This window comes from Cetorhinus maximus, chromosome 25, assembly GCF_964194155.1.
Source record: "Cetorhinus maximus chromosome 25, sCetMax3.hap1.1, whole genome shotgun sequence".
NCBI classification, from domain to species: Eukaryota; Metazoa; Chordata; class Chondrichthyes; order Lamniformes; family Cetorhinidae; genus Cetorhinus; species Cetorhinus maximus.
In genome coordinates, this window is record NC_135903.1 from 1,574,298 (window position 1) to 1,718,476 (window position 144,179).

At 43.0% G+C, this 144,179-nt stretch overlaps 7 protein-coding genes and 1 long non-coding RNA gene across 11 annotated transcripts in view; 2 read left to right on the plus strand and 6 right to left on the minus strand.

The window, feature by feature from the left end:
- Window positions 1-780: 780 nt before the first annotated feature.
- On the minus strand, window positions 781-1,531 carry LOC144667712 (heat shock protein beta-11-like). Its single transcript, XM_078529166.1, has one exon. It carries the CDS (start codon window positions 1,454-1,456, stop codon window positions 797-799), a length of 660 nt encoding a protein of 219 aa, XP_078385292.1. The 5' UTR covers window positions 1,457-1,531; the 3' UTR covers window positions 781-796.
- Window positions 1,532-4,436: 2,905 nt separating this feature from the next.
- Window positions 4,437-5,317, minus strand: LOC144667799 (heat shock protein beta-11-like). Its single transcript, XM_078529254.1, has one exon. The coding sequence runs from the start codon at window positions 5,126-5,128 to the stop codon at window positions 4,466-4,468; it is 663 nt and encodes a 220-aa protein (XP_078385380.1). The 5' UTR covers window positions 5,129-5,317; the 3' UTR covers window positions 4,437-4,465.
- Window positions 5,318-7,436: 2,119 nt separating this feature from the next.
- LOC144667800 (heat shock protein beta-11-like) lies at window positions 7,437-8,502 on the minus strand. The gene has a single exon (XM_078529255.1). The coding sequence runs from the start codon at window positions 8,279-8,281 to the stop codon at window positions 7,619-7,621; it is 663 nt and encodes a 220-aa protein (XP_078385381.1). The 5' UTR covers window positions 8,282-8,502; the 3' UTR covers window positions 7,437-7,618.
- A 2,582-nt stretch (window positions 8,503-11,084) lies between these two features.
- LOC144667713 (heat shock protein beta-11-like) lies at window positions 11,085-12,003 on the minus strand. The gene has a single exon (XM_078529167.1). The coding sequence runs from the start codon at window positions 11,937-11,939 to the stop codon at window positions 11,244-11,246; it is 696 nt and encodes a 231-aa protein (XP_078385293.1). The 5' UTR covers window positions 11,940-12,003; the 3' UTR covers window positions 11,085-11,243.
- Window positions 12,004-16,553: 4,550 nt separating this feature from the next.
- Window positions 16,554-17,845, minus strand: LOC144667714 (heat shock protein 30C-like). The gene has a single exon (XM_078529168.1). The coding sequence runs from the start codon at window positions 17,438-17,440 to the stop codon at window positions 16,793-16,795; it is 648 nt and encodes a 215-aa protein (XP_078385294.1). The 5' UTR covers window positions 17,441-17,845; the 3' UTR covers window positions 16,554-16,792.
- Window positions 17,846-22,196: 4,351 nt separating this feature from the next.
- On the minus strand, window positions 22,197-29,317 carry LOC144667802 (uncharacterized). 2 transcript variants are annotated; one of them, XR_013573377.1, is made up of 3 exons: window positions 29,215-29,317; window positions 27,331-27,353; window positions 22,197-22,443 (listed from the first exon to the last, which is right to left on the minus strand). It is a non-coding gene; the product is annotated as an uncharacterized LOC144667802 (long non-coding RNA). The 2 variants fall into 2 exon arrangements; XR_013573378.1 differs by lacking the exon at window positions 29,215-29,317 and adding an exon at window positions 28,452-28,495.
- kat2a (K(lysine) acetyltransferase 2A) lies at window positions 28,775-87,971 on the plus strand. 2 transcript variants are annotated; one of them, XM_078529258.1, is made up of 18 exons: window positions 28,775-29,034; window positions 32,889-33,012; window positions 34,011-34,156; window positions 38,396-38,485; window positions 43,582-43,763; window positions 45,061-45,252; window positions 46,133-46,239; window positions 48,417-48,527; window positions 50,196-50,332; window positions 51,865-52,073; window positions 58,629-58,755; window positions 62,347-62,457; window positions 62,599-62,742; window positions 65,441-65,555; window positions 77,033-77,069; window positions 84,433-84,496; window positions 86,136-86,220; window positions 87,017-87,971. In XM_078529258.1, the coding sequence occupies exons 1-18, from the start codon at window positions 28,801-28,803 to the stop codon at window positions 87,208-87,210; spliced, it is 2,409 nt and encodes an 802-aa protein (XP_078385384.1). In that variant the 5' UTR covers window positions 28,775-28,800; the 3' UTR covers window positions 87,211-87,971. The 2 variants fall into 2 exon arrangements, 1 of the variants encoding a protein (XP_078385384.1); XR_013573376.1 differs by lacking the exons at window positions 86,136-86,220; window positions 87,017-87,971 and having other exon boundaries at window positions 28,781-29,034; window positions 65,441-65,607.
- Window positions 87,972-94,852: 6,881 nt separating this feature from the next.
- dhx58 (DEXH (Asp-Glu-X-His) box polypeptide 58) overlaps window positions 94,853-144,179 on the plus strand; it is a 50,157-nt gene continuing 830 nt past the window's right edge. The window contains exons 1-11 of one of the 2 annotated variants that reach the window (XM_078529259.1): window positions 94,853-94,909; window positions 100,252-100,435; window positions 106,603-106,807; window positions 110,841-111,031; window positions 118,252-118,368; window positions 119,981-120,107; window positions 121,702-121,890; window positions 124,557-124,807; window positions 138,237-138,386; window positions 141,058-141,219; window positions 143,898-144,088. In XM_078529259.1, the coding sequence (XP_078385385.1) occupies window positions 100,259-100,435; window positions 106,603-106,807; window positions 110,841-111,031; window positions 118,252-118,368; window positions 119,981-120,107; window positions 121,702-121,890; window positions 124,557-124,807; window positions 138,237-138,386; window positions 141,058-141,219; window positions 143,898-144,088 (1,760 nt within the window). In that variant the 5' untranslated portion in view covers window positions 94,853-94,909; window positions 100,252-100,258. Of the gene's footprint in view, window positions 94,910-100,240; window positions 100,436-106,602; window positions 106,808-110,840; window positions 111,032-118,251; window positions 118,369-119,980; window positions 120,108-121,701; window positions 121,891-124,556; window positions 124,808-138,236; window positions 138,387-141,057; window positions 141,220-143,897; window positions 144,089-144,179 lie in introns of both variants that reach the window. The other variant, XM_078529260.1, reaches the window with a different exon arrangement.

Sequence of the window (144,179 nt, forward strand, 5' to 3'; positions counted from 1 at the left end):
GTTAGATGGATTTTGGATTGACAATGGAGTCAAGGGTTGTGGGGAGCAGAGAGGAAGGTGGAATTACGGCCAGAATTAGGTAAACCGTGATGTAATTGAATGGTGCAGGAGGCTCGGGGGGCTGAATGGCCTACGCATGCTCCCATTCTTCATGTTCTTATGTTCAGTAGTACAGGATCAGTAATATTATTTCACACAAACTTTATAAAAGTTGGTTACAATGCAAGTAACTTTGCTTTTACTCCCAATTATTTAAATTGAACAGGTAACCCCAATGAAAGAGGATTCCACCATCCAATAAATGACTGGTGTCCAGTCTGGTGTCTGTGTTGGAAGATAAGCTGTTGTTGCTGCTCATTGTCAGGCTGCAGGGTAATACAGAGATTTGGTGCACTGGGTCCTGGCAATAGTTTGATATATTTTTTAATGAGCTGAGTTCAATTTCAGGCAGATCTTGACATAGGGAATTCTTCCTCTGGGTTTTAGGGGAATCCAAACTAAAATGTGTTTTTCTTCACTGAGAATACAGGAACTAAGTGTCTAGTTTTTCAGTTATGTCGTATTAGTTTCTTTATACGAAGGAAAAAATCTGAATCATCACTATTATATTCAAAAGTATTTATTTTTCCAAGTACATATCTATAAAAATAATCCACATGAATGCTGGTAATAGTGCAGTACAGAAACACAATTTAATAATTCATTTTCAGATTTTGCCTTCATAACATTGTCTCAGAAATTCATTTCTGCACATAAAGAATTCTTAGATCTTACAGAAGATAGTAGTAAATGAGTTTTAATTGTCCATTTTTACTTCCTCCTCAATTTTCTTCGCATCCTTCCCACTCTCCAGTTTCGGTGCCTCTTGGCCAGGATTTAGCCGGGGACTGGTTGTTGTATCCGAGGTGATGTTGACGGGCACGGTTTGTTCATTCACAGCGGGCAGTGCCAGGCGTGGGGCTTGAACCTTTAACCGACTGTCCTGTGACAAACAGCAGTTAAGATCTTCAGCATCGACATCTTCTGGCAGCTGAAATTCTCTCCTCAACTCTTCATATTTGTAGCTGGAAGAGCCGCTGCCATCATCACTTTTCTTCTCGTGCTTTCCTGTCACCAGCACTTTTCTTCCAAGTATTTTTACCTTCAGTTCTTCTGGAGAGAATCGCTGGACATCCAGGGACAGAGAAAAGCCATTTCCCTCCTTGTCCTCTGATTGTCTTTTACCTTCTTCATTATCATCAGGTCTCTTGTCCTGATTTCTTGGTTTTTCCTCCCAAAATTCTTTTGCCAGCTCCTCAAGAACTCGCTCCATGAAGTTCATGCTCTTTCTCGCTTCTTCCACCTGTTTCCACGTGTTGCATCCAAGCGGCTCCCAGACCCTGTGTGGAACAGGCCACAATGTGTACACAGGCTGCTGGCACAGACGTGAAGGGTGGAAAGCCCGACAGCTCAGCATTGTCTCTGCCTCTTCTCTCACTTCTCTCAAACCGACTGATGTGAACTCCCAGTCTTCAGTCTCTGATCTGCTGCAGCACTCGAACACACGCCTTATATATTCTACTCCCAGAAACCCAGACATTTCCAGAATGAACTAAAGTTTGCTGGGCTCATGACACGTGAGCTGCAAATAAATGACATCTCATCCCAGCCTTGCTTTAAACAAGAATGACTCGACTCAGTGACACCCACTGGAGCCGTTCCAGAGACTTCTGGAATGTATTCAGCCAGTGAGGGAATAGATGGGAGGAGCAATGTTAGTGAGTGACAGCCTAGCAGTAGGTATAGCAAGTGCAAGAAAGTGAGTTTTATGAGGAGCCGGATCTGTTTGTCCTAATGAAATGTAAACTGATTTTGTGAGGGAATGATGAATCATTCTGGCTTTCTAGTATTGCTCTTTTCAATGGTTTTTGCGATACTAAAGTGATATTTAACGATGAAAAAGAGTGAAATTCAAATCAGGTTCGTTTAAGTGAAGTTCGGATCAAGGCTTTGGTTCCGTTCTATTCGTAATGACATATGTTTAAAAATGGAATAGTTACAAATAAAGCTGCTGTGCATTTCAAAGTTACTAAAACCTGTTGTCTGTTGTGTTTTGACATGAGATTTTCAAATATTAAAAATTAATATAAATTACCGATTGATCTAGAATCTCTCAGCTCAAAATGAGGCCATTCGGTCCACCATGTCTGTATCAGCGCTTTGGAAGTGCTATCCAATTACTCCTAACTTCCCTGCTCTTTCGCCAAAACTCTGCAAATTATTTCTTTGCAGGTATATATCCTTTTCCATTTTGGATGTTGCTATTTAAGTTTTCACATCTTCCACTCCAGTACCAGAAAACCACACAAATCAAAACTGCTTGTCTACCCTCTGGTCTCTTCACGGATAAAATCAACATTGATAACATATTATCAATGAAATATAGCAATGTGTTAACTTTCTACTGTATTATATTAAATTCTTAAAAATGAATGGTCTACCATTAATGTTGTTGCAAAGCTCCTAACTTCCTAAATTGTTAACTGACAGTTTCCATCATACACAAGAATGTCCTCCAATCTGCAAAATAAATCTTTATTCCCAAGGTATCTTGGCAGCATTATGATGAAATGGATTCCAGATTCAATATAAGTTTATAGCCTGATTTTACATTTTTACACCATTTAACATTTTAACTAATAAATAAGCTGTGGCGTTGCCCATGTATTCCACAACCTGTGATGCGACTGTTGATGTTTCCCACTGTCCAGCATCAACTAAACACACGAGCGGTTTGTCCGTCAGTATCATACAGTAAATTCACTGAGGGAACATTACTGCTGAGAGACACTGCAAGAAATATTACACACCATACAGATCCAGTCAGATACAGATCTCTTCTTGAAATGTGTAAGATTTTGTGGGGCTGGACATGGTAGATGCTGAAAGGATGCTCCCCCTCATGGGGTCACCAGGAACTATGTGGAGGATTAAACATAGGAGCTGTGCAATTTAAGATGAAGATGAAGCAAAATTTCTTCTCTCAGAGAGTCGTTAATGTTCGAAATTTTCTTCCCCAGAGACCAGTGGAGACTGGGTCATTGAATATATTCACAGCTGTTTGACAGATGTTTGACAGACAATGGAGTCAAGTGTTATGGGGGGACAGACAGGAAAGTTTAGATAAGGCCCCAATCAGATCAGTCATGATCTAATTGAATGGTGAAGGAGGGGATCGTGGGGCAGAATGACCTACGCCTGTTCCTATTCTTTGTGTTCTTCTGTTCAGGGGGGCAGAATTAGTAATATTATTTCACTGAAACTTTATAAAAGTTGCTTACAATGCAACTAACTTTGCTTTTCCTCCCAGTTATTCATATTGAATAGATAACCCCAATGAAAGAGGATTCCACCATCCAGGAATTGAGTGGTGTCCAGTCTGGTGTCTGTGTTGGAAGATAAGCTGTTGTTGCTGCTCATTGTCAGGCTGCAGGGTAATACAGAGATTTGGTGCACTGGGTCTGTGCAATAATTTGATATATGTTTTAACGAACTGAGTTCAATTTCAGACAGATCTTGACATAGAGAATTCTATCTCTGGGTTTTAAATTAATTCTAGTTAAAATGCCCTGAATTTTTGGGATGACAGGGAAAGGCGCACTAGTTGCACGAAGATTCCTGGGACTAAGACCCTGGAAGTGCAGCAAGAGGTGTCAGGGGTCCGGGTGGAGCTGGTAGGGGAGGCTTGGAGAGTCACGATGGGGGGGATCGGGATCTCGGATGATAGGCCGGCAGGGGAGGGAGGTCCAGAGGTCACCAGGCCCACAGGAGAGGGCACCTGCAGTCAGAAGAGGGCTTCTGATGTGAGTCACCCACCAGCCCCCTTCCCACCCGAGATCAAAATCTCTTCATTTACGAGTTTTCCCACCTGAGCTGTCATCAGCGCGCCAGCCTAAAGATTGAGGTTGGCAAGAAACAGCCCTGAACTGGCATTAAGGGCCTTAGCTGGGGTAAGGCCAGGCTTGCACTCTGAACCCATGCCCGACCCAGCATAAAATCAGTGAAAGGTCGGGGCAGGCAGGACCCGAAGGGAATCCGTCCATCCAATGACACGCTCGCCCCCCACCCCCACACCCCCCCCACCCACCCCCCACACCGTCTCAGCTCCCGCTGGGCATGGAGGAGCGTAAAATTCTGGCCAATGTGGTTTTTTTTTACTGAGTGTAAAGGAAGTAAGTGTCTAGTTTTTCAGTTTAATTTTTTATGAAGTGAAAAAGCGAAATCATCATTTTTTTCAAAAGTATTTAATGTTCCAAAATAAATATATATAAAAATAATCCACACGAATGCGGCTAACAACACAGTTCAAACATACAAGATCAAAACAATTAATTTTCAACATTATGCCTTCAAATCATAGTCTCAGAAACTCATTTCTGCATATCACCCATTCTTACATCGTGCAAAAGATAAATGTAATTGAGGTTTAATTGTCCATTTTTACTTCCTGCTCTTCCTGGTTCCCCTCATTCTTTCCACTCTCCAGTTTCGGTGCCTCTTGGCCAGGATTTAGCCGGGGACTGGTTGTTGTATCCGAGGTGATGTTGACGGGCACGGTTCGTTCATTCACAGCTGGCAGTGCCAGGCGTGGGGCTTGAACCTTTAACCGACCGTCCTGTGACAAACAGCAGTTAAGAGCTTCAGCATTGACATCTTCTGGCAGCTGAAATTCTCTCCTCAACTCTTCATATTTGTAGCTGGAATAGCGGCTGCCAACATCACTTTTCTTCTCATGTTTTCCTGTCACCAGCACTTTTCTTCCAAGTACTTTCACATTCAGTTCTTCTGGGGAGAATCGCTGGACATCCAGGGACAGGGAAAAGCCATCTCCCTCCTTGTCCTCTGATTGTCTTTTACCTTCTTCATTATCATCAGGTCTCTTGTCCTGATTTCTTGGTTTTTCTTCCCAAAATTCTTTTGCCAGCTCCTCAAGAACACGTTCCATGAAGTTCATGCTCTTTCTCGCTTCTTCCACCTGTTTCCAACTGTTGCATTCAAGCGGCTCCCAGACCCTGTGTGGAACAGGCCACAATGTGTACACAGGCTGCTGGCACAGACGTGAAGGGTGGAAAGCCCGACAGCTCAGCATTGTCTCTGCCTCTTCTCTCACTTCTCTCAAACCGACTGATGTGAACTCCCAGTCTTCAGTCTCTGATCTGCTGCAGCACTCAGAACACACACCTTATATATTCTACTCCCAGAAACCCAGACATTTCCAGAATGAACTCAACTTTGCTGGGTTCATGACACGTGAGCTGCAAATAAATGACATCTCATTCCAGCCTCGCTTTAATCAAGAATGACTTGACTCAGTGACACCCACTGGAGCCGTTCCAGAGACTTCTGGAATGTACTCAGCCAGTGAGGGAACAGATGGGAGGAACAATGTTAGTGAGTGACAGCCTAGCAGCAGGTATAGCAAGTGCAAGAAAGTGAGTTTCGTGAGGAGCCGATCTGTTTATGCGAATGAAATGTAAACTGATATTATGGGAGAAGGCTGAGTCCATCTTTAGCTTTCTATTTTTATTGATTTTGGCGATATTAAAGCGATTTTTAACTGTGTAATAGAGTGAAATTCAAATCTGTTTGTTTTCAGTGAAGTTCGGATTGAGATGTTAGTTCTGTTCTATTCATAATAACATGTTTAAAAATGAATTATTTACAGATAAAGCTGCTGTGCACTTTAAAGTTACTAAAATCTGTTGTCTGTTATGTGTTTTGATATGAGATTTTCAAATATTAAAAATTAATATAAATTACCGATTGATCTAGAACCATTTAACATTTTAACTAATAAATAAGCTGTGGCATTGCCCATGTATTCCACAACCTGTGATACGAATGTTGATGTTTCCCACTGTCCAGCATCAACCTGAACACACGAGCTGTTTGTCCGTCAGTATCATCCAGTAAATTTACTGAGGAAACATTACTGCTGCCTGTCTGCAAGAAATATTACACACCATACTGATACAGGAAGATACAGATCCCTTATTGAAATGTGCAAGATTCTTTGGGGATTGACAGGGTAGCTGGTGAGAGGATGATCCCCCTCAGGGGGAATCAGGAACTAGGTGGCAGTTTAAAAATAAGAGCTGTGCCATTCAAATGAAGATCAGGAGAAATTTCTTCTCTCAGAGGATCGCCAGTGTTCTCACTTTTCTTCCCCAGTGAGCAGTGTCAGGCTGGGTCATTGAATATATTCACAGCTGTTTGACAGATGTTTGACAGACAATGGAGTCAAGTGTTATGGGGGGACAGACAGGAAAATGGAGGTAAGGCCACAATCAGATCAGTCATGATCTAACTGAATGGTGAAGGAGGGGATCGTGGGGCAGAATGGCCTGCGCCTGTTCCTATTGCTAATGTTCTTATGTTCAGGGGGACAGGATCAGTAATATTATTTCACTGAAACTTTATACAAGTTGCTTACAATGCAACTAACTTTGCTTTTCCTCCCAGTTATTCATATTGAATAGATAACCCCAATGAAAGAGGATTCCACCATCTAGTAATTGAGTGGTGTCCAGTCTGGTGTCTGTGTTGGAAGATAAGCTGTTGTTGCTGCTCATTGTCAGGCTGCAGGGTAATACAGAGATTTGGTGCACTGGGTCTGTGCAATCATTTGATAAATGTTTTAACGAACTGAGTTCAATTTCAGACAGATCTTGACATAGAGAATTCTTTCTCTGGGTTTTAAATTAATTCTAGTTAATTCTAGTTAAAATGCCCTGAATTTTTGGGATGACAGGGAAATGCGCACTAGCTGCGCGAAACTTCCTGGGACTAAGACCCTGGAAGTGGAGCAAACGGTGTCAGGGGTCTGGGTGGGGAAGGTAGGGAAGGCCTGGGGAGTCGTGATGGGGGGGATCGGTCTCTCGGACGATAGGCCGGCAGGGGAGGGAGCACCAGAGATCACCAGGCACACAGGAGAGGGCACCTCCAGTCAGAAGGGGGCTTCTGATGTGAGACACCCACCAGCCCCCTTCCCACCCGAGATCAAAATCTCTTCATTCATGGATTTTCCCACCTGAGCTGTCATCAGCGCGCCAGCCTAAAGATTGAGGTTGGCAAGAAACGGCCCTTAACTGGCATTACGTGGCTACTGAAGGACCTTAACTGGGGCAAGGTCAGGTTTCTCCTCTGAGCCCCTGTCCGCCCCAGAGTAAAATTGCTGCAAGGTCGGTCCTCTCAGGAACCCAGAGGGAATCCGTCCATCCAATTACACGTTTCACCCCACCCCTACCTCAGAAACCGCTGGGCGTGGGGGAGTGTAACATGTTCGCCAATGTGTTTTTTTACAGAGCGTACAGGAAGTAAGTGTCTATTCTTTCAGTCGTTTAATATCGGTTTCTTTTTATGAAGTGAAAAAACAAAATCATCATTTTTTTCAAAAGCATTTATTGTTGAGAAAAAATATATAAAAATAATCCACATGAACGCGGCTAACAGCACAGTTCAAACATACAATATCAAAACAATTAATTTATACCATTATGCCTTCATAATATAGTCTCAGAAACTCATTTCTGCATATCACCCATTCTTACATCGTACAAAAGATAAATGTAATTGAGGATTAATTGTCCAAATTTACTTCCTGCTCTTCCTGGTTCCCCTCATCCTTCCCACTCTCCAGTTTGTGTGCCTCTTGGCCAGGATTTAGCTGGGGACTGGTTGTTGTATCCGAGGTGATGTTGACGGGCACGGTTCGTTCATTCACAGCTGGCAGTGCCAGGCGTGGGGCTTGAACCTTTAACCGACCGTCCTGTGACAAACAGCAGTTAAGAGCTTCAGCATCGACATCTTCTGGCAGCTGAAATTCTCTTCTCAACTCTTCATATTTGTAGCTGGAAGAGCCGCTGCCATCATCAGTTTTCTTCTCATGTTTTCCTGTCACCAGCACTTTTCTTCCAAGTACTTTCACATTCAGTTCTTCTGGGGAGAATCGCTGGACATCCAGGGACAGAGAAAAGCCATTTCCCTCCTTGTCCTCTGATTGTCTTTTACCTTCTTCATTATCATCAGGTCTGTTGTCCTGATTTCTTGGTTTTTCCTCCCAAAATTCTTTTGCCAGCTCCTCAAGAACTCGCTCCATGAAGTTCATGCTCTTTCTCGCTTCTTCCACCTGTTTCCACATGTTGCATTCAAGCGGCTCCCAGACCCTGTGTGGAACAGGCCACAATGTGTACACAGGCTGCTGGCACAGACGTGAAGGGTGGAAAGCCCGACAGCTCAGCATTCTCTCTGCCTCTTCTCTCACTTCTCTCAAACTGACTGATGTGAACTCCCAGTCTTCAGTCTTTGATCTGCTGCAGCACTCAGAACACACGCCTTATATATTCTACTCCCAGAAACCCAGACATTTCCAGAATGAACTCAACTTTGCTGGGTTTATGACACGTGAGCTGAAAATAAATGACATCTCATCCCAGCCTTGCTTTAAACAAGAATGACTCGACTCAGTGACACCCACTGGAGCCGTTCCAGAGACTTCTGGAATGTACTCAGCCAGTGAGGGAATAGATGGGAGGAACAATGTTAGTGAGTGACAGCCTAGCAGCAGGTATAGCAAGTGCAGGAAAGTGAGTTTCGTGAGGAGCCGGATCTGTTTGTCCTAATGAAATGTAAACTGATTTTGTGAGGGAATGATGAATCATTCTGGCTTTCTAGTATTGCTCTTTTCAATGGTTTTTGCGATACTAAAGTGATATTTAACGATGTAAAAGAGTGAAATTCAAATCAGGTTCGTTTAAGTGAAGTTCGGATCAAGGCTTTGGTTCCGTTCTATTCGTAATGACATATGTTTAAAAATGGAATAGTTACAGATAAAGCTGCTGTGCACTTCAAAGTTACTAAAACCTGTTGTCTGTTGTGTTTTGACATGAGATTTTCAAATATTAAAAATTAATATAAATTACCGATTGATCTAGAATCTCAGCTCAAAATGAGGCCATTCGGTCCACCATGTCTGTATCAGCGCTTTGGAAGTGCTATCCAATTACTCCCAACTCCCCTGCTCTTTCGCCAAAACTCTGCAAATTATTTCTTTGCCGGTATATATCCTTTTCCATTTTGGATGTTGCTATTTAAGTTTTCACATCTTCCATTCCAGTACCAGAAAAGCACACAAATCAAAACTGCTTGTCTTCCCTCTGGTCTCTTCACGGATAAAATCAACATTGATAACATATTGTCGATGAAATATAGCAATGTGTTAACTTTCTACTGTATTATATTAAATTCCTAAAAATGAATGGTCTATCATTAATGTTGTTGCAAAGCTCCTAACTTCCTAAATTGTTAACTGACAGTTTCCATCATACACAAGAATGTCCTCCAATCTGCAAAATAAATCTTTATTCCCAAGGTATCTTGGCAGCATTGTGATGAAATGGATTCCAGATTCAATATAAGTTTATAGCCTGATTTTACATTTTTACACCATTTAACATTTTAACTAATAAATAAGCTGTGGCGTTGCCCATGTATTCCACAACCTGTGATACGATTGTTGATGTTTCCCACTGTCCAGCATCAACCTAAACACACGAGCTGTTTGTCTGTCAGTATCATACAGTAAATTCACTGAGGGAACATTACTGCTGAGAGACACTGCAAGAAATATTACACACCATACAGATCCAGTCAGATACAGATCTCTTCTTGAAATGTGTAAGATTTTGTGGGGCTGGACAGGGTAGATGCTGAAAGGATGCTCCCCCTCATGGGGTCACCAGGAACCATGTGGAGGATTAAAAATAGGAGCTGTGCAATTTAAGATGAAGATGAAGCAAAATTTCTTCTCTCAGAGAGTCGTTACTGTTCGAAATTTTCTTCCCCAGAGACCAGTGGAGACTGGGTCATTGAATATATTCAAAGCTGTTTGACAGATGTTTGATTGACAATGAATTCAAGTGTTATGGGGGGACAGACAGGAAAATGGAGGTAAGGCCACAATCAGATCAGTCATGATCTAATTGAATGGTGAAGGAGGGGATCGTGGGGCAGAATGGCCTACGCCTGTTCCTATTCTTTATGTTCTTATGTTCAGGGGGACAGAATCAGTAATATTATTTCACTGAAACTTTATACAAGTTGCTTACAATGCAACTAACTTTGCTTTTCCTCCCAGTTATTCATATTGAATAGATAACCCCAATGAAAGAGGATTCCACCATCCAGTAATTGAGTGGTGTCCAGTCTGGTGTCTGTGTTGGAAGATAAGCTGTTGTTGCTGCTCATTGTCAGGCTGCAGGGTAATACAGAGATTTGGTGCACTGGGTCTGTGCAATCATTTGATATATGTTTTAATGAACTGAGTTCAATTTCAGACAGATCTTGACATAGAGAATTCTTTCTCTGGGTTTTAAATTAATTCTAGTTAAAATGCCCTGAATTTTTGGGATGACAGGGAAAGGCGCACTAGCTGCATGAAGATTCCTGGGACTAAGATCCTGCAAGTGAAGCAAATGGTGTCAGGGGTCCGGGTGGGGAAGGTAGGGAAGGCCTGGGGAGTCGCGATGGGGGTAATCGGGCTCTCAGACAATAGGCTGGCAGGGGAGGGAGGTCCAGAGGGCACCAGGCCCACAGGAGAGGGCACCTCCAGTCAGAAGGGGACTTCTGATGTGAGTCACCCACCAGCCCCCTTCCCACCCGAGATCAAAATCTCTTCATTCACGGGTTTTCCCACCTGAGCTGTCATCAGCGCGCCAGCCAAAAGATTGAGGTTGGCAAGAAACAGCCCTGAACTGGCATTAAGGGCCTTAGCTGGGGTGAGACCAGGCTTCCACTCTGAACCCATGCCCGACCCAGCATAAAATCAGTGAAAGGTCAGGGCAGGCAGGACCCGAAGGGAATCCGTCCATCCAATTACACGCTCCCCCCCCACCCCACCCCACACACACCGTCTCAGCTCCCGCTGGGCATGGAGGAGCTTAAAATTCTGGCCAATGTGGTTTGTTTTTACTGAGTGTAAAGGAAGTAAGTGTCTAGTTTTTCAGTTTAATTTGTTATGAAGTGAAAAAGCGAAATCATCATTGTTTTCAAAAGTATTTATTGTTCCAATATAAATATATATAAAAATAATCCATATGAACGCTGCTAACAACACAGTTCAAACATACAATATCAAAACAATTAATTTTCAACATAATGCCTTCATATCATAGTCTCAGAAACTCATTTCTGCAAATAAACCATTCTTACATTGTACAAAAGTTAACTGTAAATGAGTTTTGATTGTCCATTTTTCCTTCCTCCTCTTCCTTGTTCCCCTCATCCTTCCCACTCTCCAGTTTCGGTGCCAATTGGCCAGGATTTAGCCGGGGACTGGTTGTTGTATCCGAGGTGATGTTGACGGGCACGGTTCGTTCATTCACAGCTGGCAGTGCCAGGCGTGGGGCTTGAACCTTTAACCGACCGTCCTGTGACAAACAGCAGTTAAGAGCTTCAGCATCGACATCTTCTGGCAGCTGAAATTCTCTCCTCAACTCTTCATATTTGTAGCTGGAAGAGCCGCTGCCATCATCACTTTTCTTCTCGTGTTTTCCTGTCACCAGCACTTTTCTTCCAAGTACTTTCACATTCAGTTCTTCTGGAGAGAATCGCTGGACATCCAGGGACAGGGAAAAGCCATCTCCCTCCTTGTCCTCTGATTGTCTTTTACCTTCTTCATTATCATCAGGTCTCTTGTCCTGATTTCTTGGTTTTTCCTCCCAAAATTCTTTTGCCAGCTCCTCAAGAACTCGCTCCATGAAGTTCATGCTCTTTCTCGCTTCTTCCACCTCTTTCCACGTGTTGCATTCAAGCGGCTCCCAGACCCTGTGTGGAACAGGCCACAATGTGTACACAGGCTGCTGGCACCGACGTGAAGGGTGGAAAGCCCGACAGCTCAGCATTGTCTCTGCCTCTTCTCTCACTTCTCTCAAACCGACTGATGTGAACTCCCAGTCTGCAGACTCTGATCTGCTGCAGCACTCAGAACACACACCTTATATATTCTACTCCCAGAAACCCAGACATTTCCAGAATGAACTCAACTTTGCTGGGTTTATGACACGTGAACTGAAAATAAATGACATCTCATTCCAGCCTCGCTTTAATCAAGAATGACTTGACTCAGTGACACCCACTGGAGCCGTTCCAGAGACTTCTGGAATGTACTCAGCCAGTGAGGGAACAGATGGGAGGAACAATGTTAGTGAGTGACAGCCTAGCAGCAGGTATAGCAAGTGCAAGAAAGTGAGTTTCGTGAGGAGCCGGATCTGTTTATGCGAATGAAATATAAACTGATATTCTGGGAGAATGCTGAGCCCATCTTTGGCTTTCTAGTATTGCGACTTTTAGTGATTTTGGTGATATTAAAGTGATTTTTAACTGTGTAATAGAGTGAAATTCAAATCTGTTTGTTTTAAGTGAAGTTCGGATCGAGGTATTCGTTCTGTTCTATTCATAATAACATGTTGAAAAATGGATTATTTACAGATAAAGCTGCTGTGCACTTCTAAGTTACTAAAACCTGTTGTCTGTATTGTGTTTTGATATGAGATTTTCAAATATTAAAAATTAATATAAATTACCGGTTGATCTAGAGGAGTACATTTAATTGCAGTTGAAACTGGGATTTTAGCCAGCCTCCAGTTTCCCAAAGGTGGCAGGGCCAGTTTAAGTGCCTGGAGGCAGGCACCCTTCAGCTAGGCCAGGGGGCCATCTCTCCAGGCAGGCCTAGAGGCCCTTTCTGCCTGTGTGGGTGCAGGAGCATCCACAGGCCACCCTGTAGCAGGCCCCCTATAGTGGAGGCCTGGTGGCTGAATCTATTTTTCAATTAAAGGTATAAAGAAGTTGGAAAACCTCCGTGTTGAAGCACCGACTCCCTTATGTACCTTCTAATGCAGCTGCTGTTTCTCTGATTGGCCCTCCAGCTTTGAGAGGCCCACCTGCCATCCTTAATTGGATGACGAACCTGCCCTTTGGCCATCAATTGTCTGTGCTGGTGAAAATCAGAGGTCAATGACTGTTTCCCCTAGGCCCCCTGAGTTTGGACAGTCCCGGCCTCTGTTTCCTGCCTCCAGATGGAAAATCCAGACCACAGAATTATAGCACAGAGGAGGCCATTTGCCCCATCATGCCTGTGCCAGCTCTTTGAAAGAACTGTCCAATTTAGTCCCATGCCCCGGCTTTAATCCCATAATCCTGCAAATTAGTTCCCTTCAAATAAAGCGCAATTGGCTTTTGAAAGTTCCTATGGAATCTGATTCCACCACCCTTTCAGGTAGTGCATTCCACATATAACAACTCTTGCGGAAAAGAAATTCTCCTCCGTTCACCTTGAGTTCTTTTGTTAATTATTTAAATCTGACAGCTATGTTACTGATCCACTTGCTTGCGGAACCAACTTCTCCTGACTTGCTTTCTCTAAAAGGCGTTCATAATTCTGAACACTATTAGGTCTTCACTTGATTTTCACTACCCTAATTGGACTCGAAATGTTAACTGTTTCTCTCTTCACAGATGCCGCCAGGCTTGTTGGGTTTGTCCAGCACTTTCTGTTTTTATTTCAGATCATCAGCATCTGCAGTATTTTGCTTTTATAAGCATCCTCATCCTGGTAAATCTCTATATCCTCTCCCAAGGCCTTCACAGCTAAGGAGAACAATTCCAGCTTCTCCAATCTTTCCACATAACCAAATTTTCTCAGAAAGTGCTGGACAAACCCAGAAAGTCTGGCAGTACCTGTGGAGGGAGAAACAGTTAACATTTCGCGTCCAATTGGACTTGAAATGTTAACTCTGTTTCTCTCTTCACAGATGCTGCCAGGCTTGTTGGGTTTGTCCAACACTTTCTGTTTTCATTTAAGATCGTCAGCATCTGCAGTATTTTTCTTTTACAAGCATCCTCATCCTGGTAAATCTCTATATCCTCTCCCAAGGCCTTCACATCTTTCCTCTAGTTTGCTACCCAGAATGGTACACAATATTCTAGCTGAGGCCTAACCAGTGAATTGTAAATGTTTAATATGACTTTGTATTCAGTGCCCCTATTTACAAAGTTAAGTATCCGATATACTTTCTTAACTGCCTTATCAAAGTGCCCTGCCACTTTCAAGGATATGTGAAGACGCACCCGCAAGTTCCTCTGCTCCTGTATCCTCACAAATTGATGCCATTTAGATTATACTTTCTTTCTGTGTTGTTCCTCTCAAAGTTCATCGCTTCACACTTCACCATATTAAATTTCATTTGTCTATGTCCCCCGAAGATCTGATACTACCCTGCTCACTATTTACTACATTGACAAGTTTTACATTACCTACAGACTTCAAAATTGTACTCCCTATACCCAGCTCCAGGTAGGTCATTTATATATCACAAGAAATTAAGCAATGGACCTTCTTCTCTCCTGGGTCTTCAATGTATAGATCTCTCCAGCCAGAAAAATATCCATTTACTCCAATTCTCTGTTTCCTATTCCTTAGCTAATTACGCACCCAAGTTTCCACTGTCCTTTAATGCCATGTGCTTCTATTTTCCATATAAGTCTGTCATGTGGTATTTGATCAAATGTCTTTTAGAAGTCCATACATACAACATCTACTGCAACTTTCATCCACTTTTTCTTTTACTTCATTAAAGAGCGCAATTGGTTTAGTCACACAATTTGCCTTTGATAAACCTATGCTGGCTGTCCCTTATTAATTCATACTTCTCCAAGAGAGAATTAATTTTGTCCTTGACATTCACTGAACTTTCATTCAATTGTCACCAGGGCCACTTATTTCCAACTACAGACATCGCCTACGCCAGTCTTCCTGCTACTAAACCTCTCCTTTAATTTCTTGCTACCTTCTAGTCTTGATTTATCTAATCTCTTGTTTGTGGCCTCGTAGCCCTTAAACTCCAAATCATCCAAAATTCAAACATGCATATTAGTTTACACACCACATGCCCATCACAAACATCCTTGCTGGCCTACACTAGCTGCCCATCCCACAACACATTGCCCTTAAGATCCTTAAATTTGTTTCTCAAATTCCTGAGTGTCCTTGCACCCCCTCCTCCATCCCCGCAATTACCTCTGGTCTTAGATCCCATGAATTTTTCATCATTTGGCCATTGTTTAGTGCATTGCTCTCCCTGCCACTGAAAGCAGAACCTACAGCTAACTCTGTCGCTCCCTCAGCTGTACTGACTCCCCACTTCTCTTGCCTGCTATAAAAACCATGTCAAAATTTATCTTTCTTAAAAGCCTTTCAGACACTGCTACTCATGTCTACCCGTTACTGACCGTTCCCTTTATCTTTATCTATTATTTTCTCCTGGCATGTGCCTAGGGATGTTTCTACAATAAAGCCACTCTCAAAATGCAAGTTATACATAAATATATACGTTTTGCCCCCTCCCCCTGCACCCCCACCTCCCCATCTCTATGAAGTAATAATTCAGCGTTAGCAGTACACCAAAGGATTACACCAGGCTCATTCTACATCCATTAAGGTTGTATTGGGGCCTGGACTTAATATTCTGTGAAACAAACTATTGAAGAAGTAACTGACATCTCTCTCACATGGCTGTATCTTATCACTCTGTCCATCAATAAAATATTGTTACCGATTTTGTTAGCAAAATGTGTGTTAATTTGTGCCAGTGCTTTTAATATGTTAATCTTATAGGATCTATTACTCCGCCCCGCCCAATGTCATGCACATGAAGGAGTCACCGTACACTCCAAATGAGCAAGAAGTCACTTCCAGGATTCTGAGCTAATTTCTTTCCAGTCATATGACCAGAACAGGAGTTGTGCAGTGAGTGTTTGGCTGCTTGTGGTGTCACTTTAGAGTCTGGAGTGTAAAGCAGCCATTCAGAAAATGAGCACATAGCAACTGCCCAATAATCTCTGCTTCAGTTAGTACCCAACTTTTCTGAAAACATTTCTGAAGATATGAGAATTCAACAAATCAGAGATGTATTATAAATGTTTGTACTTCTAGTCTTTCACTTTTGAGTGTTCTGTAAAATGAGATTAACCCACTGAAGCTCATCCCTTTAGTTCTCAAGTTCTTTCATTACTGCATCCAACTAGATTTTAAGCATCTCTAATGTTGTTGTTTCTGTGTTTAATTAACTTTTGCTAATTTAATTTCATGACCCATTGGTCCTATTTTCCAGGTTTACCTTCAAATAATATTTTAGGTGTGCTATCAACATAATGTAATATTTTATGTACAATTGATTAAAGTTGGTAGCTATATTCTCCTTCTGAGAATTTAATCTACTCATCTTGCACAGACTCCTGACCAGAAATCGGTATAACAGCAAACCTGTGTCTACTTTAGATTAAACAGATAAACCAAGTGAGAAAGATCACATTCATTCACTACCAGGAAGGAATATTTTGGAAACAAGTTCCAGTTGCCAGTCGTTATGAAATGGTAGGTTTACCCAGGCAGCAAGTTGGGCAGAATTATCTCCCTTTGAGTTGTAAAATTCAATGAAATACCTGTAGCCATAGACATGTACATCCAATAATTTCATTTTATTGAGTTGACAAATTGAATCATAGATCATTTCTCAAAGGTTCAATGTTTTAACAAAAAGGGAAAAAATAGGTAGTTATCTACAGTAATGGGACATTGAATATCAGCTTTTCAACATTATGACACCCATTTCACATGTGCTCACATCTGGCAATATTTTGTTGTTCTTTATAACTACAAAAATTCAGTGTAACTAAGTCTTAAGATGTCTATTTTGTTTCAGCCTTTCTTGTTCCCTTCAAGATTCCCGCTCTCCTGTTTCTGTGCCTCTTGTGCCTCTTGGCCAGGATTTAGCCGGGGACTGGTTGTTGTATCCGAGGTGATGTTGATGGGCACAACTCGTTCATTCACAGCTGGCAGTGCCAAGCGTGGGCCTTGAACATTTAACCGACCGTCCTGTGACAAACAGCAGTTAAGAGCTTCAGCATCGACATCTTCTGGCAGCTGAAATTCTCTCCTCAACTCTTCATATTTGTAGCTGTAAGAGCCACTGCCATCATTGCTCTTCTTCTCGTGTTTTCCTGTCACCAGCACTTTTCTTCCAAGTAATTTCACATTCAGTTCTTCTGGGGAGAATTGCTGGACATCCAGGGACAGAGAAAAGCCATCTCCATCCTTGTCTCCTGAGTGTTTTTTACCTTCTTTGTTATCAGGTTTGTTGTCCTGATTTCTTGGTTTTTCCTCCCAAAATTCTTTTGCCAGCTCCTCAAGAACTCGATCCATGAAGTTCATGCTCTTTCTTGCTTCTTCCATAAGTTTCCACATGTTGCATTCAAGCGGCTCCCAGACCCTGTGTGGAACAGGCCACAATGTGTACACAGGCTGCTGGCACCGACGTGAAGGGTGGAAAGCCCGACAGCTCAGCATTGTCTCTGCCTCTTCTCTCACTTCTCTCAAACCGACTGATGTGAACTCCCAGTCTTCAGTCTCTGATCTGCTGCAGCACTCAGAACACACGCCTTATATATTCTACTCCCAGAAACCCAGACATTTCCAGAATGAACTCAACTTTGCTGGGTTCATGACATGGGAGCTGAAAATAAATGACGTCTCATCTCATCCTTGATTTAAACAAGAATGATTCAGCTCAGTGACACCGTTGTGTATTTTAGAGACTTCTGGAATTACCTTATCCAAGTGGCATTTGTTGGATGGGTGCCAGCAATCCTGTGCTAACATTGTATTACATGTTATGAAACAGTAATTAGTCCTAATTTTTGGTTATTTATTGGAGGGCAAATCATACAAATAAATACTGAAAAGTGCCTGGTGAAATTGAAATGTTTAACAGGCTGTGGGCAGGTAAGTGAAGTTCTTGACCATGGTACTGTGGCTGATAGGACCAACCCCTTATTTAGATACTTGGCAATTTTTGTAACTGCATAATCATGTGGTACATAGACACTTGTTGACCTAATCACTCAATAATAAATTCCAGCCATCTACAAATTTACCCTGATAGCATTTCGTTTCACTTAGTGCTTGACTATTAATTGCACTGTAGAGGAACAGCAGGTCAGAAATAGGCCAGCAAACGGCACATCAGAATAAATGTAGATCATGACACTCTATTTCACCTTGTCGAGGACAGTAAAACCAATACATGACCTGCGTTTGAAGGGGGTGGGAGTAGGGAATGGAAAATTATTGTGTGTAAGTATTTCAGTGAGCGAGTGGTCATTGATGGAATCGATACCCTAAGAAGATGGTGGAAGCAAAAGAAAGAATTGCATTTATATAGGACTTTTCACAAACACTGGAGCCATAAAAGAGCAGGCGGGCTTACTTAGCTGGAGAACTAGAGACATGATGTCTGCACTCCTGGCAAAGAGAAAGTTTTGTTTTTGGGAGTTAGACCTAAATTAGTTTAAAAGCATTCAACGAACCCTGTAAGACTACATTGTCATGGAGATGGGCGAAGCTTAAGGTTCTCTGGTTTCAATTTATCTATGATTCCTGGGAGAGGTAGTTGGTTGCAGTTTAAACCTCATGTGGTTTACAGCTAACAGAGAAGCCCTGGGAGCTGAGGTGACCGAAGGTTGCTGGTTTGGTGCTGGGGACAGTTAGGGCTCAGGAGAATCCAGAGGGCCATATAGCTTGGAACAGCCAGGAGACTATAGTTCAGAAAATCCCAAAGGGCAATGCCAGCTTAGTGAAGCTAGCAGTCTGCAAGAGTTGGAATTGTGCCGTTAATTAGAGGCAGGAGTCCGGCTTTATGAATTCGATGGAACGCAGTCTCAGGAGAAAAGATTGAACCATCGGGAGGCAGAGTTTTAACAAGATTTTGTTACTCGCAGTGGTCACTGAAGTCTGGGTGGATTGCTGAGAAATCCGTGGGATCTGTCCATTCGCACCTGCTATTCAATGTTCAGTGTGGTGTGCTCGACCACAGTTTGCTTGTTAATTCATATTTAACTCATGCTAACTCTGAAGGTTAGAGTATACAATAGATATTGTAAATTGTTTTACAGATTTTGTATATTAAGTTTATTTTGTTTGATTAAAACTGTGAAATCTTGTGGCTTTATTCCCCTAGTGAGTAACTGGGATTTCAAAGTTAGAGCAAGATTAACATGGAGGTCCATAGTTGCCAATGGCCTCTGAAAAGAGGAGCTACCTCAGAAGACGCGCTGAAGGACCCCCCCAGATGTCTCCATGCAAGGGCTGCCTGGGATGTTCAAACTTCCGACGGCAATTATCCTGCAGTGAGAACCATCTGAGGCTCCGATTTAATTCGCAGTCTTTGGATGATTCCGACTGTCTTAGCAGGATAGTTACCCAGGGCAAGTTAGAAGAATTAAAACCATTTCTAACTCCTGGGTAACTATAGTACCAAGCCCCCACCCCCACTGGACCCACTGACTGACCCTCCCACCCCCGCGACTACACTCCCACGACCACCCCTGACCTACTGACTAGACTCCCGACCCATCCTACCGCCCGACTGACCTTTGAACCCCACCAACCAATCCAACCCCCAACCGACCACTTGACCCTCCCAACCCATCCTACTCACCACCCCCATCCTACCCACTTACCTTCACCCTGGCTTCTCAAAGTAGCTGGACCTTTTAACTTACCTGGTTTAAGGGGCATGGCTTCCTTTCCTTCAATTCTGTTGTCCTAGATTGAAGGCCTCGGGAACCCACTGCACTGCATTTTTCTGAGGAGGCCCGAGTCTGAAGGTCGGGCGCAAAATGTGCAGGAACATTCCAATGTAAATAGAAGTGGAGCAGAGTGGCAATCCAACCCTGATTGCCACTCCACGTAAGCTCTAGCCCTTTGTCTACTTCCAACAAAAAGTTACTGGGCCCTCACCAGATCGTAACAGACGAGAGTGACAACGAGCCACAGCTGACACCCAACATAGTGGTTAATATTGCTTCATTCAAATACAGAGGAGAATATAAAAAAATTGAGATACACTATGAGTAATCGGAGATATGACATGCAGTTAAGTAATATGCTTAGGATAATGGTGACTTTGGATATAAGATTCCCAATGCTCTCCACCACTAGGATTTTCCTTGTATCATATTGTAGACTAATCGATACTGATTTCTATCATTAGTCGACAACTGCTCCATTATCTTTGTATCCTGTGATTACCAGGATGATCAAAGGCAAACTAAATGGGCCTTCGTCTTTTTCCATCCAACAATTCCTGTTCTGACACGAGCCTTTGGGATGCTGCGCAGTTTAGAGGAGCTACATTAAATAATAAGACCTCAATAATAATAATCTTTGAATTATTGCCTGAGCTATTTGCAAATTGGTATACAGATCAGAATTAACATATGGCTAAAGGATTGATGTGGGAAAAGAGGGGTGGGTTCCTTTTAATGAGATGCTGGCAAGTATTGAACAGTCATATTTTCTTTCATTCAATACTGTCTGTAACTGGTAAGCACCTGTATAGATAGAGGTGTCAGTCCCATGAGTAAATAGAACAGAGTATGCTTAGGTCAGTAGAGGAAAGAGTTTTGCAAATCAGATGCTCTACAAATGATACTGCAATCACTGAAGATGTTTTAGTGCAAAATCCAACTGTTCTGAAAACATCCTCTTGCAAAGCTAATAGTAGCAATGTAAAGGCAACAAAAATGTATCATCACTGAACATGAAGCAATGTCATGATACTGAAAGTAAGGAAGGAGGGAGATTAAAAAAAATAAAGATTTGGTGATAGGAATGCACAAAAAGAAATGTTCCACGGTTCAAGTCTTCAGCCTTTTTTGAATTGCCAGGTTGCTTGGACAGCCGATAGTTCCCCATTGCTTTCTCCATGGAAAAACCTCAGTCAATGGTGTCAACTTGCCAACCAATCAGCACCCCTTTCTCCTGTATAAATTGTTGCTATAGTTTGAAATTTAGCACTCTTTGCATTTGGCCTAATGAGCGCAAAGCAAAAAGCTTTGGCAACATATCTCTTTTCAGCAATATTCAAAAAAGTATGTATGATAATGGTTTATAGCTACAAATATGAAAAGTAGGAATGAATCTGTCATAACAAGACTAATTAGTCAGAACAAGTCTTTTATATGTGCAAGTAGTGTGCTGGTACTGATTGCAATGTAATTCAATCTCTATTTTGTTGCCATGCATTGTCATTTTAATACTTTCAAATCCCGACACCCATATTTAGATTGTATAATTGCCCAAGTAAACTTGTCACATTAATTACACCCTCCTGCCTCAGAGCTTCAGCAAGACAAGTTTACAGAGGCAGTATCCATTATAAATATGGAAAAGGAATTTATAATGCAAATTAGCTCAAATTTTTCAGTTATAAATTATAGGACAGGAATGATTCAGGAAATTAGTAAACACTGCAGCATGGAACCTCCCTCATCCATAATGACAAAATATTCAATAGGGAACTGAACATGTAAAAAAGAAAAAAATTGTAAGGCTTCAATGAAAAGAGAAAGAAGTAGACAGCTCTTTCAAAGAACCAGCAAAAAACACAATGGGCTGAATGGCCTCTTTGTGCTGTATCATTCTCACCCTTTTGGTGTATTATGCAAGTTTCCCATCTTTTAGCCTTGCACATAAGGTGTAACAATAATACAAAAGCAAAATACTGCAGATGCTGGAAATCTGAAATAAAGAGAAAGTGCTGCAAATACTCAGCAGAACTGGCAGCGTCTATGAGTGTAACAGCATTGTTCCAGTTCTGATAAAAGGACCACAGACCTGAAATATTAACTGTGTTTCTCTCCACAGATGCTGCCTGACATGCTCAGTATTTCCATCATTTTCTGCTTTAATTTGGTGTAACAATACCCTTGGTAAAGGGCAAGAAACTATATAAATATATTGAATTTAATTGTCCACAGCTGAGGGAGATTTATGCTCGATGGGCTGGAATCGATGGACTGTGCAATGTGGCATTGTGCTGTCACATGTAAGTTGTTGTCAATAATCAGGGTGTCAAATGATACAAGTTCAGCGAACATTCCATCTGGTTTAGAAACAATAACTTCACTATTTTGTTTAGAGACTAAAATGGTAACAGAAAGTTAAGTTTAGAATAACTAGAAATGGGGAAAATAAATTTGTCATATTAAAACACTCACTTTACTCTCGCTTGGCTTTCAAATGCACGACTAGATTTTAAAAAAAGTTTTCAAAACAATGTTAGTTTTATTTTATAACATCAAAAACCGCATAAAACACATTCCAAAACAAAGTTTCATAACTGATAAAACAAACAGGTATCCCCTGAAACATGAAAGCTTGAAAATCATTCACTGACTACTGACAAAGCCAAAATTTCAACACAGCTGCCAGTCACCATGGTATTGCTGTTCTCCAATTGGGGGCTTCACTTGGACCTTGCCCTCATCTTCCTCCGCTTGCGCTTCAATCTATATAGGAATAGAAATAAATACGTTTGAAGTGAGCTATGGGCAGCATTTGCAAAATTAATGCAGCTGGCATACAAATAGTAAAAATGGATAAACTCTTTTTATAATAATGCTGGGAACAGTGGAACAATTTTTCCTCGCACTTCTATATTCTAGTATTACACTTTCCACACACTGTTTAAAATGTAAAATCATATGTTTTATGTCTAGAGGTTTGAGCTGATCTACTATGAAGTGCTGGTCTTTGTTTTCAAATCCCTTCATGACCTCATCCCTCCCTACCTCTCTAATCTCCTCCAATCCCACAACCTTCAGAGGTATTGGCACTCCTCGGATTCTCACCTCATGCACTCAAATATAGTTGGTCCACTATTGTGACGGCCGTACCTTCACGGGCCTAGACCCTAAGCTCTGGAATTCCCTCCTGCATCATTTCCCCTCTCAACCTCCCTTTCCTAAACTTACCTCTTTGACCAAGCTTTTGGTCATCTGATCTTGTATTTCCTTAAGTGGCTCGGTGTCCTATTTGTTTCATAATGCTCATGGGAACTGCCCTGTCACATTTCATTACTTTAAAGGCACTACATAAATATAAATTGTTGTTGATGAAAAGCCTACTCTAAAACACAAATTGCTTTGACTGATCAACGTTCCTTTTAAAAATTTTACCATTGTGTTTGCCACACCTATGGTGTCTGTAGGTGTAACTATAATATGGTTTGCCCTTGATTTTTAGTCCCGAGTCTGGATTTCTATGCAGCTTGGTTTAAGTCACAGTTCCATTCGGTCACTGGGCAGCAGAATGGAGCAGATATCAACCCCCTGAAAATGTGCAATTTTTCTCAATAACAATCTTCTCTATCCAAAAGAAATAGATGTATATATCCTTTCAACCTGCAAGGATGAGATTCTGAAAAGCAAAGAATGAATTCTCAAAGATTTATCTTTCCATAAATTGTGCTTATATTCATTTGTGCTGTCCTGTGAACACCACAGAACACAGCGGCAGCACTTGGGAAAACAAAGTGCAACAAAATATTGAAAAGACCAAAGCCAGTGAGCCTATCCCTCTCCCTGGCAATTGTCCAAGGCCAAATTAGACTTTTTGCAAGCTTGGTGTCATATTTGATCCTAAGAGGAGCTTCCGACCAAATATCCATGTCATCAATAACACCAAAAGACCATAAGACATAGCAGCAGAAATTAGGCCATTCAGCCCATCGAGTCTGCTCCGCCATTCAATCATGGCTGATAAGTTTCTCAACCCATTCTCCCGCCTTCTCCCCGTAACCTTTGATCCCCTTACCAATCAAGAACCTATCTATCTCGGTCTTAAATACACAATGACCTGGCCTCCACAGCCTTCCGTGGCAATGAATTCCATAGATTCACCACTCTCTGGCTAAAGAAGCTTCTCCTCATCTCAGTTCTAAAAGGTCTTCCCTTTACTCTTGAGGCTGTGCCCTCGGGTCCTAGTCTCTCCTACTAATGGAAACAGCTTCCCCACGTCCACTCTATCCAGGCCTTTCAGTATTCTGTAAGTTTCAATCAGATCCCCCCTTAACCCTTCTAAACTCCATCGAGTTTAGACCCAGAGTCCTCAAACGTTCCTCATATGTTAAGCCTTTCATTCCTGGGATCGTTCTCGTGAACCTCCTCTGGACCCTCTCCAGGGCCAGAACACCCTTCCTGAGATACGGGTCCCAAAATTGCTCACAATATTCTAAATGTGGTCTGACCAGAGCCTTATAAAGCCTCAGCAGCACATCCCTGCTTTTATATTCTAGTCCTCTCGAAATAAATGCCAACATTGCATTTGCCTTCCTAACTACCGACTCAACCTGCAAGTTAACCTTAAGAGAATCCTGGACTAGGACTCCCAAGTCCCTTTGCACTCCAGATTTCTGAATTCCCTCCCCATTTAGAAAATAGTCTATGCCTCTATTCTTCCTACCAAAGTGCATGACCTCACACTTCCCCACTTTGTATTCCATCTGCCACTTCTTTGCCCATTCTCCTAACCTGTTCAAATCCTTCTGCAGCCTCCCCGCCTCCTCAATACTACCTGTCCCTCCACCTATCTTTGTATCATCTGCAAACTTAGCCAGGATGCCCTCAGTTCCTTCATCTAGATCATTAATGTATAAAGTGAAAAGTTGTGGTCCCAACACTGACCCCTGCGGAACTCCACTAGTCATCGGCCACCATCCTGAGAAGGACCCCCTTATCCCTACTCTCTGCCTCCTGCCAGACAGCCAATCTTCTATCCATGCTAGTACCTTGCCTCTAACACCACGGGCTCTTATCTTACTGAGCAGCCTCCTGTGCAGCACCTTGTCAAAGGCCTTCTGGAAGTCCAAGTAGATAACATCCATTGGCTCTTTGTCTAACCTACTCGTTACCTCCTCAAAGAATTCTAACAGGTTTGTCAGGCATGACCTCCCCTTGATGAAACCATGCTGACTTTGCCCTATTTTACCATGCACTTCCAAGTATTCTGAAATCTCATCCCTAATAATGGACTCTAAAATCTTACCAACGACCAAGGTCAGGCTAATCGGCCTGTAATTTCCCGTCTTTTGCCTCATTCTCTTCTTAAACAGGGGGGGGGGGTTACATTAGCGATTTTCCAGTCCTCTGGGACCCTCCCTGACTCCAGTGATTCCTGAAAGATCACCACTAACGCCTCCACTATCTCGTCAGTTATCTCCTTCAGAACTCTGGGGTGTAATCCATCTGATCCAGGCGATTTATCCACCTTCAGACCTTTCAGTTTTCCTAGCACTTTCACCTTGGTAATGGCCACCATATTCACCTCTGCCCCCCGACTCTCTTGAACTTTGGGGATGTTACTCGTGTCTTCCACAAAACACTGCTTGTTTCCACCTCCTCATGCCTCAGCTTATGTGCTGCTGAAACATTCACCCAAGCCTTGGTTACCCCTAAACTTGATTATTCCAATGCACTCCTGGCTGGTCTCCTACATTCTATCCTGCATAAGCTTGAGGTCATTCAAATCTCTGCTGCCTGTGGACTAACTCACACATGTTCTGTTCACCCATCACCACTGTGCTTGGTGACCTGCATTAGAATCGAGGCATTGCTTAACTGAGAGCCAACGTTCTGCTCTTTTTTCAAATCCCTATCTCTGAAGGTTCTTGCCCACAGTTGCCAAGGGCCTAAGCTCTGGCATTCCCTCCTAAAACTTCTCTACCCCTCTCTTTCCTCCTTTATGGCGCTCCTTAAATCCTACCTCTTTGACCAAGCCCTTGGTCATCTGTCCTAATATTTCCTGTGGTTCAGGGTCAAATCTTGATTCATAATGCTCCAGTGAAGCACCTTGAGACATTTTGTTATGTTAAAAGGTGCTACATAAATACAAGTTGTTTTCATTCCAAGTTTGTTTTATTCTGGGACAATGCTAGTAGACAGTTAATACTTTACTGTGGAAAGAATAATTAACCTGTTCAGTCTTAACTTTGTACTGGCTGTTCTACGTCACACTTCATAAGAGTTTTAAAAGCTGCAATTGTTTATGTTCCAAGTGTTAGTTAATGCAAATGATGTAAAGTTTTGTCACTACTTCCAAAGTTGGAGGGAGGAAGCAACCAACATTCAAACATACGATGTAATTTGTTCAGCTGTGTATGGCAAGCAGTTATTAAAAAAACAAAATTGGAAATTTAAGCATGTTAAACAGTTTGAACTGAAACTTAGAGAAACAGGTTAGGCAGTCATATATAAATGATGTTTTACAAAATAGTTCCATTGCAGCAGTTACAATTTTCAAAAACTACTTGTTCATGGGATGTGGGTATCACTGGCTAGGTCAGCATTTATTGGCCATTCCTAATTGCCCTTGAGAGGCCCTTGGGCCACCTTCTTGAACTGCAGCAGGCCATGTGTTGTAGTAAAACCCACAGTGCTGTTAGAAAGGGAGTTCCAGGATTTTGACCCAGTGACAGTGAAGGGACAAATTTTCCCATCCATCTCTTCTTTGATAAATCTGCTTTTAAATCTAAAATAAAGTTTGAAGTTGTAACACTCTGCTGCTTTTGACTCCTATGAAGGAATGAATTTCAGTAATTTATGCAGAAGTTTTGTTCATCCCAGGCTTGCAGTCAGAAACTTACCTACATATTGGGGCCAGACTGGGGGTGGTGCGCCAGTTAAATATGACAGGTGGCAAGCCCACCCCCTTCCCAACCCAGTCCCCATAAAATGGTAAGAGGAGGGGCCCCAAAATCAGCGGCCTGTCTGCAAATTTTAAAACAATAATTAACAGGCAATTGAGCCTGTTAACACGCCAATTGACCCAAATTACACTGTCCACACCATCAAACGGTTGGCATGGGAGGCTCCCCAATCCCTCCCTGTTCAATATCCCCGAACTACCTCTCTCTGGGATACACATGGTCTTCATTCCAGGGCCTGCCTGCAGTGTTTGAGACTGACATTATTATGAGGGGGAAAGCAATACATGCTCTTTCACCCTCCCCCTCAAACCACCACCCCACTGTAAAATAAGCTCGAGAAGCCTGAAGTATCTAAAGGAGAGCAGAAAGGTCTCAAAACAAAAACCCACTCACCACTGCACGAACTTGATTCCCCCCCCCCCTGTCTGGAAGGTAAAGAAACTGAAGAGGCAACCATAAATTGTGCAGAAAGCAAGATGGGACAGGAGGCCAGGAGATAAAAAGTCAGAAAAAAGCCAACAGAGCAAGGCATCACTTTAAATTTGATTTCTCAAATTAGGACAACAATAAATAGGCAGGAATATGATTGGGATTGAAGTACAAAAAATTGACACCATCCCTCAATTCACTAGTTGAAATGTAACGCATTCATTTTAATAATATGCTGGGAAAATTGAAGGTTTATACAGACCTGCGCATCCGTTTCTTCCTCCACTGCAGATTAAAAGAAAAATAGACTATTAGAATTTTGTTGTCTTTTTTCTGGAACATTGACAGATTTGCTCTTGCATGTTTTATTTCTATTTATCAGAAATTAAAGTGCACAATTTACTACAACTCAGTAATATACAGCAGCTCTAGATAAAAATTATGCTTTTAATAAAATCCAAGCCAATCTGGTTTTCAATCACTTCTTCCTTATATGAACAATCTACTTTGGCTATTCTGCAAACAACATGGGCCCTAAACCCATATACCTGTCCTGTTCCCGTCTTCCCCTTAACCATTCACCTAATCTCAAATATTAACGTGCTTTATGCTTCAATCACTAACTTCACTTCCACCTCACAATATTGTGTAAAGCTTGGGCTCTTTTGTTTCCCCGTCTTCAATCTTTTGCATTTAAGCTCGTATCTATGGCCACTCAATCTTAACCCCCCCCCTCCCACCCCCAGATCATCAGAAAATGTTGCTTGCTTATCCAGTCACCCCACAATCCACAATCTCCTCCAATCTGACCAAAAATAGCTCTGATATTAAAAAAAAAGCCCATACCTGAAACACCATTCTCTGTACTGACCTTTCATCAGTTATACATTCTAATTCAGAGTTCTAATGACAGCAGTTTGTTTTTAGGCTCACATCCAGTGTTTGGATGTTAACGAGGATGGTATCTAACCATTAAAAACCCCTACAAACAGCAGTTACCCCCACCAAACCCCAAACCAGTGAACAAGGGAAAATATCTAAAGGCCAACCACGTGTTGGGGAGACCCAGTCTGACTTATTCTTTTAGCTGAAGTTAGTTCTGTCGTAACTTGGAACCCGAGTTTGTGCCCTCTCCAAATGGAAGGGGCATTAATAATTTAAACCTCCTTCCCGCCTGATGATTTAATTATCCGCATCCACTGAATAAATATTGAAAGAGGCGCGAGGCACCAGCCCCCCACCCCCCAGCAATGGCAGGGACCTTCACCACAAACATGAGGGGAGGAATAAATACCTTCCACACAAAACAGTTACCATTTCTTTTCACAAATTATGATATTGGGATTTATTTATTTATTCATTCGTTCTCCACACATCACTCACCTTCGCCCTCATGGTCCGAAAGCCAAGCTGCTCTCACTCAGTGTAAGGTTGCAGTGCGCATGCGCCACACCACTAATTTTCTTTTAAAAAACTACAATTCCCATGATGCCACACACCTAGATAAAAAATATTTTGAAGTGATTTTTCATCTAGCGCGGTTGTTTGTGTCTTAATTGATTATTTTAATCTTAAATAACCTGTTGATTTTCATTTTTGTTGCGAGCGCGTGTGAGGCGGTTGGACTACATTTTCCAGGGTGCTCCAGGCTGCGCGCCTGCGCACTGGCGGCCCTGGCTGGTTGCCATGGCAGCGGGTGGGGGGGTTGGAGGGGGTGGGATCCTCGCGGGTGATGGCGGAGGCACCGCAAGCCTCGCAGGCCCGGACTCAGCTGCCCTATCCGTCCCCATGCCAGGCCCAGACCGTGGCCTCGCCCTCTCCGGTCGCCGCCGCCCCGAGCCCGGCGGACCCGGCTCGCCCCGGCGCCAGCAGCAGCCAGCAGCGCTCGGTCCAGCGCAAGGCCCAGGTCCGCGCTTTCCCCCGGGCCAAGAAGCTGGAGAAACTCGGCGTCTTCTCAGCCTGCAAGGTAAGAGCAGAGCCCCCGGGCCGAAGGGGCTGCAGAGCGGTCCAGAATCCCAGCCTGTCTCTCTTAGGCTGAGATTAAGTCGCTTTTTTCCCCAACATTATTCTCCTAAACTAAGCAACACAACATTTATTTTAGAATTAAATGTGGAGACTGAAAAGCACCTCATCTTTCCTCCATTACCCTCTGCATCTCCTCTAATAGCCTTGTACACATAGGACCATACATAAAGAATGATCACTTGGCTTCAGAAAGCTGAGGAGGTGTCATATCTGTAGAACTGCATTCAGAAAATTGGCAGAAAGAAATTGTCTTCAAAATAGTGATATGTCCCAGACTCTTTCACTGACTTGAGCGTTCCTTGAGTAGGCAAAGCACCTGGGTAATAGCATGCATCTCAATTTGTAACCTTAACATTTAAATAACACACACTCTTTAATCTAGTAAAACGTACCAAGGTGCCACCTTCAGAGGAAAAGACCGAATCTGTACTGAGCAGAAGTTTGGGAGGTGACCAAAGCATTGGTCAGAGGTCGATTTTTTTTTAAAGAGAAGTCTATAGAAGTGGGGATAGCAGTATGTCAGAAGGCTGATGTACCATGCCACGAAAGGAGCACAGATAGATGCGAGTGGATGCAGTGAAAGTCAGAAGAGCATCTACTGGCATATTGTTAGATAAAACTGAGGAGATAGGTGTTGTTGGTGATAATAGGATGTGACATTTGGAGCTGCTTTTGAGGGTCAAACAGATGACATTCAGCCTGAGTGAGTAGCCAGCGGAAATGATAAAACAGAAAATATTGTGAATACACCAGTTGAGGTGCATCTGTGGAGAGAAAAGCAGAATTAACCGTCCAGGCCTGTGGCCTTTTCTGCTGCTGTGGATCTGGAGTCAGAAGAAGCCTAGACTGGGTAAGGATGACAGATTTCCTCTCCTGAAGTTCATGAATGAACCAGAGGGTAGTTTCATGACCATTATTAATGACACCAGCATTTTATTCCATATTTAAATGTCCCTAGCTGCTATGGTGGGATTTGAACTCGTCTCTCCAGACCATTAGTCTGGGCTTCTGGATTACAAGTCCAATAACATTACCAATACCCTACCATCCCCTTGAGTGACATGAGGACCACTGAAGACACAATAGGAGAGGATTGGAAATGGAAGAGACTAACAGAATTCCATGGGAGCAGCAACAGAATCTCCTGAAAGTGAAGCAAAAGACAAGCAGCCACAGTTGCCTTGGAAAAGGAGAGCCAGCGGTTGAAGAGATTCCTCAGGCACAGTGAGGTGTGGAGTGAGGCTAACCGGACGGATTCCCTGGGAGAGGAAAGAGCAGTATGTGAAATTGGCAGGATTTGGTGGAATGACTTGATGTTATGCAGAGAGACCTGGAAGATCATTTTTTTTGAGGGGTAACCTGAAAGGGCAAAAAGCAGAAATTAAAAACAGAAACATCTCTATGCAGTTGTGTAAGACATGATCAAAACTGAGAGTTATTGACATTGCACAAAATAAATACACAGCAGTGAATTGCAAGATAAGTTATTGAATTTATAACTGCTGGAAAAACCCTTTGTGGAAGTAACTATTGTACATTATAGTCCTGATATATTACACATTTGTTTCAACTAAACCTCCTGATGTGGAAAACATAAAAACTGTCTTTTTTTTCTTGCAGTTAAAAATAAAATACAACATGTTTTAGAATGGATGTGCCCTGATTAGCACTATGGTGTGATAAATATGTCCACTAGACTCTGAAGATAATTCCTTGGTGTCGTTGTGAATTATTCAATCAGGATGCCTCTGAGAGAGATTTATCATGTTATATACAGTTGGTCGCAACACTTCTATTTAATGGTTACTGTTGGAATCTGTATGGAATAAACCTATACAAAAGTAGTGATTTTATATTGAATTATTACCTTAAGTTCCCTCCCCGACATTTATTGCGTGCAATATATATAGCTTGATTTGGCAGTTCCAAGAGTTACTGCAAGGTGATTTTCTACTCATCTGTGCTTGTAAATAATGAGCAGTGTGTTTTTATAACTTCAGTCATCAAATCTGGAATAAATAGGTACATGTTTAAGAAGGCTTGGAGAGATTCAAGTAACATTGGAAATTGCAAGAGTTTTACTCGGGTTTATCTTCAGTCTTGAGAAGTGTTGCATCTTTTTGAATTATCTTACTGGTTAATAATGTATAAAAGCATTAGCAGTCTATTACTAATATTTTCAGCTGTTGTTTAGCAGTTGGCTTTGAAAGAAATTTCCTCTAGTCTAATTGAATTACATGATTTGAACTGAAGTACTATTATACTCTTTGATCTACAGTGTTTTGTTTTGTCTGCTACTGAGAAACACACAAAGGCCTTATTTATTTTTGTAACAATTGACATATCAGAGTCCCTGCTAGATTCAGCTGATCGCAGGTTTTATATAATTATAGTATTCATTCATGAATAGAAATGTTCAACACTATATGAGCAAACATGTACATGATCAGTTGGTTATTTCCATTCCTTGTTACAGTCACACAGTTACTAGGGACCAATGACAGATGGAATGTTTTAGTCACATTTTTCCCCACAAACCTAGAATCATGGAATGGTTACAGCACAGAAAGAGGCCATTCAATCCATCCTGCCTGTGCCAGCTTTCTACACCAGCATCTCAGCTAGGCCCTTTCCTCATAGCTCCATAATGTTTTTCTTTTCAGGTGCTCAACTCTCTTCTCAAGCCCCCGATTGAGCCTGTCCCCACCACACACTCAGGTACTGCATTCCAGGTCCTAACCATGCACTGTGAAAAAGTTTTACCTAGATGTTGCTGATGCTGCTTTTGACAGTCGCTTTAAATCGGTGTCCTCTGGTTCTTGACTCTTCCACCAATGGGAACAGATTTTCCTTATTGACTCTCTGCACCCCTTGATTTTCCTCTAAAACTCCTCTAAGAAAACAATCCCAGCTTCTCTAACCTACCGTCATAACTGAAGTCTCTCATCGCCGAAGCCATTCCTATAAGCCCTTTCAGTACCCTTTCTAAAGCCTTTCCATTTTTCCTAAAGCCCAGAATTGGACACACTGCTCCAGTTGAGGCTGAACCAGTGTTTTATACAAGTTTATCATAGCTCAAATAAAAGCAAAATATTGCGGATCCTGGAAATCTGAAATAAAAACAGAAAATGCTGGAAAAACTCAGCAGGCCTGACACAATCTGTGGAGAGAGAAACAGAGTTAACCTTTCAAATCAGTATGATTCTTCAGAGCTCTGAAGACTTCTCCAGAGCTCTGAAGAAGAGTCATATGGACTGCAAACGTTGGCTCTGTTTCCCTCTTCACAGATGCTGTCCGGCCTGCTGAGTTTTTCCAGCATTTTCTGTTTTTATTTATCATAGCTTCCTTGCTTTTGCATTCCATGCCTCAAAAAGCCAAGGACCCCCTTTGCCTTTTTAGCTACTTTCTCAACCTGCCCTGCCACTGTCAACAAATTGTGCACTTATCACCCCCCTCAACCGCACCCACTTTAGAATTGTACCCTTTAGGTTATATTGTCTCTCCTCATTCTTCCTACTAAAACGTATCACTCAGCACTTTATTATTACATTATTCAAAAGCGGGGACAGTGTTTTCCCAAGGAATTAATGAGTATTGAATTAATAAATTGAATAAAACCGCTTACTCTCAGCACCCCTGTGCCACCCAGCCTCCTCCATGTCAAAATATACGGAAGGTTAAATAATATTAGCCTGCATTTATTTTCATGAAAACCCCTACTGAACAAGGTCTGCATGATTAGTGCAGCTATTGTGGCCATTATTTTAAGTATTAATTCATATAATTTCTCTCTAGGCTAATGATACCTGTAAATGCAATGGCTGGAAAAATCCAAATCCTCCTACAGCCCCAAGAATGGATATTCAGCAGCCAGCCGCCAGCCTAAGTGAGCCCTGTCGCAGTTGTGGACACACGTTGGGTAACTATTTTTGTGGAATGAGGTTTTACTGTGATGCATAAGACTTGTAACTGGGTGGTTCAGCAACTTGGCAAACGCCCCACTTATTTCTGGGACCAGGGTTTGAATCCAGTATGGTTTAATGGAAGGAAAGCCCTCTCTCTTTCAGATATAAGTGCAATGAGTTTTTATCAGTGTGGCAGGGTCCACAGTATATGACTCTTCAATATTCAGCACAATTAGCACACAGTCGTTATAATGGGGAGAGGGGAGTCATCTTTCAAGGCTGACTTTTGCTATGGAATGACGCCCACGCAGTGATTTTCCCAATGCGGTAAGTTGCCCGCCTTGCTTATTTCATAAGAAAGGACATGCAAACTTAATGCTTGGGGCTTTCACACAGGGAGAGATTGGGAGCATTAGAAGATGTGATTGTCAGCTTACTATTGGTCATTTGTAGATTAGCATGGTGAAGGTTTTGAGTTGATCTGCCATGTTCAGTCAAATAAGAGACGATTTTGAATGTAGTTGTACTGCACTCCGTGTAAGGAGTTGATGTAAAAAGGATCTTCACTTCATTTTAAATTTCTCACCCTTGTTTTCAAATCCTTCCATGGCCTTGGCCCTCCTATTTCTGTAACCTCCTCCAGTTCTACAATTCACTGCGATATCTGCGATTCTCTAATTCTGGTCTCATGCACGTCCCTGATTTTAACCCTTAATGCCTTGAGCCGCTGAGGACCTAAGCTCAGCAACTTCCTCCCTAAAACACTCGGCCTCTCGACCTTATTTTTCTCCTTTTAAGATGCTCCAAAGAACCTACCCACTGTGTGACACGGTGTTAAATTTTGTTTGATAACACTCACATGGACTTTTTTACTACATTAAAGATGCTATATAAATGCACACTTGCTGTATAAATAAGATCATGTTTCAAAATAACTTGAGTAAAGAACTAAATAAAAGACTTTTTTAGTTCTAATGTTCACTCTAATGTTTTTATTATGCTTGACCGTTAGCGGACCATGTTTCTCACTTGGATAATGTTTCAGAAGATGAGATTAACAGGCTGCTTGGGATGGTGGTGGATGTGGAGAACCTATTCATGTCAGTTCACAAAGAGGAGGACACTGACACAAAACAAGTCTATTTCTATCTTTTCAAGGTAAGTCTGTGGGAAAGGTACTCTGGCTGATCTAACCATCTAGAAATTGGTGCAACAGTTTTGTATTTCCTATGTTAGTTGAAGAAAATATTTGCTAACCATCAGTTTAGTCTAAAACTTCCTTTCAACTGCAAATGCAAACTACATGTATGAGGCATGTTGCAATGATGCATTGCAGAACTCATTTTGAATGTGAAAAACTCAATTAGTGAACTTGGGCATTGATAAATTGTGAGGTCTTATGAGTAAAATAAACCACGAATGTGCTAGTACAATACAATATATTATGGCATATCCTGTTATCACATGAAAAATATTTCTAGCTAGTTTTGAAACTTTGAAAATTGTGAAATATTACACATGCTATTGTTATTTGTAACTATTACAGTTGTAAGATTTCAGAAAAAAAGGAAAGGAAGAACCAGCTTTTCAGGATGTCTGAAATTGCTTGAGTTGCTTTTTGAAGTGCAACCAATCTTATAATGTAGGGAGATAAGCGCAGCCAATTTGGACACAGCAAGGTCCCACAAACAGCAATAAGTAAGATGTCAAGATCTGTGATGATGGCTAAGGAATAAATGGCGGCCAGGGCAAGAGGTGAACTGCCACATTGTTCTTTGAATAGTACCATGGGATTTTTTTAATGCACATTTGAGAGGACAGAGGGGACCTTGATGTAATATCTTGATCGAAAGACGGTACCTCTGGCAATGCATCACTCCCTCAAATATCAGTCTAGATAATGTGTTCAAGCTTCGCATGTGAGGCTTGAAACGATAATCTTCAAACAATGATGAGAATTCTATTATTGAGCCACAAGAATAAAGTAATGGGATTAAACAGAATAATTGAGAATGTTAAGTATGTGATAAATGTTGATGTGTTTGAGGTAATGGCAGATCTAGGGGTTAGTGGATAGCTTGTTAAAATGCTCCATTCAATATTCACAGGTGGTCTCAAAAGCAAATACTGCACAGCTGGGGGTATGATATAACATGAAGGAGGTGATGTTGACTTATATCTGGACTTGGTGAGAGTATGTTCAGTTTATGGTGGAATTACAGGTAGGAGTTCAGAGGAGAGTTAGTGGCTCCTGGAGTTAGTGAGTGAGCCAAACTCCACTCTCTATAGAATAGGAGTGTTTGATAGAGTTCACAGAATCACAGTGCAGAAGAGGCCCTTCGGCCCATCGAGTCTGCACTGACACGTGAGAAACACCTGACCTACCTACCTAATCCCATTTACCAGCACTTGGCCCATAGCCTTGAATGTTATGACATGTTATGACAAGTGCTCATCCAAGTACTTTTTAAAAGATGTGAGGCAACCCGCCTCCACCATCCCCCGAGGCAGTGCATTCCAGACTGTCATCACCCTCTGGGTAAAAAAGTTTTTCCTCACATCCCCCCTAAACCTCCTGTCCCTCACCTTGAACTTATGCCCCCTTGTGACTGACCCTTCAACTAAGGGAAACAGCTGCTCCTTATCCACCCTGTCCATGCCCCTCATAATCTTGTACACCTCGATCAGGTCACCCCTCAGTCTTCTCTGCTCCAACGAAAACAACCCAAGTTTATCCAACCTCTCTTCATAACTTAAATGTTTCATCCCAGGCAACATCGTGGTGTATCTCCTCTGCACCCCCTCCAGTGCAATCACATCCTTCTTATAATGTGGTGACCAGAACTGCACACAGTACTCCAGCTGTGGCCTCACCAAAGTTCTATACAACTCCAACATGACCTCCCTGCTTCTGTAATCTATGCCTTGATTGATAAAGGCAAGTGTCCCATATGCCTTTTTCACCACCCCACTAACATGCCCCTCTGCCTTCAGAGATATATGGACACACACGCCAAGGTCCCTTTGTTGCTCAGAACTTCCTAGTGCCATGCCGTTCATTGAATACTTCCTTGTCAAATTACTCCTTCCAAAGTGTATCACCTCACACTTTTCAGGTTACATTCCATCTGCCACTTATCTGCCCATTTGACCATCCCATCTATATCTTCCTGTAGCCCAAGACATTCAACCTCACTGTTAACCACCCGGCCAATCTTTGTGTCATCCGCAAACTTACTAATGCTACCCCCCACTTAGTCATCTATGTCGTTTATATAAATGACAAATGATAGGGGACCCAGCACAGATCCCTGTGGTACACCACTGGACACTGGCTTCCAGTCACTAAAGCATCCTTCTGTCATCACCCTCTTCCTCCTACAACTAAGCCAGTTTTGAGTCCACCTTATCAAATTACCCTGTATCCCATGTGCATTTGCCTTCTTTATAAGTCTCCCATGTGGGACCTTGTCAAAGGCTTTGCTGAAATCCATATAAATTACATCAGCTGCACTACCCTCATCTACACACCTGGTCACCTCCTCAAAAAATTCAATCAAATTTGTTAGGCATGACCTCCCTCTGAAAAAGCCATGCTGACTATCCCTGATCAAACCTTGCCTCTCCAAGTGGAGATAGATACTCTCCTTCAGAACTTTCTCCAATAGTTTCCCTACCACTGACGTGAGATTCACTGGCCTGTAGTTCCCTGGCTTATCTCTATAACCCTTCTTAAATAGCGGAACCACATTAGCTGTTCTCCAGTCCTCTGGCACCTCCCCTGTGGCCAGAGAGGAATTAAAAATTTGGGTCAGAGCCCCTGCGATCTCCTCCCTTGCCTCCCTCAGCAGTCTGGGACACAAATCATCCGGACCTGGAGATTTGTCCACTTTTAAGCCTGGCAACATCCCCAATACCCTAAACAAAAACAGAATTACCTGGAAAAACTCAGCAAGTCTGGCAGCATCGGCGGAGAAGAAATCAGTTAACGTTTCGAGCCTTCATGGCCCTTCGGCAGAACTGCGTTTTAGCTTTTTGTTTTTATCCCCAATACCCTGTCGCTCCCTATATCAATTTGCTCAAGAACCTCACAGTCTCTCTCTCCGAGTTCGATACCTTCATCCTCATTCTCTTGGGTGAAGACGGACATGAAGTATTCATTCAACACTCTAGCAATGTCCTCTGGCTCCACCCATAGACTGCCCCCTTGGTCCCTTATGGGCCCTACTCTTTCCCTGGTTATCCTCTTCCCATTGATATACATAGAATATCTTGGGATTTTCCCTACTTTTACCAGCCTGAGCATTCTCATATCCCCTCCTTGCTCTCCTAATTGCTTTCTTAAGCTCCACCCTGCACTGTCTGTACTCCACTAATGCCTCTGCTGATTTGCTTCCCTTGTACCTGCTAAAAGCCTCTCTTTTCCTTCCTATCGTATCCTGAATATCTCTGGTTATCCATGGTTCTCTGGGCTTGTTACTCCTTCTTATCACCCTAGAGGGAACATGTTGAGCCTGTACCCTCCCCATTTCCTTTTTGAACACCCTCCACTGCTCCTCTGTGGATTTCAAATTAAATTCAAATTCCACCATCAGCCATGGCAGGATTCAAACCTGGGTCCCCAGAGCATTACCCTGGGTCTCTGGATTACTAACCCAGCGACAATACCACTACGCCATCACTTCCCCTCTTCAAGATTTTCCCAGGAATGGCAAGTTTAGATTAAAAATTTCTGTCAAGCACATGATTTGAGGACTGGGGATATAGATTAAAGTCATGGGTGCTAGAATAAATAATGGCACACAATTTTCTTTGGAAAGAGTGGTAAATCCATTCTATAAATCTATCAGTCAAGGCGATGAAATATAATATCTGGTCATGTATTAAAAATATCTGGATGAATTCATATTAGTATGTAGGATATAGAACTATTAATTCCAGAATCACAGAAAATACCCCAGCAGAAGATTTGGAAGGGTAGGCTAGAGGAATCAATGATCAGTTCAAAACATTAATCAGTACAAACAGAAAATATTGGAAATACTCAGCAGGTCAGGCAGCATCTGTGGAGTTAACGTTTCAGGTTGATGACCTTTCCTCAGTTAGTGTTTGGTTTTTATAAATTGCTGCACTTTGAGAAATGTAAAATTTGTATGTTGACTTTTAGAGATCAAGTGGAACAAACTTGTAAGCAATGTGCGTATAACATTAAAGCTGGATTAAGTGAAGAGCAAAAACATTTTTATAAAGTTGTGCAGTGTTTACCAAACAGCAAACCAAACCAAATATTCCAATGCAATGTACAATAGGAAGCTGCAGGTACTTAAATTGCATGCCATTTGCACTTTTTTCACACAATGTTGAGGCAAGTTGCTGATTTTATTTCCTCCTTGTTAGCTTTTACGGAAATGTATCTTGCAAATGGCACGTCCTGTGGTGGAAGGAAAGTTGGGAAGCCCTCCATTTGAAAAACCAAGCATTGAGCAGGTGAGGTTTAATGACTGGAAGTTTGAGTGTGATTGTAGTTTTGACTGGATTATGAGTGTTGGAGGAGAATATTCCACAAAATCTAAATTTTACAAGATTAAATTTTGTAAGCCTAGTGGGAGTGAAAATAGTCTTTTTTATCAAAAATAGAAACACAATAAATACTTGTGGCTAAAATGTAAAACTTTGACTGTGCCATAGTAAGAATCTAAAAGTAGGCAGTTATAAATATTGTAGACTAAAATAATGTCACTGAGCAGAAAGACACAGCCATTCACCTTAGTCTTCTGTATTGATATATTCTTTAGGTGGGGGTAAAGCATTGCTAAGTTTTATTGCTTTGTTTCATAACTATATGTATTGATGTGCTTATCTTTCAAATAAGCCAACATAGTGTATTTTGTAGAAATTGCTCATTGGTTTACGGAAGGATTTCTTAAATGTTTTCACCTTTTGAAGTTGAAACGAATGGTGAGCATAGATGTTTCCTAAACAGCACTGGACCCCTAGATGGGAGATCTCAACCTGAACCTCATTCTGACATGTCATTAACACTTGGACACCCTCACTCCAACGATAAATTTGTCCCGCTTGGCATTTTTTTCCCAAAATTGAGAAACACGGTGACAGCCTAAAGCCTATTCTATGGGACACCGTCAGGCATGAAAGAATTAAAGAGAAACAGAGGTAAATCAAACAGTAATGTGTTATGACTCAGCAGTTGGTAGAGGGAAACTTTAGACAACTGTCATAACCTATACTTTTAAGTGGTATGTTTGAGATGCAGCTCTAAATTCAGGAATCAGACTACCAGTTCTCGAGAGGTTTTTATATCAAACTACATGAGACATTTATTAACTTACACAAGTTAAATATATACACATGGCTACAAATTACTACTATCATAACTTTTAACAAGTTCCCAAACTAATCTCCACTAAGGCAACAGCAACCCATAGACTTTAAGCAGACACCAGGCAAAGCATTTTTACTTTACAAATTCAAAATGAGGTTCCTTTGACTTTGGTTTCTTTGCAGACACAGTGATAGGCTTACAGGCTTTGATCTTACATTGCTTCTGCCCTGCACACACAAAACTACTATCGGTTATACTCAGCACATCTTATTGAATGTAAATTCTCATTGTATCACCAGCCCCTTTGAACTCCACCTCTTCTAACAATAAAACCCCTTTCATAGTACCAATTTTATTAGTAATATAAACATTACTTGGTCTCTACTAGCGAGGTGCCAGATTTCACTCCCCTTCTTGACTGCTCTATTCAACAAAATGCAAATGCACTCTGCCTCTCTTACATCTCAAAATTAGTATACATCAAAGCACCCAGGCTTTAATCCAGTTAAGAAACACCCACAGACTAAACCTCTATTTTAAAAGAAAAAAATTTCCAATAATATACATTAATAGCTTCATGACAATCCCCCTCTCTATTGAAAAATGAACTGTCATAATTCTAAAAGGCAGCTTCATCTTAATAACCCATCTCATATTATCTCCTATTCTTATTACACTATTACATTACCAGATGCATGCATTAACATAATATATATACACAAGTCCTTGGTATCAACAGAAATCACTCCAGTTCAGTGTCTAGGTTTTAAAAATGTCCAATTTTCCTTTAAGCTTAAAACTCTTGATAATGCATCTGCGAATAGATTTTCTCTTCCAGCAATATGTATAATCTGTAGATTAAATAGATTTCATCTGAAAAGCCTTGAAACTTTGTCTCAAAATTTGTCCAAAAACTTCAAAGGATTATGGTCTGTATAAACAGTTGTTTCTGATGAATTGTTTGCAACATAAATTTCAAAATGCTGCAATGCTAGCACCAAATCCAAAGTCTCTTTTTCGATCATTGAATATCTTCTCTGATTTTTCCATGAAAAATATCCAATCAGTTTTTCAATTCCAGTGTCATCTTCTAGTAACAGTACAGCCCCAATGCCTATATTGCTTGTGTCAATGGCCAACTTCAATTGCTTGGCATAATTGGGCACTGCCAAAATTGGTGTCATAGTTAATACAGTTTTCAAACTATTGAATGACTTCTGACACTCCAGTATCCATTAAAACTTCTTGTTCTTTTTTAATAGTTCAGTCAATGGAGCAACCACTTGGCTAAAGTTTGGAACAAATTTCCGGTAAAACCCACTCATGCCCAGAAATCTGAACTTCTCGTTTTGTTGTAGGCACTGGGAATTCCACGATAGCCTTGATTTTCGCATCTCTTGGAGCCACCTTACCATGTCCAATGGTATGGCCTAGATACGTAACTTGCGCTTTTGCAAATTCACTTTTAGCCAAGTTCATCACCAAATTAGCTTCTTGTAGTCGAGTAAATAATTCTTCCAGATGCTATAAATGCTCCTCCCACGTCTGACTGAAAACGATCAATCATCAATATAAACAGCACGATTGCTTAGACCTGCGATTACTTTGTCAGCCTTTGAAATGTCGCAGGTGCATTCTTCATACCAAATGGCATGACTTTAAACTGATATAGCCCTCTTGGCGTTACAAAAGCTGATACCTCCTTTGCTCTCTCTGATGACGGTACCTGCCAATATACTTTTAGCAAGTCAATCTTTGTGATAAATTTCAATTGTCCCACTTTCTAAATGCAATCTTCCAACCATAGTATGGGATAGTCCACACACAGTCTGTGTTCCATCCGGTTTCGGTACCAGTACAATAGGCGTACTCCAGTTACTGCAACTAGACTCAATGATATCATTTTGAAGCCTGAAGTCAATTTCTTTTTGTACTTGTGATAACTTTGCCGGATTTAATCTATACGGTTGTTGCCTTATTGAAGATGATATTTCAATACATACATCATGTATAGCTAAATGTGTCTTTCCCAACTTATTTCCACAAATAGGTTTGTATGACTGCAATAGCTTTTCCAAATCACTTTGACACTTACTTGGAAGGTAACTCAGTGTTTCATTTAAATTTTCAAGCACCCCTTCATTACCCAATTTGATTAGAGGAAAATCAATTTCAGAGCCCTGCACTTCTACTTCTTTCTCATCATCCACCATCACTAATACCTCGTTTTGTTCCTCTGCCTTGGCAAAATACTTTTTAAGCATATTTACATGACACACCCTCTGCTTCTTTCTTCTATCTGGAATATTTATTAAATAATTTGCTTCTCTCAATTTCTTTTTAATCCTGTAAGGCCCACTAAATCTTCCATTTAATGAATCACCTAGTACTGGTAACAAAACTAGTACTTTCTCTACAGAAACAAAACTGCAAGTTTTCGCTTTCTTATCTGCCTCCACTTTCATCATTTGCTGTGATGCCTTTAAATGTTCCATAGCCAATTCACATACTCTGTTCAATCTTTCCCTGAAATTTTATACGTAATCCAGGAGAATAGTTTCTGAATTTTGACCCACCAATTTCTCATGAATCAATTTCAGTGGTCTGATTACCTCTTGACCATAAACTAGTTAAAAAGGGCTAAAACCAGTTGATGCATTAGGAGCATCTCTAATAGCAAAAATGGAATTCCTGTATCCAAGTCCTGTGCATAATCCTAACCGTATGCTCTCAGCATCGTTTTTAAAGTTTGATGCCATCTTTCCAAAGCTCCTTGTGACTCCGGATGATAAGCTGTTGACTTAAATTGTTTTATCCCCAAACTGTTCGTTACTTCCTTAAACAGCTGCGACATGAAATTTGACCTCTGACCTGATTTTTATTTCTTTAGGTAAACCATATCTTGTGAAAACTTAATTAACTCCACCACAATCTTCTTAGTTGTAATATTTCTTAAAGGTATCTCTTCAGGAAACCTGGTAGACACATCCATTATGAACTCCCTATCTCTTTGAATATTACCTTTAGGTCTTTTGCCCACCTAAGTGGGCAGACTAGACCTAGGTTTAATGACTCATCCAAAAATCAACAGCTATGGGGAGATGATGGTGTAGTGGTTATGTGACTGGACTAGTAATCTGGAAGCTCAGGCTAATGCTCTGCGGACATGGGTTCAAATCCCACTATGGCAGCTGGTGAAAGTTGAATTCCATTAATAGATCTGGAATATAAAGCTAGTCACAGTAATGGAGGCCATGAAAGTATCATCAATTGTTGTAAAAACCCATCTGGTTCACTTTAGGGAAGGAAATCTGCCATCCTTGCCTGGTCTGGCCACAAGTGATTCCAGAGCCACAGCAATGTGGTTGACTCTTAACTGCCCTCTGAAATGGCCTAGCAAGCCACTCAGGGAACCCAATGACACCCACATCTGATGAAAAAATGAAAGGAAAGTGTGCAGAACTCACTCAGTGATGCACTGAAATGTCAGCCAAGATTATGTGCTCAATTCTCTGGAAAGGTGCTTGTATCTTTGACATCGTTTAAAGATTTAAGAGTTGATGAAAAATGGCATGTGAAAGAAAACTGAGTGTCTTGCATGTTCGACTTGAGTATAAAAGAGAGAATGTGGCACCTTTAACTTGCTAAAATTAGCATTAGTGGGAGGGGGAACGTCCTCTAAAGGGAGTAATTGCATTTCTGTTAGTGCCTGTCTGCGTTTAAATTGAAAATTGGGGTCTTATGGTATAAGATATTTTAACACTGTTTCGGATGTGATGTTGGTGATATACCTACGATGCAATGAAAAGGCAAGTTTTGAATTTTTTTTTGTGCTGCTTTGCACGACACAAAAATAATCTGGGTGGACTGCCCAGGACTCTCATGCCATGACCCTGAATATTACCTGCACACTTGCCTTGCTGTTGGATAGGCACCCTCAAGGCTGTCCAATTTGCACTAGCCTAAATTGGGAGGTCCTTTTTGGCTAGCAGATGGCAGTTCTACTTAAATGAACCCTCAGCCTCAAAATGGCTCTAGCCATTTAACTGGTTGGCATCTAAAAAGTGAAAATCGATCATAATGAAGCCAAGACTTGATAGATGTAGAACTAAGAGTAGAATCATTTAAAGGTAAGATGCCATGGGGAACGAAAGTGAAGCATCTTTGGGGAAGGTAATAGCAATAAATCTTGGATGTAAATGTGTGATAATTTAAATCTTTTATATTCTGTTTCTGCCAGGGAATTTTTAACTTTGTTCAGTACAAATTCAGCCACATTCCTGCCAAGGAAAAGCAAACTATGTATGAACTTTCCAAAATGTTTCTGCTCTGTTTGAACTACTGGAAACTGGAAACTCCATCTCAGTTCCGGCAGAGATCCCAGAATGAAGACGTTGATGCGTACAAAGTTAATTATACCAGGTATTGGGAAGGATCACAAGTATATTTGTGAAATGTTCAGTAACTTTTTTTAGTTTTTGCTCAATACAGTGAGGAATGTTGATATGAGGGAAGGAAACTGTTTGTCACAGCATCACGTTCTCACAGACATAAAATAAAATTCTCTTTACTTTGCCCAGCAATATGTGACAGTCTGACTTTGAGAAGAGTATTCTGTTGCAACATTGTGACACTTCCAATTTCTGCAGTACTTATTGTAACAGCCTTTGAATTGCTTTGCCAGATAGTGGACGTTCTTCTGGTTTGGCCTATAGGCTGTAAGAAATTGTTTGAGACTGCCACAACTTATTGTAAATAGGACTGTTAGGACAAGATAGTTTAAATCCCAAGGTGGAATGGATAGTGTGCAAATTGACTGCATGAATTTGTTACCTGATGTTACCTATTTTAGTTCTTTTTGATTCAAAGGCTTCTTTGTGGAGTCTGAGTGTCTTAGTTTGGTAAGCAAGTTCAGTATGAACACCAACTGAGGTCCATATGAGGAGTGAGGGGAAGGAAACTGTAGCATGTGTTATACAAAGTTTGGTACAGTTCATGCTTCCACATGCTAATTGAGAGCTGCTATTTTATTTCCTAATCTTTTCCTGTTGAACACTGTCTTATCTGCTTAAAACTGTAAAATTCCACGAGGACTGGGTAGAGGTGGTTTCTATTCTTGTGTGTATAAACAAATATTGCTATCAACAGTGCTACCTCTGATCAGTGTGAATTCCATTACTGTGTGAGGAGGAGACTCTTGCTCATTTACATAGGGATGGGTTTAGCTTTCAACACATATATTTTCATTTTTCTTTGTTAATTTTAAGCTGATTAAGCTAAGGATTGTTTATGCAAAGAAATGGAACATGGCCTGTCATAAGCATTGCCTCATCATGATTAGCAGTAAATGTAAAGCCCTTTCTATTCTGCCCCAGCAATATATCTCAACACCAATTTTAAAAGAACACTCCCTTCTGTAGAGTGTGGGTTTTTTTTATTTTACACTTCACTATTTTTATGTACAGTTACATAATTCCTCATTAATGTTGGCAGTTTAAGTGCCAAAGGAAGGAAAATAACCTAGCTGATGTAAAATGGTACAATAGGTCTTCATTTTCCTCTATTTGTCGCCAAGTGAAGATAAAGTATGTTAATTTCTGAAAGTAAATAATGTCTAATTTGTACATTGGTTTCCAAGGTCTCAGCCTTGGCTCTTTTGAATTTTTATTTTGAAGAATTGAAGGGTAATTTTTTTATTGTCATTTTCTTTGTGTTCCAGGTGGCTCTGCTACTGTCATGTCCCTCAAAGCTGTGACAGTCTTCCTCGATATGAAACCACACAGGTCTTCGGGAGGACGCTGCTTCGGTCCATCTTCACAGTCACTCGACGACAGCTACTTGAGAAGTTCAGGGTGGAGAAAGACAAGCTGATGCCAGAGAAACGAACACTTATCCTCACCCACTTCCCAAAGTAAGAGGTTAATACTTCCAATTCGGTGCCATATTTTCTTTGGGGCTGCAAAAGATGCACAGCTACACAGGCAGTGGAGGCAAGCTTTTCCTTTGGCATAGCTTCAGAAACTGTTCCCATCCCAAATAACCAAAAAATATGGACAAACCAAATTTGGAAAGTGCATTCAAATGCCATATCCTACCAACTGTACCAGTAGCCTCAACTACTGCCCAAACCACCACCCTCCCATCACTCAGCTACCAACACTTTTTCTGTCAGATCTCATACCTAACATTGATTGCTACAGCTCATCCTCATGCACTTAGCACTGCTGCAAGTGCCACTATACCTGTTGTACAAGGTTGGCCAGTACATACTCCAGGTTTGATTCAAACATTGGGAACGTTTCTTGGCAGCATAGCAAAAAGCTGCATGGCAGAACCAAGGAGACTCAGTATTACTGATTAAGTATTATTTTGTTCCAGTGGGAATCTTACTTTAACTGGTTGTAAGTGAAAATCTGCTTCAGTGGAGAATTCTTGCAACCTGACCTACCTTGCAAGGTTTGAGCTCAGTTCAAAGAGCAACTTATAATACAATTTCTGGAAAATTTAAAAATTCATCACTTAACCACCTGCCTAACTTAAAAATCTTTATCTTGAGGCATTTGAAATTTTTAATGGCTTTATCCTGAAACGCAGCTGTTCAAATGAGCCAGTTGTTTTTACATGAGTTCTGTAATGTAACTGGCATTCATAACTGGAGTTCTTATATTAAGCTATATTTTAACACATTTCAACTGCTATTGTATGGTTTTTATATGTATGAACTTTTCAATATAGCAATTTTATTTTGCACTATTTGTAATGTCAACTCAGTTTTATTTATCTTCTTTCAGATTCTTATCTATGCTGGAGGAAGAGATTTATGGCCAGAGTTCTCCAATCTGGGATTCTGATTTCACTTTGTCTGCTGCAGAAGGAGTGCAACTGGGACAACAGCCAGGTACCTGCATCTAGAATCAACAGTTGCTGCAGATGTGCTCTCTCATCAGTATCAGAGGATTCAGTGAAGAACCCCAACAGTGAAAGTTTGTCTGCTTGCCCTTTGTGTTCTATGTGAAATAAGTATGTGTAGTTTGTGGGTTGGGCAAAAAACTGTCCCTAATTCAGCACTAACTGGCAGTCTTGTTCAGTGATGCCACGAGATAGTTGGTGTTTGAAATGCAAAACCCCTCTCGCTGGTGAGAGAGGGTGCTATTCTAAGGAAGATACTGAGATATCTTGATTCGGAATAACAAGAACTTTAAAAGTGCATCTTGTAACCTTGCAAGGTTTGGTGCTGACTCTGTAAGCCTGATATGAAAAGTGTTCCATTCCCCAGCATTGTATTTTTAAAAATTCTTTCATGGGCTGTGAACATTGCTGGCAAGACTAGCATTGTTTACCATCCCTAATTGCCCTTGAAGTGTTGGTGATTTGTCTTCATGAACCGTTGCAGTCCACCTGGTGCAGGTACACTCAATGCTGCTGAGAAGGGTGTTCCAGGATTTTAATTCCGCGACAATGAAGGAGGAGTGATGTAGCTCCAGGTTAGGGTGATGTGTGCCTTGGAGGGGAATTTGCATATGGTGATGTTCCCATGCATCTGCTGCCCATGGCCTTCTATCATGGGTTTAGAAGGTGCTATCATAGGAGCCTTGGTGAGTTGCTGCAGTGCATTTTGTATATGATACATATTGCTGCCACTTTGCACCGGTCGAAGGTGGTAGATAGGATGCCAATCAAGTGGGCTGCATTGTCCTAGATGGTGTCTAGCTTCTTGAGTGTTGTTGGAACTCTACTCATTCAGGCAAGTGGACGAGAGGAGGTGTTGGCGTAGTGGTATTACCACTGGACTAGTAATCCAGATACCCAGGGTAATAATGCTATGGGGACCCGGGTTCGAATGGTGAAATTTGAATTCAATACAAAAAAATCTGGAATTAAAGGTCTGATGATGACCATGGAACCATTGTCAATTGTCATGAAAACCCATCTGGTTTACTAACGTCCTTGAGGGAAGGAAATCCACCATCCTTACCTGGCTTGGCTTACATGTGACCCCAAACCCACAGCAATGTGGTTGACTCTTAAATGCCCCCTGAAATGGCCTAGCAAGCCACTCAGTTCTCAAGGGTAACTTGCTCTTGTAGCCAGAGTACTTATGGCTGGTCCAGTTCAGATTCTGGTCAATGGTAACCTCCAGGGTATTGATAATGGGGGATTCAGTGATGGTAATATCATTGAATGTCAAGGGCAGATGGTTGGATTCTGTCTTGTTGGAGATGGTGATTTCCAGGCACTTGTGGCGTATCTGATGTGGTATCTGTGTATTTTGTGGTATCTGGTGCATGCAATATTTTAGGGCTCTAAGGGCACTCATAGTGCCCAAAAAAAAAATGGGTGCTAAGTAACCTAATTTCTCATTCAAGAAGTCTGTATCATGTCTGGGATAAATTAAATACAGACATAGAATGAGTGAGTCTAGATACTAAAAAGTACATACAGTATTTTAGAACAAACTGATCCTTGAAAATGAAAAAGGGCACAAAGCAGAAAAATATGCCTTATTAACAGTTCCTTACATTCTGTAATTTTGCTGCATTCTATAACTTTTCTGCAAGTCCACAAACTTGATTTGGGTTTTCCTGATTTGTTGATAGTTCAGGTAGTGGTTTGAAATATCCAGGCAGAAATCTGAGCGTACAAAGAACACTGATGGTTGTTCACAGCTTTCAACTTTACGTGCTTACTATCTTATAAAATGGATCCTTTTGAACTGGTAATGCTAAATATTATAAAGTAGCATGTGGGAGGCATACGTAGTATGGCAGCATGCCTGTTAATTCCTAGCATTCATATAGTATGATAGATTTTTGTGTTTTAATGCTGCTTCAGTCCTCGAAGGATTAATGCACTTTGCCCATACTAATTTGAAGCTAGAACTGCACTGCAGATATCCAATAGTGCTCAAGGACTGTCTTTCTGGTTGAATGTGCATCACTTAATGTAGCTTGGACATCAGATCATCTTCTATCTACTGTATATAATATATATATTTATTTTGATGTGATGTGTTTGATCACAGCAACTTTGTGTTTTAAAAAAACAATATTTTACCACTGACATTTTATTTTTCAGCTGTTAGTCCATCCCCAGTGCCTAGTATCCCTACATCAAGCAGAAACATCAATTGTAGCTCAAGTCCAGCATCAATTAGTGTTGACATGGGGGTTTCTGAGCCAGAACCAGGTAATTACTTTGTTACCGTGAACTGAAAGAGTCTATTTTTAATCTGATATTCGTGTTAGAAAAATCAGAAATATTGTAATGCAGTTACATAACTAATGCATGTTTTGCATGTAAAGTGATGGGACACTCGAATCCTTTCAGTAGATCAGCTTGTGATCACTAAATTGTAGGATTTGGGTTTTTTAAGTCTCTTGTTTTTTTTAAAGTTTGCCTATTCATGTTAAAATACCTAAGACATTCAATTGAAAACAGACCACACTAAGATACAGCAGTCAATTTAATTATTGGGGATCTGAGCCAGCTTTGTAGTGCTTGGAACTTGTCGAGTAAGCACCTGCTGTTTAGTATAACAAATGGAAAGAAGCAAATATGAAGTGCCAGAAAATGGATGGTGTGCTGTAGCATTTCTTAGATATTCAAGGCTTAACCTAGCTGTGCTTGCCAAGATCAGCCTCTGCTGTTCACATCACGTTTGCTGCTTTTCTTGAAATGTAGTTTGACATCTTGGACACATGGTGGCATCAACCCTCTATTTATCAATATGTTTTAAATTATTACTAACCTTTGATATCATAGCAATGATTTTTATATATACTGCAAAGTGATTGAGAAATTCACCTTTCAGATGAAGTGACCTGATGACCTAGTTTTGTATGCCGAAATGAAAAGAGGAAACTGTTAATCCCCAACAAATCAACTTTGCAATCCCTGTAAATGGGTTACATCATGGATACTATGTCTGATTTAACATCTTGCATAGCTACAGATCTGTTTGATCCAATTTTTGGCAGTGTATGCAGTGAGATTCTTTTCTTCTCCATCCCCTTAAAGTCTCAAAATCCTTACTATATCACGTCAGTCAAGGAAGGTGGGAAAGTTTTCTTCTGGCCTCCTTTCACTCTTCCTATATTGTATACCATTTCCTATTCCGAGAACACAGTTGAATTATTACAAGGTATTTGACAGTATCACACTCTAATAATTAAGAATAAACTGGGACGATTCACCCCTGAATTCTGTTTATTCCACTTAGGTAGAACCTTGCTTTTTCTTGTTTCCTCTTCCCAAGTGATCTTAGAGGAGCTCAGTCTGCAGGCCCACAAGAATAGACAAAGTGCCCTGGTCCCAAAAAATGATGGATAATAAATGAAAATTTTGTGTGGGGCAGCATTTGTTTTCTTCAATTCTACCTCTAGTTTTCTCCAATTATTTTTCCTTTCCTGGATATGGTGACTTCTGCTGGGATATGATTTCACTGGTAACTGTGGCGGTTTTTTGCATGAGATTCTGGGCAGCTCGGGTCAGTAGGCTATTTAGCAGCAGGGTCATCATAGCTAATGCCAGCCTTGTTGTGGCCCATAGACATGAAGTTACTGAACTGCTGTAAGGGAGAAAAGCCACAACGAATACAGGGCAAGCTATTATTTCTGCAAAACCTAAACAGTGAATATGTGTTTGATCTCGGTGGCATCTGATTCCAGGCTTTATCCAACAACCGTGCACATAAGCTTCCAGGACAGAAGCGATGAGACCAGTTGTCTGAGATAAGCTAACTTAAGGGTGTTGACAGGAGATTGAATCTATGACTTGTTTGGAGCTATGCATTGTATAAATTTGCCTGTTTACTGAGTGTTTAAATACTTAAAGCCAATTGTTTGTCCATTACAGGAGAGAAAAGGAAAATGTCTGACACCATGACCCTAGAAGATGCAAAGAGGATGCGTGTGATGGGTGACATTCCAATGGAACTGGTTAATGAAGTAATGCTGACTATTACAGATCCAGCAGCTATGTTGGGTCCAGAGGTAGGCCACTGCTTGAGGTAATGAAATGCATGTATTAGCCTCATCACTTTTGCCCAAGAAAGGGAATATCAGTCAATGCTGCCTGTCCTGAAAGCACCTCTGCATGGATATTGGCTAAAGCCTGCGCTGGGATCAATTGTGATGCCATTTCCTATCTCGGCTGTATTTTTTCTTCCCTTGCCCAGTTTCTTCCCAGATACGTCCACGTCTCAGCCAACACCCTCCACCACTTCAACAGTTTCTTGTTTCCTGGCCCTAACTGTCTTTTTCATCATGGGCGTCCAAAGCCTCTACACCTTCCTGTGCAAGCATAGTAGATGCATTCCTGCCTTATTTCCTCCTCCCATCCCACTGTCCAAACACTACTACCAGGTAAAATTGTGATTAATATACTTTTAATTTAGTATCCTGTATTAATTGCTCACAGTGCTTCCCCTCTACAGTGGGGAGACCAAATGCAGATTGGGTGATCACCCTGCAGAACAACTTGGCTGAGTCTGCGAATGTGACCCTGAGCTTCCAGGCACTTGTCATTTCAATTCTCTGCTTCATTTCTGCTCTTGACCTTTCTGTTTTTGACTGTTGCACTGTTCTAATGAAGCCCCAAGAGAAGCTTGAGAAACAGCATTCATTTTTTGCTTAAGCACTTTACAGCCTTCTGGACTAAAATTTGAGTTTAACAAGTTCCGATCAAAACCACTGGTCCCATTTTTTGGACAGCAATTGTTGGTAATGATTCTGTTGTTTCCATTTGCACCCTATAGACTCATCTTTTGTTTCTTCACTAGCACCATCTCCATTATCACCATCATCCTTTTTGTTATCTATTCTCTTCTGTCTTCCATCCTACCAAAAACCATGCCTTTTTTCCCCCACTTCCTTTTACCCAACGTTTATTTGCTTAAAAGCTGTTATATCTTTAACATTTTCCACTTCCGATGAAAGGCTATTGATCTGAAACATCACCTCGTTTCTTTCCATTGATGTTGAGCATGTCAACATTTTCTATTTTTATTTAAAATTTCTAATATCCGTAGTATTTTGCTTTTGTATTAGTATTGGAATTTGGTTATATTAACATCTTAAAACATTCCTTTTTAAACTTTGAAAGTTTTTGTTGCTCTCCACCAAAATTTATGTCTATTTCATTTTGCTCAAGAGAAAATGGAGGTATTCAGGCTGGCACAGCTATAGTTTTTATTTTCTCTGCATGTGTCCAGATTCCTTATTCAGAGGAAGCTAATATATGGGAAATTATAATGTGTGTTGCTTTAATTTACAAACACGCTGTGTACAACAAATAGGTAAATTGAAGCCACCACATCCTGTTTCCCATGTCTTCGATTAATTGTTCAAACAAGACTGCAATAATACTTCTGTACTAATTCATCCACTTTTCTGTTTTCCTTTAAAACAAACCCCTCCCTTTAAGTTTTGACAGATGAGAAAGTATTGAGCTGATTAAGAGTTGAAACCATATCAGTGGATTGTCAAGAATTTTAATGCATCTTTTATTCTTTGGTTTCTTTTAGACAAATTTGTTGTCCGCAAATGCAGCTCGCGATGAAGCCGCACGTCTGGAAGAACGCAGAGGTGTCATTGAATTTCATGTCATAGGAAACTCGCTTTCTCAGAGGTCAAATAAGAAAATAATGATGTGGTTGGTTGGCTTACAAAATGTTTTCTCTCATCAGTTACCACGAATGCCAAAAGAGTACATCACACGGCTTGTCTTTGATCCGTAAGTACATTTGGAGCACTTCATGGTGCACCTGCTTTTCACAAATACAATTGTCATGTTATCAATAGCGATTATTTTTTTGAATCGTGTGTTGTATTTAAAAATAGAGAAAATAGAAGTTCTCTGTGCTCTAAGGTCAACTGACGTATGTGATTTTGTTTTTGGCCACAATTAAAGTATTTAATGAACTTGCATGTAAACCATTTTGAAATTTATTCACAGCTGAAAGTAGAGATAATTCTGTTTTATTTCAGATGAAATTTTAAATGCATTTCTTTGGTCCACATTTAATTTTTTTCAGGGAATAGGTCGTCTTCATGAAAGTATTTTCAATCACATTAAATTGTTACGGTGCAGAAGGAGGCCATTCGGCCCATTATGTCTGCACCAGCTCACAAATGAGCATTATGACTTAGTGTCATTCTCCTGCCTTTTCCCCGTAACCTTGCACATTGTTTCTATTTAAATAATCATTTAATGCCCTCTTGAATACATTGATTGAACCTGCCTCCACCATGCTTCCAGGCAGTGCATTCAAGACCTGAACCACTCGCTGTGTGAAAAAGCTTTTTCTCACATCGCATTTGCTTCTTTTGCAAATTACTTTAAACCTGTGCCCTCTCGTTCTCGATCCTTTTACAAGTGGGAACAGTTTCTTCCTATCTAATCTGTCCAGCCTGCTCATGATTTTGAACATCTCTTATCAAATCTCCTCCTTAGCCTTCTCTTCTCCAAGGAGTACAGTCCCAACTTCTCCAATCTACCTTCATTAGTGAAGTTCCTCATCCCTGGAACCATTCTTGTTAATCTCTCCTGCACTCCCTCCAATGTGTTCACATCCTTCTTAAAGTGTGGCGCCCAGAACTGCACACAATACTCTAGTTGAGGTCTAACTACTTTCCTATACAAGTTCAGCATAACCTCCTTGCTCTTGTGCTCTATACCCCTATTAATAAAGCCTAGGATACTGTATGCTTTATTAACTGTTCTCTCCACCTGTCCTGCCACCTTTAATAACTTATGCACATATACAACCAGGTCCCTCTGTTCCTGCACACACTTTGGAGTGGCACAGCTTATTTTATATTTCTTACTTCTCTTTAGCTCTGAAGAAGTCACACAGACTCGAAACGTTAACTCTGTCTTTCTCTCCACAGATGTTGTCAGACCTGCTGAGTTTTTCCAGCATTTTTTGTTTTTGTTTCAGTTTTCCAGCATCCGCAGTATTTTGCCTTGACCTTATCTTATATTGTGACTCCATGTTCTTTCTACCAAAATGAACCACCTCACAATGCTCTGCATTGAACTTCATCTGTCACCTATCTGCCCACTTCACCAACTTGTCTATGCCCTTTTGAAGTTCTACACTGTTGTCCTCACAGTTTGCAATGCTTCCAAGTTTTGTATCGTCTACAAACTTTTAAATTGTCCCCTACACACCAATGTCTAGATCATTAATATATATCAGGAAAAGTAAGGGTCCCAATACCAACTCCTGGGGAACTCCACTACAAGCCTTCCTTCAACCCGAAAAATATCGATTAACCATTACTCACTGTTTCCTATTACTCAGCCAATTTTGTATCCATGTTGCTCCTGTTCCTTTATTTAATTACATTTTTTAAAACCTACATGAAACCTCATCCCACCCGTGGACGAGGTTTCATGCTTTTTCTAATGCCCGCCAGGGTTCCTGGCCTGCCTGCCAACCTTAAGGTTGGACGGGCAGGTCCATTAATTAGCTAAATGACTCTGTCAATGGCCTCAATTGGCCATTGACAGGTCGGCGGGCGCACAGCTGATTCTGCTGAGCCCCCGCCTACCTGAAAATTTAAATGGGACGCGGTGACGTCGGGAGTTCCGCCTGACGTCATCTCGCATCATTTTATGCATTGGCGAGTGGGCCCCCCCCCCCCCCCCCCCCCCCACGCTTGCCGACCAGGAAATCCTGCCCCATGTGACTATTAATTTTATCCCGAATAATTGTTTCTAGAAGCTCCCCGCCACCGAAGTTAAACTGATTGGGCTGTAATCGCTGGGCTTATCCTTACAACTTTTTTTGAACAAGGGCGTATTGTTTGCAATTCTCCAATCCTCTGGCACTTCCCCTGAGTCTGGGGAAGACTGAAAGATTATGGTTAGTGCCCCTGCAATTCCCACTCTCATTTCCTTCAATTTCCACTCTCACTTCCCTCAATGTCTTTGGATGCATCTCATCCAGTCCCGGTGCCTTGTCAAATTTAAGTACCGACAGTTTATCCAACACCACCACCGTATCAATTTTGAATCTTTCCAGTGACAGAGTTTCCTCTTCTGTCAACATGCCCTGGGTAGCATCTGCTTCCTTGGCAAAGACAGATGCAAAGTATTCTTTTCACACCTCAGCCATGCCCCCTGACTCCATTTTCGGCCTCCAATTGTTACTACTCCTCCTCTACTACCCATTTACTATTTATGTGCCCATAGAAGACTTTGGGATTCCATTTTATGTTGGCTGCCAGTCTTTTCTCATAATCTCTCTTCGCTTCTCTTATTAGCTTCTTCACCTCTCCTCTGAACCTTCTGTATTCAGCTTGGTTCTCAATTGTATTTTCTACCTGACGCCTGCCATAAGCACACTTTTTCTTATTTGCCTTAATTTCTGTCTCCTTTTTCATCCAGCGAACATACGAAATAGGAGCAGAAGTAGGCCATTCGACCCCTCGAGCCTGCTCCGCTATTCAATAAGACCATGGCTGATCTGTTTGTGTTTCGAGTTCCACATTCCCATCTACTACCAATAACCTTTGATTCCCTTGTCTAACAAGAATCCATCTACCTCTGCCTTAAAAATATTCAGTGACCGCACCTTCTGAGGCAGAGTGTTCCAAAGTCAAGGGAGCTCTGAATTTGTTTGTCCTACCTTTCCCTTTTGAGAGAATTTACCTTTACTGTGCGGGAACCATTTCTTCTTTGAAGGTAGCCCATTGTTCAGCTACAGTTTTTCCCGCCAACCTTTGGTTCCAGTCTATCCGGCCCAGCTCCATTTTTGTCCCATTGAAGTTGGCTCTCCCCCAGTTAACTATTCTTACTCTGGATTGCCCATAGTCCTTTTCTACTGTCATCCTAAACCTTATGATACAATGATCACTATCTCCTCGATGTTCCCCCACTGACACTTGATCTACTTGGCCCACCTCATTTCCAAGAACCATCTAGCAGTGCCTCCTTTCTTATTGGACTGGACATACTGCTGTAGAAAATTCCCCTGAACACACTAATAACTCTTGCCCCTCTCTGCCCTTTACACTATCACTATCCCAGTCTATATTTAGGTAATTAAAGCCCTCCATTATAACTACTCTCTAATGTTTGCACCTCATTGTAATTTCCCTGCAGATTTGTTCCTCTACATCCTTCCCACTAGTTGGTGGCCTACAGACTACACCGAGCAATGTAATTGCACTCTTTTTGTTCCTTAACTCGAGCCAAATTGATTCTGCCCTTGAACCTTCTGGGACATCCTCTTTCTCCAGCACTGCAATACTCCCTCTAACCAATACATCCACCCCCCTCCTCTTCCTGCCCTATCTTTCCTGAATACCTTGTACTCAGGAATATTTAACACCCAGTCCTGCCCTTCCTTGAGCCAGGTCTCTCTTATCAACATCATAATTCCACATGGAAATCTGCACCTGTGACTCACCAGTCTTATTTACTGTCCTATGTGCATTCACATAACATGCAGTATAGCCCTAATTTAGACTTCATTACTTTCTCTCTTACTCCGACTCTGCCTAGTAACAACTGTTCTCTATTCTAGTGCTATCTGTCTCTCCCAGTATTTTGTGCACCTTGGTATTACTCTAATATTCTCTGCTGGTACCCACACCCCTGTCAACTTAGTTTAAAGTCCCCCAAAGCACTAGCAAAAAGGAACTCAGTCTCGGTTCTGTTCAGGTGCAACCCATCCACTTGTGTAGGCGCCATCTTCCTCCGAGCCAGTCCCAGTGACCCAGGAATCTAAAGCCCCCTCCTGCACCATGGGAAGAATTTTCCCTTCGGCGAGTGGGGGCGGGACCCGCTCGCCGACGTGTGAAATGATGCGGGATGACGTCGGGATGTCACCCCGCATCATTTCCATTTTCAGGTCGGCAGGGGTGCAGCCGAGTCAGCTGTGCGCCTGCCGACCTGTCAACGGCCTATTAGGAGAAACTAATTAAAATCATTAATGGACCTGCCCATCCAACCTTAAGGTTGGCGGGCAGGCCGGGAATCTTGGCGGGCTTCAGAAAAAGCATCAAACCTCACCCACAGGCTGGATGAGGGTTCATGAGGGCATTTCAATTTTTAATAAAGGTTTCAAAAAAAGTTATGGACATGCCCCAACTTGTGACAGTGTCACATGAGGGGACATGTGAGGGAAATTTTTCTATCATTCGAATCACAATTTTTAATTTGGACCCAATCTCGCTGAAGCAGCACTTAGTCTCAGGGAGATCAGGCCGCTCTTTTGCGTGCACGCACACACTCCTGGCTGAGGAAATCCCCCCGCCGCCCGCACAGGGAGCACATAGCACTTCCTGGCGGACATAAAATGGTGGCGTGCACCCGATTGGGGGTGCCGATTGGAGGCGTGCCCGCTCTCTCACTCCCCCGCCAAATTTTCCCCATCTTTCCAGTCACGCATTCATCCTATTTCTGTACTCATTTGCATGTGACACTGGGAATAATCAGGAGATTACTACTTTTGAGGCCCTGCTTGTTAATTTTCTCCCTAGATCCCCTGGACCACATCCCCCTTCCTACCTAAGTCATTGGCACCAACGTGGACCACGACGTCTGCCTGTTTACCCTCCGCCAGAAGAAGGTCCTGCAGCCGCTCAATGATATCTTTGACCCTGGCACCAGGGAGGCAACATACTATCCTGGAGCCACGTCTATGGTTACAGAAGCACCTGCCTGTTCCCCTAACTAACAAACCCCCTATCACTATTGCTCTTCCTTTCTTCTTCCACCCCTCCTGTACAGCTGAGCCGCTCGTGGTGCCACAAACTTGGCTCTGACGGTGCTCCTCTGAGGAACCAATTCCCTCAACAGTATCCAAAATGGAAAACTGATTAAAGAACTGGACCCCAGGGGACTCCTGCAACACCTGCCTGGTTCTCTTGGACTGCCTGGCATTCACCCATTCCCTTTCTGCCTCCATGCTCCTAACCTGCAGTGTGACCACCTCCCTGAACATGTTATCCACGTAGCTCTGTCTTGCAGGCGCGCCACAATGACTCCAGCTGCCGCTCAACCTCTGAAACCCGGAGCTCAAGTTTCAGCAGCTGACAGCACTTCCTGTACATGTGGTCATCTAGGTCACCAGAAGTGTCCACAACTTCCCACATATTACAGGACATGCATTCCACACGACCAAGCATCCTGCCATGTCTTAACTTTACCTTCCTTACGTTAACTTTATTTTAATATAAAAGCAAAATACTGCGGATGCTGGAAATCTGAAATAAATCTGACCCTTGTTCTGCTATTAACACATTCTGCTATTTTACCTTTATGCCACTATCAGCACTTTCTTTAGTCATTAACTTCCTTTGTCTTGGGTCCATGACATTTTTGTCACTCTCCTGAGCTCCCACCTATCCCTGACCTTCTATTTTGCTCCACCTCTTAAACAGTATAATATCCATCACATTCCTACTTTTCTTTAGTTCTGAAGAAGTATTATGGACTCAAAATCTTAACTCTGTTTTTCTCTCCTTAGATGCTGCCAGACCTGCTGAGTTCCAGTATTTGAGTTTGACTTTATTTTACTTTGGTTTGCTTATGTTACTTTGCGTTACTAGCCCTGATTTCCCCTTGTTCCTCATGTTTCTTATTCAAATCCAAGTAACTACTACTTTAAAAATAACATGCTTTTCTAATTTACAGCTATTTAAAGACACTCCCCAACAGCAGTTTCTTACCAACCAATGACCTTATGGTTTTCCTATGTTGTCACTTCCATTTTTATTCAAACCCAGCTCTGAAGGTGAGGTTGACATCCAGGCCTGTTTCTGCTCAGCTGCTCCTGTCCCCAGTTTAGCATAAATCCAATGTATACCACACCTCTTTCCCCCGTGCGCCAATTTCCCAAGTGAGCCTAATTCGCTACTCACTCAGTCTCCACCTTACTCTGATGTAGTCCTGGCTCCTCGCACTCCCCTATTGCTACACATTACAAGAAAAGGAATTTTATCCAACATGTGTTCACTTAAGTGAAATGTCCTGAATTGTGACTCCTTGAAATAAGACTATTTGAAATTGACAGCAAAAATAATCATGCATTTGCTGGTTTGCCTATCTATTTTATTTCCCACTTCAAATTGCAATTTATGGTGACATTATAGATTATGTTCCTTCAACCAGGAACCGGCGAGTGTTTCACCGTTTTTTGTGTAAGCATCATAAGTAATCTTTTAAATATGAACTTAAACTAAAAGCAAAAATTATGATGTCTTTATATTGAAGTAAACTTTCTAAACCCAGTTTCAATCATGGTGTGATACGTGACACATCTTGTTCCTACAGAAAGCACAAGACCCTGGCGCTGATTAAGGATGGTCGAGTCATTGGAGGGATATGTTTCAGGATGTTTCCCACCCAAGGATTCACAGAGATAGTATTTTGTGCTGTCACGTCCAATGAGCAGGTGAAGGTAAGGAATAATTCCCTGGAGTGTAAGCCAGTGATTTCTTCTAATGTTAATGCAAAAGCCTATAGTACATAGAAGTGATGGAGTTTTCTTCTTGGCTACAATCTGTAGCATTTGTATGGAAATGAACCTTCAGGTTTAAAATAAGGACTTGAGAAAGATTTGTTAGCAACTGTGTAATCATTATTTCTGAGATTATTAACAAGCTGATGTTACCTTAAATCTAGATAATACTACAATTAAATTCATTCATTAGCATTCACCAAGTCATAGTCAAATACAAGGTTTTGGGTTACTTTAAGAGCTCCAGGAATTTTGTTGCTCTTTTGTTTAAATCCAAAATTAATGTCCTTGTGCATATTGTGTTTAGCACTGTTAGCTCTCACTGCAGGTCTATGCAAAAACTCCTTTAAGAGTGTTGTATATCTGTGTCTCACTCTCTGTCTCTTTCCCCCATTCCTCCTCTCCTCCCCCACCCCAAGTAAACCATTTATCAAGGGTACTAACAATGCTGGGGGTCTACTGTGAATAGGTACTGAATGTTACATCTTTTTGCTATGTATTTTTTTATTACAGTAGTTACAGTTATACGTCATACTGAAAAATGAGCAGTGAAATTTTAAGTGATTTAAGGTGATAGTGTAAGGAGTCAGAGTTGACCTATGACCCATGACAGTCTAGCTTAATTCCTGCTAATTGCTTCTTTCACCTTTCCCCAACTTGTTTGCCTCAAACGAGAAAGCTAATTCTAAACTTTGCATAGTACACAGCATATCTCATAAAGCAGGTAGTGAACACAGTGCCAACAAGCCAGTGTTAAAATGCAGACAATAAAAGAAAACAATGCAATTGACTGTCAGCATCTAAAATGAATTGTGGCTCCAATGTAAAGATGTTATGTATCCACGAGCAGGATCAGGTTTCCTAAAGCTTTTATTAAGTAAATAAAAAATTTTCCCTAAATATAAAAACATGTCCCATCTCATGTGACACAGTCACATGAGGGGGCATGTTTACTTACATTTTTCCTCCATTTATTTAATTATTTCAATATCAACTCAATCTCCCTGAGGCAGCTCTGAGAACGCTCTTTCGCGCTGGCCCTGACTCTCCCTCCTCCCCCCCGCCCGCACAGGTAGCACTGAGCGCTATGGCTCATGTCTTACGCTGGGTGGGCCTTCATTAGCCCGCCTACGTAAAATGGCGGCATGGAGCTGATCGCAGGTGGCGATTGGCTCTGTGACCGCCCGCTCCCGCCGAGCCTGCCCGCTGCCTGAAAAATTCAGGCCGTTGTATCTTAGAGGGAGCAGGGAAAGGAAGCATTAACCTTTTCTTAGCTTTTCAAGGGAATGCTCACGTGTCTGGGAATTCTGCACAAGGAATCTTGATGCAATTTTACAATTAATGTTCATCCAGACATTATCAATGTTTTATTGGAACAATAAAGCTTATTCCAAACTTTACATAATGTGCAATATATCTCACATAAATCAGTTAGTGGATACAGTGCTGAATGCTAATATTAATATGCAAACAGTAAAAGCAAAAAAAAAAATCTAGAACAGATCGTGTCTCCAAATATAGAGATGTTTTGCATTTTAAAACTGCATATATTTTACACGATTGCTTTCTCCCCTCAAACGATAAACACTCTATAAAATTTGGCAGCCATGGTTGTCAAGGATCACCGTTATTTGGCATGCCTTTGTACAAATTTCAACATATATCAAGAAATTGAAATGGTTGTTATATTCATAGATTCATGCTACTCTTCCTGTCCCACAACACCAAAACATCCCTAGAAAAAGTCATAAATGTTCTCTGTAACTATGGTGCATTATCGCTCCTTGGCTTTTGTGCAGATTTTGACACATTTGACCACGCCATTATTTTCCAACACCACTGGTCCATTATTTACTTCAGTGAGACCGTCCATGTTTGATTCCATTTCTGCCATCCAATTATAGCCAACACACCATTAGCAAAGCGCTATTACCTTCTGATTTATCTTAGGCTCCTTTGTCTTCCACATTGACATGCTGCTCTTTGGCGAGTCCAGCTACAGATTTGGTGTCAGTTCCCTGTGTATGTTAGGATAGGAAATAGTTAATAGTCAACAGGTGATTAAATTAGTAATTAGATTTTAATTGGTTAAGCAGTCACTTGGCGCATTTAAAGGAGGAGCAGGTGATGATCTGTGATGGAGTTTGTGAGTTGGAATAAAGCTCTGTCTGGAAGAAGTTAAGACTGGATCCCTTTCTTACCCACTTGCCTTTGGAATTTTACAGTGTATACTAATGATTCCCAGCTTTACCTTTCTTGACCCTTCCACTGCCTCTGTGCTGTCAGAGTACTTGTCCAACATCCAGTCCTGGATCACCTGCAATTTCTTCAGGCTAAACTGTGAGAAGACCAAAGTCCTTATTTTGACCCCATCCCTGGCCATAGTCATGGTGAATTAGACAGTTCACACTCTTGCCATCCTGTTAAGCCCAGAGATGAAGTCCAACCCTGTATCCCCTCTATCCTAGGTCTCCCTACTTCCACCTCTACCAATGCCTGGTTCTGTCCTTACCTCAGCCGATTTGCTGCTGTTGAAATCCTCAGGCATAAATTGTCTCCAACACCGTAAATTATTACAGCGCTCTGCAGGCCAGTTTTTATCATACTTCATCGCCTGTAAATTCAGCTCATCCATAGCTCTGCTTTGCCGTACAGCTTAGCCATCAGCCCTGTTTTCATTGATTTTCTCCTGGTTCCCCAATGTATTAAATTAAGATTCTTATCATTTGTCGTTTGGTAGTACAGAACTTAAGTCCCACCGAAAAAGGGGACATGTCAAAGTTTTTTGTTCTGCACTCATCAGGATAAGTGTCCTGATGAGTGCAAGACAAAAAGCTTCGACATCTCTTTTTTCAGCAATATTCATATCTTTGTGTTTATGTCTGTCCATGGCCTTTTCCCTTCCAGTGCCATGGTCCCTTGAAGATCCAAATGCTCTTCCTCTGATTCTAGCCTCTTGCATTCCCTGCCTCAACCACCCCCACTCCTTGCCTTCAGCCATTTGTGCCCATGCTCTGTAATCCTCTCTTTAATACCCTGTGCCTCTCCCTTTTGTCCTTCAAAATCCTTAAGCCCACCTCTTTGACCAAGCTTTTTGCTTTACCCTTCCTCTCAACTCCCCTTTCAGCCCAGCATCTGCTTTTGCTTCATACCTTTGCAAAATACCTTGGGATAATTTATTTATGATTGGTGTAATAGAAATTCAAGTTATTGTAGTTTTCTTTTAACCTATCATAATCATTTGAGAAAAATACATGGTGTGGATTTTATAGGTTTTGTCCATCATCCTATCAATTATTTAATTTCTTGGTTAATTATCACGACTGTTTAATCTTGAATCTGGTTTTGTACTCCTGATTCTGTTCTTAATACTGTAGTTGAAACTTCAATGAGATGCACAGCTTTGCACCAGTTTGATCCTGGGAGTTGGGATGAGGTTTTCGCTGAAGCTGTACAATGATAAGTTCCCACATAGAAACATCAGTAAATGCATGGGATTAAATATTAATGTATAATATTTCCATGTGGCAGGGTTACGGGACACATTTGATGAATCACCTGAAAGAATATCACATTAAGCATAACATTCTGCATTTCCTGACGTATGCTGATGAATATGCCATTGGCTACTTCAAAAAGCAGGTACTGCTCTTCTTCATCTCATTGCTTTATCTCTCCCTCTGTCAGACTAAACAGAAAAATCTGATGACTTCAAGGCATAATAGCCATTTAAGAAAAGCAATTGAATATAACTTTTTGATGCTTCATCTTGTCTCCCTTCAGGGATTTTCAAAGGACATAAAAGTTCCCAAAAGTCGGTATGTGGGCTACATCAAGGATTATGAAGGAGCAACATTGATGGAATGTGAGCTTAATCCCAGAATTCCTTACACAGAATTATCACACATTATCAAGAAGCAGAAAGAGGTAAGGCCAGGAAACCCACTTGAGAAGCGTTATTTCTATTGCTAGAGGCCTTCATTTTTGTATATTTGACTTAGTAATATCGGATAATAGATGTGTTCATTGAATACAAGGCAGTAATTGAACCAAAGAAGGCAAACAGGGCTTCAATGCCAGGCTTAATACTTCCATTGATCTAACCATTCTTTATAATATTAATTAGGCATTCTTTTTATATTTTAAAAATTTTAAATCTTCATGAACTTCTTGTTCCTTTCTTTGGTTAGAAATCCTTATACCCACAATTATAACTAGAACTATGTAAACTCATCATACTGTAATTGCATTCTCCTCCCAATGGAGGAGCAGCGACACCATCACTGGCAGGAGGGCGTCATTACAGTGATAAGTTCATATAGGCAGTTTCCTTATAAATATGAATATTAGTTTAAAATGGAAATTAGCAAAATAAGGAGATAAACGTGTGATTTAAAATGGCAGACTGAAATGTGGTAAAAGCAAAATATTGCAGATGCTGGAAATCTGAAATAAAAACAGAAAATGCTGGAAACCTTAGCAGGCCTGGCAGAATCTGTGGCGAGAGAAACAGAGTTAATGTTTCGAGCCCATATGACTCAATCATGGAATTTCAAATATCCTGCAAAGAGCCCCAATTTGTTATAACGTGGCAGATTACGTGTGCCAGGCGGATCAAATCCATGATGGAAACCTGATCACGTGGTCACAATGGTTTTGCAATTTGTATTTATTTTGAGATGCCTGCCCTGAATTCAGAAGTAATAAGTCCACCAAGACTTATTTTTAAAAATAAACTAAAATAAACATTTATTAACAAAAGAAAAGATTTCAAGCACAGACATATGTCTACAAATTACTACTATTGTAACTCCTAAAACCCCTAATTAATCAGACTTCCAATTACACCCCCATTAAGGCAACGGTAAAAAAAATAGATTTTAAACAGATCCAAGCAAGTCAACAGATTACTCGATGGTAAAATTCAAAGTGGCTTTTTGGTTTCTGTAGACAGCAGACTTAATGCACAAATACTGGAGGCTTCTCACACTTCTGGTAGATCTTACAACACCTTCCCTAAAACACGGCCTCATTCTCCTTTATACATGTTTCTCCCTTTTAATGTAAATTCCATTGTTCCCATATGTCTTTGGACTTTACCTTCTTCATAATATAAATCTTTTCATGGTGCTAATATTGTCAGTAACTTTTGGGAAAAATAAACACACTGCTTAGCCCAGCTTCTCTGGCCAGTGTAAACATCCTACCATCTCTTTGAAATTCAAACTGCTTTGATTTATATAAAAATGCAAATTCTCTTCACCTTACATCCTAAGGCTTCAGCCATGTTCACGTATTTCGCATTTCAAACCTAGCTGTTTTGATGAGTCAAAGCCTTCAGACCAGCTATCTCCAATTCAGTTAAATCTCTCTCACTCACACTCTCTCTCTCTCTCTCTCTCTCTCACACACACACACAAACATATTCATACACACGCACACAAACACATACATACATACACACACCAGAATTTTACATTCAGCGTGCGGGGGTGGGCTCGACACGTGTAAAATGGCGCGCTATGATGTCGGGCGTGTGCCTTGACGTCATTGGGCTGTCTCGCGATATTTCGTTTGGCAGGCGCGCACTGGAGCCAGCTGCACGCCCACTGCTAATTGAAAGACCTATTAAGGCCATTAACGGACGAATTAATTTAAAATTTACGTTGCCCGTCAAACCTAAAGGTTGGCAGGCAGGCGAAAAGGCCAAGCGGCCTTTACGTTTTTTAGGAAACCTCATCCACGAGTGGATAAGGTTTCCTAAAGCTATTACAACTTAAATGAAAACTTTCTTTGAAAAATGAAAACATGTCCCATCTCATGTGACACAGTCATAGACATGTTTCATTAAATTTTTACTGTATTTCAATTTAAACAATCGCTTCAATCTCCTCTGGACCCAACTTTTCCTTCCCCCCCCGCCCGCACAGGTAGTGCGCTACTGCTCGTGTTCCACGCTGGGCGGGCCCGCATGAAATCGCGGTGCGGAACCAATTACAGGTGACAGTCAGCTCCACGACCATCCCCACCCACACCCGCCAAGCTCACCCGACCAATGAAAAACCCTGGCCATCGAGAAACTATCCAAAGCCCACTATTAACCTTTTACAATAAATCACAATAATATTATGAGAATTATTATAATTTTGTGACAAACATATAGATATTTAATATTTATCTAGAGTTGCTGTTGGGAACCAAAAGAAAACCTCATTCTCTCTATAGCTCTTTTTTGGTGTAGGTGTTGGCATCATTTGTAAGTAACATTGTGCAACAACTATAGCATTTTGGACTGCACAATTGCATATCCAACAGAATTCATGTACACACAAGAAAAATTGTTGAACTACAGGAGGGATTGAAGCCATGAAAGTGAGCTTGTCAGCTGTCGAGCATCCATTGAATAAATCAATAATATACAAATAATAAAGACCATTTAAAATGATTCATGTTCCGCGTTAGCGACACTTTGACAATAAACAGAATACTGTACAGTAGTTGCAGAATGTGGAAAGCACTTTTTTTGGCCCTAGGCATATCAATCTCTGTTCCAGAGATAAACTAATACTCCATATTTACAGCCAGTTCTAACTGAAGCCATAATAAACTTCTGCCTCCCATACAGATCATAAAGAAGCTGATTGAGAGAAAGCAAGCACAGATTCGGAAGGTTTACCCTGGTCTTACCTGCTTCAAGGAAGGAGTTCGGCAAATACCCATAGAGAGTATACCTGGAATTCGTAAGTGTTCCATTTCAGAAGAGTGAATACAGAATACATAGAAACATTGAAGGTACATTAATCATGGGAATGTAATAGATACAGTAAATATCAATATGCAGGAAGTGTATGGTAAACACAATGCAGGAATATATGTGATCTGCTCAAAAGTAGACTTGATCTTTGAACAAGATATAAATAAGTTGTAGTTAATATGCAGATAGTGGTAAATGAATGGAGTGAACTGTTAATGGAGACAATGAGGACTGACTATCAACAATTTTGGAATGTGATTAAGCACCTGGCAAAACATTTGTCAGAAGGGTAGGAGAGGTAATGTGAGGCTAAAGTATTTTCCTAAGTAAATCAATGTCCCCTACTCGGCCAGTCTCTCATATCCATCAATGACATGGGGTTAATTGAAAATTTGAAAACTGAGATTGATAGATTTTTGTTAGATAAGAGTTTTCTAGAACAAAAGCAGATAGGTGCAGTTGAGACACAGGCAAGCCATTATCTAATTCAATGACAGAACAGGCTCATGGAACTGAATGTCCTATTCCTGTTCCTATTTTCCTGTAAATGAGATTTCCTGGACACTGGTTTCTTGGGATTACATGAGTAATGATGAGGACTATGTGAGAGATAATGGGAGTATGAAAAAATATTCTTCAACCCAACTATGCAGCTCAGAAATAGAAAAAAAATTAATGTGTTATATCCCAATTGAGTTCCTGTAGAAAGGGTTGCAGAACTTAAACATTATACTGTATGTTTGCCATGTCAGCCGTAGCTCAGTTGGTAGCATTCTCATCTCTTGAGCCAGAATGTTGTGGATTCAACTCCCACTCCACGGAGTTGAACACACATACCTAGGCTGACACTCCAGAGATGTACTAAGGGAGTGCTGCTTTGTAGGAGGTGACGTTTTCCAGTTAAACTGCGGCCCTGTCAGTTGTAAGGGATCCCTTGGTGGTTGTAAAGGATAGCATGGCAGTATTTTGAAGAACAAGGAAGTTATCTATTCCCAGTGTCTTGACCAATATTTATCCCTTAATCAGCATCTCACAAAAAAGATTATCTGGTCATTATCACATTGCTTTTTGTGGGAGCTTGCTGTGCGCAAATTAGCTGCTGAAACCTGTATATTACAGCAGTGACTACACTTCAAAAATGCTTCATTGGCTGTAAGGTACTTTGAGACATCCTGAGGTCGTGAAAGATGGTATGTAAATGCATGTTTTTCTTAAGTTGTGAAATTAGGAACACATTTCTAGAATAATTTCCTAAATGAATCTGTGTTCCCTAATGTCCATCAATGAAATGAGGTTCCCCTCTGGGCTGGGCTGGTGTGCAACTTTTTACCAATAGACTGCTGAAGCTGAGGAACCTGGTTCTTGAATCTATTGACTGGCGATACCACTGCTGCCATTTGTGTGCACATCTTTATTTTATCTGTACAATCATTCCAGCATCCTTTTGAGCAAGTGTTCACCCCAATATCTGTCCACATAGTTAAGTTTTGCTGTTAGCACGAGTGCTTTTCAGGATAAAGTATTGCATAAATTTCAAGCATCTCAACAGCAAAAAAAAAATTGACCCAAGTGATCACTATCTGTCAAGTTAATCTAATAATGATCTCAGAATCACAGAACTGTTACGGTACAGAAGAAGGCCATTTGTCCCATCATGTCTGCACCAGCTCACGAATGAGCATTATGACTTGGTGCCATTCTCTTGCCTTTTCCCCATAACCTTACACATTGTTTCTATTCAAATAATCATCTAATGCCCTCTTGAATATCCTGATTGAACTTGCCTCCACTGCACTTCCAGGCAGTGCATTCCAGACCCGAGCCACTCGCTGTGTGAAAAAGTTTTTTCTCACATCGCATTTGCTTCTTTTGCAAATCACTAAATCTGTGCCCTTTTGTTCTCGTCCCTTTATGAGCAGGAACAGTTTCCCCCTGTCTACTCTGTCCAGCCCCCTTGATTTTGAACACCTCTATCAGATCTCCTCTTAGTCTTCTCCTCTCCAAGGAGAACAGTCCCAACTTCTCCAATCTAATTTCATAACTGAAGTTCCTCATCCCTGGAACCATTCTTGTGAACCTCTTCTGCACTCTCCAGTGCAGTCACATCCTTCCTAAAGTGTGGTGTCCAGAACTGTACACAATACTCCAGTTGAAGTCTAACTAGTGTCTTATACAAGTTCAGCACAACTTCCTTTCTCTTGTACTCTATGCTATTATTAATAAAGCCTAGGATACTGCTCTTTCCATCTGCCCTGTCAGTTTTAATGACTTATGCACATATACACCCAGGTTTGTTTGTTCCTGCACATCCTTTAGAGTTGTACCCCTTATATTGTGTCTTCATGTTCTTCCTACCACACCTCTCCATATTGAACTGTACCTGCCACCTATCTGCCCACTCCACCAACTTGTCTATGTCCTTTTCAAGTTCTACACGACCCTGCTCACAGTTTACAATGCTTCCAAGTTTTGTATCACCCACAAACTTTGAAATTGTCCCCTGCACACTAAGATCCAGATCATTAATATATATCAGGAAAAGCAAGGGTCCCAATACTGACCCCTGGGGAACTCCTCTACAAACCTTCCTCCAGCCTGAAAAATATCCATTAACCATTACTCACTGGTTCCTATTACTCAGCCAGTTTTGTATCCATGTTGCTACTGCCCCTTTTATTCCATGAATTATAACTTTTCTTTCAAGTCTGTGGTGTGGCACAGTGTCAAATGCCTTTTGGAAGTCCATGCACATCACATCAACAGCATTTCCCTCATCAACCTTCTCTGTTACCTCTTCCAAAAGCTCCAGCAAATTAGTTAAATGTGATTTTCCCTTAAGAAATCCATGCTGGCTTTTCCTAATCAAGCCACAATTTTCCATGTAACTATTAATTGTAAACCAAATAATTGTTTCTAGAAGCTTCCCCACTACCGAAGTTAAACTGACTGGTCTGTAATTGCTGGACTTATCCTTATGACCTTTTGTGAACAGGGGTGTGATATTTGTAATTATCTAGTCCTCTGGCACCTCCCCTGAGTCTAGGAAAGACAGAGATTATGGCCAGTGTCCCTGCAATTTCCACTCTCACTTTAAGTACCGACAATTTATCCAATACCTTATCAATTTTGGACCCTTCTAGTGACACAGTTTCCTCCTCTGTCACTATGGACTGTGTAGCATCTGCTTCCTTGGTAAAGATGGTTGCAAAGTATTCATTTAACATCTAAGTGAAAACAAACCAAAAGCAGTTCCATTTGCTCAACAGTTAGAAAAAGGCACCAATGAAGAACTGGTACACAACTGAGGAGCCAAATTGGCTCTTTTTCTCAAACCAATCAAATTAGTTTCACAATTTTTCTGCAACTTCTTGCAGTAAAAATGTTGCTTTTCGAGCCACTGATGAATTAATTGCAAAACCACCAAAAAAAATTCTCTGAAACAAAACTAACTGTCCCCTCCCTCTACACCACCACCCCCCCCCTCCATGCCTATCTGCTTTATCTTGGACATTCTTGTCAAAACACTCTTCAGCACAGGCATCTCCTACCTTTGTGGCCTGAAACTGAAGAGCTGCCAGATTCCCAATGTTTGCAGTGGGATATCCATGCCTTTTAGCAGGGTCCATTTTTCTGTGACCTGTGACTATTAAAGACTAGCAGTTTTTACTGCTGCCAAAATCTTGTTCCCGGCTGCTGTAATTAATAAAGTTAGAAGTTTATGCAAATGTATTTCAAAAATCTCCGCTGGCAAAAGAAAAAATAGAGTGCTGCAAAAATAGACCAGTAGAAAGCATTTATTTCACCAGCAGGCAGTGTTTAACCTGTTATAACATGGCAGTTGATATGTGCCAGGCGGATCAAATCCACAAGGGAAACCTGGCCATGCTATTACAACAATTTCGCAATTTGTATATATTACAAGAAGATTTGTGCCCTGAATTCAAAAGTAATGAGTCCACTAACACCTTTAGTGAATTTAAAAATTAAATAAAAACATTTATTAACAAAAGAAATAAATTTAAACACATGCATAAGATTAGTTACTTGATATTATAACAAATCACAAAAGCCCTAATTAACCTGACTTCCAACTACACACCCCCTTTAAGGCAGCAGTCCAAAATAGATTTCAATTTTAAATAAGCAATCCAGCAAGGCTACCACAGCACCCACATGACAGTGGAATTCAAAGGCTTTTAACACAACTTTAGTTACTGGAACAGCACTTCTTCAGAGTGGCTAGGGCTTCTTCCAAGTCTGTGTCACATGATATACCTTTCAATATTTTACACGGCCGCACCCATTGCAGCCATCCTTCTTTATATATGTTTCTCTCTCTTTAATGTGTAAAATCCCATTGTTCTACATGTCTTTGGAAATTTACTTTTTCCATAACATAAAAATCTCTCGTCATCATTATGGTCAGCACTTCTGGGAAAAATAAGCTATTGCTTTGCCTCACTTACTTTGTTAGTTGTAAACATTACACAATCCTTCACTTATCTAAAAATGCAAATTTCCTTCACACCCTATCTGGAACCTTCATCCTACCTTCTCCATCTTAATTTCATAAGTCAGTTTTATACATACTCCTTTGATAATTTCAGTCTACCTGACTCTAATTCAATTAAATCAGCCACCCACAGAACCACACACAAGCCTACCTTATAATATCCCACAAAATTAATATGAAAAATATGATAGTTTCCTGACAACCTATTATTGTGCGATTACCAGGACGAGTGGGGTTTGAGGCATTCTAGTGGAGATTGTTAAAACTGGCCATGTCACTGCACTGAATGAATAGTATTTTTTTACTGCTTTGGTGAATGATCCCAGTTTGCTTCAAAGCTAGCCATCAGAAGGAGCATTATGACATGACATAACTTTTCTTTTAGTAGTGCTGTCTCACAGCATCTAGTCCCTTACCCCTTCCAGCTTTTCTGCCTATGAACATGCCAGTGGAGATCAAGTAGCTTTTACATTTTGGCCGCATTGGATGGCAATGGAGTTAGTGCACCACCTGATCAGTATATATTCCATGGAACAATGCTTCCATTTGCCATATGAGTTGCAGTTTATTTTAATGTTGCTGCATTTTTATGTATATAATTTGCAATGGAACAAACCCATGAGATGAATTTTTCTTTCTTATTGGCTCTGCATTCTCAAACCTTGCAATATTTATCTTTAATGTCTAAGGACTGTTTGCATGCCAGACAGCAGAAGCAGTATATGATGGACAAAGCTAAATGATCCCCCAACCAACGGATCAGATCAAAGCTCTCCAGCCCCGCCACACGCAGTCGTGAATGGTGGTGGACAAATAAATAACTAACAGGAGGAGGGGGCTACATAAGTATCTCCGTCCTCAATGATGGGGGAGCCCAGCACATCAGTGCCGAGTGGATGATCCATCTCAACCTCCTCCTGAAGTCCCCAACATCACAGATGTCGGTTTTCAGCCACTTTAATGGGTCCTGTCATATCCTGGCAATGGTAATGAAGACTTGTGCTTCAGAACTAGCTGCTCCCCTAGCCAAGCTGTTCCATATGGCTACAACACTGACATCTACCTGGCAATATGGAAAATTGCCCTGGTCTGTCCTGTCCACAAAAAGCAGGACCAATCCAATTCAGTCAATTACTGCCCCATCAGCTGCCTCTCTGTCATTAGCAAAATCATGGAAGGTGTCATGGGAACTGCTGTAAAGCGGCACTTAAAGAGCAATAACCTGCTCACTGATGCTCAGTTTGGGTCCCGCCAGGGCACTCAGCTCCTGACCTCATTACAGCCTTGGTCCAAACATGGACAAAAGAGTAGAACTCAAGGGGAGGCGAGTGTGACTGCCCATGACATCAAGGCCACATTTGACTGAGTGTGGCATCAAGGAGCCCTAGCAAAACAGAGGTTAATGGGAATAGTGGGGGGAACTCTGCACTCATTGGAGTCATAACTAGCACAAAGGAAGATTGTTGTTGTTGGAGGCCAAACATCCCAGTCCTAGGATATTGTTGCAGGAGTTCCTCAGTGTAGTGACCTAGGCCCAACCATCTTCAGCTTTTTTTAAAATTCATTCATGGGATGTGAGCTTTGCCGGCTGGGCCAGCATTTATTGCTCATCCCTAGTTGCCCTTGAGAAGGTGCTGGTGAGCTGTCTCCTTGAACTGCTGCAGTCCATGTGGTATAGTTACACCCACAGTGCTGTTAGGGAGGAAGTTCCAGGATTTTGACCCAGCAACAGTGAAGGAACGACGATATAGTTCCAAGTCAGGATGGTGAATGATTTAGACGGGACCATCCAGGTGGCGGTGCTCCCGTGCTTCTGCTGCCCCTGTCCTTCTAGATGGTAGCAGTTGGGGGTTTGGAAGGTGCTATCGAAGAAGCCTTGATGAGTTCCTGTAGTGCGTCTTGTAAATGGTACACGCTGCTGCTACTGTGCGTCAGTGTTGGAGGGAGTGAATGTTTGTGGAAGGGGTGCCAATCAGGTGAACTGCTTTAGTCCTGGATGGTGTCAAACTTCTTGAGTGTTGTGGGAGCTGCACTCATCCAGGCAAGTGGGGTGTATTCCATCACATTCCTGACTTGTGCCTTGTAGATGGTAGACAGGCTTTGGGGAGTCAGGAGGTGAGTTACTCATCACACTATTCCTAGCCTCTGACCTGCTCTTGTGGCCACAGTATTTATATGGCTAGCCCAGTTCAGTTTCTGGTCAATATTGACCCCCAGGATGTTGATAATGGGGGATTCAGTGATGGTAATGCCATTGAACATCAAGGGGCAATGGCTGGACACTCTTGTTGGAGATGGTCATTGCCTGACACTTGTGTGGTGCGAATGTTATTTGCCACTTGTCAGCCCAAGCCTGGATATTGTCCAGATCTTGCTGCATTTGGATACGGACTGCTTCAGTATCTGAGGAGTTGTGAATCGTGCTGAACATCGTGCAATCATTAGCGAACATCCCCACTTCTGACCTTAAGATGGAAGGAAGGTCATTGATGAAGCAGCTGAAGATGGTTGGGCTGAGGACGCTACCCCGGGGAACTCCTGCGGTGAATCCCTGGAGCTGAGATGACTGACGCCCAACATCCACAACCATTTTCTTTTGTGCTAGCTATGACTCCAACCAGTGGAGAGTTTTCCCCCTGACTCCCATTGACTCCAGTTTTGCTACGGCTCCTTGATGTCACACTCCGTCAAATGCTGCCTTGATGTCAAGGGCAGTCACTCTCACCTCACCTCGGAGTTCAGCTCTTTTGTCCATGTTTGAACTAAGGCCGTTATGAGGTCAGGAGCTGAGTGGCCCTAGCGGAACTCAAACTGGGAGTCAGTGAGCACGTTATTGCTAAACAAATGCTGCTTGATAGCACTATTGATGACCCCTTCCATTATTTTTCTAATCATTGAGAGTAGGCTGATGGGCTGGTAATTGGCCAGGTTGGATTTGTCCTGCTTTTTGTGTACAGTACATACCTGGGCAATTTTCCACGTAGCTGGGTAGATGCCAGTGCTGTAGCTGTACTGTTTCAGCTTGGCTAGGGGTGCAGCAAGTTCACAGAATCACACAGTGCAGAAGAGGCCCTTCGGCCCATCAAGCCTGCACCGACACATGAGAAACACCTAACCTACCTACCTAATCCCATTTACCAGCACTTGGCCCATAGCCTTGAATGTTACGGCATGCCAGGTGCTCATCCAGGTACTTTTTAAAGAATGTGAGGCAACCCGCCTCCAACACCCTCCCAGGCAGTGCTTTCCAGACCGTCACCACCCTCTGGGGAAAAAGGTTTTTCCTCACATCCCCCCTAAACCTCCTGCCCCTCATCTTGAACTTATGCCCCCTATGACTGACCCTTCAACTAAGGGGGACAGCTGCTCCCTATCCGCCCTGTCCATGCCCCTCATAATCTTGTACACCTCGATCAGGTCACCCCTCAGTCTTCTCTGCTCCAACGAAAACAACCCAAGTTTATCCAACCTCTCTTCATAACTTAAATGTTTCATCCCAGGCAACATCCTGGTGAATCTCCAGTGCAATCACATCCTTCCTATAATGTGGCGACCAGAACTGCACACAGTACTCCAGCTGTGGCCTCACCAAGGTTCCATACAACTCCAACATGACTTCCCTACTTTTGTAATCTATGCCTTGATTGATAAAGGCAAGTGTCCCATATGCCTTTTTCACCAACCCACTAACATGCCCCTCTGCCTTCAGAGATCTATGGACACATAGGTCCCTTTGTTCCTCATAACTTCCTAGTGCCATGCCGTTCATTGAGTACTTCCTTGTCAAATTACTCCTTCCAAAGTGTGTCACCACACTTTTCAGGGTTAAATTCCACCTGCCACTTATCTGCCCATTTGACCACCCCGTCTATATCTTCCTGTAGCCCAAGACATTCAACCTCAGTGTTAACCACCCGGCCAATCTTTGTGTCATCCGCAAACTTACTAATCCTCTCTTCCCCACAACACCCCCCCCCCCCCCCCCCCACCAACTCCCCCATAGTCACCTGTGTCGTTTATATAAATGACGAATAATAGGGGACCCAGCACAGATCGCTGTGGTACGCCACTGGACACTGGCTTCCAGTCACTAAAGCACCCTTCTGTCATCACCCTCTGCCTCCTACAACTAAGCCAATTTTGAATCCACCTTATCATATTACCCTGTATCCCATGTGCATTTGCCTTCTTTATGAGTCTCCCATGTGGGACCTTGTCAAAGGCTTTGCTGAAATCCATATAAACTAAATCAACTGCACTACCCTCATCTATACACCTGGTCACCTCTTCAAAAAATTCAATTAAATTTGTTAGGCATGACCTCTCTCTGACAAAACCATGCTGACTATCCCTGATCAAACCTTGCCTCTCCAAGTGGAGATAGATACTCTCCTTCAGAACTTTCTCCAATAGTTTCCCTACCATTGACGTGAGACTCACTGGCCTGTAGTTCCCTGGCTTCTCTCTACAACCCTTGTTAAATAGCAGAACCACATTAGCTGTGCTTCAGTCTTCTGGCACCTCCCCCGTGGCCAGAGAGGAATTAAAAATTTGGGTCAGTGCCCCTCCGATCTCCTCCCTTGCCTCCCTCAGCACCCTGGGACACAAATCATCTGGACCTGGAGATTTGTCCATTTTTAAGCCTGCCAACACCTCCAATACCTTGTCACTCCCTATATCAATTTGCTCAAGAACCTCGCAGTCTCTCTCCCCGAGTTCAATACCTTCATCCTCATTCTCTTGGGTGAAGACAGATGTGAAGTATTCGTTCAATACTCCAGCGATGTCCTCTGGCTCCACCCATAGATTGCCCCCCTTGGTCCCTTATGGGCCCTACTCTTTCCCTGGTTATCCTCTTCCCATTGATATACTTATAGAACATCTTGGGATTTTCCCTACTTTTACCAGCCAGAGCTTTCTCGTTTCCCTAATCATATCTCCTAATTGTTTTCTTAAGCTCCACCCTGCACTGTCTGTACTCCACTAATGCCTGTGCTGATTTGCTCCCCTTGTACCTGCTAAAAGCCTCTCTTTTCCTTCTCATCGTAACCTGAATATCTCTGGTCATCCATGGTTCTCTGGGCTTGTTACTCCTTCCTATCACCCTAGAGGGAACATGTTGAGCCTGTACCCTCCCCATTTCCTTTTTGAATGTCCCCCCACTGCTCCTCTGTAGATTTCTCCACAAGTAGCTGTCCCCAGTCTACCTTGGCCAGATCCTGCCTTATTTTACTAAAATCCGCGCTCCCCCAATCCAAAACATTTTTTTGCAACTCGTCTATTTCTTTGTCCATAACAAGCTTAAATTGTACCATGTTGTGGTCGCTCCCTCAACCATGTCTCAGTGATAACAACTATACCACAATTCCACATGTCAATCCTCACCCTTAACTCATCCGTTTTACCTGTAATACTCCTGGCATTAGAGGCCATCCAGCCTTGCCTGACTCCCTTGAAACATAATGCAGCTGTACTCCCTCTGACATGATTGCTTTACTGTATCATGATGTGTCCCTATTCTGCCAATATTCTGTGTCCCCTCCCTCAGCCAAATTAGTTTAAACTCCTCCCAGTTGTTCTAGAGCACAAGTCTTCAGTACTATTGCCGGAATATTGTCAAGGCCCTTAGCCTTTGCAGTATCCAGTGCCTTCAGCCGTTTCTTAATATCATGTGGAGTGAATCGAATTGGCTGAAGACTGGCATCTATGATGCTGGGGACCTCCGGAGGAGGCTGAGATGGATCATCCAGTTGGCACTCCTGGCTGAAGATTGTAGCAAATGCTTCAGCCTTATCTTTTGCATTGATGTGCTGGGCTCCCCCACCATTGAGGATGGGGATATTTGTGGAGCCACCTCCTCCAGTAGTTTTAACTGTCCACCACCATTCATGACTGGATGTGGCAGGACTGTAGAGCTTTGATCTGATCCATTAGTTGTGGGATCGCTTAGCCCTGTCTATCACTTACTGTTTGACACACAGTTAGTCCTGTGTTCTAGCTTCACCAGGTTGATGCCTCATTTTTAGGTATGCCTGGTGCTGCTCCTGGCATCCCCTCCTGCGCTCTTCATTGAACCATGGTGGTAGTGCCACATAACACGATGGAGGGTATCCTCAGTGTGAAGGTGGGATTTGTCTCCACAATGAGCCGCTTCATCAATGACCTTCTGGACTGAACCAGCCATATAAATACTGTGGCTACAAAAGCAGGTCAGAGGCTGGGAATTTTGAGATGAGTAACTCACCTACTGATTCCCAAAGCCTATACACCATCAACAAGGCAAATTGAGGCGTGTGATGGAATACTCTCCACTTGCTTGGTTGAGTGTGGCTCCAATAACGCTCAAGAAGCTTGACACCATCTGCGACAAAGTCACTTGATTGGCATCCCATCCACCATCTTAAACATTGACTAAACATCCATCTTAAGCATTCACCACCGACTCATGGTGGCTTTAGTGTGCACTGCATACAAGGTGCACTGCAGCAACTCACTTAAGGCTCCTTTGACAGCAAACCTGCGACTATTACTACCCAGAAGGATAAGGGCATCAGACACATGGGAACACCACCACCTGCATGTTCCCCTCCAAGCTACACATCATCTGACTTGGAACTATATCACCGTTCCTTCACTGTCATGGGATCAAAATCCTGGAACTCCCTTCCTAACAGCACTTGGATTTACCTGCACCACATGGACTGCAGCAGTTCAAGAAAGTGGCTCACTGCCGTGTTCTCACAGGTATTAGGGATGGGCAATAAATGCTGCCCTTCCCAGTGGCGCCCACATCCTGTAATAGAATATAAAAAGGAAAAGTATTCTGAAGTAACGTTTTGGACAAATTGATGTCTGACAATGAGTTGTTTACCATGTGCAGATGCCGAGAATAGTATTTGTTCTTTCCTTTAACCCAAATTTTAAAATCCACATCTTTTTCTCTCCAACAGAGGAAACTGGATGGAAACCTAGTGGCAAAGAGAAAGGGTAAGAACACTTTGTCAAAGGCTTTTTGTATCAATATAAACTGAGACTGGATGATAATTAAGTTAGACAAAAGATTGAATGCAAAGCATTTTAAAACTTGATTTTAAAAAAAATGATCTCCAGATGTGGGCAGTTCTGAAGAAGCTGTAATTATTGCCCTACCCTAGTCTGGAGAAAATGATGGTAGGTGGCCTTTTCCCTGAAATGCTGCAGTCCTAATGCTGACGTTGTGCTCTCAATGGTGTTCGGTAGGGAATTCCAGGATATTGATTCAGCTACGATGAAGGAATGGAGATGAATGTTCCAAGTCAGCATGCTGTGTGACTTGACACAATATTGTTGCACCTGCCTGTCATCCTCGGTGGTATTCACAGGAGGGGGACGGTGCACTGCACCTTGTCGATCGTATGAACTGCAGCCACAGTGTGGTTAGGCATTGAGAGAGTTTGCGAGAGCATCAATCAGGTGAATCAGTCTGTTATATAGTGCTGAGTTTTGAGTATTCTGGCTACACCCATCTGGGTGAGTAATGAGGGTTACATCACTTGAACTTTGTAGATGCTGGAAAAGTCCTGTGGGGTCAGAAAGTGAGCTGTTGTCACATAGTTGTACCCAGTCTCTTCCCTGCTCTTGTGGCCATAATGTTGATAGGGTTGGACCAATTCAGCTTGTAGTTAATGAAGATGTTGGGGTTTGGTAATGTTGGTGCTGTTGAAGGTTGGGGGTAATGGCAGAACTTTCTTTAGTTAAAGATGGTTCTTATCTGGCATTTACATGATTCACATAATACTTGCCAATTGCCACGTCAGCACAAGTCAGAATGTTCTCCTGGCCCTGTTATAAGCTGGCGTTGGCCACTCCACTTATCACAGGCGTTGTGAATGGAGATGAACACTCTGCAGTGTACAGGCCCACTCCTGATGGAAGGAAGGTATTGAAGTATTGGATTTATCTAGTGCACATTTTTGCAGAAGAATACTGGCTAATTTTAATGAATTTTAAAAAATCACAATTTCTTGATAACTTCAAAGAACCTAGTTAAGAAGTTGCTATGTTTATAACTATAGATAGATATATAGATTACAGATGTTTTTATTCATTTACGGGTTGTGGGCATTGCTGGCTAGGCCAGCATTTATTGCCATCCCTAAGTGCCCTTGAGAAGGTGGCAGTGAGCTGCCTTCTTGAACTGCTGCAGTCCATGTGGTGTAGGTACACCCACAGTGCTGTTAGGGCGGGAGTTCCAGGATTTTGACCCAGTGACAGTGAAGGAACCATGATATAGTTCAAAGTCAGGATGGTGAGTGGCTTGGAGGTGAACTTCCAGGTGTTAGTGTTCCCAAGCGTCTGCTGCCCTTGTTTTTCTAGGTGGTAGTGATTGTGGTTTTGGAAGGTGCTGACTAAGGAGCCTTGGTCAGTGCATCTTGTAGATGGTACACACTGCTACCAACTGTTTGGCAATGATGGAGGAAGTGAATGTTTGTGGAAGGGGTGCCAATCAAGTTGCTTTGTCCTAGATGGTGTTGAGCATCTTATATTGTTGGAGCTGCACTCATCCAGGCAAGTGGAGAATATTCCATCACACTCCTGACTTGTGCCTTGTTGGTGGTGGACAGACTTTGGGGAGTCAGGAAGTGAATTACTCGCTGCAGAATTCCTAGCCTCTGACCTGCTGTTGTAGCCACAGTATTTATGTGGTTAATTCAGTTTCTGGTCTGGATAATAACTAATCTTTCTGTACACTCAACCCCAGTTGCTTTGCCGTGCAGTAACTCGGTTAGTTTTCCAGTGATGTCATGAGCATTGGTACATAAACAAAAAATATAACATTAGTTATGTCTGTTTAATGTAAGAGAGTTACTGAACATTTCCTCTTTTAAACCCAATTTCAAAACGTTTTTGGTGCATAAACATTTAATGGTTACCCCCTTAAACATAAATCTTTTAATGTTAGGTTTCACTATATTTAGGTTTATTGATATTTGAGCGCAGGAACCATGCAAATTTATTGCTTTTTTTTTTTTGCTTCCTCTGAAACGAAGTAAAGCTTTATTTTCATACCATCCTTACCATCCTAACTGAATGATCCATGTCTTACTGCTGTGATGTCCCCTCATAGGGAGTCATTGATTTCTCTCTTGGTCAATCATCCTGGCGGCTTAAAAGTTTATAACATGTATGTACACTTAAGAATATTTAACACTGAAACACAGCTCATTTTTCATTACTCATACTGCTACACTTAACACCAACAGTTTTTCATGCATGAATGTTGAACCTGCCAGACAACCAATGAAATATATTTTCCAACTTTCACTACTGAAATTGTATTAGTCTGCAATCTAATGTATGTTAATCGGGCATAGTGGTATTGTCACGACTAATAATCCAGACGCCCAGGGTAACATTCTGGGGGCCTGGGTTTGAATGGGCAGATGGAGTAATTTGAATCCGATTTGAAAAAAAATGGAATTAAAAGTCTAATGATGACCATGAAACCATTATCAATTGCCGTAAAAAAACATCCTGTTCGCTAATGTCCTTTAGGGAAGGAAATCTGCTGTCCTTACCTGGTCTGGCCTACATGTTGCTCCAGATCCACAGCAATGTGGTTGACTCTTAAATGCCCTCTGAAATGGCCTAGCAGGCCACTCAGTTGTATCAAACTGCCAGCAAGACAGACCCAGCAGAGATGGAGACACATTGGTATGTCGTCGGGAGGGAGTTGTCCTGGGCATTCTCAACACCAACTCCAGACCCCATGAAGTCTCATGGCATCAGGTCAAACGTGGGCAAGGAAACCTCCTGCTGATTACCACATACTGCTGTCCCCCCCTCAGCTGGTGAATCAGTACCTCCTCCATGTTGAACACCAATTGGAGGAAGCACTAAGGGTGGCAAGGGTGCAGAATGTACTCTGGGTGGGTGATTTCAATGCCCAAGAGGGACACGATCGCACCACTACAGACCGAGCTGGCTGAGTCCTAAAGGACATAGCTGCTAGACTGGGTCTGTGGCAGGTGTTGAGGGAACCAACAAGAGGGAAAAACATACTTGACCTCATCCTCACCAACCTGCCTGCCGTAGATGCATCTGTCCGTGACAGTATCGGTGGGAGTGACCATTGCACAGTCCTTGAGGGGATGAAGTCCCGCCTTCACGTTAAGGATATCCTCCATCATGTTGTGTGGCACTACCACCGTGCTAAATGGGATAGCACTCGATCAGATCTAGCAACTCAAGACTGGGCAACCATGATGTGTGGGCCATCAGAAGCAGTAGAATTGTACTGGACCACAATCTGTAACCTCATGGCCCAGCATATCCCCACTCTACCATTACCACCAAGCCAGGGCATCAACCCTGTTTCAATGAAGAGTACAGGAGGGCATGCCAGGAACAGCACCAGGCATACCTAAAAATGAGGTATCGGCCTGGTGAAGCTACAACACAGGACTACATGCATGCCAAACAGTGAAAGCAGCATGCGATTGACAGGGATAAGCGATCCCACAACCAACGAATCAGATCTAAGCTCTGCAGTCCTGCCACATCCAGTTGTGAATGGTGGCGGACAATTAAGCAACTTACCGGAGGAGGAGGCTCCACAAATATCCCCAAGCTCAATGGGGGAGCCCAGCACATCAGCGCAGAAGATGAGGCTGAAGCATTTGCAACAATCTTCAGCCAGAAGTGCCAAGTGGATTATCCATATCAGCCTCCTACGGAGGTCCCCAGCACCACAGATGCTAGTCTTCAGTCAATTCAATTCACTCCATGTGATATCAAAAAATGACTGAAAGTACTAGGTACTGCAAAGTCTATAGGTCCTGACAATATTCTGGCAATAGTATTGAAGACTTGTGCACCAGAACTTGTCACGCCGCTAGCCAAGCTGTTCCAGTACAGCTACACCACTGGCATCTACCTGGCAATGTGGAAAATTGCCCAGTGTGGAAAATTGCCCAGGTATGTCCTGTACACAGAAAGCAGTACAAATGCATCCCAGCCCATTACCACCCGATCAGTCTACTCTCAGTCATCAGTAAAGTGACAGAAAGAGCCATCAACAGTGCTATCAAGCAGCTTTTGCTTAGCTGTTTACTGATGTTCAGTTTGGATTCTGCCAGGATCACCCAGCTCCTGACCTCATTACAGCCTTGGTTCAAACATGGACAAAAGAGCTGAACTACAGAGGTGAGGTGAAAGTAACTGCCTTTGACATCAAGGAAGCATTTGACTGAGTATGGCATCAAGGAGCCCTCACAAAACTGGAGTCAATGGAAATCAGGGGGAAAACTCTGTTACCTAGCACAAAGGAAGATGGTTGTGGTTGCTCGAGGTCAATCATCTCAGTCCCGGGACATCACTGCAGGAGCTCCTCAGGGTAGTGTCCTAGGCCCAACCATTTGCAGCTGCTTCATCAATGACCTTCCATCATAAGGTCAAAAGTGGGGATGTTCACTGATGATTGCAGAATGTTTAGCACCATTCGCGACTCCTCAGGTACTGAAGCAGTCCATGTCCAAACGCAGCAAGACCTGCACAATATCCAGGCTTGGGCTGACAAGTGACAAATAACATTCGTGCCTCATGTGCCAGGCAATGACCATCTCCAATAAGAGGGAATCTAACCATCGCCTCTTGACATTCATGGCATTACCCTCGTTGGATCTCCCACTATGAACATCCTGGAGGTTAATATTGACCAGAAACTGAACTGGACTGACCATATAAATACTGTAGCTACAAGAACAGGTCAGAGGCTAGGAATCTTGCAGCGAGTAACTCATGCTGACTCCCCAAAGCCTGTCCACCATGCACAAGTCAGGAGTGTGATGGAATTGTTATGGCACAGCAGATGGTAAATGCTGAGCTGCTCAAATCCCAGAGGAAACTTGAAACAGCTGGCACAACTGTTTTTGCAAGTTATATTTTATTTCAAATGCATGCCTTGAATTCAATAGTAATAAGTCCACCAAGTCTTAAAGTTTTTTTTACAAAACTAAATTAAACATTTTTTTAATAAAATAAAAGATTTTAAGCACATACATAGGTCTAAAAATTACTACCATGATAACTCTTAGCTCCCCTAATTAATCTGACTCCCAATTACACCTCCGTTAAGGCAACAGTAATACAAGATAGATTTGAACAGACCCAAGCAAAGCACGCAACACCCTGGACAGGGATACTCACAATGAGCCCTCCCAGCTTCGGTTCCTGTAGACATCAGCTTGATGCATAGAAGCTGGAGGCTTTTCATACTTGCCAGATCTTAGGATGCCCTCTGCCCATACATAACCTCAGCTCCTTTATACATGCTTCTCTCTTTTTAATGTAAAACCCATTGTCCCAAAATGTCCCCGCAACTTTACCTCTTCCATAATATAAATCTTCCACAGCACTTATACCATCAGTAACCCTTGGGGGAAAATAAACACACTGTTTGGCCCAGCCTCTGCTGGCTAGGTGCAACACTCCACCATCTTTTTGAAATTCACGACTCTGATTTATCTAAAAATGCAAATGCTCTTAACACCTCACACTCTAAAACCCCAGCCATGTTTATGTATTTAGCATTTCAAACCTAGCTTCTCTTTTGATAACTCAGAAGCTCCAGACCAGCTGTCTGCAATTCACTTAAAACCCCCACACACACATCCACACAGAGAAACTAATCCAAACCTCATTATTAACTTATCTTTAAAATAAATCACAATATTCACAGAATCACAGTGCAGAAGAGGCCCTTCGGCCCATCGAGTCTGCACTGACACTTGAGAAACACCTGACCTACCTACCTAACCCCATTTACCAGCATTTGGCCCATAGCCTTGAATGTTGTGATGTGCCAAGTGCTCATCCAGGTACTTTTTAAAGGATGTGAGGCAACCCGCCCCCACCACCCTCCCAGGCAGCGCAATGTTGTGGTCGCTATCGCTAAAATGCTCGCCAGCACCACCTCAACCACCTGTCCGGCTTCATTCCCCAGAATTAGGTCCAGTAATGCGCCGTCCCTTGTTGGACCCTCTACATATTGACCTTAAAAGTTCTCCTGTACACATTTCAAGAAATCCACTCCATCGAAGCCTTTAACACTATGTCTATCCCAATTAATGTTGGGAAAGTTGAAATCACCTAATATAATTACCCTATTGTTATTGTTTTTACACAACTCCACAAATTGTGCACATATTTGGTCCTCAATTTCCCGTGGACTATCTGGGGGTCTAAACACCTAATAATGTGGTTGCCCCTTTTTTATTCCTAAGCTCTACCCACAAAGCTTCATTCGATGCCCCCTCCAAGATATCATCTCTCCTTACTGCAGTAACTTACTCCTTAACTAATAATGCAACGCCTCCTCCTCTTTTACCCCCTCCCCTGTCTCTCCTGAAGATTCTATATCCCGGAATGTTGAGCTGCCAATCCTGCCCTTCCCTCAACCACGTCTCAGTGATGGCTACTATATCATAATTCCACGTGTCAATCCTCACCCTTAACTCATCCGTTTTACCTGTAATACTCCTGGCATTAAAGTAGAGGCCATCCAGCCTTGCCTTACTCCTTTGAAGCTTATTGCAGCTGTACTCCCTCTGACTTGATTGTTTTACTGTATTATGATCTGACCCTATTCTGCTAACATTCTGTGTCCCCTCCCCCTGCTGAATTAGTTTAAACTCCTCCCAACAGCACTAGCAAACCCTCCCGCAAGGACGTTAGTCCCGCTGTGGTTCAAATGTAGACCGTCCCGCTTGTACAGGTCCCAGTGGTCCAGGAATATTATGAAAATTATTATATTTTCATGACAAGAATACTCTCCAGTTGCCTGGATGAGTGCAGCTCCAGAAACACTCAAGAAACTTGACACCATCCACAACTAAGCAGCCTGCTTGATTGGCACTCCATCTATGAACATTCACTCCCTCCACCGCCAAGGCACAGTGGCAGCAGTGTGTGTACCATCGACAAGATGCACTGCAGCAACTCACCAAGCTTCCTTAGACAGCACTTTCCAAACCCACGACCACTACCATCTAGAAGGGCAAGGACAGCAGATACACGGGAGCACCACCACCTGCAAGTTCACCTCCAAGTCACTCACCATCCTGACTTAAAACTACTTAACCATTTTTTTCACTGTCACTGGGTCAAAATCCTGAAACTCCCTCCCTAACAGCACTGTGGGTGTACCTACACCACATGGACTGCAGCGGTTCAAGAAGGCAGCTCACCACCACCTTCTCAAGGGCAATTTGCGATGGGCAATAAATGCTGGCCCAGCCAGTGACGCCCCCATCCCATGAATGAATAATAATAAAAAATTAGAATCATAACCTATTTCTGCTTTGTTTTTTAGAAAAGAACTGAAGGATCCAGATCAGCTGCACAACTCTTTGAAAAATCTACTGGCCCAAATAAAGGTTGTGAGAAGAGAGTACATAGGATACACCTAGGATATGGTTAAAGGATTATTTTTAATAATCCTTGTTAATGTGAACAACACAGCTATGTTATTGATCTCTAGATTTCTGAAATTGAGCACTGATATAATTGAGTCATTGCTTTTGCACTAGAAGATACAAATTATCCAAGGTGATATTGAATTAAAAGGATTAAAATATATAACCATGAAACCTGTACCTCATCTATTTTCTGAATCAGTTGAAGTAAATATTTTCTGTGCTAACTGGTAGCAGTAGTATCAAGCAGTTAAGCGTACTGAGTTATCTCTCAAAGTTCAATCTGTTAAAATATTCTGATGGTCAGCACATTCAATTATTCATTCGGTTACCGATGTTCTTTTGTAGTCATAACCACCACAGGTTGCAAACCATTTAGTTTTAAATTAAGCGGCAAGTTACCTTCACGCCACACAAGTGCCAGGCAATAATCATCTCCAACAAGAAAGAATGTTACCTTTCTCCCCTTGACATCACTGGTATTACCATTCCTGAATCCTCCTCCATCAACATCCTGGGGGTTATCATTGACAGAAACTGAACTAGACCAGCCATATAAATACTGTGATTACCAGAGTCGGTCAAAGGCTGGGAGCGCTGGAGAGTAACTTACCTCCTGACTCTTCAAAGCCTGTCCACCATCTACAAGGCTCAAGTCAGGAGTATGATGGAATACTCTCCATTTCCCCGGCCGAGTGCTGCTCCAACAGCACTTGTAGCTTGACGCCATCTGGGACAAAGCAGTCCACTTGATTGGCACCCTATCCACTAGCCTAAAAACACTCTCTCCACCACCAAAGCTGGGTGGCAGCAGTGTATACCATCTTCAAGATGCACTGCAGAAATTCACACAAGGCGGCTGCGGCAGCACCTTCAAAACCTGTGACTTCTACCACCTCGAAGGAAAAGGGCAGCAGATGCATGGAAAAACCAACACCTTCAAGTTGCCCTCCAAGCCACACACCATCCTGACTTGGAACCATCTTGCCATTCCTTCATTGTCACTGGGTCAAAATCCTGAGACTTCCTTCCCAACAACAGTGTAGCCTGCAACGGTTCAAGGCAGTGGCTCACCACCACCTTCTCAAGGACAACTAGAGATGGGCGATAAATGCTGCCAGTGATGCCTACACCCCGTGTAAAAATAAATTTTAAACAAAGCCTCTAAAGTCAAGACTTTACAGCTCCTTCTTCCTTACATTCTTGTTTGGGCTTTTAAGCAACACATTCTAGCTGAGATAGTGAGCAGATAACCTCTCAGGATGCCACCAATGCTGCTCTGCATCTAGAATGTGGAACTGGTTGCAAGCCAGATTGTACTTGAGTGAAACCCACGGTAACTTTGGTTTTCTTTACTGTGAGCAAGTAATCAGTTTCTGCTGGGCACCTCTCCGTGATAACACTGCTAAGGTGGTGTACCTACAGTGTAGGGAATTGCAGAGGCAGAGCCAGATCCATCTTTCACTGCACTGTGGTAAAACTTGCTGTATCACATAGTATGTTTTAGTTCTATTTATTTGCATACTTCCCTCCAAAATAAAGAACTGAAATTCTATTTCCTGGTACTCACAATCTCATATAAACTATTTTTCTTTAACAGAGCCATCCTAGCGCTTGGCCTTTCATGGAACCAGTGAAGAAGTCCGAGGCTCCAGATTACTATGAAATTATTCGGTTTCCAATCGGTATGTTTATGTAATTGCACAAGGTTTTCATTTTAACTCTTTCACCTTTGTTGTAAAGTAGATATATAAAGTACTTAAATAATTGGCCCTACATACAGTGCAATTTAACTTTTAATTAGCTATTTGCATTTATTCAGATTACTGTTCTGTGATGTTTGAGCATTAATACAGTTAGTCTCTGTGATTATGATTGTGGTGACCTGTAGCGGGTTCTACTTGACCCAACATTAATCAGCTGGGCCACGCTGTCCTTTTTTTAAGCTTATTAATGAGAATCTACTAAAGAAAAAGTTTCAAAAGCAATAGCCACTTTGTGAGGTAGCTTATCTTAAGAATTTGTTCCAATCAACAGCAATTCATTTGAATTTGAGCCAATTTATATCCTGCTGGGCAGCTTATCTCTTGATGAGCCTTTTCATTGGTTTTGTTTTTGTAAAGAGAGAATGACACTTAAACATCATTTTCATTCTTGCTTCGGGTCTGTCCTGAGGCCTATAACTACACTAACGTAGCAACAGTTCCCTTCCTAAATTATAGCAGTTAACCAAAATGGGGCAGTTAGACTGTATACAAGAATGTAAATTTGGCCACTCTTTTTCACCTATGAATTCAGCACATCTTAAGTTATGTATCTTATTTTACATTGTGGAAAATGCCAACTTGCACAAGCTGCAAAGTATAAGTATTTACCATTTTTAGATTTTCTTATTCCCTATATTTTATTTTCATATAAATTGCAAAAGAAACTCATACTATGTGGATATGATGGCTATATTGATCCTTGTTTTTGCCTCAGATTTAAAGAGTATGAGTGACCGGCTAAAGAATCGTTATTATGTTTCCAAGAAGTTATTTATCGCCGATGTCCAACGTATCATCACAAATTGCCGCGAGTATAACCCTCCTGAGAGCGAGTACTGCAAATGTGCCAACATGCTGGAGAAGTTTTTCTACTTCAAGATTAAAGAAATGGGGCTCTTGGACAAGTGAAAACACTTCTACAAGGGATAGCTGAAAGCTTGGATGTTCAGACAAGACCTGACAGACCAAGGTCCCAGCAGAATAAACTACTCATAAACCGCATAAACTCGGTCTGATCAGTGCATTTCAAAAAGTGGCATTACTGAAATTTGTTTGAATGCCTTTATGATATCCTGTAATTGCATGGGCTGGTTAATGGTACCCATAATGAATCATTATCTTTACAAACATCCAGTCTGTTCCAGTGTTTAACTGTTGAAGTATCCATCTCACTGCATGTAGTTTCTTCTGTCAACAATGTACACAAATAATCAAGACATTGGATGCTCCATTTGGATACCAATGATCTGTAATATTCACACATATGCAAAGATGATGCACATCACAGAAGTAATCACTAAGCATTTATGTTGCTTATTGAAATCGATGATGGAACCTACACAAAGTAGATCATTTCAGCAGAATGCGTTCTACTGTGAGCTTCTCACGTTTCACTCTGTGGAGTCTGTGACTTCAGCGTTGCCTGTCAGTAAATGATAAATAGGGCATGTTGTGATAATGCCTGACTACCTACAGATTTTGTAATTTTTTTTTTAAACTGAGTTGCATTTTGTACGTTTGCTGTAACGTCTTGCTGATGTAAATAAATTCAGCAGTAACTTCACTCAAATTGTAGATACAGTCTTTATTTGCTCTTTGCAAAACAACTGCTGTGGTCATCTATGTAAGTCACCATGTAAAAACATTAAATACCACTTTTGGATATTCAAGATATATTAATGTAAATCTTTATTTTACTGCGTTATTGGCCTATTACTAGTGTTTTTTTTAAGATGTATGTTAAATTAGATTTTGTCACTGAGCATAACAATTCTGCAAAAATGATAACATACATTTGTTGCACAATTCAATACACTGGAAGGTTTCATTGTCAATGGGAGGATTTGCAAGAACATTGATGAAGCTTTTGTGTTAACTTTCAACTCTGCTGAAAAGAAGAGTAGGAGCTTTGCTCCAATACATTTTTATTTGGTGAACTTATGAGTTTAACTTTCAGATTCACTTTTGTCATGACTTTTCTGTAGCTTCATGGAAATTTTGGTTAAATTTTCCATTTGCAACTAGAATTGCATGTGACCGGGTTAGCCCTAGGAGAGCCCAGCAAAATCCATAGCTTGCAATTTACAGTTGTAGCTCTGTGTTCCTGGTTTTCAACTGGAGGGTGTCTTTCATTCTTGAACATTGCAGTTCTCGGCAATCCATGAAGTATTGACAAAGACCCATTGTTCGGAGAACAAAATGTCAAATTAAATTATTTTGTCTGTAACTATCTAAGTAACAAGAGAATACTGAAGGTTATTATGGAATCAAATAATAAGGCATATTTATCTCTAGGCTATACATGCCTAATTCAAATTAATCCACCAGAATGAAACGTGAGTCTAGTCTGAGCCAAATGAATTTGCACTGTTGCCATGAAACATTCATTTTGGGATGCCTGTTGTCATTCGTGCAGATTTTAAAAGATGAATGCAGCCAAAGTTTTGTTTTTAAATAAAAAATACTATTCCAAGGAAATCAAATTCAACCAACATGTTGAAAAAAGTATCCCAATTTGCTTTGAGCCCCAGAAAAGGTTAGCCCTTGTCATTTGGGAATCATGACATTACATATAACTTTCAGTAAGGGGAGAATTAAGCAGGGTTCCTGCTTGTGATTGCTGTACTTCCTGGAAATATGCACATGTGGAAGCTACATAAGGTGACATTGGACTCAGCTACGACGCCATCATATTGAGCTTGCACATGGAGACTGGCCGGTGTGGTGAAAAATGGAGACCTGCTGCTAGCTGTGGCACTGAACTGCTTGAGTTGATGTTTTTGAGCTACAAGCCTCTGTTTCTACAGTTGCTGTTTTATCCTGTAGACTTTGAAACTCATGACTTTTTTCTATAAAGACACTCTATAACTTAAACATCATTCTGTTTGCTAATTTTAATGAATAAATAAAATGATCTTGCAAACCTAGTATTAAATTGCAATGTAGCAAAGCTTCATACTGAAAAAGAATAAAAGATCATAATTTCATCAAATAATAAGACCATAAGACGTAGGAGCAGAAGTAGGCCATTTGGCCCATTGAGTCTCCTCTACCATTTGATGAGATCATGGCTGATCTGATAGTCCTCAACTTCACTTTCCCGCCTTGTCCCCATAAACCTTGATTCCCTTACTGATTAAAAATCTGTCTATCTAAACCTTGAATATACATAATGACCCACCCTCTACAGCCCTCTGTGGTAAAGAATTCCACAGATTGACTACCCTCTGAGAGAAGAAATTCCTCCTCATCTCTTTTAAATGGGCGTCCCCTTACTCTGAGGTTACGCCCTCTGGTCCTAGACTCTCCCACAAGGGGAAACGACCTCTCAGCATCTACCTTGTCAAGCCCCCTAAGAATCTTACATGTTTCAATAAGGTTGCCTCTCATTCTTCTAAACTCCAATGAGTACAGGCCCAGCCTACTCAACCTGTCCTCATAAGAAAATCCCTTCATACCCGGAATCAACCCAGTGAACCTTCTCTGGACTGTCTCCAATGCCAGTATATCTTTCCTTAGATAAGGGGACCAAAATTGTTCGCAGTATTCTAGGTGTGGTCTAACTAGTGCCTTGTATAGTTTTAGCAAGACTTTGCTATTTTTATTCTCCATTCCCTTTGAAATAAAGGCCAACATTCCATTTGCCTTCCCTATTACCTGCTGAATGTTAGCTTTTTGGGATTCATGGACAAGGACTCCCAAATCCCTCTGTGCTGCAGCCTTTCTCCATTTAAATAATATTCAGCTCCTCTCCTCCTGCTAAAGTGCATAACCTAATTTTCCCACCTTATATTCCATCTGCCAAGTTTACCCACTCACTCAACCTGTCTATATCCCTCTGTAGGCTCCTTGTGTCATCCTCACCACTTGCCTTCCCACCTACTTTTGTGTCATCTGCAAACTTGGCGATAGTACATTCACTTTCCTCATCTAAGTCATTAATATATATTGTAAATAATTGAGGCCCCAGCACTGATCCCTGTGGCACTCCACTAATTACAGATTGCCATCCTGAAAATGCTCCCCTTATCCCAACTCTCTCTTTTCTATTAGTTAGCCAATCCTCTATCCATGCTAATATACTACTCCCAACACTATGGGCTCTCATCTTATGAGGTAGCCTTATAAGCGGTACCTTACGGAACGCCTTTTGGAAATCCAAATATATTACAACCACTGCAAGCTAACAGTCTAGAAAACATGTTTACAACTTAAAGCAGTTCAAGTCCTTCAAACCCGACGGCTTTTTAAAATCTTTTATTTGTTTACAGTCTCTTACAGCATGCCAGTGCAGCCTCCGTAGCATTCATTTCAAGCAACACACCATGATACAGGTAAAGAAAATCATATTACATGGTACAGAGAATGACAGTGCACCATATAGCCAAGTATGTGTGGTTTTAATGGATTCTACAGCTCTCCTTTACTCATATCCATCTTCTGGATAATTCTTGCTAAGTATTATTTCTCCCTTGCCTTCGACTGTCCCATTTCCTTGTTAATTCAGGCATCCAATGCCAATTTTTAGAAATTCAAATTCTTTGACCTCCTTTAATTTTAATCCCTCTGACCGATACCAATGTGTTTACCTGTGCTTTGATTGTTTAATTAAAAACTGGGCTTCTGTGTAGAGCAATGCCTTGATTTAATTTAGAGTTGTGTCTTGCTCTGCTGAGCCACATTTATCATTTCATGCCTGAGATCCAATCTTCAGGGCATCTTCACTGTGTGTTCCAGAAGCTAGTTACCCCAATATCATGCCAAATGATGCAAGATGTTCGTGGGCTTTCAGCTGATCCTTTCACCGAAGGAGATGATTTGTTTTAAATTCCCATTTGGAGGTGTAATTTTCCTGTTTCTATCTTGCATCCTACCATTTCACCTCATTCCTGAACCTGGTGGGACTTTACTGTCCAATATAATATCAACACATAGGTCAAATTTTTCCACTTAGTCCGAGTTTTAATGTTTATTTTACTTGCCGGAACCTTCTCTTGGACCTTTTATTTCCCAAAATAACCTGCTACATTGTGATTGATTCCATTCCTATCATTGCAAAATTATTCCAAATCCAAACAGTAATATTGTTAACAGTCAATGCTAAGCTGTATTTTGCCAAACCACCTCCCTTGATACATAGGAACCACCTAGACTGCATCCCTTTCTTTTAATTAAACTTTGATTAGGCCCTTAAATATTTCCAATTTCAGAAGTGAATACCCAAACTTGGTGATTTTACAGTGTTTTACATTAGGGATAGAAGCGCTTGCGATTAGTTTGGGGGTAACTGTGTCTTCATTCTTGATCTGCTCCTGGAGTATCACTTCTAGCAGCACAACCCTCTTAATCATTGCCACAAATCCAAATACAACAAAACAGAACTTGGGTTCTGCCTGGATCTCTTGCTACGCCATCAATATTCTTAGAGTCCAGAAAACCAAGGGTTACTGTTAAATACTAAATTCATCGTAGCTCTGCTTGAGAGCCCAAGGGGTTAATTTTCTAATTCATAATTTTCTCCTGCCATAATAGTGGAATAGTCACTAAAGTTAAAAAAACTTGAATTTTAATAATGCCCAATATATAAATTTACATTCAGCAAAAGTTGCATGGTGAATTAAAAAGACAGCTGTCATTGGAAAAGGTTAACTTTTTTCACATTTATAAAAAGTTGTGGAAAGGTGTTGTCAGATAGGAAGAGGAATATAGGACTTAGCAGCAGGACAATTGGCCCCTCAAACCCCCTCTGCCATCCAACAAGACCTTGCCTGATCTGGTCGTGGTCTCAACTCCACTTTCCTGACACAATTGCACCAATTGCACCAATTAATGCAATTTTTAAAAAAAACCAATTCCCTGATTGAAAAAAGAACCAAGCTCCATTTTACCTTTTCTTTTGCCGAGTCTTTGTACCTTTTGGAGGAATGGTAGTATAGTCATTATTCTACTGGGATAATAATCTCGAGGGCTGATGCAGCGGAATGAATTCATGCCATAGAAGCTGGAGAATTTAAAGATAATTAATTAAATAAATTTGGAATAAAAAGCTAACATCAGTCACGATAGCCATGAAACTATTGGATTGTTGTTAAAACAAAAACCCTCTTTCTCTAACACCCTTTCAGGGAAGGGAACCTGATATCTTTACCCAGTTTGGCCTGTAAGTGACTCCAGATCCCCCGCCCTAGTTGATCCTTAAATGTCCTCTGAAGTGCCCTGGCAAGCCATTCGGTTGTTAGGGATGGGCAATAAATGTTGGCCTTGCCAGCAATGCCCACATCCCATGAATAAATAAGCATATAACAAGAATGGCAACAGAAATCTCAATGAGACAATTGTTGAGCAAAGGGTCCTGGGCAAAGCAATAGCTCACTCAACCCCACCTTGAAGTATTGCCACCTGCTAGACTTACTCTCCTTTCCCTATGAAAATCTCAGCTCTTTCCCTCGCACTCCCTCCCCACCACCACCCCTTCCTCAACGATTTTGACCTTCAACTTAAAAGTAGAGTTCTCCAACAGCAGATTTAAAAACTGGTCACTATGGACCGTAAAAATGTCGACTTCAAAAGAGAAATGAAGCCTAAACCTGCATTAGAACCGGGCTAATGCAAGTAAATGGGAAATGCAGTTTTCAGTAAAGATCAGGTCCGTTTCAGACAGGGATTGATATGAATCCACTGGTTATTATGGCTTTGTCAGATTGTAATCTGCCTGTGGTAAACTCATTAAATTGCGAACAAGTTTGCCACAATCTCGTCTTCTGGTAAAACCTCCCCATTTTCAATCCACTAGCACAGAACAAATCACTGTCCTTTTATTTTAACACGTTCAGCAGCGGCAAAAACGGTTTTGATCCAAATGTCACTAACGTCCGAGTTATAAAACATATTTAAGATTTTGAGTATGTAATATTTGTTGGGTGTCACGGCCACTCCTTCCATGGGGCCCCTGATGCAGTTTCAGAGAAACGTTCAGTTTCACTTTCAGTTTCTATTCCTGCTGCACAATAATGAATCGAAACTGATGCCCTTTATTTATGAGCTTTTGTCAGACGCTGGCATTTCCTCGACTGCTCCTCAGGACAAGAGCTTCTTGGTGAGTTGCGTTTGATTTGTGTCCACTCCTCAATGGCTCCTCTGCCCCTGCGTTTCCCTTTTATACCCTTCTTGAAATTTATACTCACGATCTTCAATGTGTGTTCGTACCTTGTCTTAAAACGTGTCCTCTCTCCTAATTTTCTTAACTTACAGTCCTCCCCTATTGGTGCCGACTGTGCTGCGATACAATTCTGCAGACGCCGCCTATGGTCATTCTTTGAGTTTAGTAGGTGCGGACAGCAGGTTTAGATGGGTAAACAAGAGCTGAGGTTGTATGTATCAAAGCTGAAGTTGTATGTATCAAAGCTGAGGTTGTATGTATCAAAGCTGAGGTTGTATGTATCAAAGCTGAGGTTGTATGTATCAAAGCAGGGACTGACTGTGTTGCACCTACACTCCCCAACCAGGTATTTTTTTTGAAGGGTCATGACTCGAAACGTCAAACTTCTCCACTGATGCTGCCAGACCTGCTGAGTTTTTCCAGGTATTTTTTGTTTTTGTTTTTGTTCAGGTATTTAACAGCCAGGATCACTAAATAGAGATCAGGAGCATGAAGTTCACTGGCTGTTTCTCAAACCCAACAGATGCGGTTCATTTCGCGCAGACTGGAGAACAAGCCTGAGATTTTCCTGATCTGCAAAATCTACTCTACCAATGCGGTGCAATTTCCCCAATGAGCCATCAGTGGGTCTCAGCGAATTGTTTTAATCTATTGCACGGCATCACAACAGGAAGCTGTAGTGAGGACAGATGTCTGAAGTTTAGTCCAGGGTTGCTGATACCAGAGACCGACATTGCACTGTGATGATGCCAAACTATGCACCGAGTGTTTTTCATATCCTATTTCATATCAGAGGCTGGCTTCAGCAGATCTTGCATTGTCACATGACAGGAACGGAGTTCCAGCTAACAAAATAGTCCGAGGGAGGGTTCCACAACGAAACTTTGCTGGTGTTATGCTTTGATACAGAAATAAGAGATGCAGTTCCATCCCTTGTGCTCCACAGGCAAATGCCACATGTTCCTGTTTTCTTTCATGTAATATTACTTCATTCATGATCGTGTAAAAAGACAGATAACCTAGCCAGTCCGTGTGATATAGTAGATAGTGGAGTCTAGCATGAAGTAGACCATTTTAACCTACCTACTGACTACACTGAGTTCAGGAGCAAAGGGTTTAGCCTTTTCTTGTCTAATTTGCCAAACAAGACCTCAGTATTCCTCCTCTGGGAGGATGTAGGACTTGCCAAGCACTAAAGACTTATATTGAGCAGTGCTAAGACATCTTTAAGAATACATTCACAATTAGCAGGACAAGTAGCTGAATGCTTGCAATTGAAGAGGGATTGTGCCCTTGTTGAATAGCTGTGTGTGTTAACATGTTGCATCTTTCACAAAGCAGTTAATTGCTGAGCTTCTCAATGCCGGAAGGTTAAATGTTGCTCAATTCTCCTTTCAGTGATCCAGCCAATGCTCCTGTGCCAGATGTGCAGCTAATCATTTTGTAGAGGTAAGTCTCATTTGGCACTAATGTGCTAATGTTCTTTTATAATTAGTATGATACATTGTGGATGTTTTCACATTAGTAGTTTAACTTTCTTTTGGTCCGTTATTTCTAAGGACAGGTCTCACAGAGAAATTCCATTCCGTTTATATAGGACGATGATCAGACTCTTAAGTAATCCAGAAATTAAAACAGAAAATGCTAGAAATACTCAGCAGGTCAGACAGCATCTGTGGAGAGAGAAACAGAATCAATTATTTCTGTTTACTCTATCTCTCTCCACAGCTGCTGCCTGGCCTGCTGAGTATTTCCAGCATTTTCTGTTTTTATTTCAGATTTCCAGCATTCTGCTTTTTGATTTAAGTAGTCCAGGTTTGTCCTGCCAGAAAATAAACATACAATATTTTTTTATATCTGATTATGTTATCTGTTCCACAAAAGCCAGCTAATGTCACAAGATGTAGAAGTTAAGCTTCAGTTACAACATTGAATACATTCTATCCTGTGCTTTTAATATGTACATTAATTTTTCACTTTTTTTGTCAGTGACCTGTGACATGACAACCAGTGATGATTGGTGACATTCTACATTTGAATTGTGTGATATGAATTGCAATAATATTGAGTTTAATTTTACTGCATGTCATGGGGAATATCATATATCAAAATTGAGTTGATAAATCTGTAATGACTTCAGGATATTGAAAACAATGAATAATTCAAGAAGCAGTGATTCTCACTTTCTCCACAGAATCACAGAATCTTTACAGTGCAGAAGGAGACTATTTGGCCCATCTAGTCTGCACTGGCTCTCTGAAAGAGCATTCTATCTAGTCCCACTCCCTTGCCTCATCCCCGTAACCTTGCACATTCTCTATTTTCGGATAGCAATCCAATTCCCTTTTGAATACCTCGATTGAACCTGCTTCAACCACCCGCTCAGGAAGTTTGTTCCACACTCCAACCACCCTCTGGGTGAAAAAAAATTTCCTCACCTCACTTTTATTCCTTTTGCCAATTATTTTGAATCTGCGCCATCTAGTTCTTGATGTTCTCTTGAGTGGGAACAGTTTCTCACTATTTACCCTGTCCATATCCCTCAGGATCTTGAATACCTCTATCAAGTCTCCTCTCAGCCTTCTTTTCTCCAAGGAAAACAGTCCCAACCTCTCCAATCTATCCTCCTAGCTACAGTTTTTCATCCCTGGAATCATTCTTGTAAGTCTCCTCTGTACTCTCTCCAATGTCTTCATGTCCTTCCTCAAGTATGGCACCCAGAGCTGGACACAGTACTCCAGGTGAAGCCTAATTAGTGTCTTATAAAAGTTCAACATGACCTCCTTACTGTTATACTCGATGCCCCTTTTAATAAAGCTTTAGATACTAAAAGCTTTATTAACTGTTCTCTCAACATGCCTTGCCATCTTCAATGACTTATGCACATACACACCGAGGTCCCTCTGTTCCTGCACCTCCTTTAGAGGCTCTCCCTTTATTTTATACTGTCTCTCCACATTCTTCCTGTCAAAATCAATCACCTCGCACTTCTCTGCATTGAACTTCATCTGCCACTTGTCTGCCCAATCCACCAACATGTCTATATCCTTTTGAAGTTTAAGACTATCCTCATCACAGTTGACAATGTTTCCAATCTTTTTATCATCTGCAAATTTTGAAATCATGCCCTGAACACCACAGTGTAAGTCATGAATATATATCAGGAAGAGCAAGGGTTCCAACACTGACCCCTAGGGAGCTCCACTACAGACTTTCCTCCAGTCTGAAAAACACCCATTTATCACTACTCTCTGTTTCCTGTCACACAGCCAATTTCTTATTCAAGTGCCTACTTTCTCTTTTATTCCATGACCTAGAATTTTGCTCACAAGTCTGTTGTGTGGCACTATATCAAATGCCTTTTGAAAATCTATATATACCACATCAATAGCTTTGCCCTTATCAACCTTCTCTGTTACCTCCTCAAAAAACTCTAGCAAATTAGTTAAATGTAATTTTCCCTTAATGAATCCACGCTAGCTTTCCTTAATTGTCTTGTACTTGTCTAAATGATTATTGATTTTGTCTCAAATTATAATTTCCAGAAGTTTCCCTACCATTGAAGTCAAACTGATTGGTCTGTAATTGCCAGCTTTTTAAACAAGGGTGCAAATTCACAATTCTCCAGTCCCCTGGCACCACCCCTGTGTCTAAAGAAGACTGGAAAATTATCACCAGTGCCGCTGCAATTTCCACTCTCACTTCCCTCAGTGGTCCTGGTACCTTATCTATTTTAAGTTAAGATAGCCTTTCTAACACCTCCACTTTCTCTATTGTAAATGCTTCGAGTGTACCAGTTACCTCCTCTCTCTCTCCTTGGTCTGGGTAGCATCTCCTTCCTTTGTAAAGACAGATGCAAAGTACTCGTTTAATACCTCCACTATTTCACCTGCCTCCATGTGCAAGTCCACTTTTTTTTATCCCTAATCGGCCCAACTCTTTCTTTTACCATCTTTTTATTATTTACATGCTTATAGAAGGCCTGTGGATTCCACTTTATATTAGCTGCCAGTCTCTTTTCATGCCCTCTCCTTACTTTTCTTAGTTTTTTCACTTCCCCTCTCGTCCATCTATATTCAGTCTGATTTGCCATTGTATTTTCTACCTGACATCTGTCATACGATCTCTTCTTCCTTTTCATCTTTACCTCCATCTCTCTTGTCATCCAGGGCACTCTGGATTTATTTGTCCTACCTTTCCCCTTTGAGGGAATACCTTGACACTGCCTGCAATACTATTTCCTTGAAGGTAGCCCATTGATCAGCGAGCGTCTTTTCTGCCAGCATTTGATTCCAACTCACTCAACTCAGATGCATTCTCATCCCATCAAAGTTGGTTTTCCCCCAACTAATTATCCCTGTTCTGGATTCTTCCTTGGCCAAACTAAACCTTATGATACAATTCTCACTGTCCCCTAAATGCTCTGCCACTGATATTTGATCCACTTGGGCCAACTCATTCCCCAGAACCAGGTCCAGCAATGCCTGCCACCTCATTGGACTGGAAATTTACAGCTGCGGGAAATGATCTTGAACACATTCCAGGAACTCACGCCCCTCTTGTCCCTTTGCATTATTCCTATCCCAGTTTATATTTCGATAATTGAAGTCCCCCATTATAATTACTCTATAATCCTTGCACCTCTCTGTAATTTCTTTGTAAATTTGTTTTTCTTCATCCTTTCCACTGGTTGGTGGCCTATACACTACACCGATTAATGTTATTGCACCCTTTTCATTCCTTACCTCTAGCCAGAGAGATTCCATCCTTGACCCCTCTGGAACATCCTCTCTCTCCAGTACTGTAACGTCATCTTTAATCAATACTGTCACTCCCCCTCCTTTTCTTCATTTCCTGTCTCTCCTAATCACCTTGTACCCAGGAATATTTAACCCCCAGTCCTGCCCTTCTTTGAGCCAGGCCTCTGGTTAGCAATAATATCATAATTCAATTTGTCAACCTGTGCCTGTTGTTCACCAATCCTATTAATGACACTCCGTGCATTTACATACATGCACATTAAGCCTGATTTAGGCTTTTTTACATTCCCCCTTACTCTAATCCCATCCAATGACTTACTATTGCCTTCTATAATTCTATCAATCTCTCCAAGCATTCTCTTAATCTTGTACAACTCTCTGATATATCCTCCTTATCAGTTAATACTCCTCTACTTCCCACTGCCAGTTTTTCTCCTCTGCACTCTGAATTTCCCCTCTGGTTCCCATCCCTCTGCCAATCTAGTTTAAACCCTCCCCAACAGCACCAGCAAATGTTCATGCGAGGACATTAGTCCCAGTCCTGTTAAGTTGTAACCCGATCTTCTTGTACACATCCCACCTGCCCCAGAACTGATCCCAATGTCTCAGAAATCTAAAGGTCTCCCTCTTACTCCATTTCCTCAGCCATGTGTTAAACTGCTCAATCTTCCTATTCTTTTGCTCACTAGCACATGGCACTGGGAGTAATCCTGAGATTACTGCCTTTGAGACCCTGCTTTTTAATTCCCTTCCTAACTCCCTAAAATCTGCTTTCAGGACCTCATCCCTTTTCCTATCTATGTCATTGGTCTCAATGTGGACCCTCCCCAAAAAGAATGTCCTGTAGCTGCTCTGTGAAATCCTTGACCCTGGCACCAGGGAGGCAACATACCATCCTGGAGTCACGTCTACAGCCGCAGAAATGCCTGTCTGCTCCCCTAACTATGGAATCCCCTACCACTATAGCACTTCCCCTCTTCCTCCTCCCCTCCTGTGCAACTGAGCCACCCGTGGTGCCACAAACCTGACTCTTCCTACAGTCCTCTGAGGAACCATCTCACTCACCAGTATCCAAAGCCCCATTCGAGGTGGAGCTGCACCTTCTTCAAAACAGAAAACAAAAGTTGGATTGATTTTCTTGTCAATTATCTTGTCACCTGGTTTTAAAAGTTAAACTTTGGATCAACACTCACAAAAGTAGCCCAATTTTCATTTCCATCTATTTCAAGTGGAAAATTGGAAATCTACTGCAATACGAAAAGAACAAAGACACATGGATAATACGAACCACGACCATCATGTTCCACTCCGAGTCACATACCACCCTGACGTGGGACTGTATCTCTCTTCCTTCATGGTCACTGAGTCAAATTCCTGCCTAACAGCACCTGTGGTGTCCTTACACTATTTGGACTGCAGCAGTTCAAGAAGGCAACTCACATCTTCTGAAGGGCAATTTAGGGATATGCAATAAATGCTGGCCGAGCCAGTGATGCCCACATCCTGTGAAAGAATTAAAAACACTGCTGAATGACATGCCACTTCCCATGATCTAAATTTGACGGATGCCATTAGAGATTTGCAGTGATGTATTTACAGTCTTCACAGATGGCCTTCCAATGCATTTCCTGTGCTGCAATATGACCATTAGAAAAACAATTCTCTCCAGTTGTTTCCTTTCTCACTTTGCTGTTTGTACACACTGCCTGTCACTAATTCCTCTATCCCGATCTCCCACCTCTGGCAAAGCTACCCCACTCTCGCACACTCTTCATCTCACATTTCAATTCCACTAACTGACCTTCCACTTGGGATGCTTCTTCGACAACTGCTTTACACTCATGTAGATTCCAAACATTTTATGAATGCCACATCTTTAAATCACAGGAAAGTGTCAATAAAAGTTACCCTCTATTTTTTGTAAATGGTGGAAAATTAGAATGATTGAATCCAAACCTAAACCCATGGGCTGTTTCATTTATAATCAAGATTCTGCTGGAGAAGGGCTAATTTCTTTCAGTCTCATTCCAGGTATACAATGCAAATCAATCTGCGGGATTACCAGTGGGAGGTTGTGAAACCTGCTCTTGAGGGCAAGAATATCATCATATGGCTTCCAACAGGCGGAGGCAAGACTCGTGCAGCTGTGTTTGTTACCAGATACCACCTGGAAACAAGGGGAGGCAAAGGCAAAGTCGCGGTTCTTGTGAATAAGGTAAAAAAAAATACAGCTGCTGTTTTATGTTATTATCTAGGGGCTGACAAGCAAATACTGATTAAAGGAATATCATTACCTGGTAATGTAGCTTATTGTTTTGGGAGTGGGGCTGAGCAATGAGACAGGAGGGATTTGCAGGAATGGTTTCATAGATGAGGGATTACAGCTACGTGGATAGACCACTGAAGGGAGAGGGACTAACTGGATTGTTCTTTGAAAGACACAGTGGGCCAAATGACCCCTCTTCCTATTGTTCTACAATTTCAATTGATGATGCAATTGTATTATCAGTTATAACTGCATCTGAATTTTTACATTTTGTTGTGCAAATACTTTAGTTTGCTAAAGTACATTACACATATAATGTTGCATTGCACTTAAAATATTAATATGCACTTGGTATGCAGTAATGATAGCTGCTGTTATGGTTACTTGGAAGAGCATTTGGAAAATGATATTTCAAAGTTTATTTAGGCCTGCCTGTTGAGCTCTTCTTTTCATTTGACTATGTGGGTTCTGTAGAGTAAAGGGTTAATTCTAATGATAGCTGATAAACATATGCGTAAGGAGCTATGTCATGGTGATGTCACTCACTGAGAGAAGATGACTGAGAAGCACCTCAGAGAGTAGCTGTAGCTATGTCTTGATGTTCTATAACCTTGTAACTAGTTGGGGATGTAAATAAAGTTGTTCTGAATGAAAGGCCATTGCCTCCATCAAGATGTCTTCAAGAGTGAGAAGCCGATGAATCTTGAACAAACACACAATAACAGATGGTGGCAGCAGTGACTATACCCACAGAGGAACAGTAGAAAATGGCAGAAAAAGGCTGAAGAGAATCCCAGTGGTACAGAGCAGTGGGTGAAGGGTTTCGAGGCCAACCCAGAAACCACACTGGAGAGGAAAAAAACACAAGGACAGCCCAGCAACTAGCAAGACTATCAGCATGGGAAAAGGGAGCCTTGACCCAGGGTGAGAAATGGCTACTAATTTACCCCTACCAGAGTCATTTCAAAATATTCAGATGGGCTGTGCAATGGCAAAATTGGCGAAAATGTTTCACCCAGTACCGCAACATTTCAGCTCTTGCAAATAAAAATAACAAAGACCAAGTTAGCACTTTGTTACATACTGTTGGGATCATTGTGGACAATGTGCTGACCAGACAGGGGGTGAAAGAAACTACAAGGATGTCATCAGAGCCTTTGACTCATACTTCAGTTTCCATAAAAATATTGTGATAGAGAGGGCAAAATTTAATTGATGCAGTCGAAATCAGGGTGAAGGGATTGATTCAGTCATCGCGTTGTACCGCCTTGCTGACAATTGTGAGTGTGGAACACTAAAAGACGACCTGATCAGAGATAGAATGACTGTTGGTATTTTCGATGAAAATCTCTCTGACTTTTTACAATCTCAGGAAGATTTAACTGTAAGTAAAGCTGTACAATTGGTCAGGCAGGCTGAAAAGTGGAGGCAGGATAGAGTCTTAATAGAGTAAGAAACGCGAGGGGAATCCTGCAGAAACAGACCGATGAAGTTGTTCAATTTGGTTCGAAAATGGAAAGTTTAACAAGGCAACAATCAGAAACACCCTGAAAAGGTGCCAACTGCCACTTTCCAATGCCCCCACTGTGGTAGGAAGAAATCCCTGCCTGAATTCTGCAGTGCCAATGGGTGTGGCAACATAGGCCATTTTAAAACGATCTGCTGTTCCAGGAAACCTGTGTTTACGAGACAGAAGGAGAAATCTGTTAAAGGAATCTCCATTCAGAAATTCAAGACCTTGACAACCAGGAAATCATCTTCCTAGGAGAAATAAAGTAAAATAAAAGCCAGTATCGGGGCGCTGGTGCTGACATTGAAGTAAATGGGTATCCTGCTGAATTCAAACTGGATGCGGGAGCTGGAGTCTCAGTTTTATCTGACAGCTTCATGGCTGAACAAAATAACTCTGCAACTTTCCTCTATTCAACTTCAAGGTCCGGGTGGAATCAAGCTACATGTTAAAGGTCAGCCTGACACAACACTAAAAAACAAAGATCAGAACATTTCTGAGAGGTTATATACTATTCAGAATCAAGAATGCCCCTCACTGAGCAGGATAGCCTGCATAGCTCTGAACCTGCTCATAAAAGATGGCAAAGTCAACACACACACACAAAAGACAATGAATTTCGAAGGGAATTCCCCACATTCTTCAAAGATTTGGGTAAATTGAAGAACGTGCACCATGTCACGCAACCCCCCAGGAACTGACTTAGGAGCCAACGAATTCCCAACTACCTCAGAAGGAGCTCTGCACTCGTTCAGGAAGGACTGGTGAAACAGCCACAAACAGACCATCCCTTTAAAAGCTGAGACTTTGGCGTAGGTGCAGGTGCCATGGGTTTTTTTGACATCCACGTGATCGAGCAAATGGGGACTGAGTTTAATGTCTTGTCCAAAAGATGGTAACACCACTAGTGCAGCACTCCCTCAGTACTGCACTGGAGACCCAACCTTTGATTTTTTTTTTTGCGCTCAGGCCCCAGGTTAGGACTTGAATCTGGAACCTCATGACCCAAAGGTAAGATTGCTATGAACTGAGCCACAGCTGGCACTTTAATGTCACAAGGCTTACACAATATGTTGATACCAACGTACTAAAGAAAAGCCGCACAAGAAAAATGTGCTTTAATTTTGAATAATATTCCAAATTCATCACCTCAAATCACAGAATCACAGTGCAGAAGAGGCCCCTCGGCCCATCGAGTCTGCACCGACACGTGAGAAACACCTGACCTACCTACCTAATCCCATTTACCAGCACTTGGCCCACACCTTTGAATGTTATGATGTGCCAAGTGCTCATCCAGGTACTTTTTAAAGGATGTGAGGCAACCCGCCTCCACCACCCTTTCAGGCAGTGCATTCCAGACCATCACCACCCTCTGGGTAAAAAATATTTTCCTCACATCCCCCCTAAACCTCCTGCCCCTCACCTTGAACTTATGTCCCCTCCTGACTGACCCTTCAACTAAGGGGAACAGCTGCTCCCTATCCATCCTGTCCATGCCCCTCATAATCTTGTACACCTCGATCAGGTCACCCCTCAGTCTTCTCTGCACCAACGAAAACAAACCAAGTCTATCCAACCTCTCTTCATAACTTAAATGTTTCATCCCAGGCAACATCCTGGTGAATCTCTTCTGCACCCCCTCCAGTGCAATCACATCCTTCCTATAATGTGGCGACCAGAACTGCACACTGTACTCCAGCTGTGGCCTCACCAAGGTTCTATACAACTCCAAAATGACCTCCCTACTTTTGTAATCTATGCCTCGATTGATAAAGGCAAGTGTCCCATATGCCTTTTTCACCACCCCACTAACATGCCCCTCCGCCTTCAGAGATCAATAGACACACACGCCAAGGTCCCTTTGTTCCTCAGAACTTCCTAGTGTCATGCCGTTCATTGAATACTTCCTTGTCAAATTACTCCTTCCAAAGTGTATCACCTCACACTTTTCAGGGTTAAATTCCATCTGCCACTTATCTGCCCATTTGACCATCCCATCTACATCTTCCTGTAGCCCTAGACACTCAACCTCACTGGCCAATCTTTGTGTCATCCGCAAACTGACGAATCCTACCCCCCACATAGTCATCTATGTCATTTATATAAATGGCAAATAAATGGGGGACCGAGCACAGATCCCTGTAGTGTGCCACTGAACACTGGCTTACAGTCACTAAAGCATCCTTCTGTCATCACCCTCTGTCTCCTACAACTAAGCCAATTTTGAATCCAACTTATATTACCCTGTATCCCATGTGCATTTGCCTTCTTTATAAGTCTCCCATGTGGGACCTTGTCAAAGGCTTTGCTGAAATCCATATAAACTACATCAACTGCATTACCCTCATCTACACACCTGGTCACCTCCTCAAAAAATTCAATCAAATTTGTTAGGCATGACCTCCCTCTGACAAAGCCATGCTGACTATCCCTGATCAAACCTTGCCTCTCCAAGTGGAGATAGATTCTCTCCTTCAGAACTTTCTCCAATAGCATCCCAACCACTGACGTGAGATTCACTGGCCTGTAGTTCCCTGGCTTATCTCTACAACCCTTCTTAAATAGCAGAACCACATTAGCTGTTCGCCAGTCCTCTGGCACCTCCCCCATGGCCAGAGAGGAATTAAAAATTTGGGTCAGAGCCCCTGCGATCTCCTCCCTTGTCTCCCTCAGCAGCCTGGGACACAAATCATCTGGACCTGGAGATCTGTCCACTTTTAAGCCTGCCAACACCTCCAATACCTTGTCACTCCCTATATCAATTTGCTCAAGAACCTCGCAGTCTCTCTCCCCGAGTTCGATACCTTCATCTTCATTCACTTGGGTGAAGACGGATGTGAATATTATTTCAACACTCTACCGATGTCCTCTGGCTCCACCCATAGATTGTCCCCCTTGGTCCCTTATGGGCCCTACTCTTTCCCTGGTAATCCTCTTCCCATTGATATACTTATAGAATATCTTGGGATTTTCCCTACTTTTACCAGCCAGAGCTTTCTCATATCCCCTCTTTGCTCTCCTAATTGCTTTCTTAAGCTCCACCCTGCACTTTCTGTACTCCACTAATGCCTCTGCTGATTTGCTTCCCTTGTACCTGCTAAAAGCCTCTCTTTTCCTTCTCATCGTAACCTGAATACCTCTGGTCATCCATGGTTCTCTGGGCTTGTTACTCCTTCCTATCACCCTAGAGGGAACATGTTGAACCTGTACCCTCCCCATTTCCCTTTTGAATGCCCCCCACTGCTCCTCTATAGATTTCCCCACAAGTAACTGTTCCCAGTCTACCTTGGCCAGATCCTGCCGTATTTTACTAAAATCCACTCTCCCCCAATACAAAACTTCTTTTGCAACTTGTCTATTTCTTTGTCCATAACAAGCTTAAATTGTACCATGTTGTGGTCGCTATCACTAAAATGCTCGCCCACCACCACCTCAGCCACCTGTCTGGCTTCATTCCCCAGAATTAGGTCCAGCACTGCGCCGTCCCTTGTTGGACCCTCTACATATTGACCTAAAAAGTTCTCCTGTGCACATTTCAACAAATCCACTCCATCCAAGCCCTTAACACTATGTCTATCCCAATTAATGTTGGGAAAGTTGAAATCACCTAATATAATTACCCTACTGTTATTGTTTTTACACACTTCCACAAATTGTGCACAATAATCAGGAATATATTATGCCTGGGTAAGTTTTATATGTTGCACTTCTTCAATCGAGTTGGATTTTTGCCAGGGGAGGTGGAGGCGATGGCATAGTGCTATTGTCACTGGTCTAGTATTCCAAAGACCCAGGGTAAGGCTCTGGGGATCTGGGTTCAAATCTCACCATGGTAGATGGTGAAAGTTGAATTCAATTAAAATCTGGAATTAAAAGTCTGATAGTGATCCTGATCTGGATCACTAATACCCTTCAGGGAAAGAAAACTGCTGTCCTTACCTCATCTGGCATATATGTGATTCCAGACCCACTGCAATGTGGTTGACTCTCCAATGCCCTCTGAATAAGGGCAATTAGGGTTCAGGCAATAAATTCCATGAATGAATAAAAAATGAATTCCAAAATGTGTGCAGGACTGAAGTATTTCATCATAACCAAAAAAGGCTACTGATCACATATCAGCCCGATAGCAATAGCTGTCACATCCACTGTGGTATAGCATCTATCAAGGCTATTGGAAAGTTATGTGAAGTTATCTGGTCTCAGTGGATAGAGGCAACTCTGTCAACTGCAGCTGGAGGATCACCTACCCCACCCACACCACAGTGATTTTATTTTCCTGCTATCATTATGATCTCTGCTATCACTTAGTCATTGCTGAGTTGTGGGCAGTTATTTGTTCTGATTTTTTACATCTGTTGTTAATATTCGTGAAATTATTTGAAGAAACAAAGTAAGTTTGAATAAATAATTGTACGCAAATAAAATGGGACTCTTGCATGTGGCTTTTTGGATGTGCTGCTTTTGACTGTTCATTTACAATGACGACAACTGGGCTATCTGTCCAGTATTCTTGCCACATCAGTCCACAGTAATCAATCTGGCTGTATTATAAATGAAATGATGCACATGTATCCTGTCTTTAAAACTGTTGTTTGTATAGGTGCCTCTGGTGAATCAGCATTTTGAAAATGAGTTTAAGCCAGCCCTGAAGCATGCGTACAATGTGGTGCCAATAAGCGGAGATAGCGAGCTTAAGGAGCACTTTGCAACAGCTGTACAGGACAATCATGTCATCATCTGCACAGCACAGATCCTGCAAAATGCACTGAACAGCACTGAACAAGAAAAGCATGTGGATCTAACAGGTAGGGGAACTTATTCCACTGAGCTTTGCGTCTTTTAAAACAGAAGCCACTGGATTTAGAATTTTTTTTTACTGAATGGAAAAGTAAGCTACCTGGTTGTTTCAGTTAGAAATATGCTAGATCAGACAGGATGTCAGGCTTGTCTGGGTTAGTTTGGTAACTGTCAAGTATTGGGATTTTTAATCATTTCTTTCTTCATGGTACTTATTTTGGGATTGAGCTCTGTTTTGAGTGTTGTGCTTGGAAGTGTAATTTCGTACAGGTTTGTGAAAAAAGCTACAGGTGTTGACATTATGTATTAAACTTTGCAGCATGTTACAACTCTTCAGTCTAATTCAAACTGATTATACAGTCGCATCCCAAGCCAATTAGCCAGGCTGACTAGGAGCACTAAACAATTGTTCCAGACGGCCAACTAATATTCACAGCCAAATTCCTGGGAGACATTGTGCATAATAGGTTGTCAGTCCAGCTACCAGCGCTTTACTTGGGAACAAAAACAGAATTACCTGGAAAAACTCAGCAGGTCTGGCAGCATCGGCGGAGAAGAAAAGAGTTGACATTTCGAGTCCTCATGACCCATCAGCAGAACTGAGTAAAGTTAGGAGAGGGGTGAAATATAAGCTGGTTTAAAGTGGTTGGGGTGGGGGGGGAGAGAAGTTGGGGGTGGGGGGTGTGGTTGTAGGGACAAGCAAGCAGTGATAGGAGCAGATAAGCAAAAGATGTCACAGACAAAAGGAACAAAGAGGTGTTGAAGGTGGTGATATTATCTAAGAAAATGTGCTAATTAAGAATGGATGGCAGGACACTCAAGGTACAGCTCTAGTGGGGGTGGGGTGGAAAGACTGACAGGGCATTACAGATTTAAAAATAATGGAAATAGGTGGAAAAAGAAAAATCTATATAAATTATTGGAAAAAAGAAAAGGGAGGGGGAAGAAACGGGAAGTGGGGTGGGGATGGGGGAGGGAGTTTAAGATCTAAAGTTGTTGAATTCAATATTCAGTCCGGAAGGCTGTAAAGTGCCTAGTCGGAAGATGAGGTGCTGTTCCTCCAGTTTGCGTTGGGCTTCACTGGAACAATGCAGCAAGCCAAGGACAGACATGTGGGCAAGAGAGCAGGGTGGAGTGTTAAAATGGCAAGCGACAGGGAGGTTTGGGTCTTTCTTGCGGACAGACCGCAGGTGTTCTGCAAAGCGGTCGCCCAGTTTGTGTTTGGTCTCTCCAATGTAGAGGAGACCGCATTGGGAGCAACGAATGCAGTAGACTAAGTTAGGGGAAATGCAAGTGAAATGCTGCTTCACTTGAAAGGAGTGTTTGGGCCCTTGGACGGTGAGGAGAGAGGAAGTGAAGGGGCAGGTGTTGCATCTTCTGCGTGGGCATGGGGAGGTGCCATAGGTGGGGGTTGAGGAGTAGGGGATGATGGAGGAGTGGACCAGGGTGTCCCGGAGGGAACGATCCCTACGGAATGCCGCCGGGGGGGTGAAGAGAAGATGTGTTTGGTGGTGGCATCATGCTGGAGTTGGCGGAAATGGCGGAGGATGATCCTTTGAACGCGGAGGCTGGTGGGGTGATAAGTGAGGACAAGGGGGACCCTATCATGTTTCTGGGAGGGAGACCTGCTCTCTTGCCCACATGTCTGTCCTTGGCTTGCTGCATTGTTCCAGTGAAGCCCAACGCAAACTGGAGGAACAGCACCTCATCTTCCGACTAGGCACTTTACAGCCTTCCGGACTGAATATTGAATTCAACAACTTTAGATCTTAAACTCCCTCCCCCATCCCCACCCCACTTCCCGTTTCTTCCCCCTCCCTTTTCTTTTTTCCAATAATTTATATAGATTTTTCTTTTTCCACCTATTTCCATTATTTTTAAATCTGTAATGCCCTGTCAGTCTTTCCACCCCACCCCCACTAGAGCTGTACCTTGAGTGTCCTGCCATCCATTCTTAATTAGCACATTTTCTTAGATAATATCACCACCTTCAACACCTCTTTGTTCCTTTTGTCTGTGACATCTTTTGCTTATCTGCTCCTATCACTGCTTGCTTGTCCCCACAACCACACCCCCCACCCCCAACTTCTCTCCCCACCAACATTAAACCAGCTTATATTTCACCCTCTCCTAACTTTACTCAGTGCTGCTGAAGGGTCATGAGGACTCGAAATGTCAACTCTTTTCTTCTCCGCCGATGCTGCCAGACCTGCTGAGTTTTTCCAGGTAATCCTGCTTTTGTTTTGGATTTCCAGCATCCACAGTAGTTTTTTGTTTTTATCTCTTTACTTGGGAAGGTGCCTTTCTGTTCCCACGGGTCAAAGTTAAGAGAAGAAAGAAAGGGACAAAGAGATGTGTGTGCAATTGGATTTTGTACATAGGATTGAAACACAACCTTCTGTCTGGTGCAGAAGATGCAGGTTTTGCAGTTGAAGACTACTTAGAAAGAAAAACAATGCCAAAAAGAACAAGAAAACTAGCCCACAAAAAGGATAGTTTCAGATAAAGGACATTTTGCTTTGTTTACAATCTTTTCCCCATTTTTTTTTCAAGACAGAAGTGATATTGAGTTAAATTTGCTTTGAGTGCTTTGAAATAAAGAAGCTTAACAATTTGCATCTGGTCTCTAACTATGCTTCTCAGTCAGCCTTCAAAAATAGCAAGGAAGCACATTGTGTGGGCAAATGGACAAAAAAGCATTAAAATTAGATCACAAGCTTCTTACTATTTCTTATAGTATGTTTCGATATAAGGCAATATAAGCACATTCCTGAATGTACGATGCTCAGATCACTAATGGGAGTGATCACTGATGTATCTAAAAGAGCATCGAGGGCAGACTTGAAGCTCGTGTAGCAGTAACTATTCCCAGTACCACAAGAGAGTTCAGCTGCTGTGATCACCCATTCATAAGTAGATGATGAGAGCAGCTGTCTAGGTTCTCCTCATGAAAAATACAGGCCTTCTTTAGAAAGAAGCGTATATAACAGTTTTTCTCCATTTAAAAAAAAACAAACTGGATTATGCATTGGAAATGTTCAGAAAAAAGATCTCCTGCTATTGGAGTGGAGGTTACTTTTGATTTTTTTTCTCATTAATTCTACTCCCTGTAAGAGCAAACGCACTTTAAATTCAGGATCATCTCTTTAATTTAACAAAAAGAAAACTCAGTCAGGATTAAGTATCCCTAAATGCAAAACATTGACTCTTTGCACAGAAGAAAGTAATAGAAAGGGCAAAAGCTTAAGGCACAGAACTAGAAAAAGCTGATAAAAACCTTAGCCAGAGCCTTTTCCCATTAATTATGAGCCTTTGCCAGTTTTCAATATAATTAGCTTATTTACCAATACTTCCACCTGCTTTAATCCATGTTGTAAATTTCACCTGTGGAAAATTTTCAAATACCTTCTGAAAATTCAATTATTATGTTGAATGGATGTCCTTTGCCAACCAATTTTGTCACCTCCTTACAGAATTCCAACAAATTAGTAATGCAGAATCTGTTGTTTCTAAATCCACACCATCAATTGGTCTCTGTATTCTCTGGAGGAACATTAGAAGCATCAAATATGCTCTTGGAACATTCTCCCACTATAGATATTAGTATGGGTATCCTGTGAATTCCTGAACTCATGATTATGTGCAAATGGTTTATCTTTGCTCTTCACCATTCTTCCGTAATTATAGAACTCCTAAGAAATATTATTGGGAGCCTCAGCTATTTTCTTAAGAATTCTCGAAGATATTCCATCTCAACCAAGTTTCTTGTATACAATTCTTTGATTTTTCTCATGTAAGGCAGTCATTACTAATGCCTACCTATGTAATCTTACAATGTAATTGGCTTATGTATTCGACTCCTGAGTCATAATAAAGGATCTGACATTTGTGTAATTGTTGTTTCTGAAAGCATGTCTGAAAGAGAAGTTCTGAATGAGCTTGAACTCACTCAGGCACCTACAGTGGAATCTGCAGTTGTGGCTGTTCAGGATTTTATAGGCTTTCTTTAAGAAAGAGTGTCCTTATTTATTTTTAACACAGAATTCTCTCTGCTAATAATCGACGAGTGTCATCACACCCAGAAAGATGGAGTATACAATAAAATCATGTGCCAGTACATTGAAAAAAAGCATCAGCACAAAAAGGGTTTACCTCAAATCCTTGGATTGACAGCATCACCTGGAACAGACGGAGCTAATACAATTGAGCATGCCAAGAAGCATATCTTGCAGGTTAGTCCAAGCTTTGCGCCCCAGTGAAGTATCTCACTGAAACTATTTTTCATATGCTGACTGGCTGTCACATACCTCCAACATTTTTGTTTGGGGAAACTTCTGTTCTTTGCCTGAATCACCTTTTTTTTGGGAAAAATATACTTTATTCATAAAATATCTTAAAACATATTAAAATGGCCATCTCAAAAAGTGTATTCATATTCAAGTTTTCCACAAAGATTATGAGGTGCTTCAATACAATCAATGAATATTACACACATTTCAACCTGGTCATTACAGACAGTCAGACAGCGCAATGATATTTAAATTATCCATATAGATCATGTTGCACTCTGAGGTGCTTCAATACAATTGTGCTAAATGTAATATTCACTGTATACATTCATTGTGAGCCGTACAGCCCGAGGGGTCTATACAATTTCCAGCCCCTCGGTGCACTATGGCTGAAAGGTCTTAGACAGCGACCTTCCCCCATCGCACTTTTGCGGCAGCTGCCCCAAGCTTTAGTGTGTCCCTCAGCACGTAGTCCTGGACCTTGGAATATGCCAGTCTGCAACATGTGGTTGGGGACAACTCTTTGCACTGGAAGACCAACAAGTTTCAGGCAGACCAAAGAGCGTCTTTTACCAAGTTGATGATCCTCCAGCTGCAGTTGATATTTCTGCCTCTTTTTTTTTTGCAAAAATATACTTTATTCATAAAATATCTTCAACCACATTCCAAACCATTTCAAAAACACCATTACAAGGGTACAATCCGGTTCAACTTTTACAAAATGTACCACCAGGTGCATCAGTACAAACAATATTACAATCATTTACAGCCTTTCATTTTGAGCTGTACAGCCCGAGGGGATTTAAACAGTTCCCAGTCTCTCGGTGCGCTGTGGCAGAAAGGTCTTAGACAGCGACCCTTCCCCATTGCGCCTTTGCGGCAGCTGCCCCAAGCTTTAGTGCGTCCCTCAGCACGTAGTCCTGGACTTTGGATTGTGCCAGTCCGCAACACTCGGTCGGGGACAACTCTTTGTGCTGGAAGACCAACAAGTTTCGGGCAGACCAAAGCGCGTCTTTCACCGAGTTGATGATCCTCCAGCTGCAGTTAATGTTTGTCTCGGTGTGTGTCCCTGGGAACAGCCCGTAGAGCACAGAGTCCTGTGTCACAGAACTGCTCGGGATGAACCTCGACAGAAACCACTGCATCTCTCTCCAGACCTTCTTTGCAAAGGCACAATCCACAAGGAGGTGAACAACGGTCTCTTCCCCACCACAGCCACCTCGAGGGCAACCTGCAGAGGGGGTGAGACTCCTGGCGTGTAGGAAGGATCTGACAGGGAGGGCCTTTCTCACCACCAGCCAAGCTACGTCTTGGTGCTTGTTGGAAAGTTCTGGCTTGAGGCATTCTGCCAAATGACTTTGACAGTCTGCTCGGGGAACCAACCCACAGGATCCACCCTCTCCTTTTCCCTCAGGGCCTCTAAGATGTTACGTGCCGACCACTGCCTGATGGACTTGTGGTCAAAAGTGTTTTTCTGCATAAATTTTTCCACGAGGGACAGGTGGTACGGCACGGTCCAACTACTTGGAGCGTTCCGCGGCAGCGTGGCCAGACCCATCCTTCGCAACACCGGGGACAGGTAGAACCTCAGCACATAGTGACACTTGGTGTTTGCGTACTGAGGGTCCACACACCGCTTGATGCAGCCACACACAAAGGTGGCCATCAGTATGAGGGCGATGTTGGGCACGTTTTTTCCCCCTTTATCTAGAGGCTTGTACATCGCGTCCCTGCGGACACGATCCATTTTTGACCTCTAGATAAAGCGGAAGATGGCTCGAGTGATCGCCACCACGCAGGAGTGTGGAATGGGCCAGACCTGCAACACAGCAACACAGCAAGTACAGCAACAGCGAGAGTGCCTCACACCTGATGACCAGGTTCTTACCCGCAATGGAGAGGGAGCGTCGCTCCCACATGCCCAGTTTCCTTTTCACCATAGACACTCGCTCCTTCCAGTTTCTAACGCATGCCCTGGTCCCTCCGAACCATATCCCCAGCACCTTCAGGCCGTCAGCCCTGACAGTAAAGGGGACAAAGGATCGGTCAGCCCAGTTCCCAAAGAACATGGCCTCGCTCTTCCCACGATTTACCTTGGCTCCCGAGGCTAGTTCAAACTGGACGCAGATGTGGATCAGTCTGCCCACCGACAGTGGATCCGAGCAGAAGACGGCGACATCATCCATGTACAGGGAGGCTTTTACCTGAGGGCCTCCACTGCCTGGGATCGTCACTCCTCTTATGCCCGGAGCCTTCCTGATGGACTCGGCAAAGGGTTCTATGCAACACACGAAAAGAACAGGCGAGAGAGGACAGCCCTGCCTGACTCCAGATTTAATAGGAAAGCTTTCTGTTTCCCACCCATTGATTGAGACTGCGCTACTGATGTTAGTGTAGAGCAGTTGGATCCAATTTCGAATTCCCTCCCCAAACCCCATTTTGGAGAGCACATCCACCATGTAGGTGTGCGATATTGTATCAAAGGCCTTCTCCTGATCCAAGCTGATGAGGCAGGTATCCACACCCCTGTCCTGCACATAGGCAATCGTATCCCTGAGCAGCGCGAGGCTGTCAGAGATCTTCCTGCCTGGCACAGTGCAGGTCTGGTCAGGGTGAATCACCAATTCCAGAACGGATTTGACCCGATTGGCGATGACCTTGGACAGAATCTTATAGTTCACATTCAACAGTGAAATGGGTCGCCAATTTCTAATTTCCTCCCTTTTTCCCTTGTGCTTGTAGATGAGGGTGATGATGCCTTTCCTCATGGATTCTGACATACTGCTGGCCAGGAGCATACTCTCGTACACTTCTAGCAGGTCTGGGCTGATCCAGTCCCACAGAGCCGAATACAACTCCGCCGGCAAGCCGTCGCTTCCGGGAGTTTTACTCTTCTCGAAGGACTCAAGGGCCTTAGTCAGTTCATCAGGAGTTAGCGGTTTGTCCGGCTCTCCCGCGTACTGTCGTCTAAGACCTCCATGATAGAGGACAGGAAGGACTGGGAGGCCGTGCTGTCCGTGGGCTTCACGTCATACAATCCGGCATAAAAGGATTTGCTGATCCTCAAAATGTCGGACTGCGATGACTTTACTGAGCCATCTTCTTCCTTCAGGCTGCTGATCACAGAGCTCTCTCTGTGTACCTTTTGGAAGAAGAAACGTGAGCACGTCTCATCCTGCTCCACGGAGCGGACTCTGGAACGGAAGATGATCTTGGAGGCCTCCGAGGCAAAGAGCGAGGCTTGCTGGTTCTTCACCTCTTGGAGTTCCTCCTTGACATCGACCCCCATCGACCGCAGCCGGAGCAGATTCTGCATGTTTTTCTGGAGTCAAGACATTTCCCTCTGTTCCTTTCTAGCTTTCTGGGTGCCTTTGAGGATGAAAAACCTCTTGATGTTTCCCTTGATCGCTTCCCACCAGTGTGTCAGGGACTCAAAGAGGGGTTTCACGGTTCTCCAACCTTTGTAATCCCTCTTGAGCTCCTCAATGTTCTCTGGGGTCAGCAGTTGCACATTTAACTTCCATGCCCCCCTGCCCACCCTCAGGTCCTTCTCTAAGTGGCAGTCCGCCAGTAGGAGGCAGTGGTCAGAGAAAAACACCGGCTTGACGTCGGTGGATCTGACTGCGAATGCACGGGACACAAACAGGAAGTCTATCCTGGAATGAATGGACCCGTCTGGCCGCGACCAGGTGTATCTACGCTGCGCTCCGTCTGCAGGGTTGCTGAAGACGTCGTGCAGCTTGGCATCCTTAACTGTTTCCATCAGGGATCTGGACGTAGCGTCCAATCTGCTGTCGGCCCTGCTGGATCGTCCAGCAGCATCGATGATGCAGTTGAAGTCACCGCCCAGAATGACCGGCCTGGAGGTCGCCAGCAGCAGTGGGAGCTGCTGAAAAACCTCCAGCCGCTCAGCCCCTTGTGCCGGGCCATACACGTTAATTAACCGGAGTGGAGCGTTCTTGTACATTACGTCTGCTACGAGGAGGCGCCCGCCCACCACCTCCTTAACCTCGGAGACGGTGAAGTTGCCTCCCCGCAGCAGAATACCCAGGCCGGAGGAACGAGAGTCGTTTCCGCCCGACCAGATCGATGGCCCATGGGACCACCATCGTGACCATTGCCTGTAGGAGCTGAGGTGCAGTATCGCACACTCCTGCAGAAACAACAGGTCAGCTTTGACCTTGGCAAGGTAGTCCAAGGTTGCAACACATCGCATAGTAGATTTAATGCTACGTATATTTATGGATACAATCTTTAAACCCATTTTAAAGCATTTATTCTCCTACCAAACCAGTTGTCTCTGAGAGTCCCAGACCTTTAGTCTGCTCCTTCATACCCGTAGTGAGCTCAAATTCCTTCACTTTGGATGGGCTGAGGTAGTTCTCCTTGGCAGTGTTCTGCTCAGGTGGCATCTGGGGGTTCGCGTAGAGAGCGGGTTTTGAGATGACCTTTGCTGGAGAAGCTTCTCCAAAACTCATCCCCTCTGGGGTGTTGCTGTTCCCGGCTTCCCGGAGCTGGGGTGCGCTGAGCGCCTCACTGCTCCCAGATTCCAGGGGCTGTGGTGCACTGGCCTCCTCAGGATGCAGGCAAAGTTGGGGTGCGCTGGTCTCCTTGTTGTCTCCAATGTTCTGGAGCTCGGGTGTCTCGTCCTCCAATGCCCTGGAGCTTTGCCGTTTCTTCTGTCGGTGCCGCCCTGGCACTTCTTCATCCGAAGAGCTGCTGTCTTTGTCATCCATGTCGGATGGGAGACGCCTCTTGCCACTTGTCTGGGAAGTGGCTTTGCTCCTTCTTCGCTTCTTCTTCCTTTTGGCTCTTTTCACCGTCTGCCGCTCCCCCTGCTGCTTTTCCACTGCTGCCTCCTCCTCCATTGATTCACTGTCCTGAGGAGTGGGAGGTTCAGGGGGTGGTGCTGTTGTTTGGCTCTCTGTTGCCTTAATCTCTTCCTCCACCTTGTCTCTCTCTGTGTCATCCTTTGTCCCGTTGAGCTCCCTGGGGGCCTTGGTGGTTGGAGTGACACGAAGCATTTCTTCTGCTTCCCCTTCGTTGGCTTTGGCTGCCTGTGCGTAAGTACGGCAGCGTTTGGGGCAGGTCCTGTAGAGGTGACCTGCCTCGCCACACAGGTTGCAGCACTTGGCCTGTTTGCAGTCTTTTGTCTGGTGCCCTTCCTGTTTGCAGATCTTGCAGAGGGAGGCGCTGCAGTTGGCCGCCACATGACCAGCCTTGCCGCATGAGCGACAATGCTTGGGTTGCCCAGCGTAGACCAGGTAGCCACGGTTTCCCCTGATAGCGAATCTGGAAGGAGGGTGGAAAATGGCTCCCTTACCGTCGGTCTTTAACGTGACCTTAAACTGGCGTTTGCCTGTCCAGACCCCCAAGTCGTCTCGAATCTCGGTGCCGCTCCCCACCTTATCGAAGTACCTGGTGAGGAAGGTGACCACATCGGCGACAGGGACGAAGGGGTTGTACAGATGCACCGTCACCACCCGGTCCCGTTGCAACGGCAGAGCAAAGAGTGGCTCCGCCGTCAGGATCTTCATCTCCGGCAGGTGTCTCTTCTCCTCGAACACCCTCAGGAGCTGGACGCAGTCTCCCACCCGCTTGAACGTCACGCCGAAAAATCCAGCGCTGGGGAAATCCTGCAGGGTGAAGATCTCCGGAGCTTCAAAACCGCACGCCTTCAACAGGATCCTCCTGGCGAAGAAGGCCCGATCCATAGGTGATCCTCCTTCGCTGTCCTTCACCGTGACTCGGACAGTGTTAGATAACCCATGGTATGGGTTTCGATTGGTTATAGCCTTTGCTTCCCGACCTTGCCTTGGCAGAACCATGCTCATGGTCTCTCCCCTGCCAGGTAAGTTTCTGCCTCTATCTTTTTTTTTTGCAAAAATATACTTTATTCATAAAATATCTTCAACCACATTCCAAACCTCTATCCTCTGAGCCATAGATGTCAAACCAGTTGCCTCAGTGAAGCATGCAACTGCTGAGGCCTCAAGAGCCTAGCCAGTCAGTCCTCTTTATGCTTATTTTTCTTATTTGATGGTTTGTCCAGTTTGTATTTTATGAGCTCGGAGGTTTGAAAAGTCTGTTTTTTATATCACTGTTGCCTCAATTCCTAAACCAGAACACACAGATCTGTTAATATTGGCAATTTGAAATGTAGGCATATTAAGGGGTGGGTTTATTTAAATTTTATATGTGGCTTCCCTGAGGATCCATCATGTGCATCTTTGCTGCCCACATTAATGAAACATCGGACACCTCTGCTGTTAACCAAAACAATTCTGTTAGCTGTTCTCACTTTAGCATCTAGAAGCAATAATATAATTATTTTTAAAAATTAACCCGTATATATTATGTACTAAACTGAACACTCATTATTGTAAATACTAATGCAAAATTCACTGCCATTCATTTGTTTCCCTTTAAGCTCGCTGTGACATTATACATGACATGCGCCTGCAATCACCAGAAAAACCATAGCTCAAAAATGGAACCAAAGCAAAATAATGAGGATTTTCTCTTCATAAACCAAGTAGCAGATATAATGTCAAAGGTTGCAAATCTAATCCCACAGTTCAAATAATATTTATAAACTGAACAAACTTTTTAATAAATCCTGTCTCGATTGAGCTATTGTTATAATTAACAAAAGCTGATCAGGACAGTTTTAAAAAAAAAATAAGACAGCTTTGAAAAGGAGGTGAATGGAAGTGAATGTGGAGTGAGAATGCAGTGCAAGGGTAATTTCACTAGTTGAGGGCAGCACTTGACCTCTCAATAAATGAAATTGGCCTCTTCAGGAGTCTTTGATTTGCTGGTTCAAAGTAAATCCACGATGGAAATAAAACTGAGAGATTTATTTGGGTTTCACCACTTTTACCTTCCCGCTATGTGCCTCAGGGTACTTGAACACGCTGTGCATTGAGTCAACCCATTTGGAATTCCAAGCACTGCTGAGTTCATACTTAGCTTCTGTTGGACTCATTGGGCAGGTCCAACATGCCAGGCACTGAGAGAATAGAGAAAAGCAATTTTCACACACAGCAAAAGAAAAATATAATTAATTTGGGGCAACAGTCATTTTTAATATTAATTACAATGTTAGCATACTGTATTAATTTATTGATGCCCATTGTGCTTGCATGTTCTATTTGTTACAGATCTGTGCTAATATGGACGCCGCCAAGATAACATCCTCCAAGGATTGTATAAAAGAGTTAGAAGATACTGTCCCTCAGCCTGTAAAAAGTTATGACATTACAGAAGAAAGAAAACAGGTATAACATTTTAACTCCTGCATGTAACCTTAAAAATATGAAATCCATAAAACTATATATATAAAAATTAATATTCAAAGCACATTATCTAGTGCGAATTTTTAACAATATAACACAATGGCACAGTACAATCTACAGGTATTTACAATGTACCATGTGCTGAATTCCCAATCTCATGCTTGCTTCTGTGGAGAAACTTTGACTGACACCTTCTTTAGCAAGCTATCCCAGGATAATTTCCTGAATAAATTTAGACTCAAATTCAGATACATATTCAAACTCAGGAAATAATCCCCATCCCTACATATACTGATTATCTTGGACTCCAAAAGCTTTGTGCATATGCCATCTACCGCTGTGGTTAGTACAATTGACTCAAATCCACACCTACCTTTGTAGGAATTGTCCCCATCCCTGAGATTATAGAGTGATCATTCCCTTGTCAAAGGGTCTACAGTTCTGCTCTGGTGCTGTTTTCTAGGAAGGACCATGATCGTGGCTAAGGTTAATGTACCTTTGGGCAAGTCTTTCTCTCCCATTGGGAAAGATCTTCTTACCTGCTGGGTTTGCCTTCTCCATAGGTGGTCTGGTCGTGCTACTCAACAAACTGAAAGCAAGCCATTCTTCATATTTGACAGTATAACCCTCCACAAACAAAAACTGATTTAAGCAGGAAAAATTAACTCACGTTACATAAAATTTCAATTTGACCAAACTCCCACACATTTCCAGCACTGGCACTTAGTATTCAAACAAAGTACTCTGCGTCTATCTGCTTGTTAGAGCCCATTCTACTCAGTTCTGAATATGTATCTGAGTCCTAACCTCAGAAGACATCCTCACCCACACCACAGTGATTTTATTTTTCCATTTTCCTGCTATCATGATGACCTCTGCTATCACTCAGCCATTGCCAGGGCAATTATTTGTTCTGATGTCCTAGCACTGCCCAGATGTGTTTCACAAGCCAACAGGGAAGACACCCTCTTCATCCACTGATTCCAAGCAGGATTTAACCCCTTGACATGATGATGAATCCATGCACTTCTGTACTCGTCTCACTTCCCCATTGGACCTGCTGCCCGCTAAGGATACATCCCTCCCTCAAATCCACTAGTCCTAATGCAGTCTACAAACGACCTGAGCTTGGAAAGTTAATGGGCTGAACCCTGTCCCACTCACTCCCATTGCATAGAATTCTACAGCATCAAACCCTTTCCTATTCACTCAAGTCATATAGCGCTTCAGTAGACTAATTACTCACTTAACTCCTAGGAATGAAAGGGCTGTGCTCTGGCCCAACTGTGCCAAAATGTCTCTTTAACTGTGGTCCATATAAACATAGTTCAGCCCTACCTGAGGCAGATTAGAGTGCAGCATGCTATTGCACCAGTGAATCTTCATTAAGCCCATACCGTGTATTCCTTTCCCCCCAATTCAAAACAAATGATGTAAAATCTGAAATTTTAAAAATTCTAAAAGGAAGAAGAAAAGAGAAAAACATGATTATAGGAGGAAGATTTTTTCCTGGTAAACTCAGAATTTTGTTTTAAACAGTTCTTTGCAGCTTTTTCTAATCTCACTTTCACCTTTTCTCCTGACTCTCATGCAGGACCCCTTTGGGGACACAATTAAAATGATGATGAGAACCATTCACTCCCACTTGGATGAACCTTCAATCCCTGGGAGTTTGGGGTCACAGATTTATGAGCAAGCTGTTGTAGAACTGGAAAAAGAAGGTAGGGGGATGGTTTTCATGGATCCATTTCTTGTTGCGTGAGGTAAATAATTAGCATCAGTTTAGGGGATAAGCAAAGCAGCAAACGTAAAACTCTATGTGGAAGGATGGCGTACCTCTCAATTATATAGATTTACTTGAGAAACGTAAACACTAAACACAGCCAACTCTGAAAAGGAGGGAGTGGCATGTGGTACTCTAACAAATAATGCAAAACCAACAGCTAGGCAAAGAAAAGAAAGACTTGCCTTTACATAGCACCCCTCATGACCACCAGACATCTCAAAGCAACTTAAAGCCAATTAAGTATCTTTATTTAAAGTGTAGTCACTGTTGTAGTAGAGGAAATGCAGCAGCCAATTTGTGCACAGCAAACTCCCACAAACAGTAATGTGATAATGACCAGATAATTTACTTCTGTGATGTTGTTTGAGGGATAAATATTGACCAGGATACCGGAGATAACTGCACTGTTCTCCTTCAAAATAGTGGCATAGGACCTTTTAAGTTCACCTGAGTGGGCAGATGGAGACTTGGTCCAAAAGACAGCACCTCTGACAGGACAGCACTCCCTCAGTAAGGCATTGGAATGTCAACCTTAATTTCAAGTCCTGGAGCAAAATCTTTAGCTCGGCGGGCGCGCGCCCAACCCGCTCGAGCGTGAAATGACATGCGTTGATACCGGGCGGTGTCCTGACGTCAACGCGCAGTCACGCAATATTTCAGTCGGCAGGCGCACGCCGGAGTTGGCAGCACACCTGCCGACAATTAAAAGGCCCGTTAAAGCCATTAAATAATCAATTAAATTAAACTTTGCGCTGCCCGTCCAAACTTACGGTTGGTGGGCAGGCGAAAAGGCCAAGCGTCCTTTGCACTTTTTAGGAAGCCTCATCCACAGGCGGGATGAGGTTTCCGAAAGCAAATAAAAATAAAATAAAAATTTTAAAACTTAATTAATAACATGTCCCTGCTCATGTAACAGAGTCACATGAGGGGACATGTTTTATTACATTTTTAGTGTTTTTTTTTAATAACTCTTCATCTCCCTGAGACAGCTCTGTGCCTCAGGGAGATTATCAAGCACGCACTTACACACATGTGCAAAGTTCATGCTTGCCCTCCTCCCCCCCCCGCCTGCAGAGGCAGCGCTGAGCACATCCGCTCACGTCTCACACTGGGTGGGCCTTAAACGGCGTACCAGCGTGAAATCACCTTCCGGCCCTGATTGCAGGCGGCTTCCCAACTGCCCCCGCCGAGCCTGTCCGACAAGGGCAAGATTCTGCCCCTGGAGTGGGACCTGAAACTTGAATATTTTGATTTACAGGCAAGAGTGCTACCAACTAGGCCATACAGCTCATAATCGTTCCCATATTTCAGCCTAAGCCAAAAACAATGGCCCAGAGATTGCTAAACAATAATGGTTCACAGTAATGAGCTGGCAACGCTGATTTCAGTCGGCCTTTGCAACCACAGAATTAGGTGTGTGCAACATACTTTATACTTCCTGCACGTCTGATTTTGGGCACAATTGAATTTCTGAGCCCATGTACGTATTCTGCATGTCTAATCATTATTCTGTTTTTGGATGTTGCTAGGTGCCATCACTTCCAACAGAAAAAAACGTAATTGTGCCCTCCACCTCCGGAAATACAACGATGCCCTTCTGATCAATGACACAGTGCGCATGATTGATGCGTTGGAATACCTGGAGGATTTCTACATTATTGAGAGAACTAAAGATGTTCTTGATCGAACAGATCGATTCCTACTCACGGTGTTTAATGGTAAGGATGCATTCTGGCTTGTTTAAAGGGAAGGTTAGGTTCCATAAGAACATAACGTAAGAAACAGGAGTGGGAGGAGGCCATTTGGCCCATTAAACCTACTCCACCGTTCAATAAGATCATGGCTGCTCTGATTATGTCCTTAACTCCACTTTCCTGCCTGCCCCCTATAACCCTTGACAATCAAAAATCTGCCTAACTCAGTCTTGAATATATCCAATGAACCAGCCTCCACTGTTCACTGGGGAAGAGAATTCCAAACACTAATGACCCTCTGAGAGAAAAAATTACTTTTAAATTGCACCTCCTAGTTCTAAATTCGTCCACAAAAGTAAACATCCTCATAGCGTCCACCTTGTCAAGCCCCCTCAGGATCTTATGTTTCAGCAAGATTACCTCTCATGCTTTGAACTCCAACTGGTATAGGCCTAACCTAACCTGCCTAAACTTTCCTCATAAGACAAACCCCTCATCCCAGGAATCAGCTGAGTGAGCCTTCTCTGAACTGCTTCCAAATGCAAGTATGTCCCTCCTTAAGTAAGGTGAACAAAACTGTACACAGTACTCTGGGTGTGGCCTCACCAATGCCCTGTACAGTTGTAGCAAGACTTCCCAACTTTTATATACCATCCCCCCTTGCAATAAAGGCTAACATTCCATTTGCCTTCCTGATCACCAGCTGTACTTGCATGTTGACTTTTTGTGATTGATGTACAAGGACACCTAGATCCCTCTGTACTGCAGAATTCTCTCTCTATTTAAATAATATTCTGCTTTTCTAACCTTTCTACCAAAGTGGACAACCTTACACTTTCCCACATTATACCCCATCTGCCAATTTTTTGCCCACTCGCTTAACCTATCTATATCCCTTTGCAGACTCTTTGTATCCTCCTCACAACTTGGTTTCCCACCTATCTTCATTCTGTCAGCAAATTTGGCTACAATACAGCCATTCCCTTCATCAAAGTCATTATAGATCATAAATAGTTAAGGCCCTGCACTGATCCCTGTAGCACTCCACTGGTTACAGATTGCCATCCTGAAAATGACCATTTATCCCAACTCTGTTTCCTGTTATATCTGGCCTATTTATAGACATGCACCTATAACTCACTGAATCTGTAACTGACTGTGAACCTAGATTGTAGCATTTTGATGAGCTGAGGCTCGTGGAGGGTTATCACATAGAGACCAGATATTGACAGTTTGATTTAATACTCGCTGAAAGCAAACACTCCCACTGCCACGCTCCCTCCCAAACTCAAACCCTTCTCCACAACCTTAGCAGACTGTTCAAGAAATGATGAAGTAATGCACTAGGATTTCGGTTGTTTGATTGGATGAATAAAGGAAGGTGGTGAGGAGATGTTCAGTGTTCAAGGAATGCAAGGTTTATTCAGCAACAAAGACAAGGTGGGGAAATCCCCTGTCACAACAGGAAACCAAAGGCAAGGATATTGAATTCAAAACAACATGGCATGTGGACACAATGAAGCTTGGAGAGCACAGGAGTGGAGGGAATTTGGAACTTAGTGCAGGTACCATGCTGACCATAGTGCCTTTCAAAAGTTAAAGATTGTAAAATACTGATTCAGGGAAACCTCAGAAAGCCAGGGTGGGTAAGACTGGAGGGATAATAGACCAGGATTCCTGCTCCTGATTGCTTTCCAATGAGATCTGCTAGAAGTCTTTTTGTACATTCTTTCATGGGATGCGGGCGTCACTGGCAAGGCCAGCATTTGTTGCCCATCCCTAATTGTCCTTGAGAAAGTGGTGGTTGTCTTGTTTCTTGTTTTTTTTAATGATGCACACAGGCCGTCGACATTGTAGCTGAGCTAACTTTATTGATAACACATTTTCCTAACATGAACATATATAAGCAGTGCCTGAGCTGTATCAAGACAGGCTCCAACATGTGCCATCTGACCTTTAACCCCCATGTCAGGTGACCCCCATATACAGTACAGAGTACCGTATAGTATCTAATACTGGAGTCCACAACCACAATCAACTATTATCATGACAGTGGTGAGCTGCCTTCTTGAACCACTGATGTCCCTGTGGTGTAGGTACACCCATAGCGCTGTTCGGAAGGGAGTTCCAAGATTTTGACCCAGCGATGTTTGGGTCTGCAGCATGAGTAGAGTTAGATGTTGAAGGAACAGTGAAATGGTTCCAAATCAGGATGGTGTGTAGCAAGGAACTTGCAGGTGGTGGTGTTCTCATGCATCTGTGTCCTTGTCCTCCTAAGTGTTAGAGGTCACAGGTTTGGAAGGCATTGTCGAAGGAACCTTGATGAATTGCTGCAGTGCATCTTGTAGATGGTACACACTGCTGCCACTGTGTGTTGGTGGTGGAGAGAGTGAAGCATCCAATGAAGTCATGTTCAGCACAGTTAAATAGCTTGGCTACACTCACTGTGAGGGCTTGCATATTAAAGAATAGTCACCAGAGTGGAACAATATCTCAGGAAGACTCAGGGGAGGGAAAGGAAAGCAAAATGTTATGTTTATAACAGAATTACCATAATTTTATGATACATATGTATATTGTAATTTCAGAAGAATAATTGCAGAATGAATGGACCCATTTAATGGTCAATTAATGAATGAATGATTGTTTGTGCTCTTTCCATTCCCCACACTCTGTACTCCTCTCATTAGAAAAGAAAGACGAGCTGCGCTTACTTTCCTTACAAAAAGAGTACGAAAATCCGAAACTGAAAACCTTGGAAAAAATACTCCTGGAACGGTTTAGGCTCTCAAACTCCCGAGGGATTATCTTCACAAAAACACGGCAGAGCACGCATGCCATGTTGGGCTGGATTAAGAGCAGTCAGTTACTGGCATCCGAAATCAAAGCAGACAGCCTGACTGGGGCCGGTGTCAACAGCCAGACTAAGCACATGACTCAGGTGAGCTGGAACTGTCTAGTGCACTGAAAATACCATTCGCATCCAGTGCAGCTGGTTGGGATCCCAGAAGGAAAAACAGTTCGGACCAGTATTCTTATTTCCCAGTTTTTACTGGTGTTCCATTTTAAGGTATACAAGACCAATTCGGACCAGTATTCTTATTTCCCAGTTTTTACCGGTGTTCCATTTTAAGGTATACAAGACCAATTCGGACCAGTATTCTTAATTCCCAGTTTTTACTAATTTTTTTCCTTCTGGAATATTGCTACTCATGCTAAACATGACAAAACAGTGGGGTGTACAGATCAATTCAACCAATAGGGCATAAGTCAGTAATTTTAATGATCCAGGTACAACTGATCCAGGTTACACACACAGTAGTGAGGCAATAAGTACAAAGGATGAATATCGCCCCAATCGTTTGGAGAACAGGTGACCATGTGTTGAAGCCCTCTGTTTCTTTGCTGCATTCCTACCATTCCCCCTTAAGGCAATTCCTTTTATCACCCCCAACTCCATCCTGCATCCATACAATCATAACACCACCCACTCTCAACCAACCAGTGTCACTGTAGCCTATTTAACCCTAGACGGATATGGTTCTATTTTGTTTTTCGCCAGCTCTTACAAGCACAATTTTTTTTTAAAGCTGCAGCGAGAGAGTTTAGTATTCCAGACAAATGTGCCACTGTGGTTCATTCTGTACTTTTTTTTGCCCTTTTCTGAAGATAATTGATTCGTGAGGCAGTACCATGACAGTGTTGGTGATGACACTTCTGTGCCTTGCCTGAGTGGCCATTTTCACACACAAGTTGAAACAATAATAATTAGCAGACTAATTGATCATGGATTGGAAGCTTCAGACTAACCTGATTCTCTGTCATGGATGTTCACATACACACACTTTTATGCAGGAGGTAGCCATAAGAAACCATTACTAATTTACCTTTTTCTATACCAGGCATTTGGAGGCTAGTAACCTTGTCCTTATCTAACTCTATTCAAGCTGCAGACCCAAACTGGATCTCTTCCTGGCCTTTATGACTTACCATACCATACATACCTTTATCAATTGGACTGTTAAGATTCACTGAGAATTTTTTTTATTGATTCTTGGGATGTGGGTGTCACTTGCAAGGTCAGCATTTATTGCCCATCCTTAATCGCCCTTGAGGAGGTGGTGGTGAGCTGCCTTCTTGAATTGCTGCAGTCCATTGAGTATAGGTACACCTACAGTGCTATTTGGGAGGTGTTCCAGGATTTTGACCCAGTGACAGTGAAGGAACGGCGATATATTTCCAAGTCAGGATGGTGAGTGTCTTGGAGGGGAACTTGCAGGTGGTGGTGTTCCCATGCATTTGCTGCCCTTGTCCTTCTAGGCGGTAGAGATAGCGGGTTTGGGAGCTGCTGTCAAAGGAGCCTTGGTGAGCTCTTTTGATCTTTTCTTGTAACTGTTCATTTGAGCTGCAATGCACTTTTATCTAATAGCTCATCATAGAAATGCCACATATCCTGGATATACGCCGAATCTTCCGGGCCCACTGGCATCGGGCGTGTTCGGTGGTGTGAGTGGACAATATGGTGAGAAGGCCAAAAATCGGTTTCACAACATCATGAAACCTGTTTGTGTTTGTTTGCTCGGCCTGTTGATGGTGGGTCGCGTTCCCTGCCATCGGACATCGGGAACCTCATTGTAATACATCAGCATATCATTATAAGGCCAGCCCACCGGACTCACCCCCCCCGTAAGATCGTTCGCCCATATCGGTGGGAAAACACGCCGGCACAGAACACATCGTGACAACAGTGACGTGCAGAAGTCAGGACTTACCACCAGAGCCTTGTTCACATCACAAACATCCGAGGAGCAGAAGCTGCTGGAGCCCGACAGCAGCAGGATCTGGAGGAACGTCCATGACATGCTGGGTGGATTCTCATGGACACAGCTCTGCTGCGAAGCAGCTCTCAGAAGTTGGAAATTCATTGTTGATGCTCACAATGGATGATGGTCAAGGGGGTGGGAGAGGAAGGTCTAGGATCGACTGGAAGAGGAAGAGGTGTCGTAGGGTGAGGTTGGGAGGGGAGGAATGAGGGTGTTGGGGGTTGAGGTTGGCGGGGAATGAAGGTGTCAGGGGGTGAGGTTGGGAGGGAAGGAGAATGCGGGGAGGAGGGGGCAACAGGGGAGAAGATGGCAACTTGAGAGGTAGGTGTAGGGTGGAAGGTGTAAGGGAAGGAGTTTGGAGTGCGGAGAAGGGAAGGAGTCCGGGGGCGGGAGGAGTACGGAGAGGTGAGGGAGTTTATGGGGAGGAAGGAGTGCAGAGAGGGGAGGGAGTCCGGGGGGAGGAAGGAGTGCGGAGAGGGGAGGGAGTCCGGGGGAAGGAAGGAGTGCGGAGAGGGGAGGGAGTCCGGGGGAAGGAAGGAGTGCGGAGAGGGGAGGGAGTCCGGGTGGGGAGGAAGGAGTGCGGAGAGGGTAGGGAGTAAGGGTGGAGGAAGGAGTTGGGAAGGAGGAAGGAGTCGGGAAGGAGGAAGGAGTAAGGCTTGAGGAAGAAGTGAGGCTGGAGGAAGAGGTAAGGTTAGAGGAAGGAGTCAGGAGGGGGAAGGACTAAGGGCGGTGGAAGAAGTAAAGTTGTCTGAGGGAGTCAGGAAGGGGGAGGGACTAATAAGGTGGTGGGGGGGGGGGTCGGAGGTCTAATCGGTGGGAAGGACTCAGGATGGGGGGGCGGGGGAAGGGGCTCCAGGGGGAGCGGGATCCGGATGGGGAAAAGGATTTTGGGGGGAAAGGGTTCCGGAGTGGGGGAAAGGGTTCCGGTTGGGTGGATGCCCACGGATGAGACCATTCATACTGTAGCGGCACTGGGCGGCTGACCTCTTTTGCAGAGCTTTGGCGCTGACCACCACTGCCACTACCTCACAAGCCGGATTAGTGAGGTTGCTGCCCATCCTGCGGCCAGAGAGGGGGGTAGAGGACATCACGGCCTCCACTGCGTCCAAGAGGTGCTTGGGATACACATCATTGAACCTGGAAGCTCCAGTGTTTTTGCCTTTTGGGGCCATGTCTTCTTTGCGCCAGTTGTGGACTGGAAGCAGCGAGAGGTGTGCGCGTGGCTGCACTTTAAATATGGCGCCTGGCGTGATGACGCGGTGAGGTGATGGTGTGGCGGGTGAATGAGAGCCCATTTGCCATGGAAACAGCCTGTTTCCCTGGAATGCATAATTAACGCAGCAGGTTTGGGATGATACGGCGTGAAAAGCCGCCATTGTGGCCGGCAGGTAAAATGTCGTTTTACCCGCTCGTTGCTGCACTCAGTGCGAATCTGGGACGATTCCGCCCTCTATCAAAAGGAAAGTAACAGACTCCATAAACAGGATGCTAGCATTCTTTGGATTACTCAGCAGCTGCTGCTGGTAAACCCTTAAGTGACATTATTACTGCATTGCAATCAACTTCCTCCTGCATATTTAATGGAATGAATTCTAACTGTTAAAATGTGGGACAAAGTTTTTTTAAAAAGCACACACAGCAAATGATACATGACACAAAATAGGAACTGTGCTAGAACAAGGCAGTAATTGCTTCAAAGGATCTCAACAAAAGATGAGAGGTTAATGCTGCTGGTAAAAAGGGTCACTTTAGGAGATTTTTCACCTCGTGTCACATGATCCAGTTTTTAGAAATACTTTTAAGAAAAAAAAAAGAAATACCCACACAATAGTGAAACTATCAGTCTGATCGTTTTGAAGGGAGGGAGGGACCATTCCCGATGTCAGTGAATGTTGGACTGAGGGTAGGTTAGAATGTGATGAAGAGTTGGGTCAGGAGGGGTTTAAGGGTACAAGAGCTGAGATATCGGAGAGCAGCTACAGAGGGGCCAGAATTTTCTCGTTGGCGTGTGGGGGCGGGTCCCGCACGCCGACGTGTAAAATGACGCGTGGTGATGTCAGGCGAGTGTCCCGACGTCACCGCGCGCCATCGCCATATTTAGGTGGGCTGGCACACGATGTTCTCTGATGCACACCCGCCATTAATTAATCGCCCACCATTAATTAATCACCCAGTTAAGGCCCTTGAGCAGCAATTGTCTGCAATTTTTCGGGGCCCGTGCGATCTTCAGGACGTCGCACGGGTGCAACGGGCAGGCGGGAAAGACACATTTATATAAACCTCATCCACGGGCGGGATCAGAGGGGTGAGTGGGGTTGCGAGTGGTATCTGTTAGATGTTTAATTGTGAAAGTTATTGCTACTTGCCTGTGTGAGCAGGAATACTTCAAAACTCTTCACAGCTGCTTGGACAGGAGCAACAGGCTTCAGGTCCGGACCCTACAGTAAAGATCATTTTTGGGGCTTGGGAATGGGTTTGTGCTCCACTGGAGGCACCCACTCCGAGGAGGAAGGGAGGGCCAGAAGGGGGGAGGAGGCCAGGAATCCACAGTCAGCCTACAGGGGAGCCACCTATGAGAGAAGAGGTGAAAGCACAAGGGGTGCAGGGCCAACAGGAAGTCCAAGGCAGAAGGGGCTGCAGAAGACGCCACTATCCTGCTGCCAGGTTATACAGGCAGCGAAGCAGCTACCTCAATATGTCTGAGGTGCAGTGTCGAAGGAGGCTCCATCTCTCAAGGGAGACAGGGACCTCCATCTGTCAAATGACTGGGCCTGAGATCTCCCCTATCTGTGTGGGTGGCCACCCCATGCCAGTGGCTCTGAAGGTCACAGTTGCCCTCAACTTCTATGCCTCCGGCTCTTTCCAGGGCTCGGTGGGTGATCTTTGTGGTGTCTCCCAATCAGCTGCCCACACTTGTGTCAAGCAGGTTACAGACGCTCTGTTCAGACGGGTATCCACCTTCATCCACTTCCACTGGGACAAGGCCATCCAGACACAGTGAGCCAGAGGCTTTGCGGCCATTGCTGGCTTCCCCCGTGTCCAGGGTGCTATAGACTGTACACATGTGGCCATCAAGGCGCCAGCAGGTGAGCCCATTGCCTTCGTCAACAGGAAGGGCTTCCACTCCATGAACGTGCAGATAGTGTGTGATCACAGGATGCTGATTCTACAAGTCTGTGCAAGGTACCCAGGCAGCTCCCACAACACCTACATCCTCAGACACTCCCAGGTGCTGGGGCTCTTCAGTGCTCCAGCCCGGCTGGATGGATGGCTGCTGGGTGACAAGGGCTATCCCCTCAGAAGGTGGCTCATGACGCCTCTCCGCCATCGAGGAACAGAAGCTGAGCAGCGGTACAATAGGAGCCACGGCACCACAAGGGCTGTGGTAGAGAGACCCATTGGTCTTCTCAAGATGTACTTCCAATGCCTGGACCACTCAGGGGGCGCACTCCAGTACCCCCCAGATCATGTGTCGGTGATAGTGGTTACATGCTGCGCTCTCCACAATCTGGCGTTGGAAAGGGGGGGACGCTGTGGATGATGAAGACATCGACGCAGTGGCTGTGGCTGCACACGATGACTCCAGCAGTGAGTTCGAGGATGAGCACGCACAGGGAAATGCTGAGGGGTTAGACGCTGACCCAGGCATACTCCAGGGAGGCAGGGACACCCGGGAGGCTTTAATCCAATGAACCTTTAGCTCGCACACCACAGATGAACCTCCAACACACGCCAGAGCTGCAGGCTCCATACTCGATACCTGAGAGCAACATCTGTCTGGATAGAAACATTGACTAAGGGCCTTGTCAATAAAGCTCATTGTCAAACAACTCACTCATAACATCCTGGGCAGAATGTTTCTGTTGGCGAGCAGGGGGCGGGGCCTGCTCGCTGATGCGAAAATGATGCGGGAGGATATCGGAGGGAACTCCCGCTGACATCCTGGTCCAGTTAAATATTCAGGAAGGTGGGCGGACAGCGCGATCAGCTGTCTGCCCGCCGACCTGTCAATGGCCAATTGAGGCCATTGACAGGGTAGTTAAATCAATTAAAGGCCTTGCCCGTCCAACCTTAAGGCTGGTGGACAGGCCAGGAACCCCAGCGGCTTCTGTAAAAACATCAAACCTCATCCACTGGCGGGATGAGGTTTCATGACCGTTTTAAAAAACTTTAATAACGTTTCTGTGATACTTATTAACATGTCCCATCTCGTGTGACGTTGTCACATGAGAGGGACATGTTAATAATATTTTTATTTTTCTATTTTTAAAGTTTCAAGCACTGTCAGCGCTCTCCCTGAGGCAGCTCTTAGTCTCAGGGAGATGTGCGCACTCTGACAGATGGGGAATCCCTCCCCCCCACCCCCGGCACAGGGAGCGCATAGTGTTTCCCGTCGGGCAGGCCGCTGGGTGGGCCTTAATTGCCCCTCCCACTCAAAATGGCGGCGGGGCCCATTTCAGCGGCAGCGGCGATCGACTGCCCCCCCGCCCGCCACCGAGCTGGTGGGGCCCGCCCGACAATCGAGGGCAAAATTCTGCCCCATGGGTTCCTGTCCACCTGCAGAAATAAGGAATCACCCTGAGACTTGTTCACAGATCAAAATTTAATAATATAACAAAGTGAAATTCAGAAAACAAAATACAAAGGTGTTGCACGTTACACCGAGTGGTCATGAGCTAATAGTGGGACAACATAAAAGCACCAGTGAGAAACCCATGGTGTGCCTAAGGTGCCTTAAATTTATGGGTGCTTTTCTAGGTGTTAACCCCTTGCTGGCACTGGCATCTGAGACAGCCTGCTGACTCTGCTGTCCTGTTGGCCTCCATCCTCTGGCCCGTGGAGCCTGTGCTGGCCCCGCCTGGGAGGGAGCTGCCAGTTCCACAGCTGGCATCTCCCCAGTCGCCGCAGCCTCACTGGATGCCATGGTCACTGGCAGAGGGAAGGGAGGAGCTGCTGCCCTCATCTGGAGCGCCCTGAGAGGAGCCCGCAGAGACGCCAGGCAGCTGCTGCGCCGACGTGAGGTTGCTTCGGACTCCCTGCTCACCGTAGATGGATGGGCGCCGAGCTGGGATACTTGGTGCCCAAACCATCTCCCACACTGGCACTGACCAGCTGAGGTCAATGCTGCTGTGAGGGCTTGCTGGTCTGAGCGCAACCCCTGGAGGCCCTGATTGTTCTCCTGGAGGAGCCTCTCCACGAGAGTCGCCACTCTCTCCATGGAGGAAGCATGGCGTTCGGCCATGAGGCTCATTGCATCGGTAATGCTCCGCGTAGACTCCTCCAGCACGGGCACCATGCCACACATTGCCTCTTGTATCTCCCCCAGATCCTCCCGTATACCCAGCTGCACTTCCAGCATTTGCTGCTTCTCGGGCGACTCCAGAGGCCCATCATCAGCCACCCACTGAGCATGTTCCTGGGCCCCAACAGTCCTCCGACTGCCGGCACCATGGGCACTCTCTGTCTCCGCCTGCACCTCCAGCGACTGTGAAGTGCCCTCGCCGCTGTGCCCCAGGACACTAGCTGATGATCTAATTCCCACCGAGGTGCTAGTATCTGCGCTGGTGCCTGCCTGGCGGAGATGGTGTGACGCTGGTGAGTTGAAATGTTCAGGGCCCTCAGGTATTAGAGGGGGCCCCTCTGCCTCCTCCTCCTGGCCCTGCTCCGGTGATGAAGGGAAGAACAAGGACATTTGATTAAAGTTATCCTTCCATAACCAATGGTCAACCCATGTTGTAAACTTCAATCACTGAGCATTCAGCAGTGCCGTGGCTGCTGGGATACACATGGTGAACTCAGTGCTCGGCAAACACACCTCCCCGAGGCACCCCAGCCTCACCACCACTGGTGGACCTGGACGCAAGGCGCCTCTCCAAATCCATGGCCTGCTGCTCGAATGGAGTCACGATGACCAACTGAGCCTGGCCTCCATCAGTCCACATCCACTCGGAGGGATTGTGCGCAATCTTCTCCTGAAAAGGAGAGAAGAGCATTGATTATTCCAGCCTCTACCTGGATTCCCATCACATCCCTGCCAACCCAGCCAGAGTGGGACATTGCAGGGCTCTGGTTCTCTGTCACCCTGCAGCTGCCGCACACCCTCACAAAGAAGCCGGGCTGACCCCCCATTGCCCACATGATGCCTCCATCACATTTGGCACCACACGGCCTAACATTACAAAACAAGGAGGCACAAGCACATGGAGTGCAGAGGGCAGCAGATCGATCGGTGCCCCACCACCTGCAAGCTCCCCTTCCAGCGTGTTAGCACCCTGACTCTGACATGCTTTGCAGTTCCAGCACTGTGCCTAGGTGCAGATCCTTGAGTTTGCCCCCGAATCTATACTCTGGGTGTCAGTGTCACACATGCTGCAGGTGCAGAACCCATCTCAGCACAACCCTCTCAGGATGAACTAGGCATGGGCAATACCTGCTGGCCCACCCAGCGAGGGAAACGAGCCGTGAAGGATTCAATGCTATAATTACACTCAGAGTTGTTGGGGGGAGGGGTGGGGTGGTGGTGCCTTTGTGGGGGAAAGGCTGACGGTTGCATTAGGCAACCTCAGGCAACATGGTACTCACCCTTCCCGAGTGCAGGAGGTCATTGAATCTCTTGCAGCACTGGACCCACATGCGTCGTACCACATCTTGGGAGCTGACTGTCTCGGTCACCTCCTCCAGGAGGTCAGCTAGGCACTCATCCGAAAAACAATGGGCACACTGCCCCACTGCCCTGCCCTCCGGCCTGGGCTGTCCCACAGCCCTGCCCCCTGGCCTGGCCTGTCCCACTACCCTGCCCTCCGGCCTGGCCTGGCCCACTGCCCTGCCCCGCTGCCCTGCCCCCTAGCCTGGGCTGTCCCACAGCCCTGCCCCCTGGCCTGGCCTGTCCCACTGCCCTGCCCCTCGGCCTGGCCTGTCCCACTGCCCTGCCCCTCGGCCTGGCCTGTCCCACTGCCCTGCCCCCTGGCCTGGCCTGTCCCACTGCCCTGCCCCTCGGCCTGGCCTGTCCCACTGCCCTGCCCCTCGGCCTGGCCTGTCCCACTGCCCTGCCCCTCGGCCTGGCCTGTCCCACTGCCCTGTCCCCTGGCCTGGCCTGTCCCACTGCCCTGCCCCCTGGCCTGGCCTGTCCCACTGCCCTGTCTCTCGGCCTGGCCTGCTCACCAGAAGCCCTCTGGCGAACATTTCTATTTGCCATTGTGAGCAGCCTTGCAAAGGCTGCCAGCGCTTCAGATAAACAGGCCGGCGGGTCGCCATTGGACCCAGTGGTCAGTGCAGTCCCACCGCCGTCCGTCCACTCCCACCGCCGTCCGTCCACTCCCACTATCCTCGGGAGTCGCGCATTACGCTGAGCGGACCTTAATTGGCCGGTCTGTGCCCACTCGGCCCACCTGACATGGGGAAAATTCTCCACAAGGAGTCGGAGGAGGAAGCAGCCCAGCTGCCCTCAGGGTGTGTAAATTGAATTTACCAATCTGATGGCATTTGAAAAGTATTGTAAAGCTCAATTGGCATTGCTCCCAACTTTGCCACTGAGTATTAATAGACAGAGAGGAAAGATATCAGCAACAATTGCTGAATGTGGAACAGGGAGCGAGGGAGACATAACCCATGCCAAAAAAAAACCAAATCCTGTTCTCTCCAGACCTGTGGTTTGCCAGTGCCCTTACTGCAGAAGCCAGAAACCCTTCACAGGAATTTCCAAAAGCCAAAGAGCAAAATCAGATGTGAATAATGGCTGGAAACCAGACAGGTACAGATTAAATGGGAGCAGAGGGAACGGGAATGTAATATAGTACGTCAACCAAATTACATGGAACAAACTTGAATGATCAAACCAGCCAACCTCTTGCATTTGCCAATACCTCATGTGACCCCCTCGGGTGATTTCACACAATTTGATGCATTGATGATGCTGCAAAATGAATCCTAGTATTCACAAAATCAGAACAAATGTGCTAATTTAAACAATTCCATTAGGTCAGTCTAACACTTAAATATACCTAAGAAATCCCGTTCATTGCAGGACATGGAAATATATTAACAAATGGTTCATTCATTTAAATGTGTTTTTATAAAAAAAGCCTCAATACATTTTATGCACGGTATTCCTACTTGACCAATATACAGTGGAGTTTAAACAGTTTTACAATGGAAAAGTTAATGGAATATCGCTTGATTAAGTTGGCATAGGATAAGGTAAACCCCCTTTGAGAATGTCTGCCTCTTTCCAATGCGACTGCTCTGAGGAAACTGTTGATAATGAATTTCAAAGCAGTTGGCTTCAGGGTGAGAAAAGAGCTGCTCACTGAGTCAGGTCTCTGAAGAGTATTTGCTGAGTATTATGAACAATTTGATCAAAGGATTCTGGCATGAAGATTCACTGCTGTACTCAGGAACTATTCACACATCGCCAAATGTGCTGATGTATTCGGAAACTCTCCAGGATAAATCATTATAAAGACTTTACCCATCTGTATTCTTTCTTATTAAATGTTTCAGTTGTAAAGGCTTTTTTTTAACATGGAAGTAACACTTGATCTTGTTGGTCACCTGATTGTGGCCACCACATCTGAGGCAAGTGTCTGACACCCAACCATTCAATGCTTGCCAATGATTGCTGCAGGCAATTCAGTAGATCTCTTCCAAAACTACTTGGTAATACATGCAAGCGGCAGAATTTGAGCGAATCTCAAATTACCTCTGGAGCTGTTAAATTTTTTAAACCGGCTGAATAAATTCTTTTTACCAGATCACTGTCAAATCTTACAATTTCTTAAGCGGAGAAGCAGTTTGCTGGAATTCCACTGCAGCTCAGTCACTGGGAGATGCAAAACTGAGGTGCTACAGAGCCACTATTGACCAAAAGCTATCATTATACCGTGCAAAGTTTACATGGGCAACTTCCATTATAAATGTGGACAGAGGAATTATAAAAAGGACACTTGCCTAGCCTTGCAAACTGTCAGCTGTACATTGTCTTTTATCTTGACTTCAGCCTTGTGATGCCTAATTTTATCATTCGGTGTTTCCTGCTCAAAGACCATTTTGTACTCTCTTAGCACTTCCTCAATGCCAAACATACTCTTCCTGATCCTGACTGTAAATAACGTATCTTCTTAAATCAATTCCTTCCCATCAAGGAGACTCTGTTCCCTCCTACAACTACCAATGGCAAGTAATAGGATGATCATTGCATTTCACCCTCACATTAACTTCACCGAACACTGGAATACAGTTATTGGAATTACTAGTCAGTTTCATTACTGACTAGTACTGACTACCCAGTTTACTTAAGGGGATGTGACTTAGGAATTTCTTGTACTCTCCTTCTGAGGTACTAGACATTGCTGCAGCTCTATCAGTGATGAAAGTGAGTTGTGAATCTCAAACTTTCATTTTTATTGTGAGCACTGGAATTATATCTTCTGCCCTTTAACTCTCACCTTGCGTGTGCTGTTTGCCTTGCTCTCTGACTGAGTACAACTCTTGATCTTCCTGCTCATTAACATCAACTTCTGTTTCCATAAGTATCGTATGTGCATTTGACAGTTTCCAGACTCCCATACCTTATACTTTTAGGAATGCCACAACCTTGACCTGGAGCTTTACCCTGACCTGGATCCTCTACTGCTGCTTGCCCTCTGGATTTGTCCGACTTTCCCACAGGCATAGCACTTTGACTGGTAATAGGAGGCGTTTAAATGCTTGGTGGCTACCATGGCAATGGTAGCATCTAAATTTCTGTCTCTGACAGGGCCGATTGGCAAAATGTGGGGGCCAGCAAAAAACTGAATGAACTATTCACGAAACTACATAAGTAAAGAAACAGGCTTCAGCAGTGGGAATGATAGGGCCAGATCTACTGGTCCACACATCCACACATAGATTTCCATGTATTTACATTGCAGCCTTTCCCAAAATTTCATACTATATTCTTCAATCTGCTTATGCAAGTGTTACAAGATTGTACATCTACATAACCATAGTATTCCAAAACTGAACCAATAAATAATATCAAAGAACATAATTTCATCTAGCCCACTCTATCATAATGATTATTGATTATGTAAACTACACATGAAATCATTTAGTAACTGTTGCAGGAAGACAGAGTATTTACATCATGTGAGCCATATCACACATTGTAATGTGCATTTCTTCTAGTACGTATTCTGTGAAAAGTGCAGAACAATGAGAATGTACAATCGTTATCATATTATTCTCCCTTTTCATGTAAAATAAATCTGTAATTATAAATGCAGAATTTTAATTCGTGCTAATGCACAATATTCATTTTCTAAAGTTAATTATTGCGGGGGTGGGAGGGGGTGTCTGGTCCAAGGCTGAAGGTTCATCTAGGGTGCCTAATACTCTTGCACTGGCCCAGGACTCTGAGGCTGTGAACTCGGTTGCTGTGGGCTGGATCTCACTGCAATCTGATAGACCTCCCCTGCAAGTTCAGAAAAAGAACTCCCTTGCAATTTGCAACTGTCTCTTTCTGCCATCTCCATGGCTGTGGCTTCATCATAGGCCTTCCTCCATGTCAGCTTATTGCCTTTGATCAAAAGCTTGGCATGGATTTTATTTTAGGCCACTTATGAACATGTCTTTAAGGTCAATTTTAAAATTTGCGCAATATCCATGGTGACAAGAGAGTTTCTTTAATTTGAGAATGTAATCTGCCATCTCACTTGGCAACTGCTTCCTTTGGCAGAATATAACTCTCAATGAAATTTCATTCTTAGTCATGCCATAACATGAATACAGAATTTCATTAATTTCAGCATATTCCACAGTACTGGGATGTCTTGGGTAACATTAGTTTGCCACTATCTCAAAAACATCTGGCCCCATCATGGTGAGGAAAGCATTATGCTGACACCAATTTAAGATTGTCAGTCGGGATCGCAGTGTGGCGCATTTGCGTGTACTGGAAGCTACATATATTAATACACAGGGCCCTGTTCTTTGCAGACAGATGTACACACATTGCACCTATTTCAACTAAACAAAATAAGTGATAGCCATTCATTGGTTCATTCCTCAGGGCAATGCCTTGACCAATTAGGGTCAAGCTGCCTGTTTTAAAATTTCAAACAATGCTTGGCAGTTAACTGTTAGTCACCATTAACTGGTACATTCTCTATGGCAATACCTCTTTCAATCAGAGTTCACCTACCAATCAATCAGCACTCTCTTCTCATACAGTATAAAGTTGTTGTTTCCCCTGACATTGGACTCACAGCCAGTAGCCATTACTGAACTAACTTCATTTACACCTCCCCAACAGAGAGGGCAGCAAAGAGGACAATATAACAAAATGTTCAGATCTTGCAATATGCTGCAAATGTTTTGGGTGGTGACCATTCATCAGAACTGAAACAACGAAAAGAAAATCGCAAATTGTGGAATGCACTTTCCTACCATCCTAATTTTCTGAAGTTTAGTCTGATTTGTTTTAGACCTTATAATAATGTCTACAGACAAGCTAACAGATGCACAGAATATTTGGTGCTCAATGTTTCCTGTGTGTTTGTAACATTACAGCAAGAACAACACAATGTCATTCAGAAATTCCGAAATGGGATCATCAACCTTCTAGTTGCCACCAGTGTTGCAGAAGAAGGCCTGGACATAAGAGAGTGCAATATAGTCATCCGCTATGGACTTATCACAAATGAGATTGCTATGGTTCAGGTAAATCGATTGTTGATTTGCAGAATGTTGAATTAATCAGAGTCCAATTTTATGTTTATTTATTAGTCGTGTCCATGGCAGTCACAATTATACAAGATGAATGAGCAGAAAAAGACCACCAGGCCTGCAAATCAGAAAAAAAAATGCGGGGCCAATTAGGAGTAAGGTACTCTGGCAAATTCCTCTCCAGTGCCCTAGGTGATTGAAACCAGCCTTAGAGATCACATGAGCCAAGTGCTACCTATAAAGATGCTTACTTTCTATATGATGTGATCTCTGCCTCAGCCAAAGACACCAATTGCCACAAGTGCAAACTCTATGTTAGGTGTTGACTGGGAACCAATCGTAGATCACTGGGCAATGAAGTAACAGCATCAAAATTCAACATATTTCCACTGGAAATATAAGGGAGACCATGATTCAAATTTGTTAAATCTTGCTGGGAAACAATGGTGCATTTTTTGTGCACAACTAAGAGACCAGACCTAGAGGAATGATTACAAGATAAGTAGGCCATTGGATAAACTGACCAAGTAACATTAGCATGTGGACTAGACTACCAGCTAGTATGGTGGGCATGAGCTTAGTTGATTCAGCAAAGAACAGAAATGTGCAAGTTTCCATTAGGGAAGGATGAAGATCGATTGAGTTCTAGGAAAGAATAGAGGACAGGCCAGTTAAGCTTCAGGGTGTAAACCTTTCTTCAAAACTAGATCTGCACCTGGAACATTAACCGGCCTGTTCTCTGCACAGATGCTGCCTGCCCTAATGAGTCTTTCCAGCATTTTCCTCTTTGTTTCAGATTTCCATCATCTGCAGTTTGCTCACTTTTCTGTAGATGACAGTGTACACTAGATGAGCTCAATTACCTGCTTTCATAATTACACACAAACATGGCAGTGCAGTGTGTTAGACAAGTGAGCAAAAGATCAGAATGCAAATTCAGTTTTGCTTGAATTTTGCACTCCATCATACTATTGTTAGCTTTAGTTTGGTACTCAGGTATACTTCCTGATGGATCTGCTAAGAATAAAATTAGGTAGAGGTCCACAAACCTGTCTGTATGTTTCAATGGCTTCCTTAACCTCATTCCCACGAAACCTCTGACAAGCCAATTTTCATTTACATGCTAAATAAATGGTTCTCTTTCCTCAGGTGCTGCCCTTCTCACTTTCCAAGCCATTGTCATCACCTCTTCCTCAAGAAGCCCTTCTTCATGTCCTCTGACCATGATAACTTCCAGCCTTCTTTTCCCCTCAAGACTTTGAATGTGCTGTTGGTTCCTAAATCCATGCTCAATTTTCCTGCTACTCCGTGTTGAACTCTCTCCAATCTGGTATCCATCTCTGCCGCAGCATTGAAACAGCTCTAACCAAAGTCACAGATTACGTTTTCCACTAACGCCTTCTTCCTCCAATGCCTCTCCTCATTTCTCCAAATCTGAGCAATTGCCCTCGCTTGGTTCCACTCTTGATAATCTTATCATAACCATCATTTTCAGCAATGGCTTCTCTTCCTGCCCTTGCACTGTTAGACGCAGAATTTCACAAGAACCTTTTCTTGGTCTCCCCCTGCTCCTTTGAGACATTATCTGTAACCATGGGATCAGCTTCCACATCTACAATGACAACCAATATTCCCTCTAAGCTACATGGATGCACAGCTGCACAACAGTCTTAAGGGGACCACGCAGTGCAACAAACAGGCTGCACACAGCAAAGGAAATTAGAGGGAATATTGCTGATGACACCCAGTTCTATCTCTCCAGCATCTCTCAAAGCCCCCAGTGTCTCTCTGTTGTCACACTGCTAGTCTGATATGCAGTCTTGGATGAGCTACCTTTTCTCTAGTTAAACTGGGAAGACTAAAGCCACCATCTTGGGCTCCAAGGTTAACTCTGAACCCTCACCAACAATTCCTATCCTCTTGTTCGCCACTGTCTCAGGCTGAGCCGCACAGTTTCCAACTCAACATCCTAGTTGGCCCTAGCTGAGCTTCCCACCAAGCACACTCTCCATCACAAAGACTGACTACGTTCACCTCCCTAACATACCGTCTTCTACCCCCAACTACCCTCGGCATTTGTCACCCCCAGAGCCAACTATTCCAAACCTCTCCTGACCAGCTTTCCGATTTTCACCCTCCATAAACTTCAGCTCATCCAAATCTCTGCTGTCCACATTCCTTTCCACATCAACTCCTGCTCACCTATGACCCCTTGTCTGTCCCTGGGGACTTATCTCTGTAATCTCCATCCCTCCAACCTTTTCCAAATAATCCATTCTTCTGCCTCTGACCTTTTGTGGGCTCTTACTTTCTTTGTCCACCATTGCTGTCGTGCCTCAGATATTCTAAGCCAGATGCTCTTTATCTTCCTCACTGTTCTGCCTCCTCTTCCCTCTCTTCCTTTAAAGCCCTCCTTAAAACCCAATTCTTGGACCAAACTATTGTGCACCCCTTCTAATATCTCATTTGTCCTGGCATCTATTTTGTCTGATTACACCTTCATGAAGCACTTTGGGATGTCTTTGTATGTTAAAGGAGCTAGATATACATACAAGTTGTTGGGTGCAGAAGGGTTATTATCCCCTTCTTGTCAAAGAGACTGACAAAAGGCCACTTTCTATGCTTTCCCATGAGCTAATTGTTGCACTTTGCCTTCTTCTCCCAGGCCAGAGGACGAGCCAGAGCTGAGAACAGCACTTATTCAGTGGTTGCTGTACAAGGAGGGAGAGAGATACGGCGGGAATTTACAAACGAATACCGTGAGGATCTTATGAAACGTGCAATAGAGGCTGTGCAAAAAATGCCACAAAATGAATATCTTTTGAAGGTAAAGCGCTTGAATAATCTTGCTCAAACTTTGTACTGTTTTGGAACAGCAATGTAATGGGGTGAATGCTGCTACAATTTCAGACTCTTGGCAATTCTGTATAGTCTAACAATATAATTTACATAAGCTCCCCTTGCTTCAGATAATTATACAAAGAGGAGAGACAGATCCCGAGCAGTGAGTGAATGATTTTGCTGTGTTGTCAGGTGGTGGTGGGGGAGGGGGAGGGAAACTGAAGACGTGGTAAAGAAATTGGCATATTGGAGACTTTGAAGACCGGGAAAGAGAAGAAAGGTGAAGTGGTTTTGGAAGCTAATTATTATGACACAGTGGATTTCCCACTGCTTATGCGTAGCCTGGGATCTGGAGTGTGATCAATTAGCTATCTGACCTGCATCTATTCCACTCATCCATCACCCCCTACACCTCAACCCCATCCCACGGCACCTTCCCATGCAACCGCAGAAGGTGCAACACCTGCCCCTTTACTTCTCCTCTCCTCACCGTCCAAGGGCCCAAACACTCCTTTCAAGTGAAGCAGCATTTCACTTGCACTTCCCTCAACTTAGTCTACTGCATTCGTTGCTCCCAATGCGGTTTCCTCTACTTTGGAGAGACCAAACGCAGACTGGGTGACTGCTTTGCAGAACACCTTCGGTCTGTCCGCAAGCATTACCCAGACCTCCCTGTCGCTTGCCATTTCAACACTCTACCCTGCTCTCAGGCCCACATGTCTGTCCTTGGCCTGCTGCATTGTTCCAGTGAAGCTCAACGCAAACTGGAGGAACAGTTCCTCATCTTCCAACTAGGCACTTTACAGCCTTCCGGTCTGAATATTGAGTTCAACAATTTTAGATCATGAACTCTCTCCTCCATCCCCACCCCCTTTCCGATCCCCCCCTTTTTTTCTCCAATAATTTATATAGATTTTTCTTTTCCCACCTATTTCCATTATTTTTAAATGTATTTCCATCCATTGTTTTATCTCTACCTTTTAGCCTTTTTTGATTCCTTCACCCCACCCCAGAAAGGCATAACTAGAGGCCATCAATAGAAGATAGTTTGCAAGAAATGCAATAGGGAATTCAGAACAAACTTATTTACCCAAAGAGTGGTGAGAATGAGGAACTTGCTAATGCAGGGAGTTGCCGAGGCAAATAGTATAGATGCATTTAAGGGAAATCTAGGCAAGGATATGAGGGAGAAGGGAATTATGTGGGTACGATGGTAGGTTTAGATGAGAAAAGATGGGAGAAGCTCGAATGGAGCATAAAGACTGGCATAGACTGATTGGGCCAAGTGGCCTATGTCACAGAGAGAATTCATTTGGTCTTTTACCTCCCGAATCATTATGTTTTATAGGGAAAGAAGTGTGTCTTTGCCTACCCTTGGAGTGTGTATTCTAATTAACCAATTCAGCAGCAAACGTTTGTCAGTTTAAAATTAAGAAGGTTATTTATTCTCACACGTTTACCCCGAATTAATGTAACATCACACATTCAGTTTCAGTGCATGCATACACGTGTACACGCGTGTGCACAAACACACACACAAAGATTGAATACAGATAAAGGTAGTACATTTTTACAGATTACAGATATTCAGTCTCTGGTTTAACCATTTCTGGTCTCCCACGTGGTAAGCCTGGGGTTTCTTGAATGGATTCAATGACTTAAAGTTGAAGTGAGGGCCTTGTAAACTGAAGGGTTTACAACAGGTTCTGAGTTTTCTTCTCGTCGAATATCTAGGAGGTTGGCTATCAGGTGAACTATGAAATTTGAACAGGTTAAGTATTTTGGCTGCTTGATGACTTGCAGGTAGTTTCAGAGTCTGGTTCTCAAACTGACTGATGGCTGATGTTCTGATGGATATGTTGGGTCCTGGGTAATAAGGGTGCGATCCCCGAAACCAGCTTCAATCACCTGACTGCTGGGTTAATACTTCTGAGGTCCACCCATTCTAGTTTGGGTGGGGGAGGCCATCCTGATACAATGGGAAGTTGATAGTGGCCACTGAGTTACGATCTTCCCTTTTGTTCAGTATGAAACATGGAGACAGGCAGCCTGGAAACTCTTTAAGTGTTAGCCCATCCTTAAACAATGACATGTGTGAATTCCACAAATGGCCATGAGGTACCCTCACCTATGTCCATATTTAATTAGATATTCGCCAGAGACTTGATACTGTTTTAAAATTGGGGTCGCCCTTTTAGGACAGAGGTGAGGAGAATTTTTTTCTCTCAGAGGGTTGTGTGACTTTGGAATTCTCTGCCTCAGAAGGTGGTGGAGGTTGGGTCATTGAATATTTTTAAGGCAGAGGTAGGTGATTTCTTGTTAGGCAAGGGAATCAAACGTTATCAGGGTTAAATGGGAATGTGGAAATCGAAACAAGAAGATCAGCCATGATCTTATTGAATGGCTGAGCAGACTCGAGGCGCCAAATGGTCTCCTCCTGTTCCTATTTCCTATGTTCTTATGATACTGTCCGTAGTCCAAATTTCAAAAGTCACACGATTTGCGGCAGCTATTTTAACAGCTAGTTTGTGTCCAATTTTTAAAAGGGCTGTGCTGTATATCCCATGTAACTCTAGACAAGACAGTGACAGAAAGGGCTTGAACATTTGGTTGGGGGAAGTCAAATTGCTGCCACTTTAACCCAAAGTGATTTCTCTGCTTTAGATTCGAGAGCTCCAAGTGGAAAGTATTGTCAGCCGCAGAGTAAAAGAACGGAAGCATAACACTGCAAGGATGGGAAATCTCACAAAGGATGTGAGGTTTTATTGCCGGGACTGTAATGAAGCAGTATGCCATGCCAGTGACATTCGAATCATTGAGGGCATGCACCATGTTAATGTGAACCCGAACTTCCGGTAAGCGTACAGAGGCGTCTTTCTGCTGCTTACCTTTACATCTTGACATCCTAACCACATTCAGCGTGATTCCACATTGAACGGAAGCTGT

Excerpts from the sequence above, each read along its gene's own strand:
- kat2a (XM_078529258.1), top strand. The coding sequence starts at position 28,801 with ATGGCGGAGGCACCGCAAGCCTCGCAGGCCCGGACTCAGCTGCCCTAT. Across the intron at positions 45,253-46,132 it reads ATCCTCACCCACTTCCCAAA|ATTCTTATCTATGCTGGAGG; the intron begins GTAAGAGGTTAA and ends ATCTTCTTTCAG. Across the intron at positions 86,221-87,016 it reads AATTATTCGGTTTCCAATCG|ATTTAAAGAGTATGAGTGAC; the intron begins GTATGTTTATGT and ends TTTTTGCCTCAG.
- LOC144667714 (XM_078529168.1), bottom strand. The coding sequence starts at position 17,440 with ATGCTGAGCTGTCGGGCTTTCCACCCTTCACGTCGGTGCCAGCAGCCT.
- LOC144667800 (XM_078529255.1), bottom strand. The coding sequence starts at position 8,281 with ATGCTGAGCTGTCGGGCTTTCCACCCTTCACGTCTGTGCCAGCAGCCT.
- LOC144667712 (XM_078529166.1), bottom strand. The coding sequence starts at position 1,456 with ATGCTGAGCTGTCGGGCTTTCCACCCTTCACGTCTGTGCCAGCAGCCT.
- LOC144667799 (XM_078529254.1), bottom strand. The coding sequence starts at position 5,128 with ATGCTGAGCTGTCGGGCTTTCCACCCTTCACGTCTGTGCCAGCAGCCT.
- LOC144667713 (XM_078529167.1), bottom strand. The coding sequence starts at position 11,939 with ATGCTGAGCTGTCGGGCTTTCCACCCTTCACGTCGGTGCCAGCAGCCT.